The sequence below is a fragment of the Callithrix jacchus genome, chromosome 11 (genome assembly GCF_049354715.1).
Source record: "Callithrix jacchus isolate 240 chromosome 11, calJac240_pri, whole genome shotgun sequence".
Taxonomy (NCBI): domain Eukaryota; kingdom Metazoa; phylum Chordata; class Mammalia; order Primates; family Cebidae; genus Callithrix; species Callithrix jacchus.
In genome coordinates, this window is record NC_133512.1 from 48,850,792 (window position 1) to 48,994,970 (window position 144,179).

A 144,179-nucleotide genomic window follows, 5' to 3' on the forward strand; every position below is an offset into this window, starting at 1 on the left:
GCTGAAGCAGGAGAACCCAGGAGGTGGAGGTTGCAGTGAGCCGAGATCGCACCATTGCACTCCAGCCTGGGTAACGAGCGAAACTCTCTCTCAAAAAAAAAAAAGAATAAAAGTAACATGTTCAATCTCTCGGTAACATTTTCTTTAGTGCATCTTCTACTCTTTCCTGGCATATGGAGCAAGTTAATTAAATCTAATAGGAGTTTTTCTGCTCACCAAATAGCTATAATTCATTTTCTCCTCCCATTCAGAGGGACAGAATCTCTTTAAAAGCTAGTAAAGAGAAGCTGGGACAACTGAATGAATGATTCTGTGAACGTAGTAAACCTGAATTCACACTTCATTTTACTTGGTGTTGACTCTAGATCTAGTTCTCCGGACATCTTTCTTAGTTTCCCTTATCTATGAGCCTTAAGTTTGGAGAGAATCAAATCCTTTCCATATTTGGTTTTGAAATAACATTTTTGTTTGATTAAATCCAGTTCCCATCATGGAGCTGTTTTCAGCTACATCTTCCTCATTGCATTTGTAGCTTTTGATAGAGTTGCTGAGGTTTGTAGCCTCTGGCTATACCATGTTGATTTCTCATTTGTTACCTGCAATAATTGTGACTAAGTTAAAAAGTTCCCCTCCAAGAAAACCTAATCCTACACTGTTTGCCATTGTGACACACCTCCAGAAAATAAAAATAAAATGTATGCAGTTACAAATAGATTGCTTGCAATCCTGTCCTAGTTTTTGTTCACCTTCCTCCTTTATTTACATTAATAAGTGTAGCCCTAAGTTCTCCTTCACAAAAGTCATAAGCACCCTACAACTTTAGACATCAGCTTTACAGTTCACTCCCAAGTGTTTGCCAAGTAAAACTCATCCCTTACCCTCGTATTTCCCAATAATTATTAAATTTCTTGAGAGATGTAGCAGATAATTTCAAATGCTTAGACCTGAATTCTACAAATTCCCTTTAAAACTATCTCAATTATTCTGCATTTTCTATTATATAGTTAGAAAGAAGAGAAAAAGAGAAGAAATGAATAAGAAGAAAGGCAATATGAATAGGAAAAATGCTGAGACAGAATCGTAGGTAGCACCAAAATTTTATAGAAAATTCAGGAAACAACACTTTTATGAAATAATTTGGTAACTGATAGATTCGTAGGAGAATTATTGAGTGGCATCATGGAAGCCAGAAGTGAGAGTTACTTAATTTTAGTCTATATCTACACAAATGGTGGTGGGAGAGTTTTTAGAAAAACCTTGTCCAATTTTAAATCAGACAATCCAGGTAGACTTGTATAAAAAGAAGTGAAATCTTTTTGTACCTCGAACTGTTTTTATTCATTATAGTTGATGAGATGAATTACAATGACAGCCAAAACGCTTGTTTTCTCTTATAGTCAGGACCAGTAGCCAAAGGAGTAAAGTACTGTCTGTGCTTAACAAAGAGCTATCAAATTATCATACAGCATTACTCTATTAGGGCTAATACACAAGAGTGAAACACTTTTCTGCTCTGAAATATTTTAGTCACCTTGTTGCATCATTTGATGCCTCAGCCATTGACTACTACTGTCATTTTAAAAAGTAAAATTGGGGAGGCATTTGCATCACTTTTTTTTTCCTCTGCCCAACTTTCCTCATACTGTCTTATTCTTCCTGAATAGGATGTTCAGTTAGGGAACAGTGGGAATTAAAGATCACTTGAGCTTTCAATATTCTTTAGTACTTGGGGCACTAGCAAGATTTCTGGGGATGGAGAGTTCTGATAATAAACAATCACAATATGATTACAAAGAAAAGCTTAAGATTTAAGTGAAGCACTGCAAAACAACTAGAAATAACCTTTTTGTGTGTACTGTTCATTTACAGCTTCATCTGTGTAGTGTCAGGGACAAACTAAGGTCCCAGCTGCCTTTATTCATTTAATAAATTGTGATAATTAATAGCTATTATTCATGCATTTCAGCCTTTTCACATTTAATAACAGTTCATTCCAATCAAAAATATGAAAACATGATCAGAGTGGAGTGTGCGTGGGTGTCACAATGCAAATAGTAGATTGGAAACCTGCTTATGTACTGTCATTTGATTTCTTTCCAACAGAGCATATTTTCCATTACCTCTGGAAAATGAAATGGGAAACATTTCTGTGTAATTTTAAGAAAGATTTGACTGGCATCATAGTCAATTGGCCTCTTTTAAAATTTTTCCTCCTGTTCATTTGTTCAGATATAATTAGAGATTCTTTGCAAAATTTCAATGTCAATCCTTATTAATCTCTAATTTCTAATCATAGGCATAAGGGGTTTAGAAGCTGCATTTCATGTTTTATGGCTTTGGAGAGAAAAAAAATAACATGCTTCTGGTTCAGTAAATTCCTGAATACATTCCTCTTCATGTTTCCCCCAGGAGACAGTGAGAATAAAATGGACTTTGTGGGAAGTGGAAGCTGAGTTCCAGCTCTTAAAACAATTATGGTTAGATTTATTGGTGGGCGTGATAGTTCTTGGTTGTACAACTCCAGTGAGAAAGAAGATAAATGAGGCGATAGCACCTGCAAGACATAGAGGCAAGATTAGCCAAGAATTAAGAGCCTCTTCTGAGAGTCACAGACAACTCTGAAAAGCCTGGCAAGAGCTAAGTATGTGAGGGGGCAGTGAAGACTACAGGATGGAAAGTAAAAACAAATTTGCTATTTTTAGGTTGCTACCTGATATGAAATCAGATACTGATAGTTAAGTTATAACAAAAAGGCCAATCAGGAATTTAGTGTACAAGTCTTAGCATTTGCTATTGGACAATTACACGTAATTCAGTATCCCAAGATGAGGAAAAAATTTTGGTAGTGATTCAACAGCAAGGTTTTATGCATAGACATTTATTGTGATCACTGGTTGCACTACTACAGTTTCAGTAGTTTTCTATGAACTTTCAGGAGACGTACCTTCTATATGAGAATGATCTATATATAAAGTACTTTGTAATCCTAATTTAAAAAACTATATAAAGAGCAGTTTTGAGGTAACAAGAAAATAGAAAAGTACAGAGTAATCCCATAGACCCATGTCCCTAATTATGCATAGTCTCCTCATTATCAATATCCCCAATCACAGTGGCAATTTTATTATAATTGAAGTTACATTGACACATTAGTATCACCCAAAGTTTGTAGTTTACATTAGGGTTCACTCTTGATACAGTCTATTTCATGGGTTTGGACAAATGTAATAATGACATGTATCCACCATAATTTTCATTGACCTAAAAATCCTGTGTACTTTGCCCTTTGACTTCTCCCTCTCCCCTAACCCCAGTCATTGATCTTCTTACTGTTTCCATAATTTTGACTTTTCAAGAATGTCAGTAGTTACAATCATGTAGTATGTAACCTTTTCAGATTAGCTTGCTTCACTTAGTAATGTGAATTTAAGTTTCCTCCATGTCTTTTCATGGGTCAATAGTTCATTTCTTTTTAGTGCTTAATGATACTTCATTATCTGGGTGTACTACTGTTTATTTATTCATTTGCATACTGAAGGACATCTTAGTTTCTTCCAAGTTTTAATAAACTATATATAAAGCTGGTCTTAACTCTGTGCAGGTTTTGTATGTAAATAAGTTTTCAACTCCTTGGGAAGTAAGATAACAGTATGGTAAGAGTATGTTTAGTTTTTTAAGAAACTTCCAAACTGTCTTCAAAAACGACTTTATTATAGTCTGCATTTCCATCAACAGCAAGTGAGAATTCTTGTTGTTCCATACCCTTACCAGGATTTAGTGTTGTCAGTGTTCTGGATTTTAGCCATTCTAGTAGTAACTAATTGTCCTTTTAATTTGCAATTCGCTGATGGCATATAATGTTGAATATCTTTTCATATGCTTAATTGCCATCTGTGTGTCTTCTTTGATGAGATTTTTTTTTAGGTCTTTCACCCTTTTTAAAATCAGATTGCCTGTTTTCTTACCAAGTTTTAATAGTTCTTTATGTATTTTAGATAATGGTTCTTTATCAGAGATGTCTTTTTAACTACTTTCTCCCAGTCTGTATCTAATCTTTTCATTCTCTTCAACATTGTCTTTTATAGAGAAGTTGGTCTTTTGTTGTTTCTTACGTTTTGTTTTTCTGGAGAGGAGGCCTATGAATATTTGCAACAAACTCTGGAGGGATTGTGACGCACAACCAGGTTTGAGAACCAAAAGCAGAGTTTCTAAGTTGACTGGGGTCCATCTGATTAACTCTCTCATGGATCATGCCTTTAGTGTTGTATATAAAAAATCATCATCATACCCAAAATAATTGAGGTTTTCTCCTTTGTTTTCCACTAGGAATTTTATAGCATCACATTTTACCTTTAGGTCTCTGATCCATTTTGAATTAATTTTTGTGACACATGTAGGGTTTCTGTCTAGATTACTTTTTTTTTTTTTGCATGTGAATATTCAGCTGTACCAGCACCATTTGTTGAAAAGGCAATCTTTGTTCTATTGTTTTACCTGTGTTCCCTTGTCTCAGATCAGTGGAGTTTGTCTGACCTACCCTCTACGGGAAGACAGAGCTCGTTTGGAAAAAAACCGGACCGCAGGTTGGAAGAAAGTCTTAAGTTCAGGATTTATTGAGAGGAAAGAGCCTCTGGGCGGGCCAGTCGGGAAGAACAGGAAAATGGCCGTGCGCGCTCAGAGGAGCAGGGTTCTTTTATAGGGGGCTGGAGGGCCGAGGGAGTGGGAAGGCTGGGAGAGCCGAGGTGGCGGGCAACGGTTGGTCAGTTTAAACTGCCGGGCGGGGAAGCCGGGCGGTGGGAAGCTGGGGAGAGCTGATGAGGCAGGTGGTGATTGGTCAGCCGGTTGCCGGACGGGAGGTGGCTGCAGCTGGGCGGGAAGACCAGATCGGTATGCAGAGTGGAAGATAAGGGAGCCTCTTTGTGTGTGTGTGGGGGGGAAGTTTTCACAACAGGGACAGAGTTTTCCAAACAGATTTGATATGAAATATTGAAATATTTATATGTCTATTGGTCTATTTTTCTGTTCTTTTGCCAATACCACACTGTCTTGAATACTGCTGCTTTATAATATTTCTTGATATTGGGTGGTGACACTCTTCAGACTTTGTTGTCTTTCAGTATTGAATTGGCTGCTTTGGGTCTTTTGCCTCTGTAATAACCAAGTAAGTCAGAAGGAAAGCATCACACTCTGAGTTCCAAATTAAGATTCCTTTATTTGCCAGCAACCAAGAGACAGCTAACACTCTAAATTATCTTGGCTCTGAGTACAGGGCTTGATTCCCTTTTATACCTTGATTTAGGTAGGGGAGGGGGAGTCTAGCTGAAGCAGAATTTTACAGAAGCAGAACAGGCAAGTTAGATAAGGAAGCTGGTGACCAGGGAACAGGAGGTTCCCAGGATTCTTGGTTGCTAAGGGTATTTCCGTACAAACATCAAGGGGCATAGCAGGGGGAACTTTTTATACAATCAGTCACCAAGGAAGGTATTCACAATAGCAGGTAGACTTGCCAAGTAGGATGCGGTTACAGTGGTTACAGGTACTGTGAACAGTGTGAACCACTTTTTTTCTTATTTTTTTTTTATTACATTTTAGGTTTTGGGGTACATGTGAAGAACAGGCAAGATCGTTGCATAGGTACACACGTGGCAGTGTGATTTGCTGCCTTCCTCCCCATCACCTATCTCTGGCATTTCTCCCCATGCTATCTCTCCCCAACTCCCTACCCCCTGCTGTCTCTCCCCTATTTCCTTACAACAGACCCCAGTGTGTAGTGCTCCCCGCCTTGTATCCATGTGTTCTCGTTGTTCAACACCCACCTGAGTGAGAACATGTGGTGTTTTAGTTTCTGCTCTTGTGTCACTTTGCTGAGAATGATGGTTTTCAGGTTCATCCATGTCCCTACAAAGGACACGACCTCCTCATTTTTGATGGCTGCATCATATTCCATGGTGTATATGTGCCACATTTTCCCTGTCCAGTCTATCATTGATGGGCATTTGGGTTGGTTCCAGGTGTTTGCTATTGTAAACTGTGCTGCAATGAACATTGGTGTGCATGTGTCCTTATAGTAGAACGATTTATAATCCTTTGGATATATACCCAGTAATGGGATTGCTGTGAACCACTTTTAATGGTTCAAAACTTTGAGAGCAGCATGACCCAGTAATGCACCTGAGGGGCCATGGCAGGGAGGGAGAGGCTCAAGAGAGCTTGTCAGGTTTGCAGTTAAGATGGAGTCAGTTAGGCTAACCCAGGTTAGGTTGTTACACCTCTTCATATAAACTTTAGAATCTGTTTGTCAACATCCACCAAATAACTTGGTAAAATTTTGCTTGGAATGGGGTAGAACATTTTTAATTTATTTAGCTCTTGTTTGATATATTATATCAGAATGTTGCAGTTTTCCTCCTATAGATCTTGTACATACTTTGTTGAATATATAATAAAATATTTTAGTTTTTCATTGCTAATATAAAGTATAATGTATTTTAGTTTCATATTCCACTTGTTCATTGTTAGTATATACAAAATCCAAAACTAAAATTTTGAAATCTGTATTTTATAAGATAAAACATTTATTTAATGAATTGCCTATATTATATATGAAAATGAGCATATTTACATAAAGGTACATGACAAATTATGTTTAATATAATATTCAGATAAATTTAAGGCACTCTTTGTATGAAAAGTCATTGTCATATCTATTATTATCATTACAGGTCAAATATTAATAGTAAATGGTTATCTATAAATTGTATGTTAAATACTCCATTCTTATTTAATACTTCATTATTAGTATCATGAAACTTCTTTTAAGCTCTCAATTTGTACAGTCTGGAGTTTGAATGTGAGATTCACTATTTATTAACCATATGGCTTCTGATTATCAACTTTATCATCTGGAGTTAAAAATGGATTGTTGTCTGTGGGTGGGATGTAAAGATTAAATAAATTAATGTATGTTAAAATTTTACAAAGTTGCTCATAACATGTAACATAAAAGAGATCCAGAAAAGCTAGCTGCTTTACTACTACCTTTACCACCATCACTGTGACTACCAATACTGCTGGTTCTAATGCTACGATTATATAGCCAAGTGTAATTTTAAAAAGCTCTGGAGGTAGAATCAGGAAAACTGAAACTGCCCTAACTAGATGTATAACTTCAGGTAAGTCAAAGAATTCTTCGCCTCCAGGATTAACTGTATGACATAAAATTCATTTTTCAGCCCAACAAGTATATAGATATATATGAGAAAATATTATGCAATAATTAGAAAAAAGATATATTGACATAAGAAGAAAATTATAGTGTAAAGAGTATGTTTGTTGCTACAATTTGAATTTCCATTAGTTGTTTAGAATGCAAAGAAAAATAACTAATTAATGACCTAAGAGGTCAGTTATTAATGTACATAAAAGTTATAGAGAATATCTTAGAAACTTCCTTGAGTTGCCCTTCATTAATTATAAATTGTTTTCTGTGATTTATTGTTTTTTATTATGTAGGCTTTTAATTATCTGACCTACCTCTGTATTTAGGCTTGTCTAAACTTTTTTTTTTTTCCCCAAAATAAAGCATGGCAATGCGATCAGGTATCATTGGTTTCTGAAGATAGCATGGTGACAATTTTTAATTAAAACACTAAATATCTTAAATCTTCAACAACAGAAAAAGAGCTCAGTAAACTATAACATAATGACTTGACAAAACTCCATGTAAACATTTGGAGTTCTAATTACCAGCTAGGCAGAACTTCATGTAAGAATAATCACTTCTGACTTGTATGAGTTCATGTTAAGGGAAAACAAGGAGAATATAAAAGTTTGCAGGTTATACAAAATTGCAAACATAAATAGAAAGAAATATGCCCAGGAATATGGCAAATACTAATTGTATTTACAGTGGATTGTTGAATTTATAGTAAGTACTGTTTTTCATGACTAACAAATTTACTTAATTCAGTGTATTATTTTGCTAATGAAAAGTAAAATATTTTAAACTAGTTATCATGCTGTATATTGTCTCCAGTACTTTTTCATCATTATAACTAAACGTTTGTACACTTTCAGCAATACTTCCCCTTTCACTTTTAAGATTCTGCATGTGAGATCACACAATATCAGCTATTGTGTGTCTGGTTATTTCACTCAGTATAATGTCTTCAAGATTCATTCTTGTTGTAGAAAAGTCAGGATTTTCTTTTTTCTAGGAATCAATCATATTTCATTGAGTGTGTTTGTACGGATCTATGTAACATTTTTAAAATCTATTAATCTGTTGACAGACGTAGACCACCTCCATATCTTAGCTGTTGCATATAATGCTGCAATGAACACGAGAGTGCAAATATCTCATTAAGATGGTAATTTATTCCTTTGGATGTATATCCAGAAGTGAGTTTGCTGTGTCACGTGGTTATTTTTTAAATTTTGGGGAAACCTGCGTAGTGTTTTCCATATAGTTGTACAAATTATCATTCTTGCCAATAGTGTATGAACATTTCCTTTGTTTCACATTGTTGCCAATGTTATCATTTGTCTTTTGAAAAATAGCCATCTTTTTTTAACTTTTAATTTGTTTATTTTTTAATTGCCATGTATGTACCTAGGCAACAATTCTGCATGATCTGCACATGTACCCCAGAATCTAAAGTACAATGAAATATATATTTTTAAAAAAGAATAAATTAAAAGGAAAATAGCCATCTTAACATATGTAAAGACATAGCCCGTGATTTTGATTTGCATTTTCTGATGATTAGTGATGTTGGGCATATTTTTATATCCATGTTGTCCATTTGTAAATGTCTGTTCAGATACTTGTCCCATTTTTTAATTGGAATATATTTATTTGCTATTTAGTTGTATGAGCTTCTTATATATTTTGGATAGTAACCTCTATCTGATATATGGTTTACAAGTATTTTCTACTATTGTGTAGGTTGCTTTTTCCTTTGATTGATGTTTCCTTTGCTGGGTCTGAACATTTTAGTTTGATGTACTCCACTTGTTTATTTTTGCTTTCATTGCCTGTGTTTTGAAGGTCAAATTTATAAAAAAAAAAAAAATGCAGAGACGAGTGTGTAGGACCTTTCCTCCTATATTTTCTTGTAGAGTTTAATAGCATCAGGTCTTATATAATTCTTCAACACCTTTTGAATTGATTTTTATAAATGATGTGAGAGAAGGATACATTGTCATTCTTCTGCATGTGGATATCCAGTTATCAAAAAACCATTAAATGACTAACCTTTTTCCCAGTTAGTGTCCCTGCTGTCAATGTCATAGATGAATTTATTTTAAAGAAGTGAGTTTAATTTATGGCCTCTCTCTTTTGTTTCATTGGTCTGTCTATTGATATTTATGCTAATGCCACATGCTTTTGATTACTATAACTTTGTTGTGTATTTTGAAATTAGGAAATATGAGGTTCCACCTCTGTTCTTCTTGCTTAAAATTGTTTTAGCTATTCAGGATTTGTTTTTTGTGATTCTATACATGTTTAGGATTGTTAGCTAATTAGAAATGTATATTTGAAATTTGCTAAAAAAGTAGATTTCATGTGTTCTCAACACACACACACACATAAACACACAAACACATGCACAATGACAACTTATGTGAGGTGATGGCTATGTTAATTAGCTTAATTGTGGTGATTATTTCACAGAGTATACATATATCAAAACATTACATTTTATACCCCAATTGTATACATTTTTGTTCATCATACCTCAAGAAAGCTAGGAAATATAAAAGAAAAATTAAGCTTCAGTAATGTTTAAAATAAAATTGATAGTGGCATATGTATAACATGTATAGATATCTATAGAGAAAATTTAAAATGTCTAATAGTTACACATTTAAAGAAAATTTGCAAATTATGCTCTTAAAACTGACTGCCCATCCCTATTCAAGGTCCTGAAGGTAGTGGGGAGAAGGAAGGACCCAATGAACAAGCTTGAAGGGAACCACAACACCATTAATGATGAAGAAGATGTTACTCTATATTACAAGAATATCACATAAGCATTTTCTTTTTATAAAGTACAGATGGAGAGACCAAAAAACTCTTTGCAAATTTGAGTTTCTAATGGTGAATAAAAAGTGAACCATTTAATCTACACACAAAGTTTTGTCTTGCTTGGAATTTATTCTCTAACAGTAGCAGCAAGTACAGATTTTAAGACTTTTATTCCTTATTCCATTCTAGTAAAGAGGAAATGGAATTCAAGCATTAACTGTAGACTTGGTTGAGCTTAGGTCCTGTGATGTCAGTGTACATGATCTAGACAGATATTTAAGTTCTTAAAACTTTAGCATGTAAATCCTTTGTAAAAAGTAGTATTTTGAAATTTAAAAATAAAGCATCATGAGTCATTAGAAAAATTCAACTCAAAACGAAAATGAGATACCATTTAAGACCCACTAGGATGACTATAACCAAAAAGACATAATAACTAATGTTGAGAAGGATGTAGAAAAATTGGAAGTCACACTGCTGGTGGGAACATAAAATGGTACATTCAGCTTTGGAATGCAGCTTTAGAAAACATTTGGAATGCCATTTAGAATGACATTTTCTCAAAAGTTCAAAAATAGAATGACCATATTACCCAAAAATTTTACTTATGGATATATACCTGATATTTGAAAAGTTAGGTCCACACTGAAAACTTGTACCTGAATCTTGATAACAACATTATTTATAGGTGCCAAAAAGTGGGAACAACCCAAATGCCCATTAACTGACAAATGACTAAACAAAAACAGTATATCAATATAATGAAGTATTTTTCAGCAATAAAAGGAGTTAGGTGCTGATATTTGCCACAGTATAAATGGCCTTTTGAAACACGATTTTAAGTCAGTCACAAAATATCACATATTGTTTATTTCTCTTTATGTAAAATGTAAAATCTAGGAGAATTCATAGACAAAAGGATTAGTGGTTCCAAAGGGCTAGGAGTTTGCATGATTTTTTTGGGGGGCAGAGGATAGTGTTTTAAAATTGAAGTGATGGTCGTGCAATGCTATGAATATACAAATCCCACTGAATTTTATTAGTATTTTTACCCTAAAATACAGGTTTCTTATGCTTTTATTAAAATATAATATTTATACAGTAAAGTATAACTTGTTTAGCATGCAGTCCTGTGACCTATGGCAATTTCATAAAATTACATAAGCACCCTTACAATCAAGGTATAGAATAACACAACACCTTGACATACAAAATTTCCATCCCCATCCCCTTCTTTTTTTTTTAAGACAGAGTCTTGCTCTGTCCCCCAGGCTGGAGTGCAGTGATAAGATCTCAGCTCACTGCAACCTCCACCTCCCGGGTTCAAGCTATTTTCCTACCTCAGCCTCCAGGATAGCTGGGATTACAGACAGATGCCACCACACTATTTTTAGTGGAGATGAAGTATCACCATGTTGACCAGGCTGATCTCGAAGTCCTGGCCTCAAGTGATCTTCTTACCTTGCCAAAGTGCTGGGATTACTGGCATGAGCCACCACGACTTGGCCTCATGTCCTTTTCAAGTCAACAAGTAAACAACACCTTCCTGCACCCCGACCTCTAGCAACCACTGGTCTGTGTTTTTTTGTTTTAAATCTTGGTAGTTTTATCTTTGCAAGAATGTTGTATATCAAATAATGCACTTTTGAGCCTGCCTTCTTTTATATAGCATAAGGAACTTGAGATCTATTTATGTTGTTGCATGTATCAATAGGTAATTCATTTGTTATTGAAGAATCTTACTCTATTGAATGGAAGTGTCTGAATTTGCATATACATTTTACAGTGGAGGAACACTCTTATTTCCAAGTGTGGTCAATTATGAAAAAGGCTGTTATAAGAATTCACATATGGGTGTTTGTATTAACAAAAGTTTTCATTTCAGTTGAGTTAATGAATAGGACTGTGATTGTTGGTTCATATAGTAAATTTATGTAAACCTTTTTTTTTGGAGACAGAGTTTTGCTCTGTTGTTGAGACTGGAATGAGACTGGAACCAGCTCAAAGCAACCTCCATCTCCCTTGTTCAAACTATTCTTGTGCCTCAGCCTCCCAAATAGCTGGGATTACAGACATGCGCTACCACGCCTGGCTTATTTTGGTATTTTTTTTGTAGAAACAGGGTTTCATCATGTTGGCCAGTCTGGTCTCAAACTCATGGCCTCAACTGATCCACTCATCTCATCCTTCCAGAGTGCTCAGAGTACAAGCTTTTGCCGTGGCAACCAACCTATGTAAACCTTTGAAAGAAACTGCCAAACTGTCTTTCAAGTAGCTGTGTTATTTTGCATTTGAACAATAGATGAATCAGATTTGTTCAGCATCTTCCCTATAACTTATCAGTAATGTCAGGCTTTTACTTTTAAAAATATGTATATTTTGGCCGGGCGCGGTGGCTCACGCCTGTAATCCCAGCACTTTGGGAGGCCGAGGTGGGTGGATCACGAGGTGAAGAGATCGAGACCATCCTGGTCAACATGGTGAAACCCCGTCTCTACTAAAAATACAAAAACTTAGCTGGGCATGGTGGTGCGTGCCTGTAATCCCAGCTACTCGGGAGGCTGAGGCAGGAGAATTGCCTGAACCCAGGAGGCGGAGGTTGCCGTGAGCCAAGATCGTGCCATTGCACTCTAGCCTGGGTAACAAGAGCGAAACTCCGTCTCAAAAAAAAAAAAAAAAAAAAAAAAAAAAAAAAAAGTATATTTTGAAAAATACCACAAACAACATAATTTTTCCTTCATCTTAAACTCTTTTGTAAAAAATTAATTTAAAAAAACAATTGAAAAATCTACATGGACCACATGGCAGTTTTATTTAGAGAGAAATAAATAGACAGACATGGTGGTGGACTCTTGTAATCCCAGTTAATTAGGAGGCTGAGGCACAAGAGTCGCTTGAACCTGTGAGGTGGAGATTGCAGTGAGCTGAGATCATCACACCACGGCATGCACTCCAGCCCGGACAGTAGAGCCAAACTCTGTCTCAAAAAAAGGTTTACATAGATTTACCATATGACCCAACAATCACAGTTCTAGATTTTATTTAGAGATAAATACAATTTCTTAGAAATTAGGATTTATTATATAACAGGATTTTCCTTTTCTTTGCTCTGAAATACCCATTGAGCTGATCTAAAACCCATTAACTAAAAATTTATTTCAGCTTCATATCAACTAATAAAGTATATATATATATATATATACTTTTATACTAGTATAAAAAACATAAAAAGGATATATATAATAAGAGCATTAAATGTATATATATATATATATATACTTTATTAGAAAATGTAAGCAGACTCCTGCCAGCGTTCCCTGAAAATTTCAGTGTTTGCCCACATTTGTCAGAAACTCAAGTATGCAAAGTTTTTTCAAAGTAAAAATTATAAAATTTCAACCTCATGATAATTGGTGGCATATATTGAAGTTACACAAGGAACACAATACCCACTTTATCCCCCGAGTCTTCCTCGGGCATGGAGCACATGAAGACCTCTGAGGCATTTACCCAGCACATTTCGATCCTGGTTTATCGTGGCTTTTGTAAAGTGAAGATGCAGAGTTCTACTATGCTTATAAATCAGCTAGATGATTTTTAGTGTAAATCAAAATTTTTTTTATTAGCTTTGACTGTAACTGCTTTGAACTAGAAAATATTTTCAATCCTGAAAAAATTAGCTCTTTTCTTCTGAATGTTGAAAGTCAGTCTTTTAATTAGTAAAATGTGCATCTAAATATCTTGTTTATTTCTGCAATCATTTTAAATATTTTTCTATTTAATATTTTAAATAGAAAAATATTTTAAGAAGTTTGAGTAAAGAAATGTGTAATTCTTCATATTCTCATTGATCATATTTTAAGTTCTATACATGTGTAAGTATTCAGATATTTATAGTAAAATTAACTTAAATTTTCATTAAGGAAAGTAATTCTATGGCAAAGATTGTGTTATCAGGAAAAGATCTTTGGGGAGTGTATCATTATGGGATATTGAATAATGTGTTTTATTATGCTTTTTTTTTTTTTTTTTTTTTTTGAGACGGAGTTCCGCTCTTGTTACCCAGGCTGGAGTGCAATGGCGCGATCTCAGCTCACGGCAACCTCCGCCTCCTGGGTTCAGGCAATTCTCCTGCCTCAGCCTCCTGAGTAGCTGGGATTACAGGCACGCGCCACCATGTGCAGCTAATCTTTTGTATTTTTGAGTAGAGACGGGGTTTCACCATGTTGACCAGGATGGTTTCGATCTCTTGACCTCGTGATCCACCCACCTTGGCCTCCCAAAGTGCTGGGATTACAGGCTTGAGCCACCGCGCCAGGCCCTATTATGCTTTCTTGCTTAATTAAGTCCTTATGATGCAGCAACTAAAATGTACACAATCTAACTTCTTTAACCATTTACGTGCTTATCCTGTGTCCAGGATAAGTAAGTGAATTGTCTCAATATCTTCCGCCTGACACGTCCCCATTACTGGAGAGAACCAACAACAGAAAGCCCAGTGTCCACAGTCTAATAAGAAGATCCATATTTGTTCATAACTTCATTCAGCTCTTGTGTTTGAATCTGTATTGAAGAGTAAGAGAGAGGGAGAGAGAGAAATCTGAAAGAGGAAAGATTTCTTATTTTTAGATGCCTAGTACCAATAATTGCTCTGGAATTAAATTACAGAGAATGAATCATAATATAAGCCACCACAATGGCTCTCTAAGGGCTCTATTCACTAATAACATATGCTTATTTGTGTACATTTTCAAGTGGCTTGATCAAAAGGACCTCACGATCCACTACTTCTGAGGAAATTATAGGTCAGTAATAGCCTCACCTAAGAGTTTGCTTCCCATTTAATGGTTATTGCAGCTGTATTTGAGACATCACAAAAGGAGAGAAAGAATTAGTGAAGAGAGAAAATAGAATGAGGGATGGCAATGTGGAGTAAATTGCTTTCCACTGTACATAAAATGGAGGAAGAGAAGGGACTGATTTAATCAATTCTTGAATTCACTCATGATAATACACAAGCATTCAAGTTTAATGTATACTTGCTATATAAAAACAAAAACAGATGCAACAAAAAAGCATTCATGTGAAAGCAACAGAAATATGTGTTTGGTCTATGAAAATCATATAAGAAAGCATCAGAATCAGAGTATCTTTTCAGAATCTCATCTGATGGATACCTGAATCCATACAGCAAGCACACTTTTCTGTTTAGTTACTAGGAATGGCTTTCAAGATCGATGAGCCTTGTTACTGAGTGGACAGTCCTAAACCCAAAAGCACAAACAGTATTTTACTCTGCCAAAATTCAAAGCAATGTATCCGTGTGAATCATTCTGAACTGCAGGCAGGAACATTGAGAGCATTTCTGTCCTCTGAATACCAAAAGGTGACACTCACAGAAAGCAGAATTAAAGAGGAAGGCATTACTGATCACATAGCAGGTTGGGTCCATTAAGGGTGGGCAATACTTGGAAGTGAGTGCTTTTCAAGTCAAAACAAGGAAATGGGGGAAACAGGCAAAATGGAATAAATTATCAGAGAAGTGGCACACATAGAAAAACAAAAGTGTCAGACAAATGTCTCAAAAATGTGGTGCTGATTGAGGAGTCTGCCAATGGTGAGAGATGGAGTTAACAATTATGTTGGAAACAGGTTATGTACAAAATTGCTTGTAATGATCATTAGTGTTCCAGGTATTTATTATCATTTCATTCTAATGCTTAAAACTGTTCAATGGTTCCCCCTGACTCATTTGGTTAATGAATATGTTTTGAGCGAATATTATGGCCAGGTATAGTACTTGGTGCAGTTGTGAGCAAAACAGAAAGAACAGAATGCTCTGGTAAAATGTAAGGAAAAGCTTCTAGTGAGGGTTTGAGAGGTCTATTAGTTTCCTATTGATGCATCAAAATTATATATTTAGCAGCATAAATAAACAATAAATTTACTTCTCATGTCTTTCAGGAGTTTAGACACATAACTGGGTTTTTTGCTCAGGGTATGGTGAGACAGAAATCAAGATGTTGGCAGGGGTTGCAGTCTCATTTGGAGTTCAGAGTCTGGTGTGGTTAGGCTTTGTGTCCCCACCCAAATCTCATCTTGAATTATAATCCCCATAATCCCCACGTACCAAGGGAGAGACCAGGTGGAGGTAAACAAATCATGAGGGTGGTATTTTCCCATGTCGTTCTCCTGATAGTGAGTGAGTTCTCAGGAGATCTGATGGTTCTGTAAGGGGCTCTTTCTCCTTTGCTTGCCACTTCTCCTTCCTGCTGCCTTATGAAGAAGGTGCCTTGCTACCCCTTCGCCTTCTGCCATGATTATAAGTTTTCTGAGGCCTCACCAGCCATGCTGAATTGTGAATCAGTTAAATCTCTTTCTTTCATAAATTACCCAGTGTTGGGGAGTTCTTTATAGCAGCAGGAAAATGGGTTAATATGGGGCCCTTTTACAAGCTTAATCAAAATCGCTGACAGAATTCAGTTCCTAGTGGTTATATTACTGAGGTTTCCCATGACCTACTGTAAAGACAGCTCATAGTGTAACTGTTTGCTTTCTTCTAGGCCAGCAGCGAGAGTTCTCTGATACTTCACCTTCTTTTAAGTGTTAATCTGGCTAGATCAGGCCTACCCTGGATAATATCCCTTTGAATTAACAGAAAAACAGCTTATCAGTAACCTAATCTTAGAGAGATATTCCATAATATTAGTAGGACTTGCCCACACTCAAGGAATAGAGATTATATAAAGTGTGGGTTTTTGTAGACTATCTTTGGATTTAGTATGTCACTCTAAAATTTACCTGAGGAAGTGATATACTACCTGAGACCTAAAAGATGGGTTGAAATTATGTAGGCAAAGAATGGGAGTAGGTTTACTGAAGCTTGGGGAACCAGTATGTGTACATCTTGAGGTAGAGCACAGAAAAACTAAGAAACTTGTAGAATCTTAGCTTAGTTTAGGGGAAGAAATATATATGATGGAAAAGTTTACAAGACCATATGTGCTCTAGCTCCAGTAATGCAACACCTGCTTCAGTTATCGCAACTTTCAGGTTTGAACTCTATACTTGAGCTACACTAAATTTCATTCTCTTCTTTCATGTAGTCATATCAAATTTCCTGTAGTTCTTCAAAGCCCCATGCTCTATCTTACCCCAGAGTTCCAGCATGACTGTTTAGCAGAAGATAAACTGAAATAACAGGGAGGAACAGGAATTATCCTGATGAAATTATCGACACCAAACACAGGTTAAGTGCCCTTGTTTTGTACTTTGTTGGCAGACTATACTGGCACGTACCATCCCCCACTACACTGCATTGAAATAGTCCATTTTTCTATTTTGCGTTGCCTTAAAAAATATAAGATCTTATTCATTATTTGCTATGGTCTGAGTGCCCTTCAGAATTCCGGTGTTGAAGCTTAATCTCCATTACAGTGGTTTTAAGAGGTGGTGCCTTTTAGGAGGTAATTTTCTCATGAGGGCTCTGCCGTCATGAATAGATTAGTGCTTTACCAAGGGCTGGAATGAACTAGGCTCTTTTTGCTCTTCTGCTTTTTAGCTACATGAGGACACAGCATTTGAGGCACCATCTTAAAAGCAGAGAGATGGGGCCCTCGCCAGTCACAAACCTGCTGGTGCCTTGATCTGGGACTTCTCAGGCTCCAGAACTGTAAGAAACAAATTCCTATTGTTTATAAATTAATTAGTCTATGGTATTTTTTTAATATCAGTACAGATGGACCAAGACATTATTATATCCATATCAGTTAAAGTTATCAACTAGCCTAACTTGAAGTAATAGATGTTGAATGAGGATTATGATGACAATGAGGATAAGAACAAGGATAACAGAAATTAGTACAGTATTAAGAATAAACTTTTAGAAAAGACCAAATTACTTAGCCCCAAACCATGATAACATTTTTTACTCACTGATAAACTGCAGTCAATTTCAGCAATAATTGAGTCAAAGCAAAGCTCAGTCAGAATACCCAGTAGCCATCAAAAGCTGTTGATTTTATGTATCTAATGCTGTTTAAGAGCTGAAAGGTTTGCTACATTTTGTACCTATTTAAATAAGCAGATTTTTTTTTCATTGCTTGCACTTAACAAATATTGTGCATCAGTCTTTTATTAAAGCGCTAGAAGGTTAGAATACTGCTAAAGAGACATGCTTACCTTGAGGCCGGGCATATACACAAGGAAGAAAATATCACTGACTCACTTTCCAGCTCAGTAAGCTTCACTTTTGCCTCCAAAGTCAATACATAGAAGTCAATTTTTTATTCTTGGTAATGGTTTGACAACATTACACTGATTAAGTTAATAAAAGAATACTTTAAAAAGTCTTCAGATAGAGATTGCTCCCCTAGGAGCAATTATTATTCTTTTTCTCCCCAAAAGCTCTCAGAGTTAAAATAATTCTCAGTCAAAATATTTTGTGATTAGGTTTGGAGACTATAATAGAGGAGGCAACACAGAACCAATATCTGTCAGCCAGTGAGCACTTGTTCTGTAACCATGGCTAATGCAGTATATTCAAAGACAAGTATTAATGACAGTATGAAATAAAACATCAATAGTAATTATTTTATACTGAATAGAGTTGGATGTTGTTTTCCTAAACATTTCATCATCAAGAGTCATATGACCTCAGAAGTATACTTTTGTCACGTAACACTGACATTTCCATATAATAGATGAACTACTGGACACTGTAAAATATTGTATATATTTTTAATTGCCTTAGTTTACTAGGGCAGCCATAATGGAATATAACAAACTGGATGTCTTTCAACAACAGAAATTCATTCTTTCACTCTCTGGAGGCTACCAGTATAAAATTAAGGTGTTGGTAGGGTTATGCGCCCTCTGAAGGCTCTAGGGAAGAACACTTTGTGTCTTTCTAACTTCTCATGGTTCCAGGTAGTCCTTGACATTCATTGGCTTATACCTGCATCATTCCAATCTTTACCTCTATTGTCACGTGGCTTTCTTCCCCTATGTGTGTCTTCACATGGCCTTCTATAAGGATACCAGTCCTTGGATTTAGCCCCCCCACCCAATCCACTATGACTTCATCTTATATAACAACATCGGCAAATACCCTACTTCCAAAGGAAGATTGCATTCTGATGTTTCAGGCAGACATAAATTTTAGGGGAACACTCTTCAGCCCCACACCTTTCTGTGGAAACTTTCATTCTTTCTTCATAGGGACAGGGTAAATTTTAAATTTAATATTTGCCCAATATTTCAGTATTTCATTATTCTATTCTTAAGTGGTATCCATTTCAATTTTATTTTCTTAATGTTCATATTTAACTTGTATATATTTAGTATTTAATATTTATAGAAAGAGTTTATTGTGGTTTTACACTAGCTATATGAATACAACTGTATAAAATGTTTAATAGTAACTTTACCTTTTCTTTATCAAAGTATTCTTCTATTCAGTTTAAATTCTTAATTTATAATTTAGATTCAGAATTTCAAAATAATATTAAATTATAACAGTGATGGGCCTCCATAGCTAATCGGTGTCTCCTTTTACACAAACACACACACACACACACACACACACACACACACATGCACACACCATACATAACTTTGTGGCTTATTGAATCCCTTTCCAAAAATTACTAAGCTGACAATAAGATTATAATTTTATTTTTCTCAGTTGATCCTGCTAGAACTCTAACTGTAAGCTGCTTCATGGCAGGGTCATAATACGTGTTTTATTTACAAATATTTCTAGTGCCTAGAATAGTGCCTTCATGGAGAAAGCACACAACACAACAAACGTTTGCAGTACATTAAGAACATAGGTCACAGTTTAACAGATTAATAGTTTTCTTGATATTAAATAATTCTATATCAGTCTGTTATATAATGGTAAAGTATTCTTTAAGTATGTTACCGATTTTTACTTATTTAGAATTTTCCCATCTGATTCTTCTTTTCTGCTTTTTTTCCTGAATATAGAAATTCTAACCATTCCTCAGAAGCAGAATGTTAGTAAGAATTTTTGTTTGTTTGTTTAAGTTATGTGGTACATGTGCAGAACATGCAGGTTAGTTACCTAGGTATACATGTACCATGGTAGTTTGCTGCATCCATCCCTTGGTCATCTACATTAGGTATTTCTCCTAATGCTATCCCTCCCCAATCCCCTGACCCCTACTCTGCTATCCCTCCCCTAGCCTCCCACCCTGCGACAGGCTTCCATGTGTAATATTCCCCTCCCTGTGTCCATGTGTTATTGTTCAACACCCACTTATGAATGAGAACACTTCTTGTGTCTGCCGTGTCAAGTTTTGATAAATATTTTTAATGCTTCTTAGATTTTTCTGTTTTTGTTGATTCTCTTTTCTATAGAAATTTAAAATGGATACACTCTGTTTCTAATTTGATTGGTAACAAACTTGCAATTCTCAGAAATAGACACTAGGCTTTCTTTCAAACTAAAAATCATTGGTGCTTATAGGGTATACAGAGAAGTAGAAATGGGGAATAACATGTTAGAGGGGAGAGAGACATAACCAGCTCTAGCCAACTCGGAAAATATTATTTAAGCAGATTCCATTCCTTTTCAGATCAGTGTTCTTTTTTCACCAAGCCAGGCACACGTGGAACAAGTGGCTCAAAGTTTCTCTTCCCTTCTTCCTTCCTAGCCATGCTGCTCTGGCTCTTTTGAGAAACTTGTGAACTGTTAGAAGGGAGCATCATTTATCTCAAGATCCTGTATTGTTGTTGAATCTTCAATCTCCATGTTGAGATGGATAGCATATTGAGTACCCCATATGTATTTCAGTGGGAAGATGGAAAGTGTTAAATGATTGTGAAGCAGACTTTTATAATAAATTTTGATATTTTATATTAGAATGATACCATAGGTAACATCTGTGTTATTAAGTATGCTTTTATAAATTAGGGTATCAATTTTGTTTAATTAGGAGAGAAATTATAGTTATATTTTATTTTATATATAATAAATGTAAAATATAGTTTATTTTATATATAAAACAGTCCCTCAAATCTGTTTTATTTTAGTTATTTTAGAAATAAAGTATAAACCTGAAGAATTCTCATACAATTTTACATGAATTTACTATATAGAGATAAAAATTTTTAAAAATTGTTGAAATAAATGTATTCCATCAACAATTTCCTTTAGAGACCAATTTTCTGTCATTCCATGGAGTATTATAAGATGACAAGGCTGACAATTGTGCTGGCCTGACATTTTATAATAATAGGAAATTAATATTCAGAATAATGTATATTCATTAAATGGCTATGTCGCTTGCAAATGATAGCAATGATATGGGACTAAAGGGGCTAATTTATAGTTTATTATAAAACAGCTTTCACTTCTCCAGGCTGGAAATCTGAAGCTTTTGAATAGCATTGTTTGCTATTCAGCTTTATGTTTGGCATCCTCTTAATGAGCTTACATATCTAGCAGCGACCAAAAAAATTTGGTTAACTCTGCTTTTTTGAGGCATATCTGAAAAATAGGAATTAGTTATTTGTTAAATATATATTTTTAAAAGCCTTGTTTCATTCTCCAGGGAACATTAACGAGATCAGCATTGTCAAATCTCAACAAATCATTATTAGATTGGATTTAATTAATCTCTTATATATTACATAGTGGTTAGTCAACATATACATATAGAGATGTTAAAAAAATAATTGAAATTTTAGTAACATCAGACTCCCACTTAGCTATTTCTCAACAAGATAATATTTCTCAACAAATATTACAGATGGGATTCATAATTACTTTCAAGGGGATACAGAATCATCTTAATGGCTACTAAAATGTTGTGCTTTTACAACTCATACTAATGCCTGCAAATGTCACTTGCAATCTCTTCTGGCCATATTTGGCAAACTGGAGTAATTTTAATACCAATCATTGCAAGTTTGAAAATGCCATTACTGCATGGCATGCCTATTATTTTACTTCACTTATGTTTTAAAGACATAACAGTTAGATTTATTCCACCAATGCTAATAAATTTTTAATGCCATTTAAACTTAATTATTTGGCTACAGGTATTTGGTTTAGATATTTTTACATTGATAATTTGAAAATTGGTTGTAATTTTGTAAAGTGGTATCTTCCTCCATAAAAAAATATGGAAATTCCATTATTCCAATTATTATTATTCATTATTTTTGAGAGTACCCAGCTAAATTTGGGTCAGTACCAGAGAAATTAACGACCCTAAAAGGAAATGCCATAAGAGGAAATGAAGGTGATATTGTTTAGATATTTGTGCCTTCCAAATCTCAAGTTAGAAATGTAACTCCCAATATTGGAGATAGGCCTTATGGGAGGTGTTTGGTTTATGGTGGTGAATCCCACAGGAATGGCTTTGTGCCTTCCCTACAGCAAAGAGTTCTTACCATATTAGTTCACACAAGTGGTGGTTGTTATAAAGACCCTTGCACTGGCCAGGTGCATTGGCTCTTGCCTGCAATCCCAGCCCTTTGGGAGGCCGAGACAGGTGGATCACGATGTCAGGAGCTAGAGACCTGCCTGACCAATATGGTGAAACACCATGTCTAGTAAAAATACAAAAATTAGCCAGGAGTGGCAGTGTGGGCCTGTAGTGCCACGTACTCAGGAGGCTAAGGCGGAAGAATCACTTGAAGTGGGGAGATGGAGGTTGTAGTGAGCCGAGATTGCTCTAGCTTGGCAACAGAGCAAGAGTCCATCTCAAAGAAAGAAAGAAAAAACAAAAAACGAGCCTGGTATCTCTCTTGCTTGCTCTTTCACTGTGTAATATGCCTGCTTCCCCTCCATCTTCTGCTATGATTGAAGCTTTCTGAGGCCTTCACCAGAAGCAGATGCTGGCATCATGCTTTCTGTAAAGCCTGCAGAATCATAAGCTGAAATATAACTCTTTTCTTTCTAAATTACTGAGTCTTGGGTATTCCTTTAGAGCAACACAATAAACTAACAAAGAAAATTGGTACTAAGGAGTGGAGCATTGCAATAATAGGTACCTGAAAATGTGGAAGGGAATTTGGAATTGGGTAACAGACAGAGGTTGGAAGACTTTGCAGGACTTAGAAGAGGACAGGAAGATGAGGGAAACTTTGGAACTTCTTAGAGACTGGTTAAATGGTTGCAAGCAAAATGGTCATAGAAAATATGGGCAGTGACAGCCAGGCTGACAAGTCCTTAGATGGAAATGATGAAGTTATTGGGAAATGGAGCAAAGGTCACCCATGTCATGCCTTAGCAAAAAAAAAAAAAAAAAAAAAAAAAAAAATTGGCTGCTTTGTGTCCATGGACAGTGGGATTTATGGAAGGTAAAACTCAAGAGTGATGATTTACCGTGCCCTGACAGAAGATATTTCTAGGCAGCAAAGTGTCTGAGATGTAGTGTGGCTGCTTCTAATAGCCCATGATTAAATATGAGAACTAAGAAATGACTTCAATTTTGGAACTTATTATTAAAAAGGAAACAATGTGTAAACATTTGGAAAATGTGCCTTGTGTTAGAAAAGGCAAAAGAATTTTCAGAAAAGGAATACAAGTGGGCTGTGGAGAAACCACGTGTTGGAGAAATTAGCATGAATGAAAGACAGCCAGGTGCTAATTTTAAGGACAATGGGAAAAGGACCTGGAAAGCATTTCAGAAGTCTACAGAACAGTTCGTCTTACCACAGACCTAGAGGCCTAGGAGGATGAAACAGTTTTGTGGGGCAATCCCAGGGTGCTACTGCCCTGTGCCAGGCTGGGAGGCTGCTCCCACATCCTCACAGCTCTGGCTTCAGCATAAACTCAAAGGGGCCCAGGTAGAGTTCAGGCTGCTGCTTCAGACGGTGCATGCTGTAAGCCTTGGCAGCTTCCCTGTGGTGTTGAGCCTGCAGGTGCACAGAATGAAAGAGTGAAGGAGACTTGTCAGCTACCACCTGGATTTCAGAAGCCTTCCACAGGGGGGAAGTCCCTGTGGAGAAACTCTGCTAGGGTAGTGCTGAGGGAGAATGCAGGGTTGGAGCCCCCACATAGAGTCCCCACTGGGGCACTTCCTTGTGAAGCTGTGGGAAGTGGACCACCACTCTCCAGGGTCAAGAATGGTTGCACCTCTTGCAGCATGCATCCTGGGCCTGGAAAAGCACAGACACTTAACTCCAGCCTGTGAAAGCAGCCACAGAGTCTGCACCCTGCAAAGCCACAGAGGCAGAGCTGCCCAGTGCCTTGGGAGCCCACTGCTCGAGCCAGTATCCTCTGGATGTGGGACATGGGAGTCAAAGATTCTGTTGGAGCTCTAAGGTTTAATGTATGCCTTGCTGGGTTTTGGATATGTGCCTGTTTCCTTTCTCTTTTGGCTGGTTTCTTTGTTTGGAATGGGGATGTTAACCCAATGCTGGTGCCATCGTTGTATGTTGGAAGTGTAAATAACTTATTGTTAATCTCACAAGCTCATAGTTGAAAGGAACTTGCCTTAAATCTCAGATGAGACGTTGGACTTGATGTCAGAACAAGTTACGAATTTGGGAAACTGTTGATAAGAAATTATTGTATTTTGCAATGTTAGAAGGACATGAGACTTGCGGACCCAGGAGTACAATAATATGGTTTGGATATATGTATATTTTGGTTTGGATATTTATCCCCTCCAAATCTCATGCTGAAATGTGACATCCCCAGTGTTGGAGGTGGAGCCTAGTGAGAAGTGTTTGGTCATGAGGGTGGATTCCTCATGAATGGCTTGGTGCCCTCCCCACAGTAATAAGTTCTCACTCAGTTAGTTCGCACAAGAGCTGGTTGTTTAAAAGAGTCTGGTGTCTCTCTCTTGCTCACTCTTTTGCCATGTGATATGCCTGCTTTCCCTTTGTCTTCTGCCAATAGCTGTAAGAATCCTGAACTCTCGCCAGAAGCAGTTGCTGGCAGCATACTTCCTGTAAAGCTTGAGGGGTCATGAAATAGAACTTCTTTATAAATTACTCAGTCTCAAGTATTTCTTTATAGAAACACAAACAGACTAACATAAAAGGGAGCTAAAACTGAGGGTTTTTTAAAATTATACTTTAAGATCTGGGGTACATGTGCAGATCGTACAGGATTGTAACATAGGTATAAACACATGCCATGGTGGTTTGCTGCATCCATCCCTCCCCCACCCCACATCACCTATATTAGGTATTTCTCCTAATGTTATCCCTCCACAATACCCCCACCCCCAGCTATGCCCCTCCTAACCCCCACCCCCCATCAGATCCCAGTGTGTGATGTTCCCCTCCCTGTGTCCATGTGTTCTCATTGTTCAATACTCACTTATGAGTGAGAACATGTGGTGTTTGGTTTTCTGTTCTTGTGTCAGTTTGTTGAGAATGATAGTTTCCAGTTTCATCCATGTCCCTGCAAAGGACATAAACTTATCCATTTTTTTGGCTGCATAGTATTCATATATATATATATATATATATATATATATATATGCCACATTTTCTTTAACCAGTCTATCATTCATGGGCAGTTGGGTTTGTTCCAGGTGTTTTCTATTGTAAACAGTGCCACAATGAACACAAGTGTGCATATGTCTTTATAATAGGATGATTTATAACCCTTTGAGTATATACCCAGTAATGGGATTGCTGGGTCAAATGGTGTTTATAGTTCTAGGTCCTTGAGTAATTGCCACACTGTCTTCCACAATGGTTGAATTAATATACGCTCTCAAACAGTGTTAAAGTGTTCCTATTTCTTCATATCCTCTCCACATCTGTTGTCTCCAGACTTTTTAATGATCACCATTCTAAGTGGTGTAAGATGGTGTCACTATGTGGTTTTGATTTGCATTTCTCTAATGACCAGTGATGATGAGTAATTTTCCATGTTTGTTGGCTGCATAAATGTCTTCTTTTGAGAAGTATCTATTCAAATCCTTTGCTAACTTTTTGATGCTTCTTCTTTGTAGATTGTGGACATTAGCCCTTTGTCAGATGGGTAGCTTGCAAAAATTTTTTCCATTCTGTTGATTGTCTGTTCACTCCAATGATAGTCCGTTATGTGCTTGTTTCTGCTTTTCTCTGTGCCTCAGTTTGATGACATGGTCTTGCATCATCTGGCCTTTCCAGTTCTCTGCTTCTGTTTAGGATTGGCCAGAGAAATTTCCAAGGGCAGTTGGAGGATGGAAATATTTCTCTCTATCACTTTGCTTTTGTAGCCATTGGAGCGGCAACAGTTTTTATCTTCTAGTCTCTGTGTGTTTTCTCAGTCTTGGTGGATCCCTTAATCTCATCCCAAACTTTGTAAACTGTCCTGTCATTAAACCTTCTTTATGAAGCACTTTAAGTACATATCTATGTCCTGGAGGACTCTGATGGAGACAGTCATGACAGATTTCTTGAAACACTTCTGGCAGAATTGTATTTTTGAATGATGCCAAAATCTGAAAAGTAGTCTATTCCCTATTGACAGAGGTCATTGGTAGAGCTACTGAAACTAAATTCAAAGGAAAAAAAATGTATCTTTTTAAAGGATATCATCGTTTTCTTAAAGTTTTACAAGTCAGCACTATGTACCAAGAACCCAAGGTCTTTAGGTTGACTTATTTATAAGGGCAATCAGCAGAGCCTATGATTTTTTTCCTTGAACTTGGGCAATGGTCTATTTGATATATATTACATGGATCACCTTTACATCTCAGGAAGGATTTAAAATGACTCTGAATACACGCTGCATAGGCTATGAAGTAGGAATTATGAGGCTAGGCTCAAACACAAAACTCCAAAATAGGTAAAACACTAAGCAAACTACATTTGCTAATGGAGACTATCAACTAAGCTGCATACAGAAAATGTACTGAAAAAAACTGCTCACATTTTGCCATTTTAACTTTATGATAAATCTTAGAAGTTATTACTATATCTATTTTACTTACAAGCAAACTGTGCCATGGAAATTTACTTAATTTGTGGTCATTCAGCAAGTGATAAACCTAGGGTTTAAATTCCATTCAGTCTGGTTTATTTAGTAATAGATGCCATGAAAAATAATGCTATTTTCCTCGATATCAAAATGAAGTCCAAGGAAACAGCCTCTAACAGTCTCAACTTGTAAAATTTATTTCACAACTCTTTAATTCCCCTTTGCATTTTCAATTTTGAGTAGAAACTGTTTCAGTTATCTATTACTATATAAGTAACTACCCTAAACTTTAGTGGTTTAATACAATTGTACTTTGCTTGAGATTTCACAGTTCAGGAAGTTGGGAAGGCTGGGTGGTTACTGTCTGATCCATATGCTGTTGGCTGGGATAACTGGAGATTGGGATGCACTTTCAGAATGACTTATTCACTCCCGAGTTTGGCACCTCAGTGTTTCTTGTTCTTTTCTCCATGTGATTCTCACAAATAGTGGTCTCGGGGTATTCATGCTCATTACATGGTAGTCTCTAGAAGACTGAGGTATAAGGTATAAGCTGCCTGTGCTATTGAACTTAGCCTAAGAACTGGCAAATTATTATTGCACTATTAACCAACGCAGTTAAAAGCCAGTCCAGATTTATGAGACTAGAAAAGAGATTATTTCTTAATGGTAGGAGTGTCAAATAAGTTGGGGCCATCTTTAAACTGTTATCTTTCTTTTGAACATAAATTGAGCTTTTACTACATTCTTATCAAGTACAGTGCTTACAGCTTTGTACTTTTGTCTCATTAAATTTTCTCAGCAGTCCTGTAAAGGGGTTATGGAAAAAATAACAACTGATTACACATTAATGCTGACCTTAAATTACTATTACAGGCCCACTAGTGTTTATAGCAAATATTTATTCTATTAACTATTGTGATGCTTATTTTTATACTGAGGAAGCTAAGGCTAAGAGGTGTTAAGTAACTTGACCCAAATTATATAGTTCATACGTAAAGGGGTCAGAAAGCATTTGATAACAGTTCTGCCTGACTAGCTCCATTGTATTTTGTAGAATGTCCCATCACTTTTCTGGGGAGATAATTCCATGAATATGCAATCTGCAAGGTCATTTTATTTTTTACTTGAACTCTGAAATACATACATTTTCCCTTTATCTTGTGTGTTTTTATTGATTTTTGTCAGTTAAAAAGTCAATTTTGTAATGGTGTCTGTTGAGGCCCTGTAAGAAGCAACACCAAGGCAATTTTAAAAGTGTAAGAGGTAAGAGATCTATTAGGGAAAATGCCTGTGAAAGACAAAGAGGGAGGGGGCCAGAGTAGACATGGAGTGCCTTCAGAATATGATTCAGGTGTGCCCATTGTGAAAGAAAGAAACATAGAAAAACTTGGATATTACATTTCTTGTATCACAGTTCCAGTCATGTGAATCAGCAAGCCTGGTGCAGAGTATCCAAGCAAGGGTTACCCACTGGAGGAATCTCATGTCAGACAGAAATGGACCAGCTCTAAGGTCCCCCTCCACATTTAGGCATTGGCTAGAGGAAGCCTAGGGTAAGCGGCCTTGTTATGAGCACTGTGGTAGATTAAAAAGGAAGTAGCTGGAGACTGTTAGAAAGCTGCTCCCTGTAGCAGTTTCTCTTGAATGAGATCTGAGCAGTGTATCTCCATAACCATCAGGGTTTATACCTTGCAGAGATTCACAGATTTATACACATGCTTGGGAAGAAGCTTTGTGGTTTTTATGGGCCACTCTTTGTGAAGAGAATCTTTTAAAAAAACCTGAGCAGAATGATATACAGCCCCCATCACTTTATTTGATCTCATGTCCACAACTAGTAGTCTGCCTTTCCCTCCTCCTCTACCTATTCCCCTCTGCTTCTGCTATCATCTTGGTAGGTAATAGAGGTTTACTTACTGGTGTAAACCACATATTTATTCCTCAGGGATCTGTGAACACATGGTAATTATTCCTCAGGGGTCTGAACACACAGTAATCACAATTTCACAGGCAAAGCTGCTGCACATGTCCACTCAAAGTTAAACTGGCCAAGGAAATACAGTCACCCAAGTAGATCACTTGAGTTCTAGATATATTCTAATTTGTAAAGGCTTCCTTATTTCCTCTTGCTGATCAGGGTCGTTAACCCTGTCAAGATAGTAAACACTCTTCCCTCCTGAAATTCAGTGGTGTCCCTTCTGTGCCTGGACAGAAACATGCTCCCCTTTGGCACCAGGACCTCCAACTCTGTAGAGCCCAGTTTCGAGGATGAAAGGTAAAAAGACCCAAAGTGAACTACTTGGAATGATAAGTTGGGTCATTCCTGCTTGTACTCTTTTTACACAGCACCACACATGCTTCCTGTTGCAGACATAGAGGTCTCCGATGTAATGCATATGCATCATCCTGACATATGGCTTTCAATCCTCAGAGACTTCTGTTCAAAATGGTACTTCTGCAGTGTGGTTCTTCAGTAGGTTGTAGTGCTCAATGAAGCTGGCTACTTCTGAGTGTTGCAGCACTTGGTATGACCAGTTGGTCCCATGGTCATGGGCTCATTCACACAACCTCTTCACTGTGTTGTTAGCTCCCTGCTTAGATGCTATATTTTCTGGGCTTCTATGCCTGTGAACCAGACATTCTATCAGCCCCTGTAGCATTATGATGAATGAAAACCTGAAAGCAAGGAAAGTGAAATGGACTGAATATTTTTTCTCCCCAAATTTATATGCTGAAACATTAACCCCCAATGTGATACTATTAGGATATTAGACTTCTGTACACTCATTAGCTTATGAGGCCCTTATGAATAAAATTTGTGCCCTTATTAAAAGGTACAAGAGAGCTTGTTTCTTCTTTGTTCTCTGCCATGTGAAGACAGATATCTGCAAACCAGGAAGAGGGTCTGATCTCAGAATTCCAGCCTCCAGAACTGTGAAAAGTAAATTTATTTTGTTTGTAAGCCATCTAGTTTGTGGTACTTTGTTATAGCAACCCAAGCTAAGATAAAAAGCAAACCCATACCAGAATAGATGTCTACATCTATAGGGACAAAATGATTGCCCTTACAGATGAGAAAGGGACCTAATGTATTTCATTAGATCTAAGTGTCTGCTTTTTATCTTCTTAAAATATATTACTACTTTATTGGCTTAGCTCTGGTTTTTGTTGTGGCAAGTTGGACATTCAGCAGTACTGATAACTTAGCATTTCATTATATTAATGATCCCATTGTGCAAATTCTGAGATGATGAATGAGGAAGTGTGGGTAATGCCAAGTAAGTAAGTTATTTGGTCTGCTTGGGTCTTCAGTACCTATTGCATGGAGGATGCTTTCTGGTGGGAATGAAGCTGGTAGTCTTACCTAGCGTGTAGTCTATAGGTTAAAGCTATAACATAAATATATAGGATGCGTTGCTTCTAGAACCTGCAATGACCTACCATGCTTCCTTCTTTGTGGTAGGGAATACTAAATGCAACAATCTGTGTTGTAGATTAGGTAGATATACCATCACACCCCTAATCACTGGATGCCTAAATTCACTAATGTGACTGGTTCCTAAATTATTGTGGGGAATATCTGATCCTCTGGAACACATGCATCATATCAAGAACTTAAATGTACTAGTCATTGTTTTCTCATATTGCCCAAATTGCATGATGTCATTCATGAAGTGGATCAGTATCATGTCTGTGAGATTTCCAGACAGTCCAGACAATCCAGACATCTTTGAATTACAATAAAGCAAGAAAGTTAACAGAGCTATGAGTAAAATTGTGAGTAAGGATTGTTTTTCCCATGTGAATGTAAACTGCTACTGATCCCTTTTTCTGATTAGGATAGAAGAGAAGACATTTTCCCAATTAATGACAGCATACTATGTATCAGAGAATTAGTAAACTGCTTTCACAGTTCATGCCTCTGGCACAGCCATTGAAGTCAATGCTATTATTTTGCTATGTTTGTAACAGTTAACAGTCTTCTCCAGGTGTCATCTGGTTGATAAAGGTACCAAATAGGTCTATTTTCAAGGGATGCTATGGGAATTGTGTGTGTATATCCTTTACAGTTTTAAAGGTAGCATAGATCTGTCTACCTCACCTATATTTTTCTCTGCCACCTCACCTGTATTTTTTAGCCTATACATTTCCTCATGGTCTGATATTGTTCTCAATTTAATATAATTGCAAGGACAAAGTAGCAAATGAAGCAGTGGTTTTGGAAACTTCTGCTTGGCGTTTTCTACTATGATAGCTCTTACCGTGATACATGCCAAGCTTGTACCAACTTTCAAGTTATTAATCCTCATTATAGACTCAGATGCTGGGAAATGACCACCTGGTGGGTCAGCAGATCCAGTGGACTAACTTACATAGGCTAGACTTTAGCCAGAAGTGCATTTATTACCTGCCCTCTGTAAACCTCATATATTAGTTCATTAGGGCTGCTATTGATAGAGGCAGGAGGCAGAGAAATTCTAAGCAGACAGGATTGGGTCCTTGGTGAAACCTCACCTTCAAATCAAAGTAGCCTGAAACCTGCAGCTCGAAGTAAGAACTTCTGTTCCTGTTTGCTTACTCTCCTAGTTGTTTCTTTCTGAATAATGTCTTTTTACCAGTCAAATGTTGCCTTTTCTATAACTACCTGTCCCACCCCAATCTCATGCCATTCAAGATCCCAGACTCAGTCAGTAGAAGGGAGAGATGGCTTGACTTTGGAGAGAAGATAGCCAGACTTTAGGCAAGATGAGACAGCTTCATGTCAGGGAAGGGACAGTTGGACTTCAAGAAAAGCTATCTGCCCTTCCTGTTCCCTCTCCAGCTACTCTCTCTGCTGATAAAATTCTTTTGCCTTTCCCATCCTTCAAGTGGCTGCATGACTTCATTCTTCTTGGGGATGCTGGAGAAGGGCTTGGGACCCACTGAGTATGGGTACCCAAATCATGCTGTCACATCAACCCTTTGCCCTTGACGGCAGAGGGAAACGGCCCAATGTGATGAGGCAAGGGACAAACTGAGCAGCTAACACACAGCCATTCACAAACAGCAGAACTAAAGGACCATAGTAACACTCCCTCTGGGGCCTTGGAGTCACAGGCACCCCACTTACCTGGGCACCACCACAAGGAACTTGCTCCTACCAACACCCAGCATGTCTGGCCAGGTTCTACACTCATTCACCCCATGTGCTCCCTCCTGCAAGGGGTTGAGGACAGGCCCAGTAAACATTCATCCTTGTCACACGTCCAACAAAAGGGCCAAGAAAAATCCTGCATCACAATATAACAACAGAAATTCATTTTTCACAGTTTGAGGCTGGAAAGGCTGAGATCAAGGTGCCAGAAGATTAGGTATCTGACAGGGACTGTTTTTCTCATAAACAGCACCTTCTCGCCATGTCCTTACACGGTGGAAAGGGCAAGGTTGCTCCCAGGGGCCTCTTTACAAGAGCACTGATCTCATTTTTGAGGGTTCAGACCTCATGACCTAATCATCTCTCAAAGGCCCCACCTCCTAATACCATCAGAGGGCTTCTCTCCATGCATGCTAGCTAATACTTACAGTGGTTTCAGAATGCAACCTACTTCCTCCCTTACCAAGTCCAGTCTTTCTTCAGATGGATTAAATCCTAGTTATCAGCCAAACCTTCAGCACTGAAGGTTTTAGCATGTGAAATGCCATGACACTCCTACTGTGAAAAGAGAGGAAGAATATGATGGTGCTTTGGCTCATCACATGTAAATGTCAGTTAAGACTGTGTGTAATTGTTCTGTAAGTAGTCCGCTTTTCTCAGTGTATAGTCACCAGAGTAAACAATGTCTCTAGGTCCCTTTGCAGAAAGGTTGAGAGGATCATTAAATTATATACTTGCTACAATGTTGCAGGATCCTTGCTCCTGGGCATCTGGTCACCTCTTCAGCCTATATCTTTAAAACTGAAAACTTAAGTCTAGAACATGAGGAAGGGATTATGACTTTTAATCTAGCCTTTTCATTGTGGATGATAAGCAGTGCCCTTGTTGGCTGACCATGGCTTTTGCCCTAGGGATGGTATAGTCTATAAATTCCCTTCATAACTCTGGGGGGGTTGTTCCTCTAACCTTACTAATATCCATCAGTTGCATCCCTCTGATTTGTGGCAGTTAGGCACTGCCACCTCACTTATATTTTTCAAGGTCTCACTATGCTCATGGATATTAATGAGCCCAGCTCTGTGTCCACCTCTCTTATGGTCAGGCCTAGCTGTAGTAATGCCAGTGTCCTTACAATGCCAGTGTGCTCTTGATAGCTTTAAATCACAGGAAGGATTATAGCCCTCCCAGGGATTAGAATTCTTTGGTGGGGCTTCTGATGCCATCTAATAAATACACTCTAGCATGATGGTATTTTTTGAGCCTTTTTGTTCCTTTCACTATGTTCTACCAGAAAAATGGAGTCATTGCTGTTTCACTTAGCATAGACTACACTTTCTGTAGGCTTCTTGGAATGCATAGCAGCTAATTTACCCAATCATCTATTCTTATATTCAGATCCCTTTAATCACAAAAAATATCAAAATCCAATCAGAGGGCTTCTCTCCATGCATGCTAGCTAATACTTACAGTGGCTTCAGAATGCAACCTATTTTCTCCCTTACCAAGTCCAGTCTTCAGATAAATTAAATGCTAGTTATCAGCCAAACCCTCAGAACTGAATGTGTGGACAGCTCCTTCAGGGGGAATCTACCAGCAGTAGTTGCACCTACCACCTCTTCGGCAATGTACCCATTCCCTGTGAAAATGCATTTGTCCCCTGTCAGCAGCATACCCATTTTTTGGTCAGCAATGCACCCATCCACCTGGTCAGCAACATGCCCTTCCTCTTTCAGCAGTGCATCCACTGACCAGGTCGGTCAGCAGTGCATCCAGTCCCTTGTTAACAGTTTACACATCTCCTCTCAGCATTGGACCCATTCCCTATCAGCAATGGTCAGTCATTTACCCATTTCCTGTCATAATAGCACAACCATCCCCTTGTTTTCGATGCACTCATCCCCTTTCAGCAGTGCACCCATCCCACTGGTTTGGTGCACTGTACCTCCATGCTCCTGTTTGCAGTGCTACTATTCTCATCAGCAGTACACTCATTGCCTGTCAACAGTGTACCCAACATTTGTCAGCAGTATACTCATCTTGTAACAGGAGTGTACCCATCCCTTTGCAACAGTGAACTCATCCATCTGGGCAGCAGTGAAACAACCCTCTGCCAGCTTTGTAGTCATTGTCTGTCAGCAATGGGTCTTCTGAAAAGAAGGGAAAGGGGAGTCAGACAATCAAGCTGAGTCTATGGGAATAGAGTCTTCTTTCTCTAGTTCAAATGCTGGGCAAGTGTGAGCATGGGAGCTGTGTAATTTCAGGGCAGAGGAAAAAAAAAATCACACATCCATGTCCTTCCACAAATAAACCAATCACAGCTAGCAGATATTCTTAAAGGAGCTTGATTTAGGATTATGACTGTGGCAAGTAATCAAGTTGATTAAAAGAGACCTTTAAAAATGTACTTAAATTTTAAAGAATTAACTAAAATCTCTGTGGATTAGGCCCTTCATCTATAAAACCCTATCTCCCAGGGTTGTTTTAAGGATGAAGTGAGTTTTTGGTGACGGAAAATATTTGAACAGGGACTGCATTGTAAGCACTCAATACAGACTAGCTATTATTATTAGTTCCTCAGTATTTATTTATTGTACTATCACAGATTTTGGAGATAAAAAACCCATTAAATATTACATACATCATTTAACATAACTACAAATTCGAGTATAGTTTTGTAAATTTTTGTTATTTGAGTTAAAGAAGCAATAATACATTATTTTGTTAATTGACTTGATTTAAATTATCTATGAATATCTGTAATATGAATACATTAAAAACTCAATAGTTGCTCAATAAATATTTACTGAAACTGTTCACAATTCAGAATCTCAAAAATTAATGAGAAAAAGTCTTTATTGATCTATAAAATGTAGAATTTATGTTTCAGTTTTTAAAAATATGGTGCAAGAAATGTCATATGAAGGTAATTTTGTGCATATTATTACAGCTTTATGGATTGATGTATAAGGTGATACATACAAATTGAACCGGTGCTTTTTGTCTTCAATTATTATTGTGCTAATATTTTACATTAGCAGAACAAAAACGCAATTCCAAACAAATATTTTACAGATCAGGTTCAAGACACTTTATTTCTCTATATCTAAAGATAATTTGAAGTTCAAGTTAATCTTACAGTATTTAAAAATGCTTTAAAATATAAAGCACTGGATGTGATTCCACATTTAACAGCATCACCTAGAAATACGGAATCCTGACATTCAAGATAAATGAACAAAAAATAGAAAAGGCTACAGAGAGGGTCAAATCCATTTGATGTCTGGACAGTTGTAAAGAATGTTGAGCTTTCTATTTTTTACTTGTTTGGATCTACAGACTGCAAATACACATCTGGAAACATTTCTTAATGTGTCAATTTGGAAAAACCCTTTATAAATATTTTAGTTAACAATCACAAAAACACTCCAACACAATAATTTATTATGGAAAATAATAAAACCATTATAAATCGTCCCTGAAACTTTCTGTGGAAAGAAATAATCAAATAAGATATAATATGTAATACTTGAAAATATAAGTGTCCAGTAAAAATGTGGCAATAATAAGGATATTCTGATAAAGTCTTTTTCTAAATGGTTCCACAAGGAACTCCCTTCCCCACACACCCACCACACAGTCTCTAAGAGCTAATCAGAAACTTGGGGAAGTTTTTAATTGAATCATTTGTTTAATTAAATAAGCCAAGCACAGACCGACAAATATTTTATGTTTTCACTCATATGTAGGGGCTAAAAGTGTGGATCTCATAAAGAGAGTAGATTGGTATTTATCAGAGGCCAAGAAGGATAGAGGAGGATATGAAGAGAGAAGTTTATTAATAGGTACAAGTACATAGTTAGATAGAAAAAAAAAATAAGATACAGCATTTGGCACATCAGCAGAGTGACTATAGGTTACAATAATTTGTTATATATTTTAGAATAGCTAGAAGAGAATAATTCAAATATTTTTAGAAAAAAGGCACATCCTTAAGGTAATAGATATATACTTACACTGATTTGATCTTTGCAAATTTTGTGATTATCACATGTACCCCCAAACTACATACATTATTAGATATGAAGAAACTGAATTTTAAAATTTGTGGCATTATTTTTTGAATTTTCACAGTAACTGATTCTATAGGTGAGGCATTTTCAAGTTAACTATTTGAATGTTAAATTCAGAGTTTAAGTTAAAATCCATTTCATATCAAAGCTCATACTCTTTACATTCCAACCGATAGGAAAACTAAAATTAATTTGGAAATGCATCTCTGTCTCCCTGTGTTCTCAACATGGACTGTTGATGGTCACATGTGGAAGCTGAACACTAAATGTCATAGAAGAGGCTACTAGGATTTCAGGGTCAAGTGATAGGATTATGCAAGAGTGAAAAGGGGGCTGTTTAGATAAAGGAATTAAAAATGTTTTGATGCTAGTTTTAGAGAGGTAAAATCAATGGCACCATTAACAAGAATTACCAGTTGTGATTTCAGCAAGGTTAGAGCCAATAAAGTTTCAAGAACAAGCTTAAGATAAAGGAGTTTAATCCCACATTGCCCATTAGCCCTCATAACAAGGTGCTTCCCAAAACCTCACTCCTCCCATCCATTACCCACCTCCCCCCACACTATGTAAATAATACAATATATGCTTGGTGGACAAGTGTATCTGCAAAACATGTCTATGGATTTCCAGCTCACATGATTTTTGCTTGTAACTTTGAATTCCTCTTATTTATTTTTCTTTTTTTGTACTTTAGATTCTGGGGTACATGTGCAGATCATGCAAGATTGTTGCATAGGTACACACATGGCAATATGGTTTGCTTCCTCCATCCCTCCTGTCACCTACATCAGGCATTTTTCCCCATGTTATCCCTCCCTGACATCCCCAGGCCCTGCTGTCCCTCCTTTGCCCCTCTCAACAGATCCCAGTGTGTGATGCTCCCCTCCCTGTGTCCATGTGTTCTCATTGTTCATCACCTGACTATAAGTGAGAACATGCAGTGTTTGTTCTCACTTTGACAGAGATTTTCTGTTCTTGTGTCAATTTCCTGAGAATGATGCTTTCCCAATTCACCCATGTCCCTACAAAGGACACAAACTCATCATTTTTTATGGCTGCATAGTATTTCATGATGTATATGTGCCATATTTTCCTTGTCCAGTCTATCATCAATGGGCATTTGGGTTGGTTCCAGGTCTTTGCTATTGTAAACAGTGCCACTGTGAACATATGTGTGCATGTGTCTTTATAATAGAGTGATTTGTAATTCTCTGGGTATATACCCAGTCATGGGATTGCTGGGTCAAATGGAATTTCTATTTCTATGTCCTTGAGGAAGCGCCACACTGTCTTCCACAATGGTTGAACTAGTTTACACTCCCACCAACAGTGTAAAAGTGTTCTTATTTCTCTACATCCTCTCTGGTATCTGTTGTCTCCAGATTTTTTAATGATCACCATTCTAACTGGTGTGAGGTGGTATCTCAATGTGGTTTTGATTTGCATTTCTCTAATAATCAGTGATGGTGTGCATTTTTTCATATGTTTGTTGGCCTCATATATGTCTTCTTTTGAAAAGTGACTGTTCATATCCTTTACCTACTTTTGGATGGGTTTGCTTTTTTCTTGTAAATCTGTTTTAGTTCTTTGTAGATTCTGGATATTAGCCCTTTGTCAGATGAGTAGATTGAAAAATTTTTTTCCCATTCGGTTGGTTGCTGGTTCACTCTAATAATTGTTTGTTTTGCTGTATAGAAGCTCTGGAGTTTAATTAGGTCCCATTTGTCTATTTTGGCTTTTGTTATCAATGCTTTTGGTGTTTTAGTCATGAAAGAAACCTTGGAGGTAGCACTTTTTGGAAGAGAATGTTATTTTTTTGATGTGTTGAAGTGATTTTGAGAATCAGAACCAGTAACACTCCCTTGATGGAAATCCCTAAGTGTGAAGAGTAGAAGAAAATTTGAAAAGGAAATCTGGTGTTGGTTGATAGCCCATTTTAGAATATGATTTGAGAGCAGAGATTTAAAAATAGCAAAATATTGTTTTAATAAAAATTCAAAGCTACATCAGATTGATTTTGATTGGTTTCACTTGGGCTGTGTTTTTTCAGCTGACCAAACTATATCTAAAGGCTCCGAATGATGGACAAAATGAGTAACAAAAAGTGTACATTTCAATATTGTAGAGTAGTAAAACCCTTAGATGTGATGGAAGTGTCGCAAATGGCAACTGCCTTCTCTGTTGCTGTGCCCCCTGACAGTGCACCCTCCTCTGTCTTTTTGAAGGCCACTCTTGATGTGTTTGTTTTTCTAGCAGCCTGAATATGACTCTCAAAAAGCTTTACTTCTGAAAATATGACTTCCAGTTGAAGTTCTTTGGGAATCCAACATTTCTAGTATTGTAAAAATAAAACATTTCAAAGCAAGTTCTGCGGGCTTCTAACCTCCCCCATTGGTCTATTACTTTTATTATTGTTTAACCAGAACTTGGTCTTCCAAGTTCCCTTATTCTCTACATCCTTTAAGGCCACAGTACCATTAATAAATAGTAAAATAACCTCCACTACAAGCTATGACTATGAACTTGAATATTAACAAAAATAATGCTATGAATAGCCAAAAGATGCCACAATACTCATATTCTAAAATCCATGCATGTAACTCAAAGGAGAGCCTATTATATTTTTATTTAATATTATTTTGGGCATTATTCTAAGTGTATCCTAATGATTTCTAACTATGAATCTATTAAATTGTCAATAAACAAATACAATTCAACTCAAAGCTCAGAATAAAACGAGAATATAGAATAAGTACGGAAGTTTTTATTGCAAAGAAATACCCAGCTAATGTTATTATAACTTATCTAATATCTCAGCTTGTAGTGTATTTGAAACAAAACACGGGAAGGCTTTAGGTATGCTACAGTGAGATACACTGTCAGTGGAACAAATTTAGAGTGGACAGCTTTCTGGTGAGGGAAGAGAAAGAAAACTAGTAGAACAGTGTACACAACTGAAAAGAGGCCAGTATAGTTATTTACTATTTTACATTACTCCAACCCTCCTATGTATAATTGTATTAGGATTAGGGTTGTGTATAATGTTGGCTGTTACTGTGCAGGAATTAAGTTACAAAAAATACATACCATTTCAGACAGCAGGGCAACATAACTTCAAGGACTTATCTTTCTCAAATTTATTTTATGTTCCCCTTACTCTTGACACTGGATGCCCTGGGCCTCCTGGGCCTGCTTTTGATGGTCTTCAATCCACTCTTTACATTGTGCTTAAATTTTCTCCTAAGCTCAGTTGATGGCAGTGATGGATATATTTTTGTCAAAATAATTGGCTGCTTGAAAGAAAAAAATTCACTAACTAAAATTAACTGACTTGGAATACCTGCTCTTCTGGAAATGTCAGCCAAAGGCCATATTGTGAAGTAGGAGGCAAAAGTCATGTTAGATGAATTTGTTATGAGTTATTTTTCATTTCTAACTTTCAATAGCCAACTTCCAATGAAATTTATTAGCTTGACATAGTTCTCATTTACATCACGTCTAATTTATACTAATAAACCCAACTTGATAGGTAACAAATTGACTATTTTAAGCAAAATGAAGTATACCTTAATTTAGTAAGTATTCCAGGGGAAAATATTTTGTTTCATTGATCAGTTTAATTATCTCAGTTGTGACTCTTTCATTTATAGGATATATACTTTATCCTAACAGAATTAAACAGATATTTTAAAGAAAGTAAACCTTAAGTTTGCAAACATTTCAGGAAGAGGAATATTTGTGATGCCTTTTATCAATACTGACACTTTTGTCTTTTGTACACGAGGAATAAAAATGAAACAGACAGTTCACATTGCTTTTTTATGCAAACCTCAGTATTAAAATGTACAATTCTCACTTTTCTCAATGGCAACATTTTCAAGATACAGAATTCTATTTAATACCAGATACTTTTCTTGAGGAGCCAGAGAAAATATGGGTGTAAAGTGAAAACAACAGTTTACCAATCTGATTTTTGTTGGGAGCTCATCAGGATGCTTGGAAACACAGGGTAGATCGTTACTATGAGAGCTCTGTGTCCACGTGATGCCATCAAATCAAATTTTTTGAGAAAGTGTTTGTTTCTGTTGACATAAAGGGAAAGGGAAACAACCAAAATTTTAATCACTGAAAATTTAATATTTAATGTGTCCACATAAAAATATCTAACTCAAAAATTTTGATCAAAAACACTGCTGATCAAAAAATAAAGAAAGAACACTCCTGGCAGTTTAGCTCGCTCGCTTGTGCTCGCTCTCTCGCTCGTTCTCTCTCTCTCTCCCTCCCTCCCTCCTCTGTGTGTATGTGTGATATAGAAGCAATGTTTTGAAGAGAAATTCATTATTTATAATGAATCTTCCCGCAGCCTAAACTATTTAGCTATAGAAGCAATGCAATGCAATACAGCATAGCTATACAATAATATATTCTCTCTATAACTTGGGAACAAAAGTCCAAAAAATACTTTGTATTGAATTAGGACTTCCACCCTGCAGAGCCGTTGACATATCAAGCTATTTCATTTTTTTCTGATAAAGCCCCAGATGACCCCCATCATTTCTTTTCTGTGCTACTCTGTTACTCACCTGTGCTTCCATTTCAGTACATTTAGGCTGTTAAAATATTATAAACTGGCTGACTTATAAACTATAGAAATTTCTCATAATTCTAGAGTCTGGGAAGTCCTAGATCAAGGCAGATTTGGTGTCTGGTTAGGGCCTGACTTTTGGATCACAAAGGGCAACTTCTCTCACATGGTGGAAGGGGCAGCTAAGCTCATTTGGGTTTCTTTCATAAGGGCACTAATCCCCTTCCTGAGACCCCCCCCCCCACCATCATGACCCAATCACCTTTCCCAAATCTTACCTACTAATATTATCACCTAGGAAGTTAAGATTTCAACACATAAATTTGGAAAGACACAGTATGTAAATAGCTGCTTCTATCCTTAGTGTCTTTAATAGGCAGCCACTGCCTCCATGACCATTGATAGAGCAACTCATGCTGACTTTCCACAATTTTGGTTATTTTTAATGATATTTCTGCTCTCATAGCCAATGTGCTACCCCCTGTGGGGTTGAAAGGAGAGGGCTACCAAGCCTACAAAGCTGGGGTTTTACTATGAGGGTGGCCTTGGATTATTCCTGTTTCTTATTACTTTCCATTTAAAGGCACAGAAAGAATTTCTCCATTGACGACTAAGAGATTTGAAAGGCAACATCCCATTTTTCACACAAAATTACCTTTTCCTTTTTGACCAAGAATTGATATTCTAGGACAGAATCCAGGCAGCATTCCACAATAAGAAAACCTTAAAATTTAGAGAAATGTTTGTTCTATTCAATTATTTAATCCCACAGTATAGGAGCCTGGTAGTCTTCTTTCAAATAGGCGTAACAATCTGGAACTTTTCTTACCTTGAAATAGCAATGTAACTTCCCTTTTTTTATCACAACCCCCCCAATGACCCCCTTCGATAATTTTCAGATTTTTAAATTTTTTATAACATTACTTTTTCATTGTAATATAAATCAATTTTGTTTCGATCAACAGATATTCAAGTGATAAGAAAGAAGCAATATTAGAAATGGAGTGTTTTTTTGTTTGTTAAGGCTGAAGGTCTCAGATTTCAATAATATTAAATAATTGTCTTGGGGGATCTTAACTGCCCTATCACTAGTGCTATTATTTTCCAGTTAGGAAATAGTTTGGCAGTCAGGTTTACTTTGCAGAGTTTTAAGAGTATTAGAGTGACTTCTCAGATTTAGACCACAAGTTAGCAATGGAATGGGGACTGCCAACAGCTCTAATCTATCAGACGCAGCTGGTCCCTCGTTTCTTGGCCATGACTGTCATGGTGAAAGATGAACTCTCTTATACTTGGACTGTTAATATAAATGAGCTCTATTTCACATTGAGATGTCTTGATTGAGAATTCCTGAGATGACTCAGGTCAATTTTCTGAGAGGTTACAAGTAATTTAGAACTTACAAGTGAGTATAAATAGCTTAAGCTGATCGTTTTAATATGACATACTTTACTCTTGGGTTGAATTTCATTTGCTACCCTGAAACCAATTATTTTGGTTTTTAAAATCTTTTCAGAGATCTTACAAAGTCCCAACTAACTGAAGCATAAATTTCTCTCCTAGTAACAGACATTTTGGAGATATATTGAATTACAGTGTGCAGTACTGATAGCTTGGGCACCCCACTGGAAAATTCTGTCCTGAGAATTACCTAATTATTCCTTTTCTTTGTTTCCTATCTTTTAATCAGACTTTAAATTCTCTATGATTTCCTTAGTTTTATTAATGGAACTGCAGGAAAAACTAAACCAAAACCCTCTTTTGCAAGTTTGAACAAATTAAACCAGTTTTTCCTTTATATGTAATTTATTTTTGATAGTTTTTCTTTGATGATTTTTGTATGGTAATTCGTATTACATTTTTACAGACTCAAGATAAATTATAGACCTGACAGTTATATATCCCTGCTAATATTACTTTTTTGTAATTAAAAATAATGTCCTTTTAAAAAGATTGATTTATAATTTTATATATATAATTTTATTACAAAATGTATTTTTATTGGGTTTTGTAAACACTGGACGAGTTAGACAAGACTATTTAAAACTATTACAAATAAGAGAGAAATTAAACTTGACTTTCTTGAAGAAAAAGGTGGGAAGGTCTTAAGCTTCCAGATGAGCAAGTGGAAAAGTACTGGAGGACTTCGGAGAAGCGTGGGTTAGGGCAATTAGAGTTCACTCGTGATTGCTAATGGGCTCTTATTGAAGTTAGACTTCTCCCCTGTCACAGAGAAGGGAATAGGGGCTCTATCTTTCTTGATGATTTTATTATAAAGGGATGGCTCTCAGGTGAAAAGATATTCCTGGTTTGTAAAATGACGAGAAGCTAGGAGAAGATTTACATCTCAAAGAGGCTGAGAATGAATTTACAACTGCAGATTCTCTAATGTAAATGCTGTAAGAAAGGGAGGTCAAGGGCCTATTGCCTGGAAAAGACTTGTCTGAACTTTAGTCAAGTCGAGAGGAATAATTAAGGCCATCTAGGTCAGTTCAATAATTACTAATAAAAATAAGAAAATGAATTCAATATGACCAGTAGTTCCTTACATAAATGAATATTTTCAAATTAGTATTTCAGTGTCAAAGTATCAGGTTGCATTTTGCTAATGGCTGTAAGTGTGGCCATGCAGAATCTAATAATGAAGCTGAGCCCAAAAAGTGTATTAAAATTTTCTAATATGTCTTTATATTTCAATCTATGAAAGAAAAATGAGTAGTATTTTATATCAGGTCCATAAAATTATTGACAAAGATAATGAATTAACTTGTAACCTATTTATAAATGTGTTATTTTTAAGTCTTGATTGAGTGTCCTGGCTTCTGATAAAATCTTAGGTTCTCTACTTTTCTGCAGTGTCTTGACCTGTGAAGGATCTGAGATTTTATGCCACTTGTAAGCTAATAAGTTAATTGCTATAGTTTTACAGATGCTAGTGAAAGACAAGACTCCAGGACCATACACACAGGGCTTTATTACTAATAGTGTAGCCGGCAGCACAAGCTTCATGTTCTCATCTGTTCTCTTGGCCTTCAAGTCCCATGGGGAATGATGTGAAGGCAGGCCCATTTCATATCACATACAACTGATATGTATCATAGCTGAAAAACTCTGAATTTAGGAAATCCCCCATCTTATAAAGGTAATCTTTATTTTCCTAATCAAGGAACAAATCTGCCCTCTGTCCTGAAGAAAGACACAATCTTTATCTTTCAATGATAATCCTGAAAGATGTTCTAACAAACAGTAGAAACCATGGTACATACACAATCATCATGCAGAGTTGTCTAACCCTCAGAACTATTTTTTACTTCGTTTTTTTTTTTTTTTTGCCATCATACCTTATTGTCCATCTGGTAATATCATTGTATTATAAAAGTTAAATGTATGTATATATACACCAGCTGGAATCTATGGTAGTATAGGGTTTGTTGCACTCTAGTCAGAAATTCCTGTTTCGGAGGAGGCTACATAAGTATGCCAAATATCATTTTAAAAATATACATTACAGAATTATTAGCATAAGAGATGTTTTGATGATTTTTCTTGGTAAAGGAAGTGGTGTCCACAATATGTGATTGATTAGAAAAATAGTACCAGCATTCTCTCTGCTTGCAAAAGGCCTAAGAAATCAGCATGCCCTAGAAATTAATATTTTCAGAATAGGATTCTAAGTGAGCAATTTTTTTTTTTGCCACTTTAAGAGGACTCTGTAAACTTAAATGGCTTATAATTTTGATTAGGTCTTCTATCTAGATGTGTCATCCTAGGAGCAAATCTTAAAAACAGGATTCGTGTCAGAATGTCTGTAGACAGAGGGGGGATTTTACAAAGCCTAGGAGAACTGGTCATGTAAATGTTTCCTTTTCTTCTTCTTTAATGCATACAAGATTGCCAGAATGACGTCTAATACGATATGAGACTTGCTTTCTTTTTCACATATCACCTAACTACAAAGTTGTGGAGAAAGAGAAAGGCATATTAACCTTCACCTCTCATCACCTGAGTCTTCTGACATTTATCTAAAGCATCGGATACATGTTGTGTGACTATACTGGCTTAGATCAATTTATAATCTAATCTCAGGAGAATGCCAGTAAATGATTCACAACTGGCTTGGGGAAGAGAAGGGGAATATGGCAGCCTAATAATTTTGGTACTGTAAGTACTCCCACTTTGGCCTATTTTAAGCTATTATAATGACACCACTGGACAGAAAGTTGGGAAGATTCATGCATAATTGGCTTTCATGGGACAGTAAAATCCAGCTCCAGTAAGAGCTCACTTCAGCACACCATTGTATGGTACTCTAGTTTTTCTTATAAGCTGGTTATAAAAAGTGGAAATATTCATTTTTGGAGACTAAGTCTCACTTATTTGGGGAAATCAATAACTCAGTTGTAGGAACATTAAGTTACACTGCAATTTAATTGAAACCTCAAAAAACCTACATATAAATTTTTATTGTTGACACTTTCATCAAGAAACTTGACAAGCATTCCCACTTTTTCTATGTTTCCAAAGCATATTTGTCCATGTAAAAATAATAAAAATGTATAGTTATCTAGGTTTAACAGTAGGAAAACAGACAAATTAATACATTACTACAGGTAGACATCATCAAATTTAACAAATAGAAAAGTTCTTGGATTTGAGACAAGAACTTTTTGAAGTAAAGGTAAAGACTCAAACTGTTTAAATACTGTAAGTTACTTTGCCAAAATGCATTAACCTCCCTTTGTTACTTTGGAATCTGCGTGTCTGCTGCAGGCAGCACTAGAGAGTGGTTGATAGGTACAGTCTGCGATCTAGACTGACACATTCTGCAGCAGCAGTCAAGAGTAAGTTATTTCAATCTGTGCTAGTGTGGCTGGAAAATTTACCTTCACACAGCTGCAATTCCATTTCACTCTGTCATGATGCACTACACTGTGCCTGCTTCTTCATGAGCCAGAGCAGCATTACAACGTGGTGGCTAAAATTTCTACCTCTCAAACATAATAGCTAAAGCCCAATGTCAAAAGGAAGAGGAAAAACTACAAAAAAATGAATACATTCTTAATGAAAATACCAAAATAATAGAGGGATGCAAAAACAAATGTATAAATATTATATTTTCATTTTAATTTTAGTAACATCTGTGCTTCATCAAATGCCTGAAAAATGATGAAAGAGTGAGATTATCTTTTTTTCCCCAATTTTTGACATTTAAGTTCAGGGGTACAAGTGCAGGTTTGTTACCTTGGTAAACTTTGTTATGGGGTTTGTCAAACAGAGTTTTACCCAGGTATTAAGCCTAGTACCCATTAGTTATTTATTTCTCCTGATCCTCTCCCTCCTCCTACCCTCTAATCTCTGAAATGCCCTAGTGTTTGTTGTTCCCCTTCATGTGTGCATGTGTTTTCACCATTTAGCTTCCACTTATGAGTGAGAACATGTGGCATTTGATTATTTGTTCCTGTGTAAATTTGCTAAGCTGAGCCTCTAGCCTCATCCATGACCTTGCCAAAGACAGGATTTCCAAAAAACACACAATTAGGTGAAGAGATCAAAGTTACAACTTATTGGTGTGTCTGAAAGAAATCAGGAGAATTGAACCAATTTGGAAAATGTATTTCAGGATATCATTCATGAGAACGTCCCCAACCTAGGGGAACAGGTCAACATTCAAATTCAGGAAATGCAGAGAATCCCAGTAAGATACTTCATGAGACGATCATCACCATGTTATAATTGTCACATTCCCCAAGGTAAAACAAAACAAAACAAAACAACAAAAAAACAACTTAAAGGCAGTTAGAGATAAAGGCCTCGTCACTTAGAAAGGGGAGCTAGCTCATCAGACTTCTTTTTTTTTTTGGTTTTGTTAGTTGTGAAGTTAAAAGCGAGCAATAAATAGTAAAAACTACCATACCATTTTTTTTGTTGTTCTCATTTTCAGTTTCACTCTCCTCTTGATCAGATGAAAAGACAACAGTCCAGTCCTGTGGTTTTTTTTTTGTTTGTTTGAGACAACATAGTCTTGGTTTGTCACCTAGACTGGAGTACAGTGGCATAATCTCAGTTCACTGCAACCTCTGTGTCCTAGATTTAAAAGATTCTTGTACCTTAGCCTCCTGAGTAGCTGGGATTATATGTGCCTGCCACCATGCCCAGCTAAGTTTTTGTATTTTTAATAGAGACAGGGTTTTACCATGTTGGCCAGGCTGGTCTTGAACTCCTGACCTCAGGTGATCTGCCAGCTTCCGCCTCCCAGAGTGTTTGGATTATAGGTGTGAACCAAGGCACAACTTTTTAAAAGATACCTTAATACAACAGGAAATTAATCTGTACCTATATAAAGTAAAAATTAACAGTCCCTTGGGGTTAATTATCTAATAATCATTTAGGACAGAGAATCTTCTTTGTTTTAAATCAGTGTTCTTAAGTGACTTTTATATAGACTTTATAAAATTTTTTCTCATTTCTGCTTTTAGAGACGGGTCTCTGTCACCCAGGCTGTAGTGTGGTGGTGTGATCATAGCTCGCTTTAGCCTCAAACTCCTATGCTTATATTATCCTTCCTCCTGCCTCAGACTTCTGAGTAGTTTAGACTACGGATGTGGGTCAACATGTCCTGCTAATTAAAAAAAAAAAATTGTAGAGATGGTGTCTTACATTGTTGCCTAGTTCTGGTTTTGAACTCCTAGCCTCATGTGATCCTCCTGCCTCAGCCTTCAAATTCCAATCTTCCTGCTGGGATTACAGGTGTGAGCCAACAGGCTGGGCCTGATTTTGTAAGTAATTGACAATGGGGTCTTATACCACTAGAGCATGGGAATGGGATTCAATGGTATGTGAATATTGTGAAATTATGTGAAAAGTTTTGTAGATGTGGATAGTTTTACATTTATTGGAAGATATTCAGGGGCATTTATCAGTTTCTCAAAAGGGAATGTGATTTTCAGAAATTAGGAACCAGTACTCTAATTTGCATATTGCAGTAGTATAACAAATGGTTACGTAAACATGGAAATACAAATATGTCTACTAAATTAATGCCGCTTATCAACTTGATGGGCTTGAGCTAACAGTGCATCCAGTAAAGTCATCCCACTGATTTGGATAGAAAGACTGTTATAGGAAACCAAAATAAAGTTGCAAGAATATTTCTTGTAGAAAAGACACTTATACTGATCTTATTAGCAGATTATTACAAATAAGCTTCCAAGCTGAGGCAGTTAATATTTATGATGCCAAAATGAGGAAATCTGTGGCAGAGAATAATTACAGCCTGAATATAGATAATGTTTTTAAATTTAAAAAGTCAAAAGTCTGTGAACTCAATAGATAAAGCACCCAAGCATGGACCAGGTATTGGTATTTTTGTAAAATTCGTAGGTATATATAAGGTGAAGCAAAATTTGAGAAAAGCCATTCTAAGAGAAAAAAACAAACGGAGCACTTCATTATCTGTGTCTAAGGAGGCCTTACCATTACGCTCAGCCTGGCTAAACTTCAGGCAGCCTTCTTTCTGACTCAAGGATCTGACCTCCTTTTCCTCAGACTATTTACTTTAGAAAAGCTTGTAAATCCTTTCTACTCCTTTTGAGGTATAAATCTTTTTAAAAGCTTATTGACAGTTTTACAACCAAACAGTGGCTCCACTAGTAGGTCATTCTCAAGGACCTACTAGTGGAGCCATTTTTTTGAAACTTTGAAATGTAAATGCTGAAGGAGATCCCACTTCGATCTTCCAGTCTCTATTAGAGAGTAGGACCCTAAGGTGGATCCCTTGTTCCAAAGTGTGAAAATTACATCCTGTCATGGAGATAAGAGACAGCTTACTCTCTGTTGGGTAAGGCCTAAGAGATCTTCCTGCCCCAGGCCTTAACATCTGTTCTGCTTTTTGTGTAGAACGCCTTTTCATTTCTCCCCACTATTGCATAGCCTTGAATAAAGTCTTCCCTGCTTGTTAAACTTTGGTCCAATTTTTGCTTTGATTACTGTAAGAATGGGGATTAGCCAATGAGACTACTGTTTCCATACTAATTTACTTATCCTTTGCATAAAGCAGATGGTAAGACCTACATAGAGTATGTGAGAATCACCTGGGGCACCTAAAAAGAACTCTGATGATTAGACATTTCCCAAAGTGATTCCGATTTTCTGTTAGTGGGTGCGATCTCATGGTGGATAGTTTTATATTTCCCCAGTTGATCCTAGTGTGTACCTTGGATGGCAAAACAGTTAAATAATCATTTTGAACTGATGCATTAGTAAGAATGTCACAGAAAAGGAAGAACAAAAAAGATTCAGGAAAAACAATTTGAAATGCAAACCTGAAACTGTTGATTATTAAATAATTTTCTTTTGGATAGTGTTATTATTGGATTGTATTTGTTACTAGAGATTAGTTTTATAATTACGTAAGTTTTTACCAAGTGATATAAGTACCATTGTAGCAAAGTCAGTTTATGAGTAACAGCCTAAGTAATTGAGAAGTAAACAAGAAATTGCCACTTATATCTACAATGTTAAGACCCTAATTGTCTATATAAGAGACTGTGCATTTCTGAGGGGTTTGTTGATTACTCAAGGCTTATATAGAGATATAAAGATTATCTTTTATTCCTTTAGATATTAGTTAATAAGGTTTTCTACAAATCATTCACAGAAAAATTTACTTCTATTGATAATTTCCAAATGACATAATAAAATTATAAATATTTTTCTGCAAAGAAAATTATACTTTACCAAAATGTAAAGTGTAACCAGAATTAATTCTGGATTAAAACAACATTTCTTAACAGTGACACTATTGAAATTTTAGGCCAGCAACTTCTACATTGTGGCAGGGGTGGTTGTGTAAAAACTGTCTTGTGCATTGTAGGATGTCCCACTGCCTTCCTGGATTCTACCCACTCAATGCTTTTGTTTTTTTTTCCCCACAAGATAAAATGTGATTGTAGAGAGTCATTTCTATGGAGAAGACATTATGCTAGCATTTTCACATAGATTATTTCATTTAATTTTAGGAACTACATGAAACAGGGATGATCATCACCTTCATTGTTTTACAGGTAAGAAAACCGAAGTTTACAGTAAATTGCTTACCCATAGTTGCATGTGTAGTAAGAGGGGCTAGAGAGTAGGAATTTGATATTATGTTGAGCTCTTCAGTTTGTAACCATTGTTTTCCTTTAGAATTATCTCCTGGTTTTCCATAAGAGTAAGTCTTTCTTGGACTTTTGTTCAGGCACCAACATTCTTCTACAAACTTGAATTCTTCACAAATAGCACTTACCTTTCTATTAACTCTAAAGTGTCGTCTATAGTCCAACAAACTATAAAAGTAAGAAGTGTTAAAATTCTTTGTTTAAAAGCATTCATTATTACTTACATTTCTAAATGAATGTAAGAAAGGCAATAACTTAGCAAACAGAAAGTTCAATCAGATTTGCTCAGGCAGGGGTCTTATGGTATTTCAATGAGGAATGATGTCCATTCCATGGCTAAAGTGGCAGGACACAAAATGTAATGGAATTGCACAAATTGAGAACACATTTTCCTAATTTGAGGAGTTATGAACTTCTGCATTATGCATGAATCAGAGAAAAATAAGGCATCCCAGGCTATAAAAAAGTGCCTCTCTTAGCTAAGTTACCATGCTATGGCTCTGTTCCTGTTTATACTTGCATTTGTTCAGAGTTGTGCTTTTGAAGAAAATCAAAATATTTCAGCCCAAAATATACTTAACATATTTTGACATTGCTATTTAGAAGGCCTATAAACAGAAGGAGCCCTGCAAAGCTGTCTTTTGTGAGGGAGACTTGTATTTGTAGCAAATATGCATTGATGTGGCCAAGTTTCTCTGAAGCCTTCCCTTGCAGAACAACCCTAACAAAGATTAACTGATAGACAGCGTTCAAGATCTCAAAGCAACATTTACCACTTCTTTTCAGGGCTGCAGCCTGTGGGATGACATCTGCCTAACAAAAGCAGATTTTGCTAGTCAGGTCTCCTCTTTTCCCCTCCTGTAACCTATTTTGTCAGAGCCAAGCCCGATTATTTCTGTAATCTCACTATGGCACATGTGCCCTGAACTACACTCAAAGAAAGGTTGGGGATAATCACTTTGGTTCTTCCAGATGTGCATGTTAACACAATTGTATACCTTTTCTCAAATCAATCAGTCTTTTGTGAGTTGACTCTAAAGCAAAATTTCAGAGAACAAAGGAAAGTGTTTCCCTTAGTCCCTACACCTTAAATTTAAAATTAAATTTATCTCCATTGCATGAAGCAGGAACAGCCACAAACAAACCTCTCAAACACCGAACTGGGAATGAAGTGGTGATTTCTTCAGCTGCGAGCTGCGCAGGCATGCACATCTTAACAACTGAGCTCCCTGATTAGAAAATCCTAACTCCTTATAACGGCTTACAATTCTAGAAATTACATGTGAAGGGGTCTTGATCCATGAAGTAGGCATGGGGTACGTGACTCAGGTGGGGGTCTGATCGTGTTTAAGTAAAAACAATGCCTTTTGGAAAGATTCCTCCATGCCATGCCTGCCATCTATAGGAGTGCCATTAAGGGTGGTGGCCAGTCTGCCAGATTTTACCTCCCCTATTGAAATACAATGTAGAAGGCTAGGGGGCAGTGGTCTTAGAAGCTTGAGAGGACTTAATCCTCTCAAGCTTATATTTTAACAATGCTACTACAAAGTAATAAAAATATGAAATATTGAATGTATGGCTTAAAAGACCTATAGTAAATGATTATGTGAAGTTTTGCCTCGTGATTCTGACTACTGTGTGTGCCTATGTTTATCAAAAAAACATTTTAATTCTTAAAGCAGTGTAAGTTTGATCTAGAGTTGTTTCTGATTCGGCCAATGCTGAGCTTGAGTATTTTCTGAATTTAGTTGCAAGAATAAAAGGTAGCTGAGTGGCTGGGGGTTCAGGAGGATGCCTTATAGTCTTCACTGACTCACACAGTAACACCAAATAAACAAGAACCTAAGAAAACACCATTTCCTTCATATGCAGTTTCAGACTATTTCACCTCACCTTTGTTACTCAGTGTTTGCTATTATTTTTAGCTCTTTGGAGCTTTTTAGAAATGCAGAAACCTAGGTTCCATTCCAAACATGTCACTCAAAATTTCTTTTTAACTGTGTCTTTGGGTTTGAGACTTACCATTTCCTGTGCCCACTAGAACACAACTCATAAGCCCTTCTTTCCTTGTCTAGAGATTCTGGCTTTTGCACTGTAAGAATTGAAGATCCCGCAGCTGAAATGACGTCATAAAAAGGCCTTCATTCAGGTAGAGTTGGTTTTCTTGTGTGGTCTCTATTTAATAACTTCCACTTTTGTACATTTCAATTTCTGTGTGTGAACACTGAGATAAATAGCCAGAAGAGTCTTTAGAGACAGCAACTAAAAACAACAATGAAAACGTATTCAGTTATAGCCACAGCAATATATAGGTCTTTATAAAAGTAGCGGTTCCATTGTGCAGGCAGTGATAAATGTGAAACCATAAATTCTGGAAACAGTTGTGGTAGTAAATAGATAGAAACCAGAGTGGTTCACAGATAAGGATATGAAGCATACACTCTGTATTTTACCAAAAATGATGTTCATATATTTTGTAGACTAGAGAGCCTTTTTAAAGAAAAAAGTTCATAACCAAATGCCTTCTAGAATTGTCTAAATTGTCAATGTAGTATTTTATTTAAAACATACCACTCTTACATATTTTATCTATCATTTTATAAAATATCTATAAGAAAGAATACAATGGAATGTATCTCCTTTTACATTTTCTACATAATATATTATACTCTTTCTAATCTCTACAGATCTTTCCTCATTTTAAAAACCTATATATGCATGGCTATCATGTTTTTCAAATGAGATTCATATTGCTTCATATTCTCTTTATTAAGTCTCTTCTAGAACAATAGAAGTTGAAAGATAAATGCTTAGCATACTTGCTTATTTCCTACATATAACTGTAGTATATTAGCATATTTATGTCTACATTGATACCAAAAAGACTAGAAGATAACATCAAAGAAGCCATTTAATTAATTTCATTAAAGTCATTTTTGATGTCTTAATTAAGGTTATGGTTTCTTCAGCCCAGTGGACTTGAAGTTGACTAAGTATAAAAATACCAGTATAAATTATTTTACTTTTAATAAGTTTTAGCAAGGTAAAATTTGATAAATTTTTAAATAAAATGTATTTTTACTTGTTACCAATAAATTATGCTATTAATAATACATAGGCTTTAACTTTATCCATGTCACTGTATTATCAGTCTCTACTTATCATAAATTAGTAGGTAGAGACTTTTTTATTTCTAAGGTTTATGATACTATGCTTACTTAAATCATTTTTAACATGTTATCCCTCATTATATTAGTTTGATAATTATCCTAAGGATATCAACTTTGTAAAACAATTAAAAATTAAGACAGAGCAAATTGGACAAACTGACATGTATTTGTGGAAAACATTGTTTGAGGAGTCAAAAAACATTTTTAAAAATAATGAGGGCTCCAAATTTTTATTACTCTTTTTGCCTCTGAAACATATTAAATAAGAGAAGGTTAATAAAAGAGAGACTAAAGGGAAGGAAGCATTAAAATACCAAAAAGAGATAAGGCAGGTGGGGGTCTGATGACTGACGAAAGATGACTGATGAGGAGGAGAAAAAGAAATAAGAGTGGGAGACTTTAACACTCCACTGTCAATATTAGACAGATCAACAGGACAGAAAATTAACAAGGATATCTAGGACTTGAACTCAGACCTGGACCAAGCAAACCTAATAGACATTTACAGAACTCTCTACCCCAAATCCACAGAATATATATTCTTCTCAGCACCACATCACACCTACTCTAAAATTGACAACATAATTGGAAGTAAATCACTCCTCAGCAAATGCAAAAGAATGGAAATCATAACAAACAGTCTCTCAGACCACAGTGCAATCAAATTAGAACTCAGAAACTAACTCAGAACCACACAGCTTCATGGAAACTGAACAATTGGCTCAACAATGAAATGAAGGCAGAAATAAAGATGTTCTTCTAAACCACTGAGAACAAAGACACAACATACCAGAATCTCTGGGAAACATTTAAAGCAGTGTCTAGAGGAAAATATATAGCAATAAATGCCCATATGAGAAGCAGGGAAAGATCTAAAATTGACACCCTATCATCAAAATTGAAAGAGCTAGAGGAGCAAGATCAAAAAAACTCAAAACCCAGCAGAAGACAAGAAATAACTAAGATCCAGCAGAACTAAAGGAGACAGAGACACAAAAAAACCCTTCAAAAAATTAATAAATCCGGGAGCTGGTTTTTTTTAAAAGATCAACAAAGTAGACTGCTAGCCAGATTAATAAAAAAGAAAAGAGTGAAGAATCAAATAGATGCAACAAAAAACAATAAAGGGGATATCACCATAGATTCCACAGAAATACAAACTACCATCAGAGATTACTACAAACAACTCTATGCACATAAACCTGTAAACCTGGAAGAAATGGATAAAATCCTGGACACTTTCATCCTCTCAAGCCTTAACCAGGAAGTAGTCAAAACCCTGAATAGACCAATAACAAGGGCTGAAGTTGAGGCAGCAATTAATAGCCTACCAACCAAAAAATGCCCAGGTCCAGATGGGTTCACAGCTGAACTCTACCGGACATACAAAGAGGAGCTGGTACAACTTCTGAAACTATTCCAAACAATCCAAAAAGAGGAAATCCTTCCCAAATGATTTTGTGAGACCAACATCATCCTGATACCAAAACATGGCAGAGACTCAACAAGAAAAGAAAACTTCAAGCTAATATCCATGATGAACATAGATGCAAAAATCTTCAATAAAATACTGGCAAACCGATTGCAACAGCACATCCAAAAGCTTATCCACAATGATCAAATAGGATTCATCCCAGGGATACAAGGCTGGTTCAACATACACAAGTCTATAATTATAATCCACCACATAAACAGAACCAAAGATAAAAACCACGTGATTATCTCAACAGATGCAAAGAAGGCCTTTGACAAAATTCAACAGCCTTTATGCTAAAACGCTCGATAAACTAGGTATTAACAGAATGTATCTTAAAATATTAAAAGCTATTTATGAAAAACCCACAGCCAATATCATACTGAATGGGCAAAAACTGGAAGCATTCCCTTTGAAGTCTGGTACTCCACAAGGATGCCCTCCACCACCACTCCTATTAAATATAGTATTATAACTTCTAGCCAGAGCAATCGGGCAAGAAAAATAAATAAAGGATATTCAATTAGGAAAGGAGGAAGTCAAATTGTCTCTATTTGCAGATAACATGATTGTATATTTACAAGACTGCATCATCTCAAAATCTCCTGCAAGTGATAACTTCAGCAAAGTCTGAGGATACAAAAATCACAAGCATTTCTATACACCAATAACAGACTTAAAGAGAGCCAAGTCAAGAATGAACTGCCATTCACAATTCCTACAAAGAGAATAAAATATCTAGGAATACAACTAACAAAAAATGTAAAGGACATCTTCAAGGAGAACTACAAACCACTGCTCAACAAAATAAGAGAGGACACAAACAGATGGAGAAACATTCCATGCTCATGGTTAGGAAGAATCAATATCATGAAAATGGCCATACTGCCCAAAGTAATTTATAGATTCAATGCTATCCCTATTAAGCTACCAATGACCTTCTTCACAGAACTAGAAAAACCACCTTAAACTCATATGGAAGCAAAAGAGAGCCAACATAGCCAAGTCAATTCTAAGCAAAAGGAACAAAGCTGGAGGCATCCCATTACCTGACTTCAAACTATATTACAAGGCTACAGTAATCAAAACAGCATGGTACTGGTAACAAAACAGAGACATAGACCAATAGACCAGAACAGAGGCCTTGGAGGCAGTGCCACACATCTACAACCATCTGATCTTTCACAGACCTGACAAAAACAAGCAATGGGAAAAGGATTCCCCGTTTGATGAATGGTATTGGAAAAACTCGCTAGCCATGTGCAGAAGGCAGAAACTGAACCCCTTCCTGATACCTTACAATAAAATTAACTCCAGAGGGAGTAAAGATTTAAACTTAAGAACTAACACCATAAAAACCCTAGAAGAAAACCTATGCAAAACCATTGAGGACATAGGCATAGGCAAGGACTTCATAACTAAAGTGCCAAAATAGAAAAATAGGACCTAATTAAATTCCAGAGCTTCTACACAGCAAAAGAAACAATCATTAGAGTGAACAGGCAACCAACAGAATGGGAAAAAAATTTGCAATCTACCCATCTGACAAAGGGGTAATATCCAGAATCGAACTAAAACAGATTTACAAGAAAAAAAAAGCCCATTCAAAAGTGGGCAAAGGATATAAACAGACACTTTACAAAAGAAGACATATATGAGGGCAACAGACATATGAAAAAATGCTCATTATCACTGGTCATTAGAGAAATACAAATCAAAATCACATTGAGATAACATCTCATGCCAGTTAGAATGGCGATCATTAAAAAATCTAGAGACAACAGATGCTGGAGAGGATGTGGAGAAATAGAAACAGTTTTACATTGTTGCTGGGAATATAAATTAGTTCAACCATTGTGGAAGCCTGTGTGGCTATTCCTCAAGGACCTAAAAATAGAAATTCCATTTGACCCCACAATCCCATTATGGGGCATTTATCTAAAGGATTATAAATCATTCTATTATAAGGACACATGCACATGAATGTTCACTGCAGCACTGTTTAAAGTAACAAAAACTTGGAACCAACCCAAATGCCCATCGATGACAGACTGGACAGGGAAAATATGGCACATATATACCATGGAATACTATGTAGCCATAAAAAATGATGAGTTCATGTCCTTTTTAGGGACATGGATGAACCTGGAAACCATCATTCCCAGCAAACTGACACAAGACCAGCAAACCAAGCACCGCATGTTCTCACTCATAGGCGGGTATTGAACAATGAGAACACATGGACACAGGGAGGGGAGCATCACAGACAGGTCTGTGGGGGTGGATCTAGGGGAGAGGAGGGACAGTGGGTGTTGGGGAGTTGGGGAGGGATAACATGGGGAGAAATGCCAGATATAGGTGATGGGGAGGAAGGCAGCAAACCACATTGCCATGTATGTACCTATGCAACAATCTTGCATGTTCTCCACATGTACCCCAAAACCTAAAATGCAATAAAATATATAAAAGCATGGTCTCTGTATCTCCAACACTGAAGAATGGTGACCTTAATAAATGTGAAACCATAAGATATGTGAAAACATTAATAAATGTGAAACCTGACCACTGTAAGACTTAACTAAATATTGAACCCACTCTTATCACTGTTGCCCTGCAGAAATCATAATCTATTTGGAAGTAGCATATAGTAAAAGAAAAAGACAACAAAATTGACCTATACTCAGCACTAAGTAAACTATACTTCCAGACAATCAGTAAAACAAATCCAAGTCCTGATTGATGCATTTCTGTGAAATACCTGCAGAAAAGAAATCAGCAGCATAGTTTTCTCTTATACATGTACACATTTCTGGAGTCTGTTACATTTTGTGCAGTATATTCTATACTATCTCTCTTCTTCTGGGGGTTAAACAACTTCATACCAATATGTGAGTGCTTTTGTACTAATAAAGAAAAGAAACATTGCTCTTTTTATTCTTTGACTATAGCGTTGGTTGTAGAAATTCTCATTCCAAACCCCACTGCAATTTCCCATTGAAAATTTATGTCTAAAATAAATGTGTTATATAATCTAAATTATTTTTACTTATTGAGTATGAGAAATACTTTTGAGACAAAATGGGACCATTAATAATTTATGTCAATAGCCAAATACATGCATTTATTTTTTATAGTGGAAAGTTCATCTTCACCATAGAACTGAGAGAGACCAGTTCTCTTTGTAAAGTAGAGATGAAGAGACCCAGATTAAACTTTGGTATACTTCCCTATCCTCAACTAAATATGGGGATAGCAACCAGTATTTGAGGATTCTTCTGAGGGGTAAATAAAAAAATATATAATATGTTTAGGAATGTCCTAATATATATTTTGTGCTAAATAGTTACTAATGCCTGTCTTTTTTACTTAAAAAAATGGCAGGAAAAACATCAATAAAATAAAATTCAACTGGAAAAACTAGAGAAAATAAGTTTCTATACTAATTCAACTTGCCAAGACTGAATCAGAAATAATTCTGAACTGACCAATAACAACTAGGAAGATTTAATCAGTAATAAAATGTCTTGCAACAAAGGTAAGGCCAGGAATGGATGGCATCATTGTTGAATTCTACCAAATATATAAAGAAGAACTAACAGCATTTAAAATTTTTCAAAAATTTTAAGAGGAGGAAATTACTCCTAATTTATTCTACAAAGCCAGCATTATCCTAATATCAAAACCAGACAAAGACAAAAGAACAACAAAAAAGGCAAACTAAAGGCCAATATCCCTGATAAAAATAGACACAAATATCCTTAAGAAAATACCAGGAAACTGAATCCAACAGAATATCAAAAAGGTAAGACACCATGATCAAGTCGGATGTAAAGACAGTTTAACATATACAAATCAATAAATACATCACAACAACAGAATGAAGGAGAAAATTCATGATTATCTCAATAGATGCAGAAAAATAATTTGAAAAAATTCGAGCCTATCATGGTAAAAACTCTCAACAAACTAGGTATAGAACGGACTTTCACCAACATCATAAAGGCCAATATGACACACTCAGAGCTAACATCATACTAAATGGGGAAAAGCTGAAAGATTTTCCTTTAGGAACTAGAACAAGAATGAGGATGCCTACTTTTTCACCATTTGTATTTCAAACTAGTGCTGACAGTTCCTGCCATGGTAATTAGACAAAAAAGAAAAAGGGCAAAGAAAATGAAAAAAAAAATTTTTTAAAGGAAAGGAGGAATTCAGGTTGTTCCTTTTTGAGGATGATGTGATCTTGTATTTAGAAAAACTTAAAGAAATTTCGTGTCATTGCAGGATACAAAATCAACAAATAAAAATCAGGAGTTTTCTATAAGCCAATTGATATGGTTTGGCTGTGTCCCTACCCAATTCTTATCTTGAATTGTAGTTCACATAATACCCACATGTTGTGGGAGGGACATGGTGAGAGGCAATTAAATAATGGGAGAGATTTCCCTTATACTATGTCCGTAATAGTAAATTCTCACGATATTTTATGGCTTTTGTGCCAGGCGTAGTGGCTCACGCCTGTAATCCTAGCACTTTGGGAGGCCGAGACGGGTGGATCATGAGGTCAACAGATCAAGACCAGCCTGGCCAACACGGTGAAACGCCGTCTCTACTAAAAATACAAAAAATTAGCTGGGCTGGTGGTATGTGCCTATAGTCCCAGCTACTCGGGAGGCTGAGGCAGAATTGCTTAAAACCGGAAAATGGAAGTTGCAGTGAGCTGAGATCATGCCACTGCACTCCAGCCTGGTGACAGAGTAAGACTCTATCTCAAAAAAAAAAATAAATGTTATGGCTTTTTAGGGGCTTCCTCTTTCACATGGTTCTCATTCTCCTCTCTCCTGCTGTCATGTGAAGAGGGACATGTTTGCTTCTCCTTCCACCATAATTCTAAGTATTGAGGCCTCCCCAGCCCTGCAGAACTGTGAGTCAATTAAACCTCTTTTCTTTATGAATTACCCAGTATTAGGTAGTTTTTTATAGTAGCATGAGTACTGACTAATACACAAATAACGAAATAACTGAGAAAGAAAACGGGCAATCTCATTTATAGTAACTACAGAAAATTAAAATATTTTGGAACACATTTAACTAAGGAGGTGGAAGACCCCTAAAAGGAAAAATACAAAACACTGATGAAAGAAATTACAGAGAACAGAAAGAAATGGAAAGACATCTCATGCCCATGGATCCAAAGATTTAATATCATTGTAATGACCATATAATCCAAATCAGTCTACAGATTCAATGAAAACCCTTTCAATATATCTGTCATTTTCACTGAAATAGAAAAGTACATTCTAAAATTTGTATGGAATTTAAAAAGAGCCTGAATAGCCAAAGCAATTCACCCTACCTGACTGCAATAATATATTACAAAGCTAAATTTAACCAAAATAGCATGGTGTTCATATAAAACCAGAAATATAGACTGATTGAACAAAATAGTGAACCCAGAAATAAATCCATGTATTCAAAATCAACTGATTTTCATCAAATGCACCAAGAACATACATTGGACAAAGACACCCTCTAAAATAAATGCTATTGGGAAGACTCAATATTCATAAGCACAAGAATAAAATTAGACCCCTTATCTCCCACAATACATAGAAATTAACTCAAAATCAACTAAAGATATAAATTTAAGACCTGAAACTATGAAATTCCTAAAAGATAACAAAGGAGAAAAACTCCAGAACATTGTTTCTAGGCAAAGATTGTATAGCTAAGAACTCAAGGGCACAGTCAACAAAACTAAAACATGTTGGACTATATTAAACTAAAAATTTTCTGCACAACAATGGAAACATTAACAGAAAAAAGACACAATCTGTTGAATGTGAGAAAATATTTGCACACTATTTATCCAATAAGGAACTAACATCCAGAATATACAAAGAATACAAACAACTCAACAACAAAAAAGCAAATAACCCCATTAAAAAGTGGTCAGAAACTATGAATTAGACATTTCTCAAAAGAACAATTGCCAATCAGTATATTTTAAAAAGTTCCACGTAACTTATCAGAGAAATGCAAATTAAAACCACAGTGTAGTATTATCTTACTCCACTTAGCATCGTTATTATTTTAAAAATTTTAAAACAACCAAAAAACAAAAGATGCTGGTGAGGATGCAGAGAAAAAGAAAGCTCTTAAACTCTGCTGGTGAGAATGTAAATTAGTACAGACATTATGAGAAACAGCATGGCAGTTTTTCGAAACACAAAAAAATTGAACGACCATGTGATCCAGCACTTCTGCTACTAGCTATCTGTTCAAAGGAGAGGAAATCAGTATGTCAAAAAAAATCTGCACTCCATTTTATTGCAGCAGTATTTACAACAGCCAAAATATGGCATCAATCTAAGTGTGCATTAACAGATAAATGGATAAAGACTGTATAGTATATATACCCACTGGAATACTGCTTGTTCATAAAGAATGAAATTCTGTCATTTGTAGCAATATGTGTGGAACTAGAGCCCATGATGTTAAGTGAAATAAGCCAAGTACAGAATGAGGAATATCACATGTTTTTCCTTATATGTGAGAGCTAAGCAAGTTGATTTCATGGATGTAGAGAGCAGAATGTTAGTTAACAGAGGCTGGAGAGCATGGTGTCGGGGGTGGTGACAAAGAGCTACTGGTTAATGGCACAAGCATACAGTGGATAAAAGAAGTAAGTTTTACTGTTTGATAGTAGAATGACTAAAGTTAAAAACAATGTGTTATATATTTCAAAACAGCCAGGAGGGAGGGCCTGAAATGTTCCCAACACATGGAAATCATAACCTGAGCACCTTAAATACGTTACGTATGCTGACTCAATCATTACACATTCTACGCATGTATTGAAATATTACATGTATACTCCCCTCACCAAAAGAGAAAGATAAATAGAAGAAAAAGAATTCGGCCGGGCGCGGTGGCTCAAGCCTGTAATCCCAGCACTTTGGGAGGCCGAGGCGGGTGGATCACGAGGTCAACAGATCGAGACCATCCTGGTCAACATGGTGAAACCCCGTCTCTACTAAAAATTACAAAAAATTAGCTGGGCACGGTGGCGCGTGCCTGTAATCCCAGCTACTCAGGAGGCTGAGGCAGGAGAATTGCCTGAACCCAGGGGGCGGAGGTTGCAGTGAGCCGAGACTGCGCCATTGCACTCCAGCCTGGGTAACAAGAGCGAAACTCCGTCTAAAAAAAAAAAAAAGAATTCAGCATAATATTGTGGTACCCACACAAGAAACAATTCTTTATATAAAATAATTTTCTGCCTCACACATTCTTTTTTTAAAGGTATATATTTCACTCTTGCATTGGGCTCAAAGAGGAATTTTTCAGGAATTCTTGGTCTTAGTAAGAGGAAAATACACTTTCCCACTGAGAAATATAAAAGTGCATTAAGTAGCACAACTATCCTTTAAAATTTCGGAGGTTAAAAAGCCAAGGTTGGTAAACATTTGGACTGCAAGTCTGTCACCTGGAAGCTAGATTTTTACAGCTTCTCTAATGAGCCTTACAAATAAGAATTTTTCAACCTATAAAACTCTCACCTTTTAAATTAAAACCTGTGGTAAAGCAATTTTTACAGATGCATTGCTTTTAATAATCATAAATACATTAAACTCTTCAGATATGTGCATGTACATTTAATGTGCTATTTCTCAAAGCAAAATATATTAATCATTTAAGGAAGACTGTTATAAAGAGAAGTTCACAACTAATTAAAATATATGAAGTTATACAAAAAAGTTTTCATAAAAATTTAGCCAAATATTAACATAATATCCCTACATTACCTAGCATTCTGTAGGGAACATTACTAATTTAAAATGTTTCTATTTGCTCAATGAAAGTCTTATTAAATACGTATTTCATTTCTATAAGAATTTAATGTAAGCCACATACTCTTCTGAGAGTAGCATATTTTAGTACCCTATTATCTCTTACTCTAGTTATTGCAATGACAAGAAAATAAATAGAAAATTCTGGGCCAAAGGTAGCTATCAAAAGTAATTTGTAAAATTTCACAGCAAAAAAAAAAAAAAAAAAAAAAAAAAAAAACTACCTTATAGATATATTTAGAGTTTTTTTTAAAAAAATCTATTTTCTAACTTTTAAAATTGTATCCTTGATATAGTGAGAAAATGGTGATTCAAAATCAGTGATTAACAGTGTCTCCCCAGTACAAAATAAAAGATAACCAATAAAAGGTAGGAAATAAAGGGGCTTATGCTATAAACATGAATTTCAGACTTCCACTATGATGACTCCACAGAATACATTTAATTCACCACCTCAGCTCCAGTCAAAGATAAAAATAGGAACTAGAAAAAAATAACTAGGTTCAGAACATAACAAATAAAACAAAACTACAAAATTGTCAGTGATATTGAATCATGAAATCACTGGGTTCTTACCCAAAAAAAAAAAAAAAAAAAAAGGAAATAAATACCAGTGTTTTAGTTCATTCAAGGTAAGAGTTTAAAGGGATTTGACAACAGGTCTCTGATTCATTATTTGGAGTCAGATGCTGAGAATGGATCTCCTTATGTGTGAATAAATAGAAATTAAAATAAACAATAAGGAGCAAATCATCAAAACTACTATTTCCAACCATCATCATCAAGGTAGACTTAGAAAAGCAGGAAGACACAGATAAAGCCATTTAACCTGAAACTATATGAAGCAACTCAGGAGTATTTTACCTGAATCTTTGATATCCTTGACTTAACCATGACACAGGAGCCTTTAAAGCCTGCTTCTGACTGGAGAGTCTTGGAAGCCAGCAAAGGGCATCACAAAGTGTTAGCTGAGGAGGAGTAAATGCAAAGAAATTAGAAGTGAGCAAACAATCCTCTAAACGTGTCTCTTTGCCAAAATTTTGAGATTCAGGAAAACTGCTCGCAAAGTCAATATAATCAATAACCAGAAAATGAATAAATTCTAGAAAAATAGCTTTAAGGGAATATGTGATAACATCTTCAAAATATATGTCAAAATTTCTTAATGAGATAAGTAAAGGGCTATCATCCCTTTACAAAAGACTATACAATAGACAAGACAAAATAAAACTAGAAAAGTAAGATATATAAGAACATCAGTTAGAAATATTGGGGAAAAATAACAACCGAACACATCAACTAATTAAACTAACTCCATACTAAACACAAAGATATAGTGACTGGTAAAAATTTACTTGGGAAATCACCCAGAATGTACTTGTGAATGAATCCCCAGTTCAGGCATGGTTTGTGGGACTCATTATTTAAAGAAGAACAAAGGTAAGTATTTTCAACTTCTTCTCAGAAGCCATTCAAATGAGAATAGAGTGGTGAAAAATATTTAGTGTTCAGAGCAAAAATTTCCCCACCAACTAGAATTCTGCACCTTGAAATATTATCCTTGAAAAGGGAAGGATAAATAGTTTATCAGACAAACAACAATTGAAGGAATTTTGTACCAGTAGACCCACCATGCAAGAAATGTTAAAAGTAGAGAGAAGAAAAATCATATAGGTCAGAAGCTTGGCTGTGATAAAGAAAGAACATTAGAGAGGGAATAAGTACAGGTAAAATAAAAAGTTTTAAAAAACGTATTGTTATATATGCTTATGTATAAGTAAAATGAATGACAGCAATGATACAAGAAATGGGAATGAGGAATTATGATTATTTTGTCATTATAATGTACTCTTGTATGCATGAGGTGGTATAGTATTATTTAAAAATGTAATTATGTTACTTGTATATATATATTGCAAATTCTAGAGCTACTACTTAAAATATAAAAATATAACTGCAACCTATAAGCTAAGAAAGGAGAGAAAATGTAACCATATAAAATGCTTAATTAAAGCCACAAAAGGCAGAAAAAGAGTAGAATCAAAAATAGAGACACAGAACAAGGACAAGAAAACTTTTAAAGTAGCAAATATGGTAAATATTAATCCAACTATATTCATAGTCATTTAGAATATTAATAATCTAAATGTACCAATTAAAAGACTGATTTTTCAGAATGGATCAAAAACTAAATCACAAATACACATTGTCTAGAAGAAAACTACTTTAAGTATAAAGACACATATAATGACACGTATAAATGGCAAGTAAATAGATGGAGGAGAAAAATACACCATACTAACACTAATCCAAAGAAAGTGGGATAGCTATATTGTTTTTGACAGAGCAGATTTCAGGGGCAGTATACAATAATAAAAGGATGATTTTTTATGAAAAATAACGATTTTTAATGTATATACATCTGACAATAGAGCATCAAACTATGTAAATAATAGAATGGCAAGGAGAAATGTATTAATCCAATGTCATAGTTGGAAACTTCAAATCCTTCTATCAGAAAGAGACAGATCTAGCAGGCAGAAAATTAGTAACGACATAGTTGAACTTAGTAACATCATCAATCATCTGGATATAATGAAAATCTATAATCTATTTCATCCAATAAAGCCGAATATGCTTTCTTCACTGGCTCACATGGAGCATTCGCCTAAACATTTATATTGGGCTATAAAACACATCTTAATAACTTAATAGAAATCATACAATATTGATTTTCAGACCACAATGAGATTGAACTAGAAATCATTATCAGAAAGACAACTGGAAAATTCCAAAATGTGTAAAAATTAAACAATGTGTCTGTAAATAAAATGAGTTAAACAAGAAATCTCAAAAGAAAAGTAAAAATATTTTGAACTTAATAAAAATGAAATCACAACTTATCAAAATTTGTGGAATGCAGTCAAACCAGTGCTTAGAGGGACATTTATAGCATTAAGTATATTAGAAAAGAATAAAGATCTAAAGCAGGAATCTGCAATTTCACCTTTAGGAGACTAGCAGAAGGGAAAATGAGATCTAAAGCAAGCAGAATAAAGGAAATAATAAAAAATTTGCATCAATGATATTGAAAATAGAAAAGCAATAGAGAAATCAACATTAAAAGCTAGTTATTTGAAAAACAGATAAAATTAATAAATCTCTTGGCAAAGCTATGAAAAAGGAGAGAGAACCCAAATTATTAATACTGGAAATAAAAAAAGAACATGATTGCAGATCCCATAAATGTTAAAATAATGACATAATTCTATTGTAAATTATTGTAACAATTACTCTGACAAAGAAAGCAAGGAAGGGTGCAGTTAGGACAAGAGCAGCAGCCAGAAACATATACTTGGCAAAAGAGTCTTATAGGAGATAGCCAATACATCCCTTGAAACTTTATGAAATGTCTTGCATGCATTGCTGAAATAGGCCTATTTTTCTTTCTATAGCCCTAACACTGAGAGAGCCAGCCAAGATGAAAGTAGAATAATTCAACAGGAGTTTGAATCTGGACTCTGCCACTTTCTGCAGTGCAACCTTAATCCAAACTTCTTTAAATTGCAGTTATATAATCTGTAGAGTGTGGTTATTAGATAACTTATATCATAGAAATGATAGGCTCAAGTTAGAAAGAGAGTGATTTTACAAAAACATAGCCCCAAACTTGGTGGCATATAGGAAACTTCTCTGGATAAGCATGAACATTTATCAGAATTACTCTTCACAACTTTTCGCATCTGAATCTAACATCAAAATTTATAGACAGTGAAGTCATATTCAATTTGTGTATTATTTCTTACAGTCCCAATGCAACTATATGGTTTTCTTTTATTCCTTGTCCCAATGTTGCCCATGCATATTGTGCTAAATACAAAGTAGTGATGTAAGTTTAAAAATGGGGAGTTATTTGGTATATAATAAAAAACTACTGATTACTTTTTAGAACTAGTTTAGACAATTAGCCAAGTATAAGCATAAACATTTAACTGTTCTGCAATGTGTTAATATTTTGTCCTTTTAGTAGCAACACTTCTCACATTTCTCTGTTAACAAAGTCACCTAAGACTAACTTAAAATGGGCCTATGAAAATCCATCAACTTTTATTAAGATCTTCTCTTTTATAGTTATTTAATATATTTTCTTAATTATACAACAAGAATCTTCAATCCTTCCATTCTAAAGGGAGTCAAAAGTAGCAGACTGTTCACAAATGGGCTGAGGCCTCTTGGAAAACATCATTCATTAGTTCAAGAACAGAAGATACATAATACATATCATCTCTAACTTCAAGAGGATGTCTTCGAAAAAAACATTTATCATTGGTTTTTATCACTTAAAGACATTTTCTACTAGTAAGAGAGATATAAATAATTTTGTATTAACTTTATATAAAATTTGTTAAATATATTTAAAAATACTCCAAGAATGAATTTTGTTGCAATGCTGCAGATGTGGTATTAATAGTGAATGATTAAATGCATGTATTAACAAAATATCTGTAAGACATTATATTGCAAATAAAAAAATCAGAAATCCTTAATGATAAGCATAGAACAGTATAATTTATAGAAAATACTTTTAAGAACCCACATCTAACCCACAAAAACAATGGACCTAGAAATGCACATTATTGTCCAACTTTGAATCACCATCATTTTGTATTTCATACCCTGAGTAGATTTCAAAATTAAATAAAAGATGACATTACACATTAAGTACTTTAGCTCTGGATACCATTATGAAACTGCCTAAACATATAACCCAAAAACAAGAATAGTTATTACAGATGTAAGTGATCATCACTTCTTTTTTTAAATTGTACAGTGAAATGTCCCGTAAGAAGCAGTAAATCCTAAATGTTGGACTGTTCTAGGTAATTGGCAAATAATCATGCCCTGGCATTTTGCCAAAATCACAAGTGTTCCATTGCTAATGTATTTTATATATTGATGTACAGATTATTTAAAGGTACTCTTATCCTTTCCTTTCAAACAGGCCTTGGGATACTTGCTATGACAACAATACATATTTGGTAAATGCAGGATAAAATCTTTTGAACATCTAACTAGGTTAAAAAGCTCAGCCAAAAAATTAGTACTAAACAGTATTTGGGAAATTGGGCTCCAAAAGAGAGACTGAAAAGATCAAGTCAAACAAATGGGATCCAAAAGGCGAGTTAGGATAGCAGATACAGAGAAACAATTTTTGGACCGTGAGCAGTTCAACACAGTTTAATATTTACATAGGATTCTAGAAATTAATTGGCTAACTAAAGCATACTAGAGTTGGGGGTAGAAATGACCAACTTAGTAACTTAAACACTGCTTTTTGGCAAGTGAATAAAACTTTTTTGGTGACTTTTTTCAGGAGAAAATTAAAAACAGATTATGGACTTGAAGCACAAAAGGTATGTAGATTGGATATATACAGACATTGCATATGGCAACAGTACTCATCAAAATATTTCCAGATTTTCACTAATTTTTGTTTATTGAAATATTACAAAGATATGAAAATTGGGAAAAATTTTGTTAACAATTGCCCTTTAAATTGAATTCCATTTACCTTCAAGTTTACTATTTTTACCATTGAAAAGTATAGAAAAGTATATTGTTATAATTTGATATTATGCAATTTTCAATGAAAACAACTTGATAAAATCAATTCAGTCACCCTAGCTAATAATGGGTCTACAGTACATATAAATATTTTTTTCCAAACTTCTTCATGAATTTCCTTTTTCTAGCCTCTACAAGAACATTTATAGGTGTGCCAACAAGCATTAAGCCACAGCACATTCCTGATAAATTTCACTAGTCCATCCTCTCTAAAATAAACGAAATTCAGGCTCCATTTATTGACAGGAAACAATACTACAACATGCTTTGAGTAATTTTTTAGGTGTTATGTCAATTAGAAAGCTTAGGATCACTGATTACATAACTAGATGTTACTAATTATAAAACCTTCCTATGATAATTAAAAATCTATTATAATTAATGACAAAATGTTAAAATGAGTTAGTTATCTCAGGAATTTGAGTATTTTAGATAAATTCTCTCATTATGCTTTTCATTCCCAGTCTAAAATGACTAAAAATAATCTTGTAGAAAGGTCATATGTTGTGTTTACAAATGAAAAATGAAGTAGAGAAATCAATTAAATATATGAGTAGTTTAATGCCCTGGTGTTTAAACTCTGTTTGAAATATTCAGATATATAGGATACATATATATACATGTATATATATATATATATATACATGTATATATATGTGTGTGTATATATATATGTGTATATATATATATAATCTTTAAATTTCATTTTCTGTATATACATGCAAATTTCTATTTGTTAATTTGATTCATATAAGTCAATATATATTTGGCTTAATCATGAAGCCTATGCTTGCATTTACTTTTCACTTATCTGTCATTTCTCTCAGCCAGTCCCCAGGCAACAGCTTCTTTATGTGGGTAAAGTCCTTTAAAACTATATCATTAAAAAAATTTAAAAATGATTTAGCAATAACCAAACAGAATCAATGCTTGTGTAAGCACATATTCTATGAGACTGGCAGAAAGGCAACCTTGACTCTGCCAAAGAAAAATTGCACAGAACCAACATAAATGTTTAGACAGGAAAGACTTTATTCAAGACTACTGCAACAGGGGAGAGAGATTAAATTCACATTGTTTGAAACAAAGGGCAAGAGAGTTTTAAGCACTGGGGTGAGCTAGTGGAAATATATACTGGAGGACACTGGAGGAAGGTTGATTATTATAATTAGGAATTCTGTACTTGCTAGTTAGCATTTATTGAAGTTAGGCTTCTACCCTCCCACAGACACCAGGGGGATAGGGATCCTGTATTTCTTCATAATTTTATTTCAAAGAGATTCTCTGAGTTCTTTGACAAAGACATTTCTATGTTGTCAAAATGGCAAGAAGATTTACAGCTCAAAGAAGCAGGGAAACAATATATAGCTGTAATTTTTCTAAATTAAATGCTCTAGAAAATGAGGTCAAGGATCTATAACCAGGAAATAATCTGTTTAAAGTTAAGCTGAGGAGAATAGCAAGGCTTTCTCTGTCAACTCTGAATCAATTTCACAACCCTTTGGGACTTTATATTTGAGTTTCTCTCTAACAATAGAAGAGAGCAAATTTCTTCCCTGGATGTAAACCAGCAAATTTCTGGCTAATTTACAAGCTTTATGTATACGTTATATATATATTTTTGACAATCATGTAAGTGTAGAGAGCCAGAGTAGCCCACCCCCTCTGAGGGGTTCAGCAGCAACACTGCTGTGAACTTTGGGTGAACTCCAGAGAACTGAAACCATAATAGGAGGATGTGTATGTTTTGAGGTGTAGCAGACAGGCCTAGAAAGAGATAACCAGCTGTCACTGACCTTGCTACAAGATAGTTTCTTAGCTAAAGTATGTTAAGTGAAATATGAGAATAATATTCACAGGCTGTTCTAAGTAACTGCACCCTCCCTTTGCTATGTGCTTTGTGAACATATAGAATAAAGTACCCTGAGACAGATCGGGGCTGGAGAGACTGATATCCTTCACCTCCTGGACCGCCTGGCCCAGCTTTCTCAATGTGTATGTTTGTGTCTTCATCCCCTACCATTCCCCCTTAGGTCTTTGAACCCTTGTGCAGCGTGGGATGCAGCATGCACCAGACATAAGCATACAGGATTTCTGGGAGAAGAAACCCAACCTAATAAATGAACTACTATTTCAGAATGAGTAATGAGGCAAAAATTAACCAGAAAACATACATACACCCAGTGAGTTTTTTCCTCTCTGTTTCCCATTGTTCCCAAGATTGGTACACATTATAAAGAAAAATACTAGCATTTTCTGAAATAATATTAAATAGCAAATGGATCTTAACTTCTATAACTGTTTTCCTATCCATAAAGTACATAAAATAATCAAATTTTAAAATAACTTTCAGTGGAGAATCTAGGTAGAAATATTGTTGGCACAAATTAAGGGTGGTTTTCTACTTCTAATATGTGTAAACCTCTTTGTAATTGTTCAGTTCAGTAGTTCACTTAGGATGCAATCTTTATAATGAACTATGAATGAGCTTGTTTCTCATATGTATAATATGCATAAGTGGCATCTTTGAGTGGTTAATGTCTTTAATATTTTTGGATATTACCATGAAGAAATATTCAAAATAAAAATAAGCTTGCAAAAAGCACTGTGACCTCTTCCTCAGTGGATAGTGACACATGAATCAATTTGATAATTAAAAATCAATTTTAAAGTCACAAATCAGAACACTTTTCCCTTAAACCAGGCCTATTCCCATTCTTTCACACCAATTTGTCCATTGACGTAAAATATGCTACTTAAATACAGCATCAGGAAATTATTTCTGAAATAATATGTTTACGCAAGTGCAGCAAGAAAATATCATGCATATACTGTAACTGCCTCTTGTGAAGGAAGGTCAGAAGGAGAAATAAATACAAAGTTGTTTGAAAAGAAGAAAAACTACAGAAAAAAAGGCTAGCAATATTTCATTAGATGCTTCATGTAAAAACTAGGAGTTTGCCAAAAGAAATTGATGCTTTGAAAACACATAGCCATGTTTAAGTTTAGTTTTGTTGCCAAAGTTTTTTGATAAATTATGGTGAAGTTAGATGTTTAGATTTATGTCAAAAAATTATTTTGCTATTATGAAAACTGAAAATAAAAAGGAAAGTGAAATATACATTATTGCTCATAAGGGAACAGAATTATGTTGGCCATAACAAACAAGTTTTACTTTACACAACTTTTCTACACTAAATATTTTAAATAGGCATTTTAGCTACTTTTAGTCTTTTCAATTAGAAAGTTACAGCCAAGTTTGTGATTCAGGTATGATTAAGTATTGAAAAAATAAGGCTTTTGAACAATTCTTTAGATGGTCCCTTTTAAAGGAAAGTTTATCCAGATAAAAACACAGAGAAGATGACCAACACCAAATTGGAATGATTTGACACTTGGTGACTAAACCTGATTTCACCTTTCTCACTGGATCATCTGACTAAATGAGATAAAAATGTTTTATTCACATTACTGCATCAGTGCAATTCAAAAATCTTTTCTAAAATATCCAAGATGGACTAGAGTTGTAGTCCTAGCTCTAACATAGCTTCCTCAAGCATCTTTATAAAAAACCTTAAGAAGGAATTCATAAAGGTATTTCCTTGAAGTTAAATCTGGTGAATCCAGACTGGAAATAAGTTTAAATAGTGATTTAAACTTAAACTGCTGAGTATTAGAATCACCGGAAAAATTTTTAAAATTCTCCGCACCATGGTTACACTCAATGTCAATTAAATAAGAATGTCTAGGAGTGGAAGTGAGTCTTTTTTTTTTTTTTTTTAAGATACCCAAGTGGGCCGGTCGCGGTGGCTCAAGCCTGTAATCCCAGAACTTTGGGGGGCCGAGGCGGGTGGATCACGAGGTCAGGAGATCGAGACCATCCTGGTCAACATGGTGAAACCCCATCTCTACTAAAAAATACACAAAAAATTAGCTGGGCATGATGGCGCGTGCCTGTAATCCCACCTACTCAGGAGGCTGAGGCAGGAGAATTGCCTGAACCCAGGAGGCAGAGGTTGCCGTAAGCCGAGATCGTGCCATTGCACTCCAGCCTGGGTAACAAGTCCGAAACTCCGTCTCAAAAAAAAAAAGATGCCCAAGTGGATTAAATATGGAGGAAAGGATGGGAACAAACAAGTTAAAACATACCTTGCCTGGCATGAGGAAAAAGTAATGAAACTCCTAAACATCTAATAAAAGACTGTATTTGGATGGCATATCCACCACATTTTTTGCAGCATTAAAGTATAAGCCGAGTGACTAATGAACAAAGTTCCTTCTAAGGACTTTGAGGAAATAAATAAGATGGATTGAAAGTTCACTGCAACTTTGAGTTTTTGACAATTTATTTTATTTTGTCAATTTTTAGGCTAAAAACAGTCCCTAAAAGCTGTTTCATACTGGTTATGCTAAATTCCATTCAGAGTCTCCTTCAATCTCCTTTTATGGGTAATATGAGTCAGTAATAGCATGTTGAACTATATATATCATTTTGCTGTGATTTTTGTCTTGTTACATAAACCTCTCTTTAATAATGTGATTCTAATGCGAGGGTTGACAAGTTAGAATACTATTAGAAGAATTAAAAGAGAATCAACATGATTAATTCACTATGTTTCAAAAGAGAAGACTGAAATTTCTAGTTTTCAGAATCTTGCATTTCAAAATTATCACCGTTAAAAAGAGAATAATATTATCTGATTGGAATGTCAGAGAAATCATTCAAAAAAAGATGTCCAAAATCAAGGGTAAAGCCTAGTGCATTTTCTCTGGTAAATGGGGAACTTGATTGGCTGATGGATATGAAATCACCAAACCTAATATATCTTGTAATATATTAAAATTTATTTTTATACCATGTATAAATGTCACTGTATAGTGTTGCAAGATTGTGTGTGTTTTTAATCACTGTGTTTATCAACATAGGTAAACTGCTAATGCTAAAAATTCACTTGTCTATAAAAATGCAGGCTTATTTGTGGGGCCTATCCAGTACATGGTGATAGAAGAGAGGAGTGCTATGTTACTTTGCTCTGTCATTTAGAACTGCTTCTTTTCATCCATGGCTTCTCCATCTCTACCAAGGGCTTGCCGCCTTCTTCGGGCTCCTCTGTTACCAGCTCTGAGATAAAGGAGAGTAAGTGTGGAGAATGGTGAAGAAGTGTGATATGCAGACATTTCTGAAATGTCAAGATAGCTGACACCTTGCTCTTGAACTTCCTTTCCTTCAGAATGAGAAATAAATTTGTGTTAAGTTGCCCAATCTGTAATATATTATAGCAGCCTCAGAACATTAAAATAGTCATAGACCCTTCTGATTTCTAATGGTCAGAATTCAGTCACATGACCTGGCTCAAAAAAGACTGGGAAATTAGTCTAACTTTTAAAAGAGGAGAAACATGGATTCTGTCCTCTTGATCAATAAATATCTTTTGTTCATTTATTCTATCTATAAGATACCAAAAGCCTCTCTCCAAGGGATTCAGCACAAAGTCTAAGATTTCTAGGCAATATAATATATTGTTCACTATTCTCTTTGATCTTGGCTTTGACCTGGAAGATTTTTTTTTTTCCTTCTGTTGTTAACTTCTTGTCTGTCTTTAGTAAGCATTTTAATCTTGTATCACTTTTTCAGGCTGGTTCCTATGAAATCAAACTTGAGTCCAAAGATTGTGTTACAGATTGAATAATAAAAGGCAATAAAATTTCCTAAAGTATTGATAGGTTATTATTCTATGCAGTCTACAATATTCTCTTGATATATTCCTTTGCTTTCTCACTTCTAAGTTTCTCTTTTTTAGCTTACTGGCACACCCACACCCTTAGTCTAAACATGTTCCAGATCTGAGTTAAGGAGGAAATCTTACAAAAAGCTTTCTAAATTCTTATAAAGAATTGGAGTCCAGGCAAGTACTTCAAAACCTGAATAAACCCAAGTTTCTGGTTTTTTTTTATTCCTTTTCATTTAATGTTTCCTACTCTTTTCTAAACTTATCTTTTTAGGTAATACATTGTTCAGCATAGTAAATAACCATATCCAAAAGATATCAACATTTTTTAACCAACCTCTTTTCTTAAAGGTAGATCTCGGGAGACATATCTTCTCTCTTCTACTAGTGTTTAAATGTTTGACACTGAATAACACAGATATATAGCTGTCCATCCTGTTTGTTCCTTCACTACCTACCTCCAGTCTGATAAATCAGTAATTAAATGTTGGAAGTTTCCGCTGCAAAAGCAGCTGTTAATATCTTTAGTAAATTAAATCACACTAACCATTGAAATAATCAGCCTCAGAATGTTGAGTTACTTTGACATTCACACCACCATCCACTGTGTGTTAGCTGCATCAGGGAGAAATGGGAGGTTCCTTCTCTGTTCCATGCAGTCACTCAGGTACCCAGCCCCCTTCCGTATTTTGATAGTGTTATCATAAAGGCTCAGGGTCTTCCCATTGGAGGCTTTACCTCAAACAGTCAAACAAGGAAAAGGATATGGAGAGTGGGGACTAGAAGAAGTGAACATTACTTTTGCCCACAATCTTTTACCTAGAACTCAGTCACATGGCTTTACCTAACTTTAAGAGGGTTGTACAATGATCTCCAGTAGTGTTTCCTGGAAGAATAAGTGAAACACAAATACTGCTCAGCTGTATCATCTCCCTCAATTATCATCTATTTCAAATGATTGTTTCATCTAAAGATAAAGTAATATACAATTAGGCCTATTTAATTTACTCACTAAAGCACCATGCATACAATTTCTTTTTATTACTATTGGCCTGAACCTAGGTTTACCAGATGAAACAAAGAATTCACAGTTAAACCTGAATTTCAGGTACACTACAGATAATTTTTAGTATAGGTATTCTCCAAAATTGCATGTGTCAAACTTATTAAAAAAATCATTGTTTATCCAGAATTTAAATGTTACTAAATATCTTTCTTATTTGATTGTATTGCCGAATCTGTCAATCCCAGCCTGAACACTTTTATTTTCATTATTGTGAAGCATGCTCAAAGATGTCAATATGAATTACGTCAAGTGTCAATATCATATGTCTTCCCTCAATTACCTTTAAACAAACACTGCTTCAAACAAAAGGTATAGTCTTGACTAATATCTGCTATTTAAATCTAATTTATATATGCCTAGAATTATTTATAACTAGTCTTTAGTGTGATATAAGACTTGATATTTTTATTAAATTTCAGTACAACCCCCTTAAAATAATCTTATGCTACTTTTATTTCAATATATGTGTTTTCCTTTGTTAGGGGAAAAGTTGCAGAGAAGTGCAAATTACCAGGCTTAAGATAAATTAAGAAGCACTGGCACCTTCACTGATCTTCATACCAAGAGCTGCCCATAAAGTGGTGCTGCCGAGATTGGATTGCTCCTGCATGCTCCCTCAGTGATTTTTATATTTTAATAAGACCGTTCATTATAGTTAGCTCCGTGTGTTGGAGCCATTAGATATTTATGGGAAATAGCATATCATTATCTCAGTTGCATTCTGAGCCATTTGGGATGCTTTTAAGTTAGGGTGATTTTTTTCCTGTCTCAATTTTACACACACTAGTGCCTATGTGCCTGTTGAGCTTATTTCTGTCTTTAGGTTCTTTGATCCTATTTTTCAACTTTATTGTGTTAAAGTGGCAGATGAACAGTGTCACTGACTGCTAGACAGGAGTAGCCTCAAATTCAGTTAATTCAAAAATTTACTCTCTTAAGAGAGGGGCTGACGTTCTAAGTCCTTTATTTATTCTCACTCATCTAAAATTCCATCAGGGAACATTCATACACATCCCCTTATCTCTTCAGATTTACCATTAGTGATCTAAGAATGGAAACGATGATTTTGACATTACATGACCATAAGAAGGAAGGATGTTAATAGGAATTCTTAGAGCTTATAAAGGCAAAAAGCAAACACAACACACACTCGAAAATTATTAGTGAGCAATGAAACTAAAGGTAGCTCTAGTACAACTGAGTAATTTTCCGTGTTGACATGTGAACCTATTGAAGGTTCTAAGTTATATTTGTGATTTTAATGTAATAAAGTACATATTAAGTTTAGATTGGGATTTAGCAAATCTGTATTGTTATTCTTGTAACTGTATTTTTCCAGTTTGGGTTGGGGGTGGCTAAAGATTATACAGCAAAATCCTTTTCTCTCTTATTCGTTATTTGTTTATATTAAAGATCTATTATCTGAATTGTTTTAAAATTTTTATTTGCTATCCTGCCTGGTGTGGCTAGCTTCTGCATCAAATCCAGAAGTTTTCAAACTCATACATATTATTTTATTTCATATTCATTATGTTTATTGTGGTAGTAGCCTAGAATTGTTTATTTAGTAAAGATTTGTTGCACTTATACTATTTCCAAATATAAGTAATAGGAATGCATATATAAAACATAGAATTAATCTCTATCCCAACAGCTTCACAAACAAGTACATATGTGCATGTGTAATCATTCCTCTTATTTACTACTATGTTGCCAGTGAGAGAAGTTCTAGAGCATTGATTTTATCCAGTTAAAATTCTCATATTCCTCAAATTCAGATCTTGAAGTAGGATTACTAAGTTCTTTAGTTGCCAAATACATAACCAGAAAAACAGTGTTACTTTTTGAAATGAGTATCATTTTGTAATAGGCATTATGAAAGTAAAAGAAAATGTCATAATTCCAAAAGATGATCTTACAAGCAATATATTTAGTTTTCCAGTAATTAATTGTATTCCTCTGATGTGGTTCATCTGACTGTGGACATTGTAAACTTTGTCAAGGATTTTGCAAATCCAGTTTTATTTGGGAGTTAGTAAGGAATAAAATAGTCTGATATTTTAACTCTGTTTGTTTGGAATTAAATTGTTATATGCCAATATTAAATGCTGCAAATATTTCATAGAAAAATGAAACCTTAACACAACTCTGTAGTCCTAACTATGGAAGAAGATAATGGGCCTAAATACAGAGGAAGACTAGTTTCTGGAGGAAGAAATCAAGACAGAGTTATTTCAAACAGATGGGCCATGGGGCTTTGGAAACTGATATACTGGTCAGGCACAGAGTCAGTATGGATGAAGAGAGTAGAAAAGAACCCCAAACAATAACTTGTATAAAGCTTCATTCTGTTTCTTCATTCTGCGTTATTTTTCATCATGATTATTTACCACTATCCACATTATTTCATACCTTTATTTTACTCAAGAAATATTTGTCAGGACTCCTTAAACTTTCTCTGGGACCTAGGATAAAATGAGAGAACAGAAAAGTCTCTCTTCATGAAGCTTCTATCTGGTTTCTGCATTTATTGTCCCAACATAACAGAATTTCTGTCGAAGTAGGGACTGTAGTTCTGTTTCAATATGTTGTATATAAATACATTTGCAATCCAACCATTGCATAGAAGGTGCTCAATATTTTTGTTGAATTAATAAATAGAGGGCTTTGGGTACATGGAGTGGAGGAGTGGTTCTAAATACTCAAGTACATTGAAAGTAGTTTACTTCTAACCCCAGAAGACTGGGAGGCAACAAGGCTATGAAAATAATATCAAATATAATGGTAGCCCATGGAATATGCCAGAAATTCCAGCCATCTACTGCTATTTTTTTGTGTGTGTTAAAAGAAAGGATTTTTTACAGGAGACTGTAAGTTCTAGTAATGAAAGCTGGTTAGGAAGAGCTATTGTTATCTTGTATCCAAGCTGTGAAGTTAGACTGATGTTCCTATGCAAATTGTCTATTTACAAAATGACAATGTTTATCTTGTCTGTAGGACTATGGGAGTAAATTTACATCTAAAACCACACATTCTACTTCAAATACCCTTTTTCAGGAAGGTCTGGGCCTAAGGTTTCTTACAAACTGAATCAGCTCTTTTGGAAATAATCATCCTTCTGTACCATGGCAAGGGTGACATTGATAAAGAGAATGAAAATGATAAATCTATAAACCCTGGTCTTTATGTGTAGAGGAAAAGTGCTACAGAGAAAAGAATCACTACCATAAAATGGATGGAGATGAAAGGTGGCAAAATGATTTAAGTAAGAATTAATGGCAAAGATTTTAAGGACAGTTTAAAAATTCAGTTAACACAACTGTTTGAAGATTAAGAAGTGAGGAGACATGGGATTCAAGTGCACTGACAACTGATTACATGCCTGACAGTATGCCAGCCATTCCAAGTGCACAAATACATTTCCCATCACTGAGGTGATTATTACCTCTTGAAAATAGTGACTAAAAAAATATGGTATAGATCTATACTATAACTTGCCTCAGGCCACATGTCTAATGTGGGACAGGTAGAATTGCAATCCTGTGCACTCAAATGACTCCTAAGCCCACATACACCATTTGATATTTTGGTATGAATATAAAATAAATTACACATCTCTGGGTCACTAATTTATTGACACCTAATAAGGTTTTCAAGCCTCATGAAAGTATTTAAAATAAGTCTCATACTTTCAATATATTTTCTTTGATCCTAATTTAGTAAGTCTAGAATCACTTGAAGGCCATGTGTGCAAAATACAGGCAAGCCACCTCCCTAAAATTAATTAAGGCCTGTGTTTAAATCATCTTCTCTTTTGCAAATCAGGAGAAATTAGATTAACAAGAAGTATGCAGGGCCCCAATCTAAACTACTTGAAAAATTCTGAAATACTACGAGAAAAGTGGTGAAATAATGGCTGTAGTGATTAAGATTAATATTCAGATACAATTCTCTGGCTGGCAAGATGTTAAAACACTGAAGTAAAGTTCCAGAATGGATATAAAACTCCAATTCTGGACAACTTTTACGAAGTGACATTAATATTTGAGTGATAATTTTTGACATTGTGTTTCACTAAATTATTTTTAACTTTGCCTTATGCTTGTACTTCTACATTTAACCTACTACTGGAGGCCAGGTGTGGTGGCTTACGTCTGTAATCCTAGCACTTTGGGAGGCTGAGGCAGGAGGATCACCTGAGGTTGGGAGTTCAAGACCAGCCTCACCAACATGGAGAAACCCTGTCTCTACTAAAAATACAAAATTGGCTGGGCATGCTAGCTTATGCCTGTAATTCCAACTACTTGGGACGCTGAGACAGGAGAATAGCTCGAACCCAGGAGACAGAGGCTGCGGTGAGCCAAGATTGCAGCATTGCACTCCATCCTGGGCAACAAGAACAAAAACTCGGTTTCAAAAAGAAAATTAATCTACCAGAGACTTCACATTCTGTTTTATTATTGTTCCTATCTGTTCTCACTGCCATAACAGTAAGTCTAACACACTGGTAAGCTGGATAATTTTCCTTCTGGATTCTGACCCTCACCTCTCCATCTCCAGCTTTCCTCCTATTCTTTCAACATCACATAAGCATAAGATGGTTGCTCTGAAATCTTGTTTTTTATCAAGTTACTCCACTGCTCTAAAAACTAATGTCTTCTCACTGCTTATAGCTATAGTTGGGCAAGGCATTTGGTGAGAACAGAGAAAACTAAACAAAAAGTCAGTGCTCAAATAACTGAAACAATGCTGGGTTAAGCAAAGCTAAAGAGGAATAGAAATTTTACTCTATGGATTCTCAGTACCTTTAAAAGGACAAAATATACAGAAATATCTCATTTGATTTTGCTGAGGGAGGCTTCATTCAAAAATACCTTCTGTATTTCCAAGAAGTAATGATGTTTCATGGGGCAAAATGTTGGTTTATACAATTTTATAATCTAGTATTTAAAATCGTATTTGTCCAGTTATGTCAAACTAGACTCCTGTGATCCAATTTGTTCTTTCCTGTCTTGTCCTTTGAACACACTTGATAATATCCCACTTCCTTCTTTTGCATATATAATTTAATCTGCCTAGAATAACTTATTCATGATCAATTCTAACTATCTTTAAATTCTTACCTGAATGCATTTTTTATGTAGCCTTCCCCAAATGGTTCTGTTGTGCCATTCTCTTTCCCAAACACTATAAACAGTACATATATAAACCTCATGGTTATTTATGTATTTACATCTGAGATATGCTAAATACCTTGATTTTATCAACGATAAATATTTTCTGTATTCCTTATTGTTTAGTATATATTTTTGGATTTCAATAACTGAAGCCAAATTTGACATAAAAATTTTATCCAAGGCAAATTTTTCTATTAGTACTAGCTAAGTGATGTTATGACATCACTCTAGCTAAAAATTAAAACTATTACTTATACCAATCAATGTTACAGAGTGAATATTTAAAAGTGCTTCAAAAAAGTTTCAATGATTACTATCCCAGATTACATCCTGACTTTTTGATATCTGAAACAATTTACACATACTATAAACATAGATTGTACAGTATTTGCCTACCGTGGTAGTGAATTTTGCCTAGCCAAAAAAACTTTTTCCTACATGCTATAAAAAAGCAACTCTAGACATATGGGGTATTCATGCAAAAATTTTGCAAAAATGGTTTTATAAAGACAAAACATATACAGGTATATTCAAGACTAGTAATTATTACAAAGCTTTAAAATTAATAAAAGTATTTATATACCTTATATATGTATACCTAATATTTGTATGTTTTAAAAATATACATATATATTCTTAAAAATTATGTTAAAAAGTTAGTATGCCAGTTGTCTACACTGTTTTATCTGCAGTTTACAATCCAAAACAAAATTTATTAGTGAAGGAGATCAACTAAAACAGTTCTTTGTAAATAACATGTGCAATATTAACAAGCCTATAACGGAATTTTAGGATTCTAGAATTTTAATAATAAAGATATAATCTATACATTTTCTTAATTGGGGCACATTGTTAACACTCTCTAAAATAGTTTCCATCACTTACAAAGAACAGCAGATTTATAGAAAATCTGGGAGCTGATGCAGGTGCAGTACACTGATACTCAACCCCATTGTCAATTTGTTAAGGGTCATAAGTTGATATGTTTGATTGCCGATGCCTTGCCTCCATTGAACAGAAAGAGCATTTAAAACTCCAAAGTAATATCTGAATCTTTGTGACTCTTTGTCTGTTGTCACAAGCTCAAGTTTGCTTAATCCTGCAAAATTTTCAGGTATCCATTTTGCTTTTCCATTTCATCTAAACATAATTAGATTTCCACATCCACTTTGGCATATGATTCAGCAAACACATATTCCAAGGCTGTATCACAAGGCTTCCATGAACCAGTGATTACAATATCTCTAAAACATTTTGCCTATGTGGCATTTATCTATGATATCTATTTCTTACTTAACCAAATGGAAGCAGCTTGTCAAACACAAACAGCCCTATTTCTGAGATCTTTGCCCTTTCAAATAGCATCTCCAGACCACTTCCCAAGCTGTTCACACAGTAAAGGTCTCTTTTCATAATGTGAAACTATGAACATACTTATTGGTGTGAGAGCTAGAATTTGCTTTTCTTTCAGTAATTGTCAAAATGCTTCACAGATACATCTAATGACAGCTACAGGAAATACTTAATTTCAATTTCCGATATGGCAAGGATAGAGCTCTTATACTTCATCTGTCCAACCTCAGTTTTCTCATCTATAAAATGGAAATATCTATATTATGTGACTAAGTTCATTATTGAATAAGATAACGCAGTTATAAAATAAGTGCTATTATTCCTAATATTATGGACAATATGCAAATTATGTCTCATATTAAAAACCTTATAAGAAATTGCTTTCTGTATTTGTTTGAATATAGAATACATATAAAATAAGTACTTAATGAATATTAATTTTGGTGGGGAGCATGGTATTGATTAATCAACAAGTATTTTATTGACCTCTTGTGGTATTCCAGGAACCATGCTAAGTATTGAGTGTAAAATCATGGGAAAATTCTAGTGGAAAAGAAAGACAATAGTATACAAAAACTGTGAGCTTTATATAAATGGCAGCTAGTGTATTTTAAATATTTTCTAGAAGTGAAGAGCAATGCTAAGCTTTTCAAATGCATTACCCTATTCATATTGTCAAATGTGAGCAAAATGTGATTTACCCATTAATTCTACATTTACAATTTTCATGCTTACAATAAAATAAAGCTGACTTTTGTTTCAGATAAACCTGCAATAAGGCCAATTACTGGACTAATGTCATTCACCTTGGCAATCATTAAAAATTATTGTCTGCACATGAGATATATTAGCACCACAGTAAGTGCCTAAACTTTCCTATGACCTCACATCTATGTGTTTGCAGTATTAGCACAACAGACCATGGATCAGACACCCTCATTGTTCACTGATAACCATTTAAACCAAATACATTCCCTTTCTTTCATTAGGTAGTTTTTGTGAGAAACTGTAGTAAAAATAAATAGTAAAAAAAAAAACTACCATTGTGAAAGACAGTGTGGCAATTCCTCAAGCACCTAGAAATAGAAATTCCATTTGACCCAGCAATCCCATTACTGGGTATATATCCAAAGGATTATAAATCGTTCTACTATAAGGACACATGCATACGAATGTTTATTGCAGCACTGTTTACAATAGCAAAGACCTGGAACCAACCGAAATGCCCACTGATGATAGACTGGACAGGGAAAATGTTGCACATATACACCATGGAATATTATGCAGCCATCAAAAATGATGAGTTTGTGTCCTTTGTAGGGACATGGATGAACCTGGAAACCATCATTCTCAGCAAACTGACACAAGAACAGAAAATCAAACACCGCATGTTTGCACTCATAGGTGGGTGTTGAACAGTGAGAACAAATGGACACAGAGAGGGGAGCACCACGCATGTGTCTGTCAGGGGGAAATAGGGGAGGTACAGTGGGGTGTAAGGAGTTGGAGAGAGAGAGCGTGAGGAGAAATGCCCGATACAGATGATGGGGAGGAAGGCAGCAGATCACACTGCCATGTGTGTACCTATGCAACAATCTTGCATGTTCTTCACATGTACCCCAAAACCTAAAATGCAATTTAAAAAATACTATTCCTACCCAAATTGACTAGTACTCATCTAGGATCTACAACAGATCCCTCTATGAGTATACTAAGGCAAAAACAGAGTAAAAATAAAATTCCCGGGAATGTAAGGATACTAGCCACGCTGTAACATATATTTCAAAAAGAATCAAGTTTATTCAAAACACAGATAAGTTTGATTCTGAAAAGCAAGGCTATAAGAAAATATATGTAAAAACAATGAAACAAACTACAGCAAATCTACAGTCACATGTATATTCCACAGAGTTAATCTTCATCTGGACTAAGAAGAAATGGGACGTTAAATTTTTTTTTCAAAAAGTGATAGCACATGGGCTGTACTTAAAACTTGGTTAACAGAAGAGAGCCTTATAAATCAGCTGTGCAGACTAAGGTCTTACTATAGTAGTATCATTCAAAAGGTGCAGGTAAAAACGAAAAAACATAATTTTATATAGTTCACTATTTAAGATTCATTCTTTTAGTTTAAGTATTATACCTTTCCCACATCTTTGTTATAATAATTCTGAAAGGGGTGAAGGGGTGATGATGTCACTCATATTTTAGGAGATACTGTTGTCAATGTATTCTGAAAAATGACCAGAGGTACAGAATTTCTAAGATCAAGAGGAAGAGAAGGAGAGAGATGAAAGAAAACACAGAAGAGACAGGATTGGGGGCCTTCTACATAACTGTTCTTAAAGCCTTTCATTCTCCTAAACTTTGGACACACACACACACACACACACACACACACACACACTCTTATATGCGTGCAATTCAATGGCGTTTAAATCCTTTCATGCAGTTTTTTTTAAGTGCTTGTTTGGCCATATTAAGCCCGGTAAGCCAGTTCTGGTATAATTTTAAACTGACTTCATTACTATTTGAGCATTTCTTTGTTTTGTAAAACAAGACTTATATTTTACTTTCCAGGACTCAGATTTTGAATTAGCCATTGCTCAAGGTACCCTGGATCCTTTCACTGGAAATTGCTATAGAGAAAATGTATCTGCGTATTAGGTATGCTCATTACTAACAGGATGTCATTGCTTCTGATCCCTTTCATTGGAGAATACTAAGAAATAGATACATGCATATATTATCCATCCATGCATACAGGGATGAATAATAGATGACGATAGATAGTTGTAGACATGTAACGATTTCATATTGATACTTCCATATCACAGTGTTCTTCACTTTCTTCATTACATGTCTGTCTTTCTCTAAGTTGAAACTCTGGTAACTATCAGCATCAATATATCTAACAATATCCCCAATATTTTGACACCCATTTTATTAAAACCAAAAAAACAGACTTGAAGATTTATTTGTAGTACTTCTCTCTCATATGAAAAAAGAATACTGTGTTCAAAAGTTACTTGAGTCTTACTGGATGATTATTTTATTAATATGGCAAACAGTTTGTTTCTATTTGGGTTAAACATAATAAATGATATTTCAAAAGACCAAATTGTATTTTAAAAATACTCAAAAAGGCCTTGCTCATAGTCTCATTTCCCTCTAGTTCCCACCTATCCCTTACAAGTTAGCATTTCACTTGGTGTCTGATTTTTTACATGAAAGTAAAAACAAACACTCGTGTTCATGTTTTTTCTTCTCACACTAAATTTAATATTCACTTTTTCTAAAACTAAGCATAATGACAAAGCAACACATCTCATTTTGAAATTAGAATTACTTAAGAAATTTCAAAAATGGATTCTCACAGAGGAGTAAATTAATAACTTTCTAGAAGAAACTCTTTTGGAGGTAAGAAAATCTAAAGCTTTTATCATGAACAATAAATATAACTATAGTAAGAAAGTAAAAAAATGGATAAATTGATTTGACTCTTACTAGCATATTCAACATGTTTGGTAGTCCCTTAAACCCCAACCACTGACCAACTCTCTCTTTCTCTTCTTGCTGTCTCTCCTTCTCAACTCCTCATTCTTTTCACACCTTTCAAATTCTTTTTAATGGCTAAAGCCCACCTATGTAAGCTCAATCAGTTTCAATCATCCGTTTTGGGTAAAATATCTTCTCTCTCTTCTTTTCACAAATTATATGCACTCATCGATGTATGATCTGTGCCTTTCAGCATTTACAAATTATCTGCACATTTTCAAGGAACTTTACAATCACATTTAACATTTACCTCCCAGTTCTTAGCAGTGTTAACCTCACTTTACAGCTGTGGTAGCAGTCATTGAGCAGCTAAGTGGCTTGCCCATTCCTAAACTGTAACTCCCAGCATGCAAGTCCCCAGTGTATGGTTGAGCTCTGTGTGTCACTGCCTGAGTCTAGCCTTTATTTACTGCATCATCCTCGAGACATGTGCAACAGTCACATGAACTTTCAAGGTGTAGTTAAAATACACATTAAATTGACCTTGTACTAGCCACTGCCTAAAGCTTAACTTTCTAAAAGTTTTCCTCCTTTTGCTCTTCTATGAGAAAACTATCAACAATAATTCAAGTAAAAGTAAAATATGGAAGTAAAATGTTAAATCTAAGAAAGATATGCTCAATTGTCTTCTGAGATTTGTGCTAAGAACAAACATTAAAATATCTTCCACACTTTAGAAAAATTTGAGTGGGCCTTATAAGTAGTTTATTTAGAACACAGAAATGCAGCATTTACTCAAAGACTCATTATAGCCAAGGCTTAATCCCAATAATTCCCTGGACTCGAGAAACTGGACTTCATTTCTGAAATGTCACCCATCCCTTTCAAATCAGAGTGAAATCAGAATTAAAGTGAAGACAGCAGTATTTAATTTGTTTTCCTCATTTTTTAAACCTAATCCTGTATGCACACTTTTATCTGTTGCATATTTATATTTTCAGGCACTCTAGAAATTTCACTCTTGAGTTTTGGAAGAAGAAAAAAGCATAGTAAAAACAAACTTCTTTGACTGCATTGAGTCTTCTTTTGTGACTAACTTAATGGTTTCCATTCCCAGAAGTTCCTAATAAATTATGAAGGTGTTTCTCTTGAGTGTAATAAACAACATCTTTTACTAAGGGAGATCCTATGTTCTATATACAGACTTCAATTAAACCTCTGTGAACCTGGCTGGAAGTGACTGCTGGGATCAAGTGAGGCAAGACATGGAGTGGCAGTGTGAAGGGAGATTTTACTCTTTTCACTTCTTTGAAGGCAATATCTATCATATTCTTTATTTTATTGGCTGATGCTTTGCTGACCCAGGGTTTAAGAATGCTTCTCTGCTCACCACCATTTTACAGAAACCCAGAAGCTGAGTTCTGCTCTGTGAACAATGAGGCCTTTGTTTGCCAAAGCAGCATAGCCCAACACTTCAGAGCTTTTTAACCTTTTTCATATTGGTGATTACATTTGCAATTCATTCCAGTAGGATTATGGAGACTTTCTCTAAATCCCTGGTAGGAAAGAAAAAAACCTCTTAATTTTTCCTGAACTAGGATGACAGCCAATTTTTCCTTCCTCGATTGTGGGTTTAAAAAATGAGCCTCATGACTAGGCATTATCCTGAAAATCTCTGTGAATTAATAAACCTAATCTAGGCATGAGAGATCTGCTCCAATAAGATAGAGATGAAGCATGCAGGCAAATTCATTCAGAAACTGCAGGTAGAAGGATACTTGTATTGGAGGAGAAAAAGCAGTAAAACTTTAAAATGATTTCTACTAGGAATAATTGGTTCAAATACATAGATACATATACAACGCAGAAAGAGACAGGCAGTGATGAAGGACTTTATAGTGTTCAGGGCAGATCACTTACACGGTTTTGTAAGTTCTCTTTGAGGAAAAAAAATCACTACAAAGCTATAAGAAAGGCATGAAAGTAAACATTTGTTTGAGAAAAAAGATTCCAACAAATTAAAAAGCAAAAGCAAACTGGCAATATCACAAACACTGCAACATTCAAAAATAATGCATTGATAATATACTATGAGTTAGCTGCCTGACATCTCCACATGTTTTGGCTTCACAGCCTTTGTTTTTCCATATGTGGCAATTTTAGAGTATTTTCTGTGGGGACACAGAAAGTTAATTCAATCTAGCATAATCAAGTAAAAAAACAGTAGTTTATAGTTTAGAAAAGTTTCTTTTAGCTCCACAACTCTTTCCGAGTAATGACACATCCAAAAATTGCTGTCTAGTTGCTTATTTAGGCAACGATTCTTGCCCAAAGAAAAACTCTTGAAGGCTTCTGTGCTTTTGATTAACTAGACATGGTTTCCAGTGACTCTTAGAAAGGCTATGGGCCATGCCCTCCTTCTTTATTCTCCATGCTAATTCCATTCTTACCTTCACTGGGTTGATCCTCACAGGTCACTTCACATAGCACCTTGGTCCATTGGTCCCTCTTGTTTTTATTCGTCTTGTTGAGATCAAAGTTGCCTGATCCCAACATTGTGCCTTGAGAACCTGAGGGGCAAATGTTAATTAAGGACTGGTTAGATATGAAGATCCCCACTAGGATGATCCAGTGACACCTACTGTGGGGCAGTGCTCTGAAGCTCTGGTTTTTGTTCCCTTCACTGCCCTTAAGTCCCTGGAGTAGAGAGCATCAAAGCATTCAAAAAGGCCTGTCCAAGTGAAGGGCCCTGAAGCTTAACCTTCATTAGCTTCACAGCAAATCATCCTATACTAAACTTTCTGTTAACAATGTGAGATTTTAAATGTAGGCAAGTCTTAAAACCTTTACTTCTTTTAACCCATAGAACATTAAACATTGTACTACTGGAACTCATACCCCTTGCTGTTTGGAGGTCATTCCAATACAACACAAAATATGTTTTTTATCTGAGGCATTTTGACATAATGAACACTTGCTGGATAATTTCTTTTTGAGAGTTATCCTTATAGCTCGACTTGTAATTATCAGTGAGATTAGCAATGTGAACTGTGAGTCAAAAGTAATTTCACAAGTAAGAGGTATGTTTTTGATCTGGGACTAAAATTTCTTATAGTAAAGGGAGGGATAAAACAGTTTATCAATAATAAAGCAGAAAATAAATTACAAGGCAAACCAAAAGTCAAGTTAGCAAGAAATATGATTTCTCTGGGAGAATAACCTTCCTTTCTGCAAATGTGTGAGATTAAAAGGAAAGCAACACTCACTGTTTAGGAGCCAAGAAATTGTATTTTGTGACCTGTCTTTATGTTTCTATAGAGTATTTCTCTACCCTTCTTTATTCATCACACTGTGGTAAAATAATAAGTGATTCAATATAGAAGATTATTATTAGAAATGTGTGGTAGCTGTTCTTCAACACACTCCCCGTCTTGGTATTCACACATTTGTTCAATCCACTCCCCTTGAGTGTGGGCTGGATCTGCGACTTGCCTCTAACTGACATAATGTTACAAAGATTATCCAATATTATTGTCAAGAATGGATTATACAGGATTCTGGCCCTCATATCTTGCTAGCAAACTCTCTTCCTTGCTGTCTTTGATAAAACAAGCTGTCATTTTGTAAGGGGCTCTATGGAGAGGCACACTGGGTAAATAACTCAGAGCAGCTGTCAGGTTACAGCCAGCAAAAACAAAGTCCTCATTCTGGCAACCAGCAAAGAGCTGAATTCTGCTACCATTCATCTTACCTTGGAAATAGATTCTTCCCCTGTCTACCTTTCAGCTGACACTTCAGCCTTGACCAACACTTTGAATGCAGTTTTGTGGGAAAAACAAACAGAAAATCCAGCTAAGTAGAGCCCAAATTTCTTACCTATCAAAACTCTAAGATTATAAAGGTGTTGGTGTGTGGCTTTTGTGTGTATTTAAACTGCCAAGTTTGTGGTAGTTGATGTGGCAATAGCGGTAAGTAATAAAAAACATTACAAGCCTTTGTAATAGAAACATGTTAAGTAAAATGAAATGTTAATATTGAGTCTTATTTACTATTCTTTCAAAACCATTGTTTTGGTAAATAAATCTTCTTCTCTGAAGTTCTTGCTATGCTATTATTCTGACCCTTTTTGTCATTCCTTATACATTTCTTTATCAGCACTGTTCACAGTCTCTAGATCTGGGCATCTAATTCACCATTTTCCTCTTGGTCATCCCTGTATGATCATACTGGGCACCACTCATGTTCAACACGGGTATTCTAACTTCATTTCTGTACTCCACTAGAGTAGTCCTGTACATGGCCACCTCCTGTCAACCAGAAGCATATCAATTCAGAAGATGATATTAACATAATTAAGACTTACAATTCTAGATTCAAACAGCCCTAGTGTTTAATCCTTGCTGACATTTTCTTATTACCTGATATTTTGCAAATTATTTAAACACTTGAAACCTGTTACTCCTGACCATAACATGAGAATAAATATCTGATTAGACTCTAAATAAAATTCTATAAAAATTTAATGTATTTATGGTTTAATGCATTTGCAATGTTATTTTCTGAGTTTAATTTCTAACGGGAATATCGTCTGTGTCAATATCACTTAGCAAACTTGTTCTTCCATTCCTTTGCAACAAGTTCCCTGACTGCTCCCTGTTTTTCAGATCCATCAGCCTGCTCTTATTTTCTTGTCAATACTTGGTCAACTATTGCAACTGTGTTGTCATCAATAGTTTTAATTATCTAATGTTCTTAGCTTAATCCTAAGCCTGGTATCAGACCTCTTAAAGTTGCCTGAAAAGGTAAAACCATCCTGATTGGCACTTGTAAATATTTATGACTTTTAATCTCAGCTGAACCTTCAAAACTCTTTAATATACTCCCTCTGTTTAAAAATGCATTAGTGCCCAAAGTAGAAATAGTCTGAATACAATAAGAAAATAAAATTAAAACATAATGGTGGTCCAAAGAACATTTTCTTACACAATGAAATTTTTTCTTGAATGCTGACAGGTCATGCCCAACTATGACCCACCTTTTACCCTTCTCACAGCTTAAAGTGTTATAACAGGCAGTGATCCTGTAATGTGGGGCTACTATGACCTGGAAGACTTCTCATTTTAGAAAAGAAAATTATTGAATTTGGAAAGTGACTGTAAGAACCAGTGTGATGGAGATACTGAAAAGAAGTGGCTCTACTATGTAGACTCCTCATCACAGTCCTCATCCCACCCACTGCACTCATTTAACTGCCCAATGAACACTGGGGTTCAACAATATTTTTCTATGTTTTTCCCAGTATATGATTTTGGCTGTTCATTTCTCTTTAGAGTTTTTAAAAGTTAAATAATACAAAATGCCCCCTTCCAAAATAAAAGCATTTAATTAAAACTTTTATAAGATTTTGTCAGTATGACAAAAAATGATTTTGCCTCACACAACCATTTAGTCCTTGCCAGTCCTTAAAAGGAACATTATAAAGGTACATCTGTTTTCCCTAGGATTTTCTATTACAATATAGCTTAAACTTGATGTCAAGTTTTACTTCAAAATTTGTGTTATACAAGGTCACAAATTTCAAATTGCAACTCGGGAGAACTGAGGCCTATACAATTTGTGTGGAAACTATTTCTCTTTCTATACTTATGAGAAAAAGTATACTTTTCTATACTTTCATATTATAAACATGGATTTGAAGTGCTATGAACACTTTGCGTTTTCCCCTGTGGTTTCTGATGGTTTTGGTTTCAGGCATGATACTTTCATAAAAATACAATGTCAACTGAACAAATATTTATAAGATTGCTTGAATCCTATTGCATTCACCTAAAATGTACTTAAAAGAAAATTTAATTTTAACAAACAGATTGCTGCCTAAGACCACACGGAAGCATCAGCTGAAATGGCAGATTACAATACACATCTTGTCCCGGTGCCTGGATTCGTGCACCAGCGCCATGACTTTGACCTAGGACAGGTTATTTTTCCCTCATTCTTCTGTTTCCTTAATGCAAAATGGGTATTACAGTAACATCTCCTTTATAAAGTGCATGTTGAAATGAAATGAGCTAGTATTTTCAACGTACTTATATTCTGTGTACCTGGTACATATATATTAAGTACTATATAAATATTTGTTAAATAATTTAAGTTTTAAAATGCATTCATGCAATCAATATTTATAACACATTCAAGAACCAAAGAAAATTAGATGGAAAATGTGATTTCCTTCTTTTAAATTCTACAGTGTCAAAATAAGTATAATTATGAAATCTCCATGTTATTCTTCTATGGAGATATGATCTTCCTCAAAAAAGAAGTAGCTATAGTTGTATCAAAAATAATTTTTAGTATCTCAGGATACCAAAACCTAAGATATAAAGATAATATTTTAATCAATGTTAATAAAAGCAAAATAATTTATACTCCTATTTAATTTTGTGTAAGCTATTAATTCTACATATAGTTAATAAGTTTGAAATTAAACTCAAACTTAGATTAAACATCACTCATACCTATTATTTTATCAAAGAATAAATTGTATTTTCCCTTGGGATTTATCAATTTCAACTTTAGTTTCCAGGGGGAATAAAGTAGAAAACAAATAACAAATAGATATAAATTATATTGGTTGGCAAAGACCACAATTACTTCTGAACCAATCTAACAGTATTAAATTATTTAAATATACTTCATTATGTTTGGAGTCAATATTAGTTTTGTTTTGTGTTACAATACTTGATTTTGATTTATGGAATTTTAGATAGGAATATATATTTTTAAATTTCATTTGCATCAGATTTTTATTTTTGTGAGTTTTATGATGTGCCAGTTAGAACCCAAAGAATAGTACTTCTTTAAAATACATAATTTGTTCACAGATCAGTATAGATTTTTTGAGCCTTGCCTATTGCATGAAGTATAACCTTATCTGTTCCTTTGTGATTATTTTGAACAACTTTTTGTTTTTCAGGTTGTACTATGAAAAGGAAATGGGCTCTTTTTCTTGAAAAGTACTCCCAATCTGCTGTCTTGAAGGAAAGAAGCTGTTATTGAGATCCAGTGATAAGATCCTCTTACGTGTCATTGGGGCTTGTTCTACAGAATGTAATATTAAAGGTTAGGTTTCATTCTGCCTGAGTGGAATTTCTTAACCAGGAAAACACAGGCAAAGACAGCCTGTGGAGATTTGACATGACAACCATTCTCGTTTTATTGAAGTACAGCATGGACTGCAGATGTCCATTTATAGCTTATTTGAAAATCTTTAACATTCCTTGAAGCTTTTAAAAGTATATTTCTTAGGGGACTTTTTTTTTGTTATAAAAATGGTTAGAAGCTTCTTGTAACTGCAGGTGTAACTGCACAGTATTCTGTTTTCTACTGCAGTGAAAAGTGATCAAATGCATTACAACTAAGTCTTACTGATGACCAAAAGAAAGCAGACAAATTCAAAGCCTTATGATTTGTTGATGACTACAGATATATTAGTTGAAAAAATATCATATACTTATAGAATGTATCACTTATCATTTTCATAATTACTGTGTTTAAACTTACATGAAGACTTTCCTTTTCAAAGATTCCATTTTCTACATATTGTGTACAAAACATCTGAGTTGAGGAAAGCTGCAGCAGTAGTTTTAACCTCTCATACAATGAAAGACTTTAAATACAACTCAACTTATTCTATTAGGAGGGTAAATAGATTTTTGAACCTTATTCAATATTGTATATACACTGACTTGTAAAATTAAAATAAAACAAATGTATAAAAAGACAATATTCTATTTCTTCCTTGCAAAATAAAATTCTTAAGGGTTCTCTACATTTGTGTTTCAAATAAAGTATCTTTTTAATATTAGAAACCAAGATCCCTAAAGTATGTTAAGATTATTATTTTTGAGAATACCTGATACAATGAAAGTAATTTCGGCAAATGTTATTTCATGCTTTGCCCCAGTATATTCACAAGTGTCCTGTGGTGTAGGCACTGCTATTGTCATTCCAAAGGGAATATCGGACAATATAAAATATATGAAAATATAATTTCGGTTCTTTACTGTGGCTGTGATCTGCAAAATACCAAAGGAAGTTAGGAGTCTCTCATCCTGATACGTTTTCTAATAGTAAGTGTAAGAAAAGATGTCTTAAAGTACAGAGCAATCGTTACTGGTGAATGGTTAAACAAGTATCAAACAGGCTTTTCTTTGTTGCCCACTGTTATTGCAGGTACTGAAAATACAGCTAAAATCAGATTAGAGCACCACTTCTCACAATTTACTGTCTACAAAAATTGCACAGCAAACTTATTAAAACATAGATTACTGGGTCCCACACAGAAGTTCTGCTCCAGGAGATCTGGAGTGGAGCCGGGTGATCCTGACATTGTTGGGACCTGGACCACACTTTAGCTGGTGCTGGCCAAACTTCACTGTTCTCCTGATGTCATTCTGGTGGACTTTTAAGTATTAATAAAATTACCATTACTACTTCACTATTTTGTATGTATTATCTTTATTTAATTTTCACAATGACTATACCACTGCAAGACAGGGATTCACTTATTGTCATTATTATAAATGAAGAAACTCTTGATTAAGGAAATAAAGTATGACACCTGTCACTAATTCAAACAGCTAAAGGTTGCAGGGCCAGAATTCAAATTTAGTTTTTCTGTCAAACCAAAATTGAGGCCATTGCATTATTCTCTGCCACCTTTTATATTTCTTCAGACATTTTCATGTTGAAAGCCAAAAGGAAACATTTTGCAGTTTTGAAATGCCCAACAAATGTTACTAGAGTCAAAGGGTTCAGGGGTTAAAAAATTTGTCACCATCTTATGACATGGTAAATCAAATGATTATAGGTAGCATGCATATTTAAGGTTTAGGGACTTTTATTCTGTATTTATGATTGTAATTCAGTCTCACCTTTAACTGGAGATGTAAATGTGATTTGTAACTTTAAGTATCAATAGAAAGTTGTAGCTTTCCAGGGGAAAAATAATAATCAGTATCATTCTCAGTTGGAAAGTTTGAAGTGTTTTCTTTATAGTATGAGGGTCTCTGGGGCATGAACAGCTGCTTTTAATCTTTTGTAACCCAGTACCTATTATATTATGTGTGGAAAATTCTACAAATGTTGACTGAGCAAGCAAATCAAATTAGAGCACATGAGCATCCCATCCATGGACTGTAGCTTTCTCACAAATGTCCTCTGGTAGAAAATATTTATCTAAATCAACTCACCATAATTTTACACTGATATTTATTTCAAACATATGTTGCTAATATACTGGTTTCTTAATGCAAGCTCTTTTTGCTTCTTTAAAAATCTGCTAGCTAACCCATAGGTAACCTAGGTATCATGAAGCACAGTAATTGCTAAAGTAAGCTTTTTTCATGAACGACAGAGTAAACAGGTTCATAAAACCCAAATAAACTCATTTCTCAAGTTTATGATTTCCCTGAGGCCGAAGCAATTAAAACTTAAGTTTTAAGGAAAAATTGTGAGTATTCTTTTAACTTGGTGTATACTGACCTAACAAACTTATTTTTTTGTAGTGTCTTTGGGGGATTTGTGTGTGTGCCTGGTGACTTTATATTGTTTTACAATGCTTTATTACACAAGGAAATTCAGAGTTTGCCCTTGGAAAAACCATTTTTCTAGCATCTGAAGCATCCATTGGCTCCTATGTTTCTAAATTAGAAATTTGGCCAAAGAGGAACAGCTCTGGAGTGCAGTTCCCAGAAAGAACAGCACAGAGGGTGAGTGCTCACTGCATTTCCAAACAAGTTGTCACTGCCTACAGACCAGGAGATTCCCTGGCTGAAAAGCACCATGAGTTTTGAGGGCAGCCATTTCAGCTGGTGCCTGGTTGGTGCACAGAAACTCACACAGGTCTGGGCAGCTGTTTTGACAGGCACCTAGAACACCTGGGAGACAGAGCCATCCATTCAACTGAAAAGGAGGGGGCTGAGACAGGGAGCCAGGTGATCTGTCTCAGCAGGTACCACCCCCACAAAACAAGCAATCTGAAATGCCCTGGATGAGAGTTTCACAGCAAATGCAGCTGTACCCAGGATGGTCCAGCTCAGTGGGGGAAAGGGTATCCCCCACTACTGAGGCAGTTCACACAGCAGTTGGGTAGAGCCTGCATCAGCTCAGCAAAGCTTCTGCTGGAAGACTGTGACTAGACTACTCTGTGTGGGACAGGGCATCTCTGAAAAAAGGCAGCAGCACAACAGGAACTTATAAATAAAGCTGACCTTCCTAGGACAGAGCAACTGGAAAAAGAGGTGGTTATGAGTTCAGCTGCAGCAGACTTAAAGGTACCTGCCCAGCAGCTCTGCATGGACAACAGAGCTCCTAGTACAGCACTTGAGCTCATATAAAGGAAAGACTGTCTCCTCAAGCAACTCCCCAACCCCTGTGTACCCAAAGAGACACTTCATAAAGGAGAGCTCAGGCCAACATCTGGCAGGTACCCTTCTGGGATGAGAACAGCAGAGGAAGAAACTGGTGGCAACCATTGCTGTTCTGCAGCCCCCGCAGGTGATCCCAGGTGAGCCAAGGTGTGGAGTAGACCTACAGTGGTCCTGCAGTAGAGGGGCCTGAGTGTTAGAAGGAAAAATAAGAAGCAGAAAAAAATAGCTTCAACATCAATAAACAGGACATTCACTCAGAGACCTCATCTGAAACTCACCAACTACAAAGACCATAGGTAGATAAAGCCACTAAGATGGGGAAAAAAAAAACAACGCAAAAAGGATAAAAACACAAACCAGAATGCCTCTCCTCCTCCAAGGGATCACAACTCCTCACCAGCTATGGATCAAAGGTGGATGGAGAATGAATCTGATGAATTGACAGAAACAGGCTTCAGAAGGTAGGTAATAACAAACTTCTCAGAGCTAAAAGAACATGTGCTAACCCAGTGCAAAGAAACTAGGAACCTAGAAAAAAGATTAGATGAGATGTTAACTAGAATAAACAGCTTAGAGAAGAATATAAACAACTTGATGGATCTGAAAAACACAGCACAAGAACTTAGCAAAGCATACACAAGTTTCAACTAAGCAGAAGAAAGGATATCAGATTGAAGATCAACTAAATTAAATAAAACGAGAAGGCAAGAATAGAGAAAAAAGAGTGAAAAGAAATAATAAAAGCCTCCAAGAAATATGAGATTATGTGAAAAGACCTAATCTGTGTACCTGAATGTGATGGAGAGAATGAATCCAAGCTGGAAAACACTCTTCAGGATATTATCCAAGAGAACTTCCTTAACCTAGTAAGGCAGGCTACCATTCAAGTCCAGGAAATACAGAAAACAGCACAAAGGTATTCCTCAAGAAGAGCAATCCCAAGGCACATAATCATCAGATTCACCAGGCTTGAAATGAAGGAAAACATGCCAACGGCAGCCAGAGAGAAACACTGGTTTACCCACAAAGGGAAGCCCATCAGACTCACAGCGGATCTCTCTGCAGAAACCCTATAAGCCAGAAGAGAGTGGTGGCCAATATCCAACATTCTTAAAAAAAAAGACCTTTCAACCTAGAATTTCAGATCCAGTCAAACTAAGCTTCATAAGTGAAGGAGAAAGAAAATCCTTTATGGACAAACAATTACTGAGAGATTTCATCACCACCAGGCCTGCCCTATAAGAGCTCCTGAAAGAATCACTAAAAAAATAAAGGAACAACCTGTACCAGCCACTCCAAAAACACACCAAATTGTAAAGACCATCAACACAATAAAGAAAATGTGTCAACTAACGGGCAAAACATCCAGCTAGTATCAAAATGGTAGGATCAAATTCACACATAACAGTATTAACCTTAAATGAAAATGGACTAAATGCCCCAATCAAAAGACACAGACTGGCAAAATGGATAAAAAGTCAAAATCCATCAGTGTGCTGTATACAGGAAACCCATCTCACATGCAAGGACACACATAGGCTCAAAATAAAGGGATGGAGGAAGATTTATCAAGCAAATGGAGAGTGAAAAAATGGAAGAGTTGCAATCCTAGTCTCCGATAAAATGGACTTTAAACCAACAAAGATCAAAAGAGACAAAGAAGGGCATTACATAATCATAAAAGTCTCAGTGCATCAAGAAGAACTAACGATCCTAAATATATACACACCCAACACAGGAGCACCCAGGTACATAAAGCCAGCTATTAATGACCTACAGAGAGACTTATACTTAAGCTCCCACACAATAATTGTGGGAGACTTTAACACTCCACTGTCAATATTAGAGAGATCAATGAGACAGAAAATTATCAATGACAGCCAGGACTTGGACTCAGATTTGGACCAAGTGGACCTAATAGACATCTACAGAACTCTCCACCTGAAATCAACAGAATATACATTCTTCTCAGCACTGGATGGCACCTACTCTTAAACTGACCACATAATTGGAAGTAAATCACTCTTCAACAAATGCAAAAGAAAGGAAGTCACAACAAACAGTCTCTCAGACCACAGTGCAATCAAATTAGAACTTAGATTTAAGACACTAACTCAGAACCACAGAACTTCATGGAAACTGAACAACTGGCTCCTGAATGTTGACTAGATAAATAATGAAATGAAAGCAGAAATAAAGATCTTTTTTGAAACCAACGAGAATGAAGATACAATGTACCAGAATCTCTGGGTCACATTTAAAGCAGTGTCTAGAGGGAAATTTATAGCAATAAATGCCCACAGGAGAAGTGAGGAAAGATCTAAAGTCGACAGCCTATTGTCAAAATGGAAAGAGCTAGAGGAGCAAGATAAAAAAAAATTCAAAAGCGAGCAGAAGACAAGAAATAACTAAGATCAGAGCAGAACTGAAGGAGATAGAGACACAACAAAAAATTCCTTCAAAAAAAATCAATAAATCCAGGAGCTGGTTTTTTGAAAATATCAACAAAATAGACCACTAGCTAGAATAATAGAAAAGAAAAGAGAGAAGAATCAAATAGATGCAATAAAAAACAATAAAGGGGATATCACCACTGACTCCACAGAAATCAAACTCCCATCAGAGATTACTGCAAACAACTATATGCACATAAACCAGTAAACCTGGAAGAAATGGATAAATTCTGGGACATTTGCACCCTCCCAAGCCTAAACTAGGAAGAATTTGTATTCCAATTCTTTATCAAAAGGATGATGATATGCCTGAAGTATGGATTCATCACTTCCTTAATTTTATGCTTCCTTAAAGTCTGAAGAAAAATATTAGTAGGCTTTCACCAAATATTCTTTTATTAAGTATACTTTATTTTACTGGTGGATTAGTTAAAAAATAAACAAAATATAATGGCCCAATAAACTCAGCCAACCACTTAAATTATTCAAAATTTAAAATATGTCTTTCCTACTTTTAAACATTTAGTATCCATTGTCATCTTAATTTTTTCTTCTTAAGAAGAAATATAGAGGAGTCACCTTTGGATTTTAATAGGTTTTGCCTGCCATTTAACTCCTTGGACTTTCAAATCATGGACCCACTGCACTGACAAAAAATTAATTACAGAAAATAATATGCTTGAAAGTCAAAGATAAGTAAGGTTTTTAAAACATATTTTTCATAATTTTCTCTCTAGTAAGATAGTATCTATCCTAGTATATTTTATTGCAGAATCTTTAGTCAAAACTATAGCCCTTTATAGTTGTTATCTTTACAACTCAAAAACAACCCTTCCAGAATATTAATCTACCCTTTTACCTGGTCTACGAGAGATTATTTACTTTAAAAGGATCATGTATGTATTATTTAAAAATGTTTTTATAACTTTTCATTATAGCTTTTTTAAAAATGCCAATGACATACCATATTTTCATAAATAAGAAACTTTAATCATGTTAGACATTTGTATATTGACTGTCTAATGATTAGATGATTTGAGAAAACACAGAACTATGAAAATATTAGCAATTATTTTAAAAAACTTGTGTTCCATTGTAGCATGTCATCACCAATTGATTTTTAAGTTAGTCCATTTGTCTTTCCTATTTTAAAGAAGTCTAAATCCCAGTAAGGGGTTGAAATAACTTATGTCTTTGTGACCCTTTATAAATATGCAAACAGAGTATGATTTGCTGACCTGTCCTTCAATGATTGCTGAGCTCCAGTGCCCCAGACCAAGACACTTAGTCCTGTTCAAGTGCCTACTTTATCATCCATTAGATGCTTTGCCATCCTGGAGAGTTCATCTCCAGAACTGATCCTAGAATCTATTGAATTCGGAGAAAAAAAAATGAGTACTTTGGTTTCATTTATATAAATATATCTTCAAAATATTTTATTACCCCTTCAGTTCTGCCTTCCTAAATATTATTCTTTGATTAGTATCTTAAAGTTTTTAGTGTAGCTTTATTGAGGAAATTAAAGAACAGACTAATGTTAGTCAATGTTGTTTCTCTCTTTAAGCCAATTTCTGCCCAACTTTTCCTTCTGAATTAACTGGTTCATTATTTATACGAACAAGGATGGATGTACTTTGTCAAAGGACTGATACCAGGTAGCCTGCTCATTTCCTAAGCTACTAAAACTCTTCCTTTATTTGATACCATGGTTTTGCTCTCTGGAAATACTGTCCTCTTACAAAGGCATTTGTCAGTATTTTCAGAATTTTATATTCAGGGTCAATCAATTATATTCAGGGACAATATGATATGTTAACATTGCCATATCAAAAAGTGAGCAATTTTAGTATTTTATGCTGTAATAATCATTTTAATTTTCAGTTATTATGAGGTCATATTTGCTTGACATTAACACCTCTCTCTACTTAAAAATGTCATTTGATGAGCATCTATAGGCATTACCACTTGTAAATTCAAGAGCTTTCTGGAATAGAGGTTCATTTCTGTTGTGAGATAAGTCAGCAATGTTAGAGGTTTGGGTTAGCCATACATCTATGTGGTCAGGCTTTGTTTGTATATGTTTGTGTTTGTTTGTTCACAAAAGAAAAGTTAAGGAATCATAATACACATTTTTTATCACTTTCTGAAAACACCTTCCATTCTTTTACTTAACATTAAACAGCACCCTAGTTTTCTTCTAATGAATTACCACCTCTCTATTTGGTACAGTTAAGGCTTAGATCTGCCATCCCACTAAGAAATCTGGAGATTCCTTCTACTATATCTTTCTTTTCCATAGATCAGTAGCCAAGACTAACTGACCTATCCATCAATGAGATTCTGTGATACAAACTTTTAATCTTGAACTGGGTACTGAAAAGACAGAAGAAATGGAATTAACTCATTCTAACTGGGTTACCCCAAATTGTCACTCAATTCATATTATTAAGATATTTGTGCTGATTATCTGTACTCTCTAAACCTAGTGTGTATGGGCTTCTCTTTAAGCTTGTGAGTACCCTTACCCTGAATCTTTCCATAGATTCACCCTTTCTTAGGTTTGACAGAGTCAGTATCTATTAGTTACAACCAGAGAACCCTAACATACACTTTATGGCATTCTGAAGCATAATCTTATCTATTAGGAGTCATAGGCAGGTAAATCAAAGGGAAGTGAACACTCACATTAACTCCTGTTAGAAACAATTTTCAAAAGAATGATCTCTTACATTTTAATATAGGAAATGAAAAATTTGTTAATGATCAAAACTCACATGGGCACAGAAGCCACTTTCTATGCAGCACAGAGCTGTGCACACCATAGGGGTCCAATATAGTTTTTTTGAGTTTGTAAAAGTGCTGTTTTAAAAATTGAGAATTTATGGCATTAAGGGATTGAACTGGGGTTATTGATGCAAAGAGTAATACCTCTGTTTCCAAACTAACTCCAAGAAATAAACTATATGTCAAATGCTATTCTTGGAAAATATGAGTATCAGAGTAGATATTTGTGGAATTTGGGGTAAGCATTTGAATTTTCTAAATTTGATCACACCAATTAATGGTGATAAGAAGGACTTAATGTCTGCAAATAATGTTAAGCATAGTTATAGTGGAATATCTAGGGACAAGTTCTATAGAGGACAGTGTTTTTCCAGTATGAAATAATTCAGATATTATTTTAAATATTTAGCTAACTTTGGACTTCTCCCTAAATAAATGTAAAAACAAACACATCATAATGTAAACATGTTTGTAATTTAAATTAAAATAGATTAAAATCAGAAGTAATAAGAATTATCAAAAGATATAAACTATTTTAAGTATTGCAAGAGTTTTTAGGGATAGTAAGAACACATTGCCAGCCCTCCGTGTCTGTGGGTTCTGCATATGTGAATTCAACCAACAGCAAATCAAAAATTTTCAGCAAAAAATTGCAACTGTACTGAATATGTACAGACTTTGTGTGTCATTATTCCCTATACAATATATTATAACAACTATTTAGGTAGCATTTCCATTGTAATATTATAAGCAATCTAGTGACTATTGAAAGGATGCAGGAGGATATGCACAAGTTATATGCAAATGCTATACCATTTTATATCAACTGGCACAAGATGGATTTTGGTATCTGCTGATGTATTGGAACCAATTCCCCACCAAGGGATGACTGTACTAACATGAGGACAAGAGATATTGAAAACAAAATCAATCTCAGTATTTCACATTTGTTGACATTTGTCTGTATGTAAAAGAAAGTCTGCTTTTTATCACAACATTTGAGCTTTTATTTTAAAAATACTAGCTTAGACAACTTGAAAGAAATAAACTACATCTGCATAATGGGTCTGCATTTCATATTTGGGGATCTATGACACTAAAACATAACAAAATTTATTTTCTAACTTCACCAAAGGGTTTCAATACAGACTGCATAATGTATTTATATATTTATCCCTGCAATCTCTGAAATGCATGCTTGCACTTCCTTTCAAGGGCATAGTAATTAGTTATGTGGTAAGCAATGGCCAGGGCCACAGCTCACTTAGCAGAATAATGGTGGTATCTTGTAGCTTTGTCACTTTACATAAATGCCACATCCTCCCTCAGTGGACAGACAATGAGCAGCTGACTACTGAAAAGCAAGCCTCTAATTTTTCTGTATGTCAGTGAGAAAGAGGGAAAAATAAACCTGTTACAAAAGACATTTAGTCACAGGCCTAATACGTAAATACGCGATTTAACATATATTGTTATATGACTAATTTTGACTTTAAAACTTCTTCCAACTTGTACAGGACAGCACCCTAAACATAGTGGATGCTCAAATAATGCAAATGACAATGCACTGCATCCAAATAGCATCAAATAGCTACTTAGTCCAATTTATTCAATAATTCTAATCGACTCCTATCCATGGACTGTATTATATGATGGCCTTAGTAAAATCTGCCCTCTCCCATCTACTTTCAAGGAGTGCTATTACAGTCAACTAATGGGGCAAGAAGAATTGTGGCTGGTCAGTAAAAATTTTTACCTTGTAAACTCTAGACCGTGTGAAGATCATTTTGGTGGGCAGCAAAGACATGAAGAGTTTTAGAGATAGTAAATGATAGAAGCAATGTGCTTTGATTATTCATAAAATGTCTCATTCATTCTCAAAGTGTCATAAATCAAGCAATGCAAAGAGGAGGTAAACCCATTTTAGTTCATCAGAATCGTCCTAGCTCAATCCCAGATTACCCTAACAAAAGGCTGAGAAGAAGCATTGTGACCCATGTGCAAGCTACCAAGTAATAAGATTCTTTGACAGCACCCAAGAGAATGGCATGAAAAGAAATGAGAGGGAAATGGAATTGTCAAAGGCAACATGGAAGATGCATACATGTTTTTCACTTTACCTTAAGTAAAGGAAAAGATAAAATCAAAAAAAGCGCCGGGCATGGTGGCTCAAGCCTGTAATCCCAGCACTTTGGGAGGACGAGGCAGGTGGATCACGAGGTCAAGAGATCGAGACCAACCTGGTCAACATGATGAAACCCCGTCTCTACTAAAAATACAAAAAATTAGCTGGGCATGGTGGCGCGTGCCTGTAATCCCAGCTACTCGGGAGGCTGAGGCAGGAGAATTGCCTGAACCCAGGAGGCGGAGGTTGCGGTGAGCCAAGATTGCCCCATTGCACTCCAGCCTGGGTAACAAGAGCGAAACTCCGTCTCAAAAAAACAAAACAATACAAACAAACAAAAAAATCAAAAAAAGATACTTAGAAGTACTTAGCAAAAGTACTTAGAAGTATAAATTCTATAGATTTTAAAATCTATACAAAAAAAAAATCAAAACAAAGATACTTAGAAAAAGTACTTAATAGAAGAAGTATAAATTTTATAGATTTAAAAATCTATACAATTACTTGATTCCTTTCTAAAGGGCCCTGAGAAGAATTACCTTCGGAAATAATCCACATAAGAATAGGAATCCAAAATTAAAAGACAAAATATGACACCCAAAGAAATGATCTCAAGATGAGAGGACTGTGCAAACTAACCATGTAAGATTATAAACAAAATACAATCACAGTTTTAAAATTTACATTAAAGACAAAAGGTTTGGAAACATGGAAAATGGAATCATTTACAGAAAAGATCAACTTGATTATTTGTCTTGGAAATGGAAAAATTCAAATGAAAATAAGCAACTGCATAAAACAGAGAAGACAGAAAATAAAGATGATTAAGTTTTGATGTATCATTTGGCTGATTATGCAAACGATTTTAAAAGCGTATTTATGTTAACATTAAACAGGCAGGATATTATAAACTGTACATATATATAGTACATATGATGTATATATGATATATAATGTACATAATAGTTTATATATATTTGGGCATAAAATATATAAATACCTATTTACCCATAAATGGTTCAAGTGAAAAGTTAACTACCTTGTATATACATGTTCATAATTCTGTGTTAGAGATTGATTTTTCTTCAAGTTTGTAATTTCCTGCGTTTTTTGAAGGTTTCACAAAGCATGTAATAGTTTTACAACTCAAAAGACTGCTTTTTAAAAATGTGTAGGAGATATGGGATCAAGCATCGGGAAGTCCCCCAAACACAAACTATTAAAAGTGAATGTGTCTAGGGAGTGGGAACTGGAGTAGGAAATGAGGGCACATGACTTAGATGCAGCATAAGCCTTTTTAAAAGTTTTCCTGTCATTTTGAAAACATTTTAAAAGGAAGTATATGCAGCAAGAGAATGTGAGCATTTGGACAAGAGTTTCAGTATTATTCTTGAGTAACAAAGTAAAAATTCCTTTTCCTTCTGTAGCTAAGAAATCCATTGATTTTCCCAATTCATTAATGAGTTTCTCTTTGGTTAGCATCAAATTAAAATAATCTTGTATTACTCATGTTATATACTGTTATGCTTTCAAATAAATACTGGGTGCCACAGAATATTTCCAATCTAGAAATTCCCCTGCCGAGGATTTTGAGCCCAGATCTTCTCACCTGGCTGCTTTTCTGACTCACCTCTATATTAAGCACTCATCATCATTCTTATTTGGAGAAACTCATATTCTAATAATCCAATAATACAATATTAATTGGCGCTAGATGTTTATCACACTCTTTTATGTGTGATTCTTTGCTAGGTGGCATTCCACCACTACTGCAACTCCAAACACTGTGGGGAGAGATTTTAAAGGACCAAACATCAATAGCCTTTTTATACAATGGTGTTGCCAAAAGCTTTTGAAAAAGGTCTCTGAAATTATACTAATTACCACCTGAGTTTAATTTAGCAACTTATTCAAAGAATGATGCCCAGCTCATACTCCAGAAGGGGAGTATAAATTATTGACAAATCACAGAATATTATGTACATATATACATTTTGTAACTTCCCGATTACTAATTATACTTTATTTATAAACAGTGTTTGCCATTTATTGCTGATTACAATATACAAAAATAGCAATTATGCTCATTAATGTCATATGAATTTTTTGTTAATTCTATTTAATTACAATACTATGCTCTGGTTTTCTGCACCCAGTCTTTTTTTTTTTTTGCTTGACATGATTGTTTATTCATGTAGCATGATCTGTTTCTGAATTTCAAAATTATGGCCAGTGGTCATTAACTGTTTAAAAAATTTTTAACAAAGAAAAACATACAAAACAGGAAAAAACAATTTAGTGACTAATGTTGTCTTGTTTGAGTATGTTTTCCTGACAATCCAAACCTTATCAATCAAAACTCAAGTATTCCCAAGGATATTTTTCACTTCAGATGGTTTACCTACATATGGTACCTTTGTAGGACATTAGATTTTAAATGTAGGTAAGGGGTCAGGTCATGTAGATCCTTCTGTGACATAACAGCCATTGAGAAGTATAAATAACTATAAGATCTGTAATACTGAAGGCCCAGAATCTGTGACCATATGAGTTTCCCAGTGCTGTCATAACAAAGTACTACACTCTGGGTTGCTTAAATGAAACAACAGAAATGCATTCTCTTACAGTTTAGTGACTTGAAGTCCAGAATCAAGGTGTTAGCAAGGTCATGCTGTATATGAAGGCTTTGGAGGAGGATCCTTCCTCATTTATCTCTAACTCTGGATAGTGGCTGTTATCCCTGGTGTTCCTTGGCTTGCGGCTATACTACTCCCATCCCTGCTTCTGTCCTGAGACAGCATTCTCCCTGTGCATCAGGGTTTCCCTTCTCCTCTGATAAGAACTCCAGTCACATTGGATTAGGGTGTACCCTAATCCAGCATGAAAGCCTTCATTTGATTACAACTGCAAATACTCTATTCCCAAATAACATTACATCCATAGGCACGGGATTTTAGACTTCAACTCTTGTTTTGGGGACATACTTCAATCCTTAACACTTAGAAAATCATTGCCATGATCAAATTAAGAAAAGATGATCCAGCCATGGAAGTGATTGATGATATTGGTGAATGAATCAGAAATATTTATAGGACAGAATTATCATGAATTAGTGACATATTAATTAAGATCATTTTTCATCTGAATTTTAAGAAGATAGCATCATGAATGCAAGATATTATTAACTAAGAATGGCAGTCCAGGAAGAGCAGATGATTTGAAATTGAAAAAAGTTAACAAAAGTTTTATGCATAAATTGAATTGGCAATTTTCTCTCTGCTCATGGAGCTTATTTATTAGGATATGTTGAGAACACATTTTTTAATGCATACAATTCTGTATCAGTCACAGTTATTTTGGGGCCATCTCAGATTTCCTTGGTCTTCTCTACTTCCTACATGGGCTGAGTTTCCACAACTGGGGCCAGTCAACCCTGAGAGTGTTGGGCCTTCCTATTTGCTATCATTAAACTGGGCTGATTAGTATATGTGCAGAGTTTATGGTTTATTCACTACAATGCAATAAAGTATCACCTCATAGGAAAGGTTGTCTGATGTTGCTGAGAGGCAGAAAGGAACTTGATATCACCCAAAAGTACAGAATTCATACCTATTGGGTAGACTTTGGGCAGTGAGAGGAATTAAAAAAAAAAAAAGGTGAATCAGAGAGATAAATTTTCTTCATCTTTTTTTGTTGATTACTCTTTAAAGTCATTATTTCCTCCTACAGTCTCTTGATGTAATTTCCTACATATTGAGTGGGAATTCAACTTAATGAGGGATCCATCGTGTTTCTTTGTGGAATAAAAAGGGGCAAAAGTATGAGAAAAAAGATCAGTTAACAAACATTTGGGCCAGGAACGGTTGCTCAGGCCAGTACTTTGGGAGGCCGAGGAGGGCAGATCCCTTGAGGTCAAGAGTTTGAGATCAGCCTAGCCAACATGGTGAAACCTCATCTTTACCAAAATAAAAAAAATTAATCAGTCATCGTGGCATAAGCCTGTAATCCTAGCTACTGGAGATGCTGAGGCAGGAGAATTGGTTGAACCAGGGAGGCAGAGGTTGCAGCAGGTTGAGATCACACCATTGCACTCCAGCCTGGGTGACAGAGGGAGGCTCTGCCTTCAGAAATAAAAAAATATATAAGAAACAGTTGAAATAGTCTAGGAGATAGATGATAGTTACTTAGGATAGAAGGATGGCAGTGAAAACAGATCATGAGAAAGTGGTAGATATGGGATACATGTTACTGGCAGAGCTGAAAAATTTTTAATAGCTTAGATGTTCAAGCCATAAAAAATGATGACTTGAACAGCTGGATGGGTACTGGATGCTAAATTCTAACATAGATAAGGATATAATAAAGAAACTTGCTTTTTGAGTCTATTAATTTGCTATGTTAAGAACTACCACTAATTTTGCAGCTCAACAGACATTTATGATCCCACAGCTTCTCTGAGTCAGGAGTCTTACACACTATTTATTAAGACCTCTGAAACACTGCAACCAAGCTTCTGGCTAGATTGCATTCTCATTTGGAGACTTTACTCAGAAAGAAGCCATTTCCAAGTTTAATCAGTGTTGACAGAATATATTTCCTTGTGACTGTGAGAGTAGAGACCATTTGCTTCCTGCCTTCTACTGTAGACTATGTGAGCTCCTAGATATCTCCTAAAATTACTAGGGGCTGCTTGTCATTCTTAGAATATATGGGGGATTTCCCAACATGGTTGCTAACTTCAGCAATCCAGCAGGCAGAATATCTACAGTAATTGTGTTAACATAAGAAAGATAGAGAAACACATCCACTTATCTTTGCCATGTTTTGTGAGAAGTCACAGGTCCTGTACACACTCAAAACTTGAACATCAGGAGATGGAGAACTTGGGAGGTCCCCTTAGTGTCTGCCAACCACATTGTATATTAAATTCTTAAAACCCATTAAATTGAATACATCAGTTTTGAAAGCAGAAAAGTCAAGACTGAAAATTTAAAACTATTCCCAATTAACCTCTTTATTTTGTCTAGAACTAATTGAAGCATAAAGTATTTTCATGAATTCTAACTACTAGTTAGCAGCAACACTTGGTCTCAAATTAACTTTTCTTAACTTCTAGCTCAGGAAGCTATATAACCTTTAAAAAAATTGCCTTTCAATGCCACAAAAGCACACTGGTGCACAAAAATACTGGCATTCCACACCACTAACGTTTTCATACAGATAGCATGTTTTCAATGGCATGAAATAAGTAGCAAAATATAAAACAGTACCTAAAATGTTGCCCAGTTATATAGCAAGGGAGCAGAATTTTAATCCTTAATTATTTTAAACTAATTTTCTCACATCTCAAATTCTTTAAATGTTACCTTTAGTTTGCTCATTTCTTGGAGATGGCCAGAAGAGAACCAAACAGATTTTGTTGCCAGGATAGTGCTTGAAGAACACCTAGAGAGAAATGTCCTACACAGCAGAGAAATTGAGAGCATTGCCCCATCCGGGATGGAGATACCTTGAGGAAAGGAATTTAATAGAGTCACAGGTGGGCCAGAAAGTGAAGCAGGGCAGAGAAATGTCTGCTGTCTGATGCTAGCTTGACTGATATTGTTATACTCTTGTATCTAGAAGCAGTGCTTAATATAAGTGAAAATAATAGGTATCTGAAAAATCAAGCACTTGAAATATTTAAATATAAACTCAAATATTTTAAACATTGTAAATAACTTTACTATTGTGGGAGATATTAGTTTTGTCAGTGATGTTCAGAAATCATTTGAGAAGGAGGGTATGGCAATTTAACATGGATGTAGGAAACTCAGTTAACTGGTTTATTGCATAAATTTAGGCATGACTTGATTTGAGTTTAGCTAAGTTTGGTAGTGGTAAAAATGAAGATAAAAGAATGAAAATAACTGATGTTTTACAGAATAACTGTCAAGACTTACTACAAAGTAAAAGAAATTCAATATTAAATAAAATATGAGTCTAAGGAGTTGATTCTGTTGGTTAAATTATTGGAGCCATCATTAACAGGAAAAATTTATATATGTGTGATAGATGTATTATTTACATTGTATATTACATGTTACCTGCCATTTTGACTATTCTAATAACAAAACATGTCAAGAGTCTTTACAAGGAGTGACTTGATATATAAAAAGGCTTATATTTGGTTCTTCTAGACATAGCAGAAGTTATTTGGGTGAAAACTGGTTAAATCTGATACAGCCTTAGGCCACTGTATCCATATATGTTTTATGTCTGGTTTTTCTGTTGCTAAAATAAAGTTACCATGGGAACTGAAATTCAATACCACAATTCTAAAAGCACAGCCTTTGAGAACTTTGTAAAAAAGAAAAACAAATCATGTCTGTACTACAAGTTATTTCAACATTTTGCTGCAAATATTAAAAATGGTTATTTTTCTCAAGCAAATGAGTGGTGGATGATTTTCTATTTCCTCTACTAGCAAAATGAAATCAATTATATCACTAAACTTGATGTTGCAGTATATTTTATTCATAGTTTTATTCACTCGTTTCCAGTTCCTATAATCATTCTTGTATATGTTTGAACACACTGCCCTCTGAGTGGCATGGAGTGAAACGAGGGTTGGTAGTAACTTAATCCCGAAAGCATAGGAAGCTTCAGACACGTCAATTACTGATTTCACGTTTAAGTGTAACACAGGTTCCATATGTCAGGAACATTGGCAACATTATTGTGTCTTTGATTACTTTAAAATATTTTAGATAACAATTTTAAGTTTTAATTTGCTATACTCCAGGTGAATTAAACTTTCTTACATGGAATAAATACTCAAAAGATTGTGAGTTAGCTTTGTTTCTAGACAGAACATATCTGGAAAAATTCTGTGAATTAGTACCACTATTTTCCACATTTAAAAGATGAATGACCTGAGGGACAGAGATTAAATTGCTTATCCAAATTGAAGAGATAGGGAGTTGGGAAGCTGGAATTAGAGCCTCAGTCATCTGGCTTCAGAGCCTTTGACTTTAATCACTAGAGAGTATGACCACTTTAATCCTGATCTCATCTCAAGATTCTATAATACATAGTTAACAAAAATAGGAGTGTATACATGTATCATTGCTGTGGTTTTAAACATAGAAAAAGTATCTTCCATTTATACTCTAAATCAAATTCTACCACTAACACTGAGGAATTGTTTGACTTTCAGAAAATTGCTTAATGCCTCTGGGATTTTTCCAAATCTACAACACATGGATAGAAAGACAACTTGCAGTCACCTGCTGCAATGTTCAACTGTGGTTAAAAAACTGTATATGATTTAGTATACATTTGCTTTAAGAATATTGACAATTGAAAGTTACTGTTTACCCAGCCTCTGAAAAGATTCAGGTATCCAAAAGCAGATGTTGCCCTTTTAAGATCTAATGCACTTCAGGTAACGTAGTCCTGGAATAGACTTAAGGTTGGCTTACTCAACCTTGTCAAGTAACTCAGTCCCAATCCTTCCCCTATCAAAAAGTTACCTGTCATGAGGTATTTGTCAAGATGGCCGACTGGAGACTTCAGACACCACTTCTCATTAACAAAACAAAGTTGCAGCTGAATAATCATAAATTGAATAAATGCCAAGGGGAGGGTACCACAATGTAGTAGAAACTCACAGAAAGCCAGGGCACAGAAAAAGAAACAAGAAGCTATAAGAGATTAGCTAGGAACCTCAAGGGACTTGGTATGTTGTTGAAAAGGTATGTTAGAGTGTTGTTGGCTCCCCTTGCTTCTGTGGCAGACTGCCTATATCCCAACTCTTGGAGAGCTCCTCTGTTCTGGCAAACCCAAACACTTGTGTGGGCAGTGATTTGGGGCCCTCTCGCATGAGACACATTACTTGCATGAGACCCATCACTTGCCCTCCCCCTAGACCAAGGCAATGTGTTAAATACAATACTTGGAGCACAGCCTTTGCTCCAAGGGACACACTGCTTTAAACGTATCCAAGATATTCTGGTATGTTTATCTTTGTACTCATTGGTTTTGAAGATCATCTTTATTTCTGCTTTCATTTCATCATTTACCCAGTATTCATTCAGGAGCAGGTTGTTCAGTTTCCATGTAGTTGTGCAGTTGTGAATGAGTTAATCCTCAGTTCTAATTTGAGTGCTCTGTGGTCTGAGAGACTGTTATGATTTCTGTTCTTTTGCATTTGCTAAGGAGTGTTTTACTTCCAAGTATGTGGTAAATTTTAGAATAAGTGCGATGTGGTGCTGAGAGGAATGTATATTCTGTGGATTTGGGGCGGAGAGTTCTGTAGATGTCTATTAAAGTCTGCTTGTCCAGATCTGAGTTCAAGACCGTCATTGTTTATTTTGTCTTACTGATCTAGAAACAATGGGATGTTAAAGTCTCCCACTATTATTATGTGGGAGTCTAAGCCTCTGTAGGTAATTAAGAACTTGCTTATGTATCTGGGTGCTCCTCTATTTTATACCTATTTATTTAGGATACTAACTTGATATAGGCCATGATTATATCTCAGTTGCAAGAATCCAACTGAGATATAATCATGGCCTATAATCATGGCCTCAGCTGGATAGTCTCACTGAAAATCTGACACATGATCAAGGACCTAAGGAATGTGGAGAATGAGCTCTGCAGTTTTATGGGCTGTTCTGAGTTCTCCCAACAGACAGAACAAATGTCCTGATGCATGTGGCAAATTTGAATAACAGAAAAGCCAGTGTATCTGGAATACAGGGAGATAACTGGGGAAACATACTCCTTAGAGGCTCAGAATGCCATATTACGGATTCTGGGTTTTACTTTGAGTGAACTGAGGAGCGCAGGACATTTTGAGTAGAGGCATCATGTGCTAACATTTCAAAACGGCCATGGTGACTCTTGTGTTGAGAGCAACCACCAGGAAGAAAAGTTGACACAGGGAGATGAACTAGAGCACATACTGGCAAGCTCCAGTACAAGGATCTAATCTTGCCTGCCTGTTCTGGTAAATGAAACCTTATCGGGACACAGACCTGCTCATTCAATGCATAGTCTTGATGGCAGTTTTCACATTGTGGCAGAATTAAGTAGTTGCAATGAAGATCCTGTGGCTTATTTTATTTTAAACAACCTTAGATCTAAGTTTGAACATCTCTGAATTAAAAAGCTATCGCAATAATCCAACTGAGATATAATGGTAGATTATATTAAGTTAGTAGAAGTGATAATATTTAGAGGCTGCATATTTTGAAAGTACAGCCAACAAATATGCCAACAGAGGAAAAGTATAAAAGAAAAGATAGGCGGGGCACAGTGGCTCATGGCTATAATCCCAGCACTTTGGGAGGCCGAGGCGGGTGGATCATGAGGTCAAGAGATCGAGACCATCCTGGTCAACAAGGTGAAACCCCGTCTCTACTAAAAATACAAAAATTAGCTGGGCATGGTGGTGCATGCCTGTAGTCCCAGCTACTCGGGAGGCTGAGGCAGGAGAATTGCTTGAGCCCAGGAGGCGGAGTTTGCAGTGAGCCGAGATCGTGCCACTGCACTCCAGCCTGGGTAACAAGAGCTAAACTCTGTCTCAAAAAAAAAAAAAAAAAAAAAAAAAAAAAAAGAATAAAAAAAGAAAAGAAAAGATAAAAATGACTTTCAGCTGAGCAATGGGAAGACAGACCTGCCATTTACTTAGCTGAAAGACTGTAGAAAGAGCATGTTTGGAGGTTGAGATCATGATTTCAGTCTTGAGATAGTCAACACATCCCAACAAATAGGTATAGTACACAGTTGCATATCTAAGTCTAGAGTTCAGCAGAAAGATCTTGGCTAGTGATACAAATTTGAGAGTTTTTACGCATGTAGGTGGTATTACAAATCATGGGTGAGATCTCAGGTGACTGATGTTGAAGGAGAGGTTCAGAGGTTAGACCTGAGGCTTTAGGCTTTCCAGAGTTTGGAGTCATGCAGATATGGTAAAAACAGCAAAATACAATCATAAAGAGCAGCTAAATAAGGAGATAGACACGAGCACATGAAATCTTTGATGTCTCAAAAATGAGATGATCAGTGAAGTGCTGCTGCTTTTTCAGGTAAGATTGGGATGGAAAATTTATTACCAGCTTAGAACAATGTGAATGGAAATCATTGATAATTTTGAGGGACATCTTAGAGGCATATGGGGCAAAAGCCTGATAGCAATGACTTCAAGAGAATCTGAGAAGAAAAGCTCAAGATGGCTCAAAGAAATTTGTCTCAAAGTTTTTCTATGAAGAAGAGAGTAGAATGTAGCAAAAGAACATGGTATTGTAAATTCTTTTCAAATTTATTTTTCAGATAACATACGTAGCAAGATGGTTGATGCTACTGGAATAATTTGGTCAAAAGGTGAAAGGATAATACCTCACAAAGGAAAAAAACAGCAATGCGTTTCAGCAGGTGCACGAGTGGAAGGGATGTCCTTCAATGAGAACACAGGTTGATCCATCAAAGAGAAGGAAAAGCTGAGTATATAGGCAATATAGAAACAGGTGAGTAAATAGGAGTCTAGCAAGCAGCTGGGGATAGTCTCTTCTGATTACTTTCTAAACAGTTTTTTTTTCTTTTTAGCCTAAGAAAGTCAAAAAGCTGAGGAGAAAGACGTCTTGAAGGTATGAGATGAGAGTAGAGGGTAAGCAATATCCACTGAGGAGGCAAGTGAAGAGACTAGGGGAATATAGAATTTCTGCCTAATACGTTGGGCTAAGAGTCACAACAAATGATACATTAAAAATATATGAAATAAAAAGATTCTAAATACCCAACAAGAGGATAATAGTAATAAATTAATCTAGAACTTCTATAAATGAACTATTCTGAAATTAAAATTTTCTAATATGCTTAGTAACATAGAAAAATATTAATGTGGAGAAATAAAAGTTCAATTCTTTGTATTCTGTATTATTGCTACCAGGAAGTGTGGGAATCCTTAGTCTTACTAGGAACAAGAATTCTACCAAGTGATTGAGTTAGCCATAAACGGAGAATTGAAGGAAAGTAGAGGGCAGAGAGTTTGTTTAAAGCAACAGTACACTCTGAAAAGATGAGTCAGAGCCAGCTGCTGGAAGGGAATGGGCCAGCAGCAGCCCCTGAGAGTTCCACATTGGGTTTTCATGATGTCGAATTTTTTAAGTTCTCACTTCTGTCTTAAGCCTCTGCCTTTTTACTTCGTCTAGTTTTTCTACACCTGCCCTAAGTCCCCTTTCTTTCCCCACACCAACTTCCCAATGCAGGCTTGTGGGACCCTCCCTTACTATCATCTGTGTGCATGCACAGGTCTGGTGTCAGATACATATGACACTTGCATTATTCTTTGAAACTTTCTTCTTTGCCTTTTACCTCTCGTTAGGCATGTAGCTAGCTCGATTCTGACAGGTAAAACGCAGAGCGAATGATTATTGGGCATCTTAATGCGCATTCCTTTCCTCAGAGGAATTTCTTCTCCTCTGTTCACATCTAGTAGAATTCAGGTTTCAGATGGTCCCTGGACTGTGAGATTTTTCCAGACCACCCCTTTCTCAGGAGCTTCCCTCCCCTGCTCATACCTGGTTATCTGCCTACTCTACCATTAGGCAATTTGACAAGTTACAAAGACATGAAGACTCCAAAGTCACATTACTGGGATAGCCTAGGTTACTACCCAGGTTTGGCTGACTTCAAACTGGTTTCCAGACCACTTAATTTGAATTTTAAGTATCTGCATCACACAGTTACTTGAAGTTTAGCTTTTACATTTAAAACCTCCAACATTTTAGGATAAAATTTATTACAGAGATAAATATTCTGTATTTTCTAACTTAGCGATTGTTTCAGCTGCACTGTAGATATTCATATATGTTAAGTTTCTAAAGTTCCAGATCAATTACCTTAAACTGAATTTTTGTGAAACTGCCTTTCAACCCCTTAGTCACACTTTTGTCAAAACTTTGGCTCTGTCGTTTATGAAGTGTTTCAATGATATCTTCCTATAAATCACCAAAATCACTAACATGCTAATTCATTCTTGAAAATAGAAAAATACAGAATTAAAGAAGCTTAGCTGAACAATGAAAAAGGTGTTATGTAACTAAAAGAAACTGTTACTGAAAAGAGTTGTCCAAGTCCAGCATGTTGAACACGGAATTAAACAAAACTCACAAAGTAGCAAAAAAAGAAAGCAAAGAAAGATAGACACAGCAACAAAAGAACTGAGTAAAGAAACCACAGACTTACTCAAGATAATTCAGAAAGAAGCAGAGCTCAAGCAAACGGCTCAAGATCTCCTGACGGCAACGCTCCCGGGGTTTTTTTTTTTTACAAAATCGAAAGAACTTAGCAGCAGACGTCTTTAAAGGCCTCCAATTGGTTACGCCCTAGGACCAATTAGAGGCTGAAGCGGATGCTTGGCCCACAGTCAATCAGAGGCTGAAGTGGAAACTTCTGTCTCCTTATCACAGGAGCGAGGGTGTGGCCTGTATGCGCCCAGTCTTGCCAAGAACAGGTTGCACCTGCTGTTGTTTTGTTGATGACTTAACCCCGGGTTACACTAATTCCCAATTCTGCCTCAGAATGAATTTCAGGCGTAAGTGAATCAAGAAACTAAACCTAAATTTTGTATAGTTTGCTCCTGTTTAAGCAAACATAGTTTAAGTTTCAGGTTGTATCCTCCAAAGATTTTTTGTTTTTTGTTTTTTTTCCCACATGTGAGACTTACCGCTGACTTCTAACAGCTGACACTAGATGATTTTACTTTTCTCATGACCATTAATATTTTCTTATACACGAATGACTTCCAAATTTGTATCTTCTGTTCGGTTCTTTTCTTCTGAGCTTTGGTCAGGCATATTTATCTGTCGTCTTGACATCTTCCTTAGGGTAATTCAAGCATAATGTGTTGAAAACAGATCACCTGAGCCTTTTGCCACATCTGCAAGAATAAAGATCATACTCAGTGTTCAGACTGCCTGCATTCCAGAAAATGTCGACAACACTCTGAAGGGAGGCATAATTATTTTGAAGAAGCCCGAGAAACTCTGTGGAGGGACTTTAATTATGTGAATGTAGAACTCTCGGGAAGAAAAAAAAAAAAAGAGGCAAGACTCCGGCTTGACAAATGGCATAGAAATATAAAGAAACTGGCTACTGGGCACATTATCTGTGGCCATCCACAGAGCATGATCAAGGCGTTACAATGAACATTCATTACAAGATGAGATCTGTACATGCTTACTTTCCCATCAATGTCATTATTCAGGAGAATGGGTATCTTGTTGAAATTCAAACTTTCTTAGTGAAAAATGCATCCACAAGGTTCAGGTGGGTCTGGGTGTTGCTTGTTTCATATCACAAAGCCGATAAATTGAGTTAATTCTTGAAGAAAATGTCATTGAACTTATATCAAATTCAGCTGCTTTGATTCAGCAAGCCACAACAGTTAAAAACAGAAATATCAGAAAAATTTTGTATGGTATCTACATCTCTGAAAAAGGAACAGTTTAGTAAGTAAAACCTAAAAGTTGTCTAGGTTTGGAAACAAAATCCTGATGATATGATATTTTAAAGAGTTAATAAAAATCCTGTACTAAAAAAATAAATAAATAAAGCAACAAGCAACCAACTAATCAGATTATCTGAATTAGAGCTCTCTCATCCAGTAATTTTCCATTTTTATAATGGCGCCATCATTTGCTCCAGTTAAGAAGCATTTTTAATTCCTCTCTTTCTCTAAAAACCACATTTACTAAATGAACAAATTTTCCAGGACCATTTCCAAAATATATACCTATTCAGGCCTTTCTCCCCTTGCAACTCTCTAGTCCAAGCTCTAATTATCTTCAGCTTGTTTTGTTATAATATTCTTTTAGTAGTCTAAATATTTTTAAAGCTCCTCTTTCTAATTTATCCAGAAAAATATTCTTTTAAAAGATAATTCAGATAACATCATTTTCCCATTTAAAACATCTCAATGCTTTTTATCATGCTAGCATAAAATGTAAACTCACTATTCTGGTTTGTAAGACACCACAGGATTTGGATTTTGTCTGAATGTCTACCCATCATCCCAGCTCCTGGCTTTTTCTTCAGTTGCATGGTTCTTTGTATTCTTTGAAGACATTAAGTTGTCTGGTCTTAGATTCATTGTATGCATTCCCACCACTGCCTGGACCACTTCCCATGGTTCTTATATTTTAGGTCTCCTATGAAATGTTGCACACTGGGAGAGTTGTTTCTGGATCATTCTATCTAGAATAGATTTCCCACCTCTGAATGTATCTTTACCATAACTTCTGCTTATATCTCCTATGGAACCTAACACAATCTTTAGGTATTTTGTTTATCCATGTGTTTCTTTGTTTATTTTGTGTCTCACTAATATTTCATAGGTTACTGAAACTACAGTGCCTATCATATATCACATTCTTAATAATTTTCAAATGAATGGATAAATGAATAAATTAATATACCATTTTCACTCATTACAGAGGCAATAGTTAATTTTCATAGTTTATAAATTCATTGGTTTTCATGCACAATCAATTGATAGTTGATTATAGGTGAAAATTGCCTTCCTAACATTTCTTTACTCACCATTTATACCTGGTAAGAATTGTGTTGTAGTCCATTTCTACAGCCATTTGGTACATCAAGCTTCTCAGTCTTTTTCTTTTTTTTCTTTTTTGGCTTTTTTCTTGTATAATTCCAATGGATATTTATAAGGAAACTATTTAGTGGGACACTTACAGCTGTTTCTCATTTTCACTCAAGCCCTAACCTATGGGTGGATGGTTCCCCTATTTTAACCACCTCTGACCAGTTTCAACATTGCATAAATCAAAATACAAATTCACAAAACATACAATCATGACATACATTTGTAAAAGGAGTTTTACAAATGTTAAAACTATATGTTAAAAAATTAGCTTGAATCAGAGGGAAAAGAGTTTAATCTTGAAAGTTCATTCTAAGTGGCTAATATCACAGCCTGAGACAATTTATTAAGATACTACATAGCCAGCTGTTGGCTCACAGTTCTGCAGGCTGTACAAGGATGGTGACAGCATCTGTTCAGTTTTTGGTGAGCCTCGGGAACCTTTCAGTCATGGCAGAAAGATAGGGAAACCCGTGCAACACATGGTGAGAGACACAAGAGAGATAGGGTGTGGGTTGGGGGGGTCTCAGACTCTATGTAAACAATCAGCTCTCATGGTAACTCATTACTATGGGAAGGCACCAAGCCATCCACAAGGGATTTGTCTCCATGACCAAACACTTTCCACCAGGGTCCACATACATCCAACACTGGGATCACATTTCAGCATGAGATTTGCAGGGGACAAACATCCAAACCATCTCAGCCAGTTATTCAACCTCTTGTGCCTCAGTATCCTTATCCATTACATTTAAATAAGAATGACAATGATAATACCTTCCTAGGGGATTTCCACCAAGATGGCCATATAGTAACAGCTCCAGTCTGCAGTTATCAGCAAGAACAATACAGAAGGCAAGTGATCTCCACGTTTCCAACAGAGGTACCAGGTTCATCTCACTCGCTCTGGTTAGATAGTGGGTGCAGCCCAAGGAGGGCAAGCCAAAGTAGGGTGGGGTGTCTTCTCACCAGGGAAGCACAAGTGGCTGGAGAACACCCTCTCTTAGCCAAGAAAAGCCATTTGGGAAGGATGTTTCCCAACACTCTGGCACTCTGGCTCGATACTGTGCTTTTCCTTTGGTCTTCACAACCTGCAAACCAGGAGACTCCCTCTGGTGTCTACAACACCAGTGCCCCAGATTTCCAACACAAAACCTGGTGGCCATTTTAGCTGCAGAAGATGTTTTTTTCCTTATACCCCAGAGGCACCTGAAATGCCAGCAAGACAGAACTGCTCATTTTCCTGAAAAAGGGCCTGAAGCCAGGGAGCCAAGCAATCTGGCTCTGGGGGTCTCACCCCTATGAAGACCAGAAGCTAAGATCCATTGGCTTGAAATTGTTGCAGCCAGCACAGCAGTCTGAGCTTGTCCTGAGACTGTTGAGCTCGTCCTGAGATTGTTGAGCTCAGTGTAGGGAGTGGCATCCACAATTGCTGAAGTTCGGGTAGGTGATTTTAACCTCACCTGTGTAAATAAAATCACCAGAAAGTTTATACAACAAATGGTGGAGCCTACAGCAGCTCAGCAAGGCCTCTTCAGGAAGACTGTCAACTAGACTCACTTCTTGCTGGACAGGGCATCTCTTAAAAAAGGCAGCAGCCCATCAGGGACTTATCAACAAAGCCCCCACCTTCTTGGGACAAAACACCTGGGAAAAGGGGCAGTTGTGGGTTTCACTTCAGCAGACTTAATGTCCCTGCCTGGCAGCTCCAAAAGGAGCAACAGATCTCCCAGCATGGCAACTGAGCTCTGATAAGGGAAAGACTGCCTCGAGAAGTGCCTCCCTGACCCTGTGTATCCTGACTGGGAGACCCTCATACAGGAGAGCTCTCTCTGACATCTGCAAGGTACTCTTCTGGGATTAAGCTACCAAAGGAAGGAACAGGCAGCAATATTTGCTGTTCTGCAGCTGGGCAGGTGATTCCCAGGCAAGCAGGGAAACTCCAGAAAACTCTAGCAGACCTGCAGCAGAGGTGCCTATTAGAAGGAAAACTAACAAATAGAAAGAAATAGCGTCAACATCAACAGAAAGGACATCCACTCAGAGATCCCATCTAAAAGTCACCAATTTGAAAGACCAATGGTAGATAAATCTATGAAGATGGGAATAAACAAGCGCAAAAAGGCTGAAATTGCCAAAAACAAAAAAGCCTCTTCTCTTCCAAGGGATCACAACTCCTCACCAGCAAGGGAACAAAACTGGTGGGAGAATGAGTTTGATGAATTGACAAAAGCAGGCTTTAGAAAGTGTGTAATAACAAACTTCTCCAAGCTAATGAAGCATGTTTTAACCCAATGTAAGGAAACTAAGAACCTTGAGAAAAGGTTAGATGAAGTGCTAACTAGAATAACCAGCATAGAGAAGATTGTAAACAGCTTGATGGAGCTGAAAAATACAGCACGAGAACTTCATGAAGCATACTCAAGTTTCAATAGCCAAATTGATCAAGTGGAAGAAAGGATATCAGAGATTTAAGATCAACTCAATGAAATAAAACCAGAAGGCAAGATTAGAGAAAAAAAGCATGAAAAGAAATGAATAAAGCCTCCAAGAAATATGGGATTATATGAAAAGACCAAACCTACATTTGATTGGTATACCTGAAAGTGACTGGGAGAATGAAACCAAGTAGAAAAACACTCTTCAGGATACTATCCAGGAGACCATCCCCAATCATCAAGACAGGCCAATATTCAACTTTAGGAAACACAGAGAATACCACAAAGATATTTCTCCAGAAAAGCAACCCAAGGGCACATAATCACCAGTTTCACCAGGGTTAAAATGAAGGAAAAAATGCTAAGGGCAGCCAGAGAGAAAGGTTGGGTTATCCACAAAGGGAAGCCCATCAGACTCACAGTGGACATTTTGGCAGAAACCCGACAAGCCAGAAGAGAGTGGGGGCCAATATTCAACATCCTTAAAGAAAAGAATTTTCAACCCAGAATTTTATATCCAGCCAAACTAAGCTTCATAAGTAAAGGAGAAATAAAATCCCTTATGGACAGCAACTGCTGAGAGAGTCTGTCACCACCAGGCCTGCCTTATGAGACCTCCTGAAGGAAGCACTAAACATGGAAAGGAACAACCAGTACCAGCCACTGCAAAAGCATACTAAATTGTAAAGACAATTGACAATATGAAGAAACTGCATCAACAAATGGGCAAAACAACCAGGTAGCATCAAAATGTCAGGATCAAATTCACACATAACAATATTAACCTTAAATGTAAATGGCCTAAATGCCCCAATCAAAAGACACAGACTGGCAAATTGGATAAAGAGTCAAGACCCATCAGTGTGATATATTCAGGAGACCCATCTCATGTGCTAATAAACACATAGGCTGAAAATTAAGTGATAGAGGAAGATTTACCAAGCAATTGGAGAGAACAAAAAAGCAGGGGTTGCAATCATAGTCTCTAACAAGAGATACTTTGAACCAACAAAGACCAAAAGAGACAAAGAAGGGCATTATGTAATGGTAAAGGGATTAATGCAACAAGAAAAGCTAACTATCCTAAATCTATATACACCCAATACAAGAGCACCCAGATACATAAAGCAAGTTCTTAATGACCTACAAAGAGACTTAGACTCCCACACAATAATAGTGGGAGACTTTAACACCCCACTGTCAATATTAGACAGATCAGAAAGACAGAAAATTAACAAGGATATCCAGGACTTGAACACAGATCTGGACCAAGTGACCCTAATAGACATCTACAGAACTCTCCATCCCAGTCCAGAGAATATACATTCTTCTCAGTACCACATCACACTTATTCTAAAATTGACCACATAATTGGAAGTTAAACACTCCTCAGCAAATGAATGAAAATTATAACAGTCTCTCAGACCACCAATTAGAACTCAAGATTAAAAAACTCACTCAAAACTGCATTACTCCATGAAAAATGGACAACCTGCTCTTGAGTCATTGCTGGATAAATAATGAAATGAAGGCAGAAATAAAGATGTTCTTTGAATCCAATGACAATGAAGAAAAAACTTAGCAGAATCTCTGGTAAACATTTAAAGCAGTGTCTAGAAGGAAATTTATAGAACTAAATGCCCACAAGAGAAGTGAGGAAAGATCTAAAATCAACACCCTAATGTCACCATTAAAAGAACTAGAAGAGCAAGATCAAACAAATTCAAAAGCTAGGAGAAGACAAGAAGTAACTAAGATCACAGCAGAAGTGAAGGAGAAAGAGATACAAAAAAACCCTTCAAAAAATATATAAATCCATGAGCTTGTTTTTTGAAAAGATCAACAAAATAGATAGACTGCTATCCAGACTAATAAAAAATAAAAGAGAGAAGAATCAAATAGATGCAGTAAAAAATGATAAAGGAGTATCACCACTGACTCCACAGAAATACAAACTACCATTGGAGATTACTACAAACATACCTATGCAAATAAACCAGTAAATCTAGAAAAAATAGATAAATTCCTGGACATTTACACTCTCCCAATACTAAACCAGGAGAAAGTTTAATGCCTGAATGTACCAATAACAAGGTCTGAAATTAAGGCAGCAATTAATTGCCTACCAAGCAAAAAAAGTCCGGGACCAGATGAGTTCACAGCTGAATTCTACCAGAGGTACAAAGAGGAGCTGGTACGATTTCTTCTGAAACTATTCCAAACAATACAAAAAGAGAGAATCCTTCCTAACTCATTTTATGAGACCAACATCATCCTGATACCAAAACCTGGCAGAGACACAACTAAAAAAGAAAATTTCAGGCAATTATCCATGATGAATGTTGATGTGAAAATCTTCAATAAAATATGGTGAACTGAATCCAACAGCACATCAAAAAGCTTATCCATCACGATCATGTTGGCTTCATCCCTGGGATGCAAGGCTGGTTTAATATATGTAAATCTATAAACCTAATCCATCACATAAACAGAACCAAAGACAAAAACATGATTATCTCAATAGATGCAGAGAAGGCCTTCAATAAAATTCAGCAGCCCTTTATGCTAAAAATGCTCAATAAACTAGTTATTGATGGACCATATCTCAAAACAGTAAGAGCTATTTATGAAAAACCCACAACCAATACCATACTGAATGGGAAAAAACTGGAAGCATTCACTGTGAAAACACAAGACAAGGATGCCCTCTCTCACAACTCCTATTCAGCATGGTATTGGAAGTTCTAGCCAGGGTAATCAGGCAAGAAAAAGAAATAAAGGGTATTCAATTAGGAAAAAATGAAGCAAAATTGTTACTATTTTTAGATGACATAATTGCATATTAAACAGACCCTATCATCTCAGCTCAAAATCTCCTTAAGCTGATAAGCAACTTCAGCAAAATCTCAGGGTACAAAATCAGTGTGCAAAAATCACAGGCATTCCTATACACCAATAACAGACAAACAGAGAGCCAAGTCATAAGTGAACTGTCATTCACAATTGCTACAAAAGGAATAAAATACCTAGGAATACAACTAACAAGGGACACGAAGGACTTCTTCAAGGAGAACTACAAACCACCACCCAAGGCAATAAGAGGACACAAACAAATGGAAAAACATTCCATTCTCATGGTTAGGAAGAATCAATATCGTGAAAATGGCCCTACTGCCCAAAGTAATTTATAGATTCAGTGCTATTCCCATCAAGCTACTATTGACTTTCTTCACGGAATTGGAAAACACCACCTTAAACTTCACATGGAACCAAAAAAGGGCCCGCATAGCCAAGACAATCTTAAGTAACAAAAAAACAAAGCTAAGGCATTACACTACCTGACTTCAAACTATTCTACAAGGCTACAGTAATCAAAACAGCATGGTACTGGTACCAAAACAGATATATAGACCAATGGAACAGAACGGAAGCCCAAGAAGTAATGCCATACATCTATTACTATCTGATCTTTGACAAACCTGACAAAAAAAAGCAATGGGAAAAGGATTTCCTATTTAATAAATGGTTTTAGGAAAACTGGCTAGCCATATGGATCCCTTTCTTACACATTATACAAAAATTAACAACAGCTAGATTAAAGATTTTAACATAAGACCTAACACCATAAAATCCCTAGAGAAAAACCTAGGAATATCATTCAGGACATATGCATAGCCAAGTATTTCACAACTAAAACACCAAAAGCAATGGCAACAAAAGCCAGAATAGACAAATGAGATCTAATTAAACTTGTGAGCTTCTGCACAGCAAAAGAAGCTGTCATTAGAGTGAACCAGCAACCAACAGAATGGGGAAAAAAATTTGCAATTTACCCATCTGTCAAACAGCTAATATCCATAATCTGCAATGAAGTAAAACAAATTTACAAAAAAAAAAAAACAAAAAAACCCCATCAAAAAGTGGGCAAAAGATAGGAACAGACAATTCTCAAAAGAAGACATTTATGCTGTCAACAAACATATGAAGAAAAATCTCCTCATCACTGTTCATCACAGAAATGCAAATCAAAACCACACTGAGATACCATCTTACACTGCTTAAAATGGTGATCATGAAAAAATCAGGAGACAACAGATGCTGAAGAGGAGTTGGAGAGATAGGAATGCATTTACACTGTTGATGGGGTTTAGTTCAACCATTGTGGAAGCCTGTGTGTCAATTCCTCAAGTATCTAGAACTAGAAATACCATTTGACCCAGCAGTTCCATTACTGGATATATACCCAGAGGATTATAAATCATTCTATTATAAAGATACACACACATGTATGTTTATTGTGGCACTGTTCACAATAGCAAAGACTTGGAACCAACCTAAATGCTCATCCATGATAGACTGGATAAAGAATATGTGGCACATATACACCATGGAATACTATGCAGCCATAAAAAAGGATGAGTTCATGTCCTTTACAGGGACATGGATGAAGCTGGAAACCATCATTTTCAGCAAACTCACACAAGATCAGAAAACCAAACACTGCATGTTCTCACTCATAAGTGGGTGTTGAACAATGAGAACACATGGACACACTGAGGGGAACATCACACACTGGGGCCTGTGGTGGGAGCCGGGGGCTGGGGGAGGGATAGCAGCAGGTGAGGACATTGGGGAGGAATAGCATTAGGAGTAATACCTACTGTAGATGACAGAGTGATGGATGCAGCAAACCACCATGGCACATATATACCTATGTAACAAACCTGCACGTTCTTCACATGTACCCCAGAACTTAAAGTATGATAAATAAATTTTTTAAAGAAAGATGGATTGTGGTTCTGGATTACAATTATAGAAATTTACTAAAATACTTAATCATATGTCTACATTGGGACATTTTATATCATGTGTCTTATACCTTAATAAAATTATTATTAAGAATAAAAAAATATTGTTCAATATTGGTCCCCACTCTCTTCTGGTTTCTAGGGCTTCTACTGAGAGATCCACTGTTAGTCTGATGGGCTTCCCTTTGAAGGTGACCTGACCTTTCTCTCTGGCTGCCCTTAACATTTTTTTCTTCATTTCAAACTTGGAGAATCTGATGATTATGTGTCTTGGAGCTGATCTTCTTGTAGAGTACCTTAGTGATGTTCTCTGTGTTTCCTGAATTTGAATGTTGGCCTGTCTTGCCAGGGAAGTTCTCCTTGATGATATCCTAAAGTGTGTTTTCCAACTTGGTTCCATTCTCTCTGTTTCTTTCAGATACTCCAATCAATCATAGGTTTGATCTTTTACCATAGTCCCATATTTCTTGTGGAATTTGTTCATTCCTTTTTGTCTTTTTTCTCTAATCTTATCTGCATGCTTTATTTCTGCAAGGAATTTTTCAAACTCTGATATGCTTTCTTCCACTTGATTGATTTGGCTATTGATACTTCTGTATACTTCACTGAGTTCTCATGGTGTGCTCTTTTTTTCAGTTCCATAGGGTCATTTATGTTCCTCTCTTAAGAGGTTATTCTAGTTAGCAGCGTCTGTAACCTTTTATGAAGGTTCTTAGCTTCTTTGAACTGGATTAGAACAATGCTCCTTTAGCTCAGCAGAGTCTGTTATTACGCACCTTCTGAAGACTACTTCTGTCAATTCATCCATCTCATCCTCCACCCAGTTCTGTGATCTTGCTGGAGAGGCATTGCAATCATTTGGAAGAAAACAGACATTCTGGCTTTTGGAATTTTCAGTATTTTTTTGGTGCTGTTTTTTTCCTCATCTTCATGATTTACCTACCTTTGATCTTTGAGGCTGTTGACCTTTGGATGGGGATTTTGTGGGGGCATCGTTTTTTGCTGATGTTGCTGTTGTTGTGCCTTCTGTTTGTTGATTTTTCTTCTAACAGTCAGGCCCCTTTTCTGCAGGTCTGCTGCAGTTTGCTGGAAGGCCAGTCTAGACCCTGTTCACCTGGATATCATCAGTGGAGACTGCAGAACACCAAAGGTTGCTGCCTGATCCTTCCCCTGGAAGCTTTGTCCCAGAGTGGCACTGGCCTGAAGCCAGCTGGAGCTCTCCTGTATGAGGTGTCTGTTGACTCCTGTTGGGAGATCTCTCCCAGATAGGAGGTATGGGGGTCAGGGACCCACTTGAGGAGGCAGTCTGTCCCTTAGAAGAGCTGGTTCCCTGTGCTGGGAGAATCCCCCTTATCAGAATCACCGTCTCTCTTCAGAGCCAGCAGGCAGGAAAAATTAAGTATGCTGGACCTGCAACTGCCATTGCCCCTCCCCCGAGGTGCTCTGTCCCAGGGAGATGAGAGTTTAGGCTGTAAGCCCCTGACTGGAAATGCTGTATTTCTTGCAGATATGCCCTGCCCTGTGAGGAGGAATCTAGGCAAGCACTCTGGCCACAAGCACTTTGCTAGGCTATGGTGAATTCTGTACAGTCGAAACCTTCCAGTTTCCTTAGTCCTGCCAGGGGAAAACCGCCTACTAAGCCACAGTAAATTTGCTAGCCCCTTTCCCCACCAAACTGAATCATTCCAGGCTGACTCCAGACTACTGTGCTGGCAGTGAGAATTTCAAGTCGGTGGTTTTTCCCTTGCTGGGCTCCATGAGTGTGAGCCCTGCTGAGCAAGACTGCTTGGCTCCCTGGCATCAGCCCCTATTCCATCAGAGTGATTGGTTCTGTCTCACTGGAGTTCCAGGTGCCACTGTACAATGAAAGAACTCCTGCGGGTCAGTGCCTGCCCAAACAACCACCCAGTTTTGTGCTTGAAACACAGGGCCCTTCTGGTATATGCTCATCAGGAAATCTCCTGATCTGCAAATTGCAACAATCCATTTGCACTGGTGAAAATGGAGATTGTTTCAACCATTGTGGAGGACAGTGCAATGATTCTTTATTGATGTAGAAACAGAAACACCACCTGACCCAACAATCCCATTACTAGATATATGTCTAAAGGAATATAAATCATTCTACCATAAAGACATATGCACACATATGTTTATTGAAGCACTATTTACAATAGCAAAGACATGGAACCAACCCAAATGCACATCAATGATAGACTGGATAAAGAAAATGTGTACATGTATACCATGCGATACCATGCAACCATAAAAAAGAATGAGATCATGTCTTTTGCAGAGAGATGGATGAAGCCGGAAGCCATCATTCTCACCAAACTGACACAGGAACAGAAAACCAAACACCACATGTTCTCACTCATAAGTGGGAGTTGAACAATGAGAACACATGGACACAGAGAGGGGAACAACACACACCAGGGCCTGCTGGTGGGTGAGGGTTGAAGGGAGAGAACGTAAGAGAATCGGTCAATGGGTGCATGGTATGTTTATACCTGTGTAATAAACCTGCATGCTCTGCACACATATCCCATTCTTTTTAGGAGAAATATAGAAAAATAAATAAATAGGTTGCTTTTTCCATAAAGAAACATCTGCTTAGTTTCTTGTGAAGCCTCAGGGAGCTTTTACTCATGGTAGAAGGTAAAGCACAAGCAGGCACCTCATATGTTGAGAGAGGAAGCAAGAGAGAGAAAGCAAGGTCCTAAATGCTTAAACCACCAGATCTTATGTGAAGTAACTGCATAAGAACTCACTTGTTACCAAGAGGATGGTGCTAAACCATTCAGGAGGGATCCACCCTATGAATCAGTTATCTCAACAGACCTCTTCAACATTGGAAATCACATTTTACCATAAGATTTAGAAAGGACAAATATCCAAACCCTGTCACCTCCTAAGAACTGTAACAAGACAAGGATGCCCACTTTCAACAGTCTTATCCAACATGGTACTGACAGTACTCACCAAAGCAATAAGGCAGGAGAAAGAATAAAAAACTAAGATACCAAAATTAGAAAAGACGTTAAATTATTTGTTTGCTGATTATGTAATCTTATATCTAGAAAACCCTAAGTCCACCAAAAGACTATTAGATTTCATAAACCAATTAAGTAAATTTTCAAAGTCAACAAACAAAAATCAGTTACATTTCTATACATCAATAAACACCCATGCTAAGAACCAAATCATGAACTCAATGCAATATGCTCTGTCTCAGGGAGATGAGAGTTTTGTCTGTAAGCCCCTGACTGGAGCTGCTGTATTTCTTGCAGGTACGCCCTGCCCTATGAGGAGGAATCTAGACAAGTAGTCTGGCCACAACCACTTTGCTGTGTTCTGGTGAATTCTGTACAGTCCAAAACTTCCAGTCCCCTAAGTCCTGTCAGGGGAAACTGCCTACTAAAGCCACAGTAAAGTTGGTAGCCCCTTTCCCCACCAAAATGAATCATCTCAGGCTGACTCCAGACTGCTGACATTTGTCTAGGCAAACAATTTATGCCTAAGATCTCAAAATCAAGGACAACAAAAATCAGAATAAATGTAAAATTTAATTAAACTTAAAAGCTTCTGCACAACAAAAAGAAATAATCAATAGAGTAAAAATACAATCTATAATGTGGAAGAGAATATTTGCAAACTATGTATCTGACAATGAATTAATATCTAGAATCTATAAGAAATTCAATTCAACAAGAATAAAAAACAAATAACCCCATTAAAAATAGACAAAGAATATGGACAGACATTTTTCAAAAGAAGACATATAATGGCCAACAATGAAGGAAAAAATGGTCAACATCAGTTATCATCAGAGAAATGCAAATTAAACCCACTATGACATACCATCTTACACCAGTCAGAGTGGAAATTACTAAAAAGACAAAAACAACAGTTGTTCAGGAGGATGCGAAAAGAAGAAAATACTTATACACTGTTGGTGGTAACTTGGTACAACTTTATGGGAAACAGTATGAAGATTTGTTAAAGAAGTAAAAATAGAACTAGTATTTGATCCAGCAATCCTACTACTGGATATTTACCCTAAAGTGAAAAAATTATTATATCCAAGACACTTGTACTTCTATGTTTATTGCAGCACAATTTATAATAACAAAGATCAAGTATCAACTTAAGGTTTTGAAAATAGATAATTGGATTAAAAAATGTAGTGTATATATTCACACACACACACATACATATATATTTATACACCTCATGGAATACAGAAATCATGTATTTTGCAGAAATATACATAGAACTAGAGGCCATTATCTTTATGACAAATAACTCAGAAATAGAAACTAAAATACCACATGATCTCACATAAAAGTAAGAGCTAAATAATGTGCACACGTGGACATAGAGAGTGGAAGAATAGACATGGGCTGGGGGGAGGTACAGTGTATAATATTTGGATAACTGTTACACTCATAACCAAGACTTCACCACTAAACAAAATATTCATGTAATAAAAATTCATTTGTAACCCCCTAAATCTATTTTTAAAAATCAGGTTGCATCAAACAGTATGGGTAAAAAACAAACAAACAGAAACAACTGACATATTATGTATTCCGTTTTCCATCAGCATGCTGCATTTTTGGTAAGAAATTTGACCAACAAATCCTCACTCACTTTTTGAGGATAAAAACTTGCTCAGTATAAAACATACTACATACTCAACAATCCTAAAATTCTAATAAATGAAGATAACCTGAATTCATTTTAACTGTGGTTATTTCAAATTTGTTTAAATATATTAATTCAATTTGCCACTGATTAAATAGATATAGAGAACTTTATAATTTGTCAGGTATTCCATCCAGAAGCAAACAGATCCAGCAGAAAACAGAGCTTATCTCTGTCATGCCAAGTAATGTCAGGACATATGATGGAGGAGAATAATTCTATTTGTTAGCTTGGGAAAGGCTTATCTGAGCATTTTCCATTTAAACTATACTTGAAATATGAGTAAGAGTTGACAAGATAAAGGGTAGAGAAGATCATTTCTGTACTATATTTCAAAGGTATTTGCCTGGAGACAGAGCGAGACTCCATCTCAAAAAAAAAATAAAAAAATAAAAAATAAAAAAACCACTTCCACAAAGACCACTTCAACTTATTGTTCTTTTTCTATTCAAAGACATCTGAGCATCTAATGAGGCAAAGCAAAACTAAATTAAGTTTAATATGTTCTCTTCTATTCTGGGTTTAAAATACTTGTGTAAGTATCTTTGCCACCTCTGACAAAACATATCTCACAGACACACAGCTCTTTAGAAGTATACAGAAAATCAATAAATTACTATGTTGAATTCTTGTTTCTTTCTTGTTTTCTTCTTTAAAAAATCTACAGTTAACACATATTACCATTGCAGATGAATAAAATTTTTATATTTCAAAAAACATTCCCTTTATTCTTTTAACAGATTTAGTTCTTCTAATTAAAAACGTTAAATTCACTAACCAGTTAAAACACTTTCTTTCCTTTAAAAATAATTGAGTGGCTACTGGGTTTTTGCACATACAGCACTTATCACCCATGGGAGAAGATAATCTGGATATGCCTGGGACAATATTTAGGACTAATTTTGCATATAACAATAACAAAAGAACAATATAAGAGTGACTTATGAAAGATATTCATTTCTTTCTCATATAATAGGCACAATTAAATTTAATCTTTTTCTTATATAAATTGAATTTGGAATTAAGCAATGAGGGCTTGTATTACATGTTCACAAAGTTGCATAGACTACTGATTTGTAAAAATTTATCATCTTGATCCAAAATGATGCCTGGAGCACCAGCCATCATATCAAAGCTTCAAGGAAGAGGAAGGGAGAAAAGAATGAAAAGACTGTTTTCTTTCTATAAGGATAATTCCTGAAAGTATCACATACTATTTTCATATACAGTTTTACTGGCCACTCCTGACAACAGCAGAGGATGGAAAATGTACTTTTGTCATAGTACAACAAGTTAAAACTCAGGGTCCAAGACAGAAAGGAATATTAAAAATGAAGTATAATCAACAAGTACGTCACTTTCTGCTTTGTGAAGTCAGAGAGTTTAATACATTTTTCATGTATTTTTCTAGATGAAGGCACTAAAATTAGAAGAACTAGTATTTGCTAAAACCCCTGTACATGTCACACATTTGTCTTTGTTAATATTTATATTGTCTTGTGAGAAACACAGCATTTGTTATTTATGTATACCACACAGATGAATGTAATTACAGTCCTGTTTGCCCTTCTGGAGTCTGCAAGTTTAATCACTGTGGTGTACTACTCCCTAACAAGAGTTACTGTTGCTCCTGTTCTAGAATAGCGAAGAGCTGGCAAAGGATAACAGTGGAATAATGCTGACACATTCTTCTGTGCTTATCAGAAGAGTATGGATTTATGAGAGTTAAGAAATCTCCTCATTTCCATCTTCTTTTTTTAGGTAGTGCTTTTGAAAAAAAATGGCTCAAAAGCAAGAAAGACCCATTAGGAGTTAGGATTACAAAATCATTGAGGACAACTGGTGAATTTTTATTACATTAATCAACCTACTGGTAAAGAAGACCTCCTGCCAGAATAGTTTATCTCAATTTAAGCCAAATAAGATGGTTAAACTTTTACTTTAGCAAAATGATCCAAAAAGGTCGAGCAAGCACAGCTGACTTGGTACTTAGGAGAAGAGGCCTTTGTTAAGCTGTACTCTCCTATACATAAGATGAGTAAAATACAACTCTCATCCTCTGTGTTATCACTGAATCCAATCTTAGATATTTTATTTATTATTCTTTTGAGACACAGTTTACCTGTTGCCCAGGCTGGATGGCAATGGCATGAGTTCAGCTCACTGCAACTTCTGCCTCCCAGGTGCCAGCAATTCTCGTGCTTCAGCTCCTGAGTAGCTAGGATTACAGGCACGTGCCACCACTAATAGTACCAAAAATCCAGCTAATTTTGGTACTATTACTAGAGACAGGGTTTCACCATGTTTGCCAGGCTGGTCTCGAACTTCTGACCTCATGTAATCTGCCCGTCTTGTCCTCCCGAAGTGCTAGGATTATAGACATGAGCCATTGTGCCTGACTAATGCCTATCATATTTTAGAAAAATAAAAATAAAAAGGAAAACAAGAAAAGATTTTTATTTTTGGATCATACATGTATTAGTTCATTTTCCAGCTGCTGATAAAGACATACCTGAGACTGGGTAATTTATGAAGAAAAATAGATTTAATGAACTCATAGTTCCACGTGGTTGGGGAGGTCTCACAATCCTGTGGAAGGCAAAGACAAATCTTACATGATGGCTGGAGAGAGAGAAATGAGAGCCAAAAAAAAGGTGTTTCCGGCCGGGCGCGGCGGCTCATGCCTGTAATCCCAGCACTTTGGGAGGCCGAGGCGGGTGGATCATGAGGTCAAGAGATTGAGACCATCCTGGTCAACATGGTGAAACCCCGTCTCTACTAAAAATACAAAAAATTAGCTGGGCATGGTGGCGCATGCCTGTAATCCCAGCTACTCAGGAGGCTGAGGCAGGAGAATTGCCTGAGCCCAGGAGGCGGAGATTGAGGTGAGCCGAGATCACACCATTGCACTCCAGCCTGGGTAACAGGAGCGAAACTCTGTCTCAAAAAAAAAAAAAAAAAAAAAAAGGTGTTTCCTCTTATAAAACCATCAGATCTCATGAAATTTATTCACTACCACAAGAACAGGATGGTGGAATGATGCAATTATCTTCCACCTGGTCCCTCCCACAACATGTGGGAATTATGGGAGTTACAATTCAAGAGGTGATTTTGGTGGGAACACAGCCAAACCATATAAATGCATCAGAGTGTAGTCTATCCAAAGAGGCTTTTATTTCCTCTCTGCTCTTCCTTTAAGAGGGAATTCTATTGTAAACAGTGCCACAATGAACGTATGTGTGCATGTTTCTCTATAATAGAATAATTTATAATTCTTCGGGCATATACCCAGTAATGGGATTGCTGGGTCAAATGATATTTCTATTTCTAGGTCCTTGAGGAATCACCACACTGTCTTCCACAATGTTTACAATAGCAAAGATTTGGAAACAACCCAAGTGTCCATCAACAATAGACTGAATAAAGAAAATGTGGCACATATACACCATGGAATACAATGCAGCCATAAAAAAAGATGAGCTTGTGTCCTTCATAGGGACATGGATGAATCTTGAAACCATCATCCTCAGCAAACTGACACAAGAACAGAAAACAAAACACCATATATTATCATTCATAGGCAGGTGTTGAACAATTAGAACACGTGGACACACAGAGGGGAGCATAACACACCCTGATCAGTTGGGGGGGTAGGGGAGGGACATCAGGGGGTGGGGAGGGTAGGGAGTGATAACGAGGGGAGAAATACCAGATATAGTGATGAGTAGATGAAGGCAGCAAACCACCTTTCCATGTATGTACCTATGCAACAATCCTGCATGATCTGCAAATGTACCCCAGAACCTAAAGTACAATTAAAAAAAAAAAGAATTCTTTTACATTCTTCACAATTAGTGTCAATCCCAACAGACAAGTGCCTGGTGGCACGTAACACCTGAAGTAGTAGCGTTTTCACTCTGACCTCTATTTTTCAATAACTAAAGAAATAATATGAAAAATAAATGTTTAATTACCTCTTTCCCAAAGGGTAAAAATATGTTTCAACTAAAGTTGATTGCAAGTACCACGGAAATGAGAGAGTTCCCTGATTTCCCCTTGCAGAATGTGTGGCAGGGACCACCTTTTTGGCGCAAAAACAGAACTGCCTGTTTTCATTTAGGAAAGAAGGCTTGAGGGTGGGGTCTTTGCCAGGGAACCACCCTCTTCTACCCAATATTGCCCATCTTCTGGCCATACCACCAATTTATACCTTTAAGCATATATGGTCTATGAAAAAAATTGAGTGTTCACTTAGTACACTTCCTTTGTTTTCCATAACTCCTTGTGTAACCAAACCAGGTAATAAGTGTATATAAAACTGTCATTCTTTTAAAGTTCATAGGTATGTCTTTTACTTACATGCTACCTAGGGCAACTGCTTTCAGTATTAATTTTGCCCATGGTGTGAAAACAAATCTTTTCCTAAAGCACCTGTGGAGATACATACGTACATATATATAATCAGGGACAAATAGCTCAAATGTTAAGCACAACCAGTGGGAAACACTAAATAACTGAAGAGAGAATAGTGAAGTGTTGGGGTTTACAGTTGAGATTGATTGTTTCCAATTAGTTTCAGGCTTGTATGTGGTTAGTACATGAGAACCACAGTGCTGACTCATCTGGTAATGATTTTCTGGCCTAACTGAAAATTTGTAAGACTTGACCTATTGTTACACTGATTGAACTGAAATTCAAATACACTGACTATATTACCAGTGATATATTTTGTTCACAATAAATGTCACTTCTTCCAAATTCATGTGCATTCTTCCAAGAGCTCTTTTTAATGTGTATTACCCAGGACCTTTTGGAAGGGAGTGCATTTTACCTTGAACAGGACAATGAGAGATCACCCATACCCACCTACAGATAAAATATATTTTGAAGTGATCAGCAGGTGCTTGGTCTCATGTGAGATGATGTGCTTAACAGCTACAGAGACCATATGAGCTATAAAATCTATTTAGGAATTCACCGTTTTTTTCTTTTTTTTCTTAGACAATTCACTTGCTCTGGAAGCATTCATGGAGAGCACCTCAGGTAATTGCTTCACATGACCAAAAGTTGTGGTCAGAACTGTTCTTAGAATCTTTCTGATTCCCTGTACTTACAAACATGCTTAAGGGCACTTAATGAATAACCTTTTACTGATGTACCACCCTTTCATTACCACCTGGGCTTAGAAGCAAAAGCTATAAAGGTGAGAATTATTTTCATATGGGTTCAGCCCAACCCTTCAATAGCAATGGCACTTTGTAGATGGCATCAATCAGTGGGAGGAAAATTATACCTTAGGTCATTTTAGGCAGAGTAGACCATAAAATGAAACACTATAAAATCTTTGGGTTTATAATAGCACCATGTCATAAATTCTCCCTGTGGAGAGACAGTACTGGTGCCTGCTTTACATTTCTAATGTATACAGTGGAACAATGTGCTAAGAATATCCTAATTCAGGAAATATTCTTCCTATATTATTAAAAAAAATCACTTAAATGGTTGGGCACATGAATTTTGCATCTCATGGTGGGAGTATTTTACAGAAAACACACATACATCGAAAAGATGGAGCCTTTTTAAAAATAAAAGCAAATGAATAAGTGAACAAAAAATAATGTTTCTCAATATGGATAATTTAAATCATGTCTTTGTGAGGAAATAAGAAAACCATTGTGCTGGCTTAACAATAGATATTCTTTCTCTGTTTTCCTTCTATTTTTTTTTTTCTGCTGTTTCTTACTGCGAAGGCTATTTTTTAAATTAACTAATGGAGAGATAGTTCTGTAACTGCTATGGCTGCTATGGTTTGTCTTCGCCAAAACTAATGTTGCTGGTTGATCCTCAATGAGGCAGTGTGGAGAGGCAGAGCCTAGTGGGGGGTGTTTGGGTTATGGGATGTGTTCCTCATGAATAGATTACTGCTGTCTCCCGAGAATGAGCAAATGGGTTCTGCCTCTCACAGATTTGGATCCTTTCCTAGAGTGGGTTGCTAGTCCTCATATGTGCCTCTTTGCACATGCCCACTCCCCTTTATGCTTTATCATGCTGTGAAACATCATGTGGCCCTTACCAGAGGCCAACAAGTTGCCAGCACCATGATTCTTGAACCTCTCAGTCTCAGAATTATGAGCCAGATAAACTTATTTTCTTTATAAATTACCCAGTATCAGATATTTTGTTACAGCAAAACAAACTGGATTAATACAATAACCCAAGATGAATTGCAAAGGGATTGTAAGATCTAACTATCAGGTAGTCTTTTCAGGCAAAACATTTCAGAAGCCTTCATCAAAGAGTTATCTTTTTAAAAAACTTTATTCCATTTTTTATGTTATTATTTTTAACTTTCATTTTAAATTCAAAGGTACAAACACAGGTTTGTTACACAGGTAAACTTGTGTCATGAGGGTTTGTTGTACAGTTTATTTCACCACCCAGGTATTAAGTCTAGCACTCATTAGTTTTTTTTTTTTCTTTTCTGATTTTCTCCTTCCCACCCTCCACCCTCTGAAAGGCTCCAGTGTGTGTTGTTCTCTTGTATGTTTCTATGTGTTCTCATCATTTAGAGCTCACTTATAAGTGAGAACATGTAGTATTTGGTTTTGGTTGAAGAAAATGTGGTACATATATATCATGGAATACTATGCATCCATAATAAAGAATGAGAACATGTCCTTGGCAGAGACATGCAAGGAGCTGGAGGCCATTATCCTTAGCTAACAACCTCAGGAACAGAAAAGTAATTATATTTTAAATGAACTAATGTTGGACCTACCTCGTATGGGGAACTCTTAGTTTTCTATTGTAAGTAAGGTCTCTGACTCCTAGGTCACTCTATCCTAGCATTGCCCTCTTGAAGGTTATGCTCCTCTGACTAATATGGCCATGGTTCTTTAACCTTGATAACTCAGAAAAGAAAACTTAGGTCATTCTTTTGTTTTTTCTCAAATATCTTTCTTAGATAGGAGTATATCCATCAGAACACCTCTTTCCTACCAGAAGTATTTAAATCCAGGGAAGTTGAGGACAGAGTACCTAATAGTCCCAACCCTTAAGTGACTTCTCTGTTTCCTTCCTCTAGTTGTACGTACAATTCATAGCACCTTGCCACATGTGGCTACTGAATACTTAAAAAGTAACTTGACAAATTTTAGATGTTTTATAAGTATTTTATAAGATGTAAAGAAAATGTACATCTCATTAATAATTGATTATACTGATGATACACTGAAATAATTTTGACATGTTGGATTATATAATGTATATTATTACAAGTAATTTTATCTGTCACCTTTTATTCTTAAAAATACGGCTACTAGAAAGTATAAAATGACATGTGTAGCTTATATTCATGAGTCACATTCTATTTCTCTTGGACAGTGCTAACATTCTATTTCTCTTGGACAGTGCTAGGCTATAAAAGATCTTCTCAGTAATTAAGACATTCAGAGCAAGGAGAAGTTTTCTAGTCCAGACACTGAAAACTCTTCCCTGATTATGGAAAGCTCCCACTCAAACATTTGTTTAGAACAATTTTAACTTTTTAGCTTGCTAATCTTACTAAACTTATTCCACGTCCATTCGGTCCTACCACTATGTCTTATCCTGTCCCAGTGAAATCCCATTCCATTCTATTTCTTACTTATTGTTGCTTCATACAAAACTTTTCTATCAATGACTTAAATCAGTTATGCTGATTCTCTTCTTCTGCCAATGGAATATCTGTTACCAGGGTTCATGCAGAGCCTAGCACTCTTTCTGCCATTGTCAGATATGCATAATATAATAGTACCCTCACTTTCTTATTCTCCCTATGGCGACTATGCTCTCTTTTGTGTCATATAATTATTTCTTTACCAGATGACTTCCTTAATGGATGTCTTGATTTTTTCTACTTTCTAAGCTCTAAGAGCAGAAAATGTTCCAACACAATCCAATAAGCCTCATCTTTTTTTTTTTTTTTCTTGGTTACGTAACTATAAGAGAAACAGGTTTTGTTAGACCACATTTTGGGAATATAGTAGCTCATTCTTGCACTGATATAAAGAAATACTTGAGACTAGGTAATTTATAAAGAAAAGAGCTTTAATTGACCACTGCTCTGCAGGCTGTATAGGAAGCATAATGCTGGCCTATGCTGGGAGTCTGATGAAGCCACAGAAAGCTGTCAATCATGGTAGAAGGTGAAAGTGACACAGCCACCTCACATGTCGAAAGCAGGAGCAAATGAGAAAGAGTTGGGGGACAGGATGTACCACATGCTTTTCAATGACTAGGTCTTGTGTCAACTCAGAGTGAGAGCTCACTTATCACCAAGGGGATGGTAACATGATTCATGAGGGATCTGTCCCCATGATCCAAACACATCTCATCAGGCCTCACATCCAGCACTGAAGATTACAGTTCAACATGAGATTTGGGCAGATACAAATATCCAAAGTATATAAGGGATATTCTTTTTAAAGAGGAAAACAAGAATATTAATAAAAATTAGATTCAAGATCTTGGGGAGGAACTGTGCAAGTGAGAGAAGTAGATATTACACTTCATTTGATTCACTATTAACTTGCCTCTGGAAATAGCATTCACCTCTGAAATTCTGATTTTTATCTGGATTGTGAGCATCTTTTTCCTAAAAAGTCATCTGCAAAAAGTTTCCCTTGATCCTCCACTTGATAGAGGCCTATGTCTTAATAATTACAGCAAATTGCCTTAAACTCCCACTTCCCATTTTCCCTATTCCCAGGTCCTTTCACTCTGAAGTCCAATAAAATACTTGCTGTCCATGAAGTTTTTAACGACATACTTTGGCTTTCAGATACCTAAAACTATCTCGAATTAGAGTTAATCAACAGGACTGTTGACAGTAAAGTAACTATCTCATTTATTGTCATCATAATTTTGATCATAATTTATAACAAATACATTAAAAGAACTATCTTTGTAATTATGTGACACTGAAAATATAAGACCATTAGTTTTAAACAATTTTGAGAAAGATGTTTAGAGAAAAGCTTTGCCTCCACTTTCTACCTAAAAATGCTGGACAGAATATACTCTACATAAATGTAATATTGTATGTGAGTGGTGTGTGTTTGATAGTGGATAGGTGACTAGTCAGCTTATTCAGCTTAGGCTGCCATACAAAACTAACATACTGGGTAACTTAAACAATTGAAATCTATTTTCTCACCATCCTGGAAACTAAGAAGTCCAAAATTAAGATGTCAGCAAACTAGGCTTTTATTCTTAAGCCTCTTCTCTTGATTTATAGGTTGCCGCCATCTCTTTGTATACTTACAGGACCTCCTCTTTGTGGCTATATGGAAAGAGAAAGCTCTCTGGTGCCTCTCCTTGTAAGGACATTAATACCATTATGAAGGTTCTACCTTCATAATTTCATTTTGTTAGAGGAGACAGATAGCCAGATATGAGCAAGTAGAAATCCTGGAAAGTCTGCCCACTGATTGTCAGTGCTGCCCAGTGTCAGTCAGCAAAAAAGACAATGGCTACACAGGCTACTTCTGGCTTTATTATTGGGTTGCTCTGGCCATGAAGGGTACTTAATCAGGCACTAGCCAAGATGGGGACTTTCCCTGCTGATGAGCATGTGCACTCCTCCTATAACTCACCCTTTTGTTCATTATAATTGAAAAAAAAAATGCCCCGGGTGGAGATTTTAAATACTGTTCAGGTGTGATGTGTGTACTGGCATGTACAACCACAGAGTTTGCGCACCCAGGAGAACCACCTTAAACCTGATTACAGGACACACCCCATCAGAAAGATAATTTTGTAAGATTCTCATAAAGAAAGTTCCCCAGTACTGGCTGCTGCAGAATCATCACTCTCATCTTTCAGAGTGTACTGTCTCTTTAAAAAAAATACTACTATTGCTATTTTTCCAGCTGGACCAGTGTGGAGGTGTTTCCCAGCCAGGCAGGCCAGCCCACTCTTTTCTTGAAATATACTTTGTCTTCCTTCAATAACTATCCTTCTTAATCCTTGTTGTGCGTTTCTAGGCTGAAATCTTTCTTTCTAGAAGACAAGAACCACAGATTCCCACAGTTCCTCATAATAATTTAATCCTCCTTATCTCCTAAAGGGCCCATTTTAAATATCATTACAAGGGAGGTTAGAACTTTAACATACAATTTTGGGAGAAATAGATAAGTAGATATAATTGAGTCAGCATCACAGTAAAAGAACAGTGGCTAATACAATTCTATAAAATAGGAAACAAAGGTCAATATTCATATATGTAACATTTTAATTAGGGAAATACAAATTAAAAACCATAATAAGACATCAGCAGATAGATAAAAATTTGGGTCTGGCAATCATAAATATTACTCCAGATAGAGAAAAGGAGAACTTTCATAGGCTGCTAATGAGAGCATAAACTGGTCAACCATTTCATATATTGCTGTTGGGCATATACACTGGTACGATCACTTTAGAAAATAATTTTGTATGTCTTGCCAAATTTCAATATATTATGTATACCTTTTAAGAAGGATTTGAAAATCTGTATCAGGAGCTATTTAAAAATATCCATGAAGCATTGTTAAGAGCAAGATAATGCATTAATCTTCAAATCCATTAAATACATCGTTGCATTATATATGACATATATACTATGACATGTATTATGCAACAGTGAATGTGAATAAGCAATAGATATAATGTTGAGATAAAATTACAAAAAAACATACTTTTGGTTTAACTTATATAAAGCTCAAACTTAAAAAAAATTGAGCAAGATGTTTTTCAAACATATATAAATTGTGGCAATCTATAAAACAGTGGTTGTCAAATTGGCTGCATATAAGAATCACCTGGGAGGCTTTTAAATGCTCAATACCTTGTACTCACCTGTGGCCAATTAAATCATAATGGTAATAGATGGTATTCTAGGGTCTATGTATTGTCCTGTAATTCTCATCTGGGTGATTTTAATGTGCAGCTATATTTGGGAATCACCCTTTAAAAAATAAACCAGGGAATCATTAAAGAGGATGTTGTCTTGCTTAGGAAAGTATCCAGGTAATTCCACATAATTGAGTGGGACATGAGAAGCATGAATATGTCAAAGAAGATTTGAGCATGTTGAGACATAAGAAATGTGGTTTCTTAAGGAAGTGGATATAATTGAGTCAGCATCACAGTAAAAGAACAGTGGCTAATACTAAACTTTTAGTAGCTCAAAGACAGAAAATACATATTTTTTATATTTGGTATATAAAAAGCATACCTGGTACTTGTGAGGTTCTTCAAATAAGTTTGAATGAATTCATTACATTCCATCAGTTCAAAGATATGAACTCAGTCTAAAAGAGGCAAATGTATTCATAATCTTCAGAATTATAGCTAGCTTTCAACTATATTTGTTTGAATGCTTAGTTAGGAAAGAAACATTCAGACAAATCATTGCCATTATTTCTTTATTTGTTTTTAGTTACCTTTTTGGTTATTTTCTGTCTCTCCTGCAGCCCTCTCCTCATAATTAGGAAAATAATGTGCTTTCATCTTAAAGAAAATTATAATTGTCATCTGTATTGTAAATTTAAGGTGCTTTTGCAGTTTTCAGTGTCTGATCATGTTGCACACATCTCTAGGTATCCAAATGGATCACCAGAAAGAACGTGGTGAAGTGGTCTTGCCCCTAGTACATACAGAATCCTGGGAAAAAAATGATTCTTGCAGGGTTTCTATTTATACCAACATTTTGATTAAATATGTATTTAAAATGTGTGACCTGATTTGAGGCTTACTGACTTACTGGTGGGGATTTAAAATCATGGTAGATGAGAAGTATAGGCATTTGTTTATTCAGTCAGTGCATGGCACAAGTTTTGTAGTGTCCAGGCACAATTTCTCTATGTTGAGGTCCAGGAGCCAGTTTTTCATGTCCTCTTATTTCAAATGTGTCATAACCGGTTAACTTCATATCTGCCATTTTGAAAAAGGTAGCAACACTATTATTACTCACAATGTCAGGCTCTCCACAACCTGTTTGTGTTGAAACAATATAGATCTTCTTGCTACCACAGTTCCCTAATACCATTTATTTAGTGCTGGTTACATCATTAGTCATGACTGCACCATCCATCATGCTGCCCAAAGAACTGACTTCCAACGGCTCTCTCCAAACATGTTACTGTACTGTTTTGAAGATGACCAAAAATACAAATCAGACCTAGAATATTCAGGAAACTACCTGGTTAAGTTAAATTCAGTATATAAAATTTGGTAGCATAAAAATCGAATAATCCATTTTCCAACCATATCTTGCCTTAAAACTTTGAGGCTGTGATCACTGCATTCTTAAAAATGTGAGATTTTTTTTATATATAATACTACCACTAGCTGGAAGGGAGTATAGTTAAGGGCCTGTCTCGGTCAGTTTGGGTTTGCTAGAACAATTTTTCATAGACTGGGTAGTTTAAAATACAAACATTTATCTCTCACAGTTTTCGAGGCTGCAAGTCTAAGATCAGGGTACCAGTATGGTTGTGTAATTGGTGACTGTCCTCTTGCTGACTTACAGGGCTGTATTCTTGACATGTCCTCATGTGGCAAAAAACAAAGAGAGCTTGCTTTCTGACCTCTTTTTATAACACACTAATAAAAAGGGCATTCATCAGGTCTCCATGCCCATCACCTATTTATTTCCCAAACACTCTGCATCCAAATTCTATGACATTGAGGATTTGATTTGAACATCTGGCTTTTTTGGGGAGACAAACACTCCATCTATCACAGAATCTGTGGTGGAATGACATTAGTGGTCCCATTCACACAAGAAACAGACTTCCCCTTTCTGCCATGCCTTAAGACTGACCCAGGAGAGCACCATGTCACCACATCACTTAGAGGCAAATGAAGACATTGCTTAAAAACATCCACTGGCATTATGGAACAATGAAAAAATAGAAGTGACAACTCCTGGAAGATTTGATCAAGATTTATTTTACCCTGTGTATTCTTTGCTGAGGGATGGATGCCAATATTTGGTGGGTGGGAGGGGGAACACAGGATAAAAAAATAGATGAGAGTGATTGTCACCTCAAAGTGATATGTGAGCACCAATATGCCAGCCTGATTTCATATGATCCCATTAGAGAAATGCTTAAGTAGCTAAAGCGAATAATTCATGTGCCAGCCTGCCCTTCTAGAACCAAGATGCAAGAACCTGGACAGAGGACTCTGGAATGTCTTCATATTTGCAAATCTTGGGGCCCCTCAGGTATTCTAGATGACCTCAGTTTTGATGGGGGCAGGGATAGAGAAACCCCATAATATAGAAACAGAGACCAAGGCCGTTGCAGGTCCCAGTCTAGGCTTGGGATGCCCCAGCAAAGTAGCACAATCAGCCTAGATTATCAGAGACACTGAAGCACGATATAGAAACTTTTAAAGATGACACCTCAGAGGGTTAGGCCATCTAAAGAAAGGGGGGCTCTGCTCGTTGGGGATTTCAGAACAGTATTGGATACAAGTTTTACATCAGCTCCAGTTTTTTCCTCATTATAGCTTCTATCCCCATACTCTCATCTCTCCACAATTCCCTGTCCTGTTGCAAACTATTTAAACTCCTCCTCTGCACCCCACCCTCCCTGCACGCACACACATTCACACTTACCTTTCTTTTTCTCTCACATATTATTTCTACAGATTCAGCCTCCTATTTTTGACTTTCTACTGTTTATCTGTCTAAATTAAAGGAGAGGAAAAAGAAGCAGACAGATTTTATATCTGTCTATTTCTAATTTGTTGGTCACTCAGAGAGGCAAATGACCAAGACAAAGAAAAAAGGCAATTGAACTGATTCTTAATACTAATTATATGAAAAGAGAAAAATAAAGGATTTTGAAAGGCTTTGTTATTCTTTTTGTTTATGTATGTGTGTGTTTGTTGGGAAGAGATAAGGCATGAAAGAAAAATAATATACAGAAAAAGAATTGTAGAATGTGAATACTTAAAGCACCAGAGACGTAATTTGTTAGAATTCATATATTCAGAAGATATTTCTCTCATCAAACTGGAAAAAATGTATTACTTTAAAAATGTCTTTAGACTTAAAATCCCAAATATTTAAGAGAAAATACGTATAATTTAATTGCATCCAAAAACTATGATAGACAGGAAAATACAAATTATAAAACATTAGCAGTAAATAAGTAGAAAAATAATATAATACAGACTCCTAAAATCAAGTCGAGCAGCAAAAGAACAAGACAGCTGATAGTCAAGAAATAGGGAGAGTAAAAAAGCTTACTTTAACTTAAAACAATTTAAAATTAGAATTCCAATTTAAAATTAGAATTCCAATTTAAAATTAGATTTTAGGATCGAAAACTCTCAGAGATTGCAGGGAACAGTCTTTATTCAGTTTTCTGCAATGAGATAGCTGACTAATGGCCTCTGCAATCTGAATTAATTAACATCAATTTGTTTTTAATAAAAAAGCTCCTAAAGCCCATTTTGATAATGAATACTGTCTAGAGAAAAATCAAACAAAGCTATCTGATATATGTGGAGCCACAGCTGTACATATTTGACCCCTATTTTGCACAGTTGCGCCTCATTGATTTCTTCTGTTAAACTCCTGGACTGAACACTGAACAGTGATGGGAGGACTCATATATCTTCTAGAGAGACCAGTCTATGAACTGTAACCCTGCAGTGGGGCCAGAATGTTTCTGTACCTCCAACACTGGCTGCCTGTCCTGATGACATATAACCTAGATATTGTTCTTAAGAACAAATAACCTCAAACCTGTGGCCATGAAATCAGTCTTTATGGACACAAACAAAAATGAAAGGCTTGAGACAAATCTGACGTGTAACTGTGCTTCAAGTTAGTTGGCTTCAAATTTAAATCCACACAGAGTGTACTTATTACACAGGAATTTCTGTATTGAAAGATAATGCAAAATAGAACAGAAAACTATTA

At 35.9% G+C, this 144,179-nt stretch overlaps 2 long non-coding RNA genes across 5 annotated transcripts; one reads left to right on the forward strand and one right to left on the reverse strand.

Moving 5' to 3' along the window:
* The first annotated feature begins 4,795 nt into the window (after positions 1–4,795).
* LOC118143677 (uncharacterized) lies at positions 4,796–92,596 on the forward strand. 4 transcript variants are annotated; one of them, XR_008473368.2, is made up of 7 exons: positions 4,796–4,887; positions 17,592–17,702; positions 49,743–49,787; positions 51,959–52,032; positions 67,752–67,791; positions 90,692–90,802; positions 91,799–92,595. It is a non-coding gene; the product is annotated as an uncharacterized LOC118143677 (long non-coding RNA). The 4 variants fall into 4 exon arrangements; XR_008473369.2 differs by lacking the exon at positions 4,796–4,887 and adding an exon at positions 4,961–5,536 and having other exon boundaries at positions 91,799–92,596; XR_004727987.3 differs by lacking the exons at positions 90,692–90,802; positions 91,799–92,595 and adding an exon at positions 75,280–76,842.
* On the reverse strand, positions 63,214–114,939 carry LOC103794827 (uncharacterized). Its single transcript, XR_004727991.2, has 3 exons — positions 114,849–114,939; positions 87,276–87,395; positions 63,214–63,345 (listed from the first exon to the last, which is right to left on the reverse strand). It is a non-coding gene; the product is annotated as an uncharacterized LOC103794827 (long non-coding RNA).
* Positions 114,940–144,179: the final 29,240 nt, after the last annotated feature.